Genomic DNA, 144,179 nt, shown 5'->3' on the forward strand with positions numbered 1-144,179 from the left:
AGTTTATGTGGCCAAGAAGATAAATCTTTCACAGACATAAGAGAATTGTAACCATCTTTGACCGTATATTTACCAGTGATATTCTTTGTCCAAACAAGTTCATCTTCAAAATCATAAAGGATAATCATTATTTCTCCCAAAACGTTAGCAAAATGCATTTTAAGATCTTGATCAACATCTAAAAACTCAATGGATTTCCACTTTGCCATAATAAGATTACCACTGTATACTATCTCAAAATAATCTGCCACAAAGACCCCCCAAAGGGAAGAAAGAATAGATATAAGAGGGGACCAATCCCTTATATTTAGTAATGGAATGTGACCATTCCACACCTCATCCCAAAATCTAACCTTCTTCCCATTATGAACAATCCAAGAGAGATGTGGCAAAATAACATTCCTACATTTGCATATAAAATTCCACATTACCGAACCTGAAGGTAAATTTGAAATTTGAAAAATATACTCTCTAGGACCATTATTAAGGTATTTTGCAAACATAATTTTTGCCCAAAAAGAATCAAGATGCTCATACAACTTCCAGACCAACTTATCTCCAAGGGCCAAATTCTAATTTTCCAAGTTCCTAATACCTCTACCCCCAAGATCCTTAGGCAAACAGACTTTATCCCAGGCTACTAGGGAGAGTTTTTTACTTCCATCTAAAAAGCTACTCCAGAGAAAGGACCTAAGATTGTCCTGCAAGCTCACAATCATAGATTTTGGAGATTTTAACACTGACATAAGGTAAATGGGAACTGCATTCAATACAAATTTAATAAGAATGATTTTCCCAGCAAGGCTTAACATCTGTGATTCCAAGATAGAATTCTCTTTGAAATAACAAAAATAAGCTTATCCCAAAAGCTTAATTTGTCCTATTTAATAAAGAAAGGTATACTAAGATACGTACATGGGAGGTTACTAGGTTCAAAGCCCCAAAAGGACTACAATCTATGCTGAACTAACTGTGATGTATTAAGGAAGAATATTTTTTACTTCTCAATATTTACTTTTTGACCTGAAAATGCAACATACTTTTGAATAATTCCATTTATAGTAGTTGCCTCCCTCAAAGAAGCCTGACCAAATAACAAAGTATCATCTACAAATAGACAATGAGAAATAGAAACTAGAACCCCCGAAATCCTTACCCCCTTCCAAAGCCCTTTCAATTTTTCATCCTTAATAGCCCAACTAAAGTACTAAGCTAAAAGTATAAACAAAAGAGGGGACATAGGATCCCCCTGCCTCAAACCTCTAGAAGAAGACAAAAAACCACAAGGGGAACCATTAATTAAAACCAAGAATCTTGCAAAAGAGATGCAAGCATTAATCCATTTGACCCAAGCCTTAGAAAACCCTAATTTCTCAAGAACACGACCTAAAGCCCCCCATTCAACCCTATCATAAGCCTTCATCATGTCCAATTTTAGTATCATGGTCGGGAACTTCTGAATGGAAATAGAATGCAACACCTCATGTGCCACAATAGCTCCCTCCACTATTTCCCTACAAGGCACAAATCCACCTTGCTCCAAAGAGATAATTTTGGGAAGAATTTTAGCTAAACGAAGGGAAATTGCCTTAGTAAAATTTTTATACAAAGTGTTGCATAAAGCAATAGGACGAAAATCAGAAAAAGTCTTAGTAACCTCTTTTTTAGGAATAATAGCAATCAACTTTGTGTTAAGTTCTTTTAAAATTGACCTATTTCTCCTAGCCTCTTCAAGAGTCAACAAAACATCTTTGCCCACAAAGTCCCAACGCTTCTGAAAAAATAAAGGGGTAAACCCATCCGGCCTCGGGGCCTTGTCTGGATTCATGGCGGAAACCACACATTTGACTTCTTCTAATGAAAAAGGAGACATCAACATCCTATTATGATAAATGATTTATGATTTATTGTTTATTATTTATTGCTTATTATTTATGGGTTATTATTATTTATTATTTATTATTTATTATTTATTATAAGGTATTGTTTATTGCTTATTAACTATTGTTTATTAACTATTGTTTATTGTTTATTGTTTATTGTTTATTGTTTATCTTTTATTGTGTAAGTGGATATTTTATTATTTATTTGTTTTGCCTTTGAGGTGGACCTAATTATTCAATCTAGGGGAAACTATTTGTCTTATTTTGTGGATAATTATATTTTAATTAATTAATTACTTCTTTATTCTTTTTTCAATTTTTGAGGAGTCAACTTTTTATAAAAGATTTATAATTGGTGATTTATTATTTATTAATGTTATTTAATTATTTTTATAGGAATCATTATTATTTTGGAATCTATTTAATATTATTTAATATCTATCTATTATTTATTTAATATTATCTAACGTTTATTTATTATTTATTTAATATTTTTAGGATTGGGGTTTATGCTTTTTGTGCACTTTATTTAGGAGATTGAGTTTTATTTATTAGGTTTTAATGTGAGTTGATGGGGAGATCATTATTATTATTTTCTTTTCTAAGTTTTGTGAGATGGATTTTTATTGCGTCTTTAGGGAGGAAATTTGGGGACAAGAATTTGCAGTTTTCAGATTTTCTTGGAAGCGTGATTGGGATTTCTTGAGATTAAATGTTTTGAAGACTTGGTTGTTGATTTGAGAAGATATTGTGTTTTGGAATTCGTCATCGACATTCTCTTCTCTCTCTCTTTTTTTCATAGGTTTTCAAGTAGGTATTCATTTTACTCTATTTGTTTTCAGTTGATTTATGTAATTTGATTTTAAATGGTTATAACGAGAAATCGGGGTTTGATTGAATTACATTTATAATATGAGATTGTGTTCTTATTTTTTATGTACAAGATTTAGGTTTGCATGAAACTCCTAACTTAGTTTTGTAAATTGAACCTGATTTTGTATCTATGTTGGTTCTTTTATTTTTGGATTGAATTTTACCTTAACCTTAGGTGATAGCTTAGCTAGGTGTTGTCCTTGATTTTAGTGTTGCCAAAATCATGAGGCAACCCTACAAAACTAGTCCGTTTCGTACCTTATGACCTCCGGGAGAGTTTGATCGACTCCGTCGGTTAGCTCGTTTTTGCTTTTTGTTTTTGTTTTTATTGTTTTCTAAGTTTTTAAGATTTGCAGTTTTTCCTGCAGGTCGGACTTTAAAGTCCGCCCTGCAGGATTCCTTCTTTCCAAAAGGTAACTGCACATCGGACTTTAAAATCCGATGTGCAAAGGCTTGGTTTTAATACCTGCAGATTGGACTTTAAAGTCCGACCTACAGGTAATCCTTCCCCTACAGTTCGGACTTTAAAGTTCGATTTGCAAGTATTCCGGTTAAAAGTTGCATGTCAGACTTTAAAGTCCGACTTGCAAGGGTTTATTCCTACATGTTGGACTTTAAAGTCCGACATGCACTGCGTGATTAGTAATTAATGTCGCATTAATTGCTAATTTTGGAGTTTATTTACTAAGTTTTGGGTTTATTTCTTCATTTTTATTTGCTTTGTCCCCTCTACGCATGCCTCCTCTTCTCTCCTCCATTTTCGCTCACCAACCTTGTGGATTTATCGGGTCTTCATCAATTTTTTCTCTCATTGTGGTGGATTGAGGTAGGTTTTCGATTTTATTTGGGTTTTTGTTTATTTTTTGTGCTTTCCCTTTCCTTTCTACCTTTGTTTTTGTTTTTACTTGGTCGTTGTCTTCGGAGGGTAATTGGACTTAAAATCTGATTACCCTTTTTTTAATCTTTCTTCTCCTAGCCTGCACATCGGGTTTTAAAGCCCAGTATGCAGGCTGATTAATGGAGATCCCTCACATATCGGATTTTAAAGTCTGATATGCAGGAGGATAACCCTCGCACATCAAGCTTTAAAATCTGATATGCGAGGGAAGAGATTGTTCGGTTGACATGTCGGGTTTTAAAACCCAACATGTCAATCGGTTGCTTTTCCCCCAACTAGCACATCAGACTTTAAAGTCCGATGTGTTGGTCTTTTTGCAAATGTTCTACACCTGCACATCGGACTTTAAAGTCTGATGTGTCGATGACTTCCCCCTATTTGCACATCAGACTTTAAAGTATGATATGCAAGTAAAGATGTTTTATCCTTGCACATTGGACTTTAAAGTCTGATGTGCAAATTTTGGCTCCTAAGGTGCAGATCGAACTTTTTTCCCCAACCTGCTATTTTTGACATTTTTGCTCCCAAACCTATTCTAAGTTTGATTGATAAAATTTGATTTTATTGATGATGATAACAATCAAAGAAGCTAATCCTCAGTGATGAATGCAGTCATTTGCAAATGTCAAAGCCCTCTCACGACAAATCAGAGCCTTCTTCGAGCCAGTTGGAATCTTCTCCGGGTAAAACATCAACAAAAAAGATGAAGTACAAGTATGATAAGTACTTGAATTTGTACCCGAAAAGTTCAATAGAATCAAACATCAAGGAGATCAAAGATACATAAATTGGACATGTCAGTATGCAGGAGTTTATTGACTGAGTTGAGAAAGCTCCTGCCCGCCTAACAAACCTGATCAAATCCGAGTTGCATAAATATGCATCCTTCCCAGTTGCAGCTCATGATCCAGAATTTGTACTTGCAGTAGCGGATCACTTCGATCCGAATACAAGACAGGTTAGGGGTGTTGATCAAAATATCATCATGACTCTGGATAGTGTTTTCTTCAACAATATTTTCAAAGGTTCTCTAGTTGAAGAAGTAGCTGACATTTCTCAAGAAAGTGCTCAAGAGTACTATGAGAAAAATGAGATCAAATGCAAGAAAGTGATCAATACTATGTATCTCTTTGCGGCAAGAAATTCCACCACCTCGTGATGGCCCAAGTTTTTTCACAGGAGTGACTTCAATGAGGAGTAAAATGACATGGTCACCATGTTATCAAGAGTGAAGGGTTTAAAGGAGTCTCACTACTTTCAAAGTTGGATGTGTTATTACATGAATATAATCAGGAAAGGGGCTGCTAGGATTGATTGGGGTGAGTAGATCAACGATGCACTCTATGCACAGATGAAAGAAGTCAAAGTAATGTTGAAATTTTATATGACTTCCTACCTGTTTTACGTAGCCGCTTCCATGAGGCAATATCTAGGTTTGTCTACTAAAGGTGACGGGAGATTAGTTCCTGTCTGGGAATACTATGATCAACTTACGATCAAGAATCAAAGTAGCCACTTTAGAAGAGTTAATGATGCCTTCTTTATTGTGTGGAAGTGCATGTTTGATAAGAGCCCGTAGAAGAAAAGATTATCAGAGGCTGCATATAACAGGGTGTCTCATTTTGGATGCGTTTTCCTTCAGTTCCCAACATTCACTTACATCTGGATCAGATGTTTCTTAGGTGAACCTTTCATTCTACCAAGGTATCCTTCTGACAAGATCGTTCTCATGGAGTTGTGTCGGCAACTAATTTATGTGCATGAAAAGTAATCACAAGCACATAAGACTGGGTTGAAGTTCCCATAATCAATTGGCAGGTACTCAGTTCTAACTAACCCCAAAGCCAAAAATATGGAGGAATAAATGCAATGGAATACTATGAGAAGATTCAAGGCATGAAACAATTTTGATTTTCATGGCATGAAGAACAAACTCAAGAGGAGTTACACCCATGTCTATAAGTTTGAAGATGTATGGGCAGACTATCAAAATGAAGAAGATATAAGAAGGATGGATTTCAGTCATCTTACCCTGGAACAAATTGAAAACTTGGATTTGGCAAAGATCCAAATGACCATGGAAGACACCGATGACATAATAGACCTTGTCTATTATGAAAAGAAGATTGTCGACTCTCCACTTCCATCAGTGCAATGGTCGAAAAAGGAAAGTAAATCTATCACTCAAAGAATCTCTCCTATTTTGGGAAACACCAATGCATGATTTCTTAAAAAGAATCTTATAATGAAACAATTTCCTGCTAGTTCTTGAGATGATGATAATAGTGATGGCCCGGTTGGTAAGATAACTACGGTTGAAACAAGAACCAAGGCCAATGCAGATTCACAAGCATTATCCTCAGCTCCTACAATGCAATCCAAGGGGAAAGGACCCAAAATCAAGTTCACAATCAAAGGGTCCAAGAAAGTTGAATCATCTTCAATAGTACAGGAGACAACCATGAAGGAACCAGAACATCAGACTACTACAGATACTGGAAAAGAGAAAGAGATGGAAGAAGGTGAAATTCCTCAACAAGAGGAAACACAGGTTGAAGAAACATCACATCTTGGTAAAGTTAATGTTCCAGCCACTTCACAGTCACCAGCTCATTCACAAGTGATTATCCATTCCATCAATTCTGATTCTGATGAAGAGGAAGAGGAATTTGATGATGAGGACCTATGTATAGACATGACTCAATTAGAGACTGCTCAACAATTCTTCGCACTATCCAACTTTTCCAGCCTTGATGATATTCCTTCAACCACTATTGAATCTTCAATATTGGAGTTTCCTGAAGCTATGGAGCAAGCGTTCGTGGAACAAAAAATGATGACTTTGCCTTCTATGGTGGTCATAATAGAGATTCCATCTTAGGTAAGCACTGAATTTATTTCTACTGCTACAGTTATAATAGAAATTCCACCTCTGGTTACCACTCAAGTTGTTTCAACTGCACCTTCCACTTTCTCCTCTATGGCCGTAACTAAACTGAAGAAGGTTCAACATCAACAGTTGTTGCTGCATCAGCAGGTATATCACTGGATACTTCAGCATTGATATCAGTTACTGCTGCCAGTTCAAGCCAATATGCTCTTGAAATACCAAGTGACACTCAACAAGAAGTTACTACCCCACCGACCAATCCTGAATTACCACCTTGGATGGAGGTAGTAGCACCTAAGAGGAAAAAACATTTGATTTCGCCTGATGAGTTTGACTTTGAGCAATTGGTTCCTCCAAAGCCCAAGGGAACAAAGAAGTTGAAGACTGTTTCCCGAGTGTTAGTAGACCCGACCTCTAAAAGGAAGTATGCTGAAGTCATGGTGCCATCATCAGATAAGAATAAGGATGATATATGACCTGAGGACTACATCATGCAAACTGTAGAGCTTGGGCAGGAGACACATGAAAGTGTTAAGCTAGATTCTCAGATGGCTTTAAACTCTTTGATACGAAGACTTGACCAAGAGAGGGATGAGAAGAATGAATTAAAACAAAAATGTGAACAATTGACTAATGTTCTTCTGAAAGTTACCCAATCCTCTCAGGAAGTTGAGCCCATAGGATCCTCAATAGATGTTGAAGCTCTCAATAAAATTGAATAGGTAGCAGCCAAGGGCTGAGTGGTGGATGAGTGGATAGCACGGTTGAAGTTAGAAGGGTCTCATCTCCTAAGTTCAACAGTTGGATTGTTGACAGATTTTGAAGTGATCCAAAGTCAGATGGAAAGTGTTAAAACTTCACTATCTTAGGAGATTGAAAATATTGAAAAAAGTACAACACTTTGGAGCAAAATGGAGGACTTCATAATAGACGTCTTCATTGAAAATAAAGTGGTTCCTTCAAGAGAAAAATATATTCAAATCTTGTCGCTACTGTCTTACAGGAAAGAGACAATAAAGTTGATGATAGCAGAGCTAGATCGAGAATGGAAGGAAGGTGATGATGAGATTGATCTCATTTCTGCCAAAATTGTTGACCTTCCTTGTTATCTGTATGATGACAATCAGAATCTCGTTATTAGTGATGCCATCACACAAGAATTTATGTCCTTAATGGATCACTTCAATAGACAAGACTTCTCACTTGATGCATTCGATAAATTACTGGAAATCCAAGCCAGTTTTGAGGTCCTCGCATCCATGCTAAAAGACGAAAAAAAGAAATTTGTAGAGGCTGAAGATACGATCTCCCGTGTTTGTGTGATCAAAGATTCTATCCAGATGCCAAACCAAGCAGAGATGGAGGCCATCCTGACTAGGTTCGAGGAATTCCACAAATCAAATGAGGAGGAGAGAAATGAATAAAGTGCCCCCTTTTGGCATTTCCTTTCCATGTAGTTGCATTTTTAGATGCTGTAAGTTTTCTCACAGTTGCATATTTTCTTTCTGTTGTAGTTCTAGTCAAGTGGCACTATGCAGTTGAGTTAGTCAATTGTGCCTCAATTTTTCTCCATTTTTCTTATATATAAGGGGGATCGTCATTGTACATTTTTATCTTGGATTATGCTAAGCAAAACTCTGCTAAATTTTTGCCTCAACTAAGACTTTGAGATTTGTTGTGAAAATTCGATTAAGAAAATAAAGAAAGCAATTTTATTTGATCCCAAACTTTGTGTTGTGTTTAAAAAAGAATTGCTTATATGAGTTAATGTTCTTAAGTTCATGACTTATATATGTTCTTTAATTTCTTGATATAGGAAGTATTGTTTAGCGGATTAAAGAGCTCTTGAATTATGAAAGTAGACTTTGTGCTCCTTGAATATTTGAGAAATTTTCTAGTGTTAAGTAATTAGTAGTAGGCTTTGTATTGCTACTATTGCTTGTAGTTTTTAGGATTAAGGAATTATACTTGAAGACTTTGAGCTGCAAGTTGAGTTCCTTTTCATTGTGATAATTAGTTTAGTTGGTGTTATATTCGAGAAAGACTTTGTGCTTCTTGTTTATAAAATCTTGATATAGTTTGTTGGATAAATTCGTTAATTTCCTTAAGTATCAAAGTGATAGGGAAATTGTAACAAAGTGAAGGGAGAATACATTAACTCTAAAAAAAGAGAGTTATATGCCCAACACTAACCCATAGATTTAAATTTCTTATTAATTAGAGAAGAGATTTCAAAGGGAACCTCCCCTTGATGAGAGGAGAGATTAATTTCTCAATATAGCTGTGAGTGAATCATATATTTTGTCATTGGTACGCTAGTGACAAAATATTCACCCAACACTAGGTACACTTAGGGGGAGTGGCTCACTATGGGGGTCGAGGCCCTAAAGCAGTTGATTGTATGTAATGATTGATAATCCAGTTGATCAGTATTTGCTCTTGATAGAATACAGTTTATTACTATCATCTATTTTGTCTCTCTATTGTACTTTTCATTGAGCTCTTGATCTTGGCAAAATCTCCCATGGTATCAGAGCTTAAAGGGCTTCATTGATTAGTCTTTTGGAGACATTTTGGAGGCTTCAATTTTTGGATTTGGGGATCTGCATTTTTTTGGGGCGTCCTACAACAACTTGGACATCACGGTTGAGTCCAGGAGGCTATTTGCATAAATTTTGAGTATAAACTCGACCATATTTGGTGAAGGAAAACTTTCGCCTATTCTGGTATATTGTATGGATTTTGTAATATATATATATAGAGATTTTGCCAAGATCAAGAGCTCAATGAAAAGTACAATAGAGACAAAATATAGGATAAGAATAAACCGTATTCTCATCAATAGATAAATGATCAATTGTTTCATTTTCATACAATGTAGATGAACTTGCTTATATAGGCAAGGCTTATGGATATGTGAGCACACAAACATGACATGTGGCTCAATAAGAAACAAGGGTAGGTAGGAGAAACAATATAATAGTCCACATGAGGTGGATCACCCACTAAATGTGGAGTGTAACAACAAGATCAACACCATAAAAGGTGGAAATTCTCCTACACACACTATCCCAATGTGGCACAAACACCCAAGTGTCTCATACCCAAACTACTATGAAATGCATTTCCTAAGTAAACTTAAGTAAGTGTAATAATATCCAAGATGAATAATTATTTACACCAACACCCCCCCCCCCCCCCCCCCCCCTTAAGTGCAACTTAGGGGAATGCACTTAAGTCTACAATGCAACTAAGCAATGCAAGATGGGTCTCGACTACTAGGCCATGTTAGGTACCCATGTACAAATGTGAATGCATGAAAACCAATGCAATGAAAGCTCTCACAAAGTGGGAAAAGAGAGAAAAACCCAATGGGAAAAAACCCTCCCCAAAAGAGAGATGAAAAACATACAAGAGAACTCTCACAGAAGAATGTGAGGAACAAAACCCCATGTGAGGAAAAAATCCCCCCCATATGAGAGAAGAAGAGAAGCTAGGAAGCCCCCCCTCAATGTGGAATCTACACCAATGATAGTATGAAGAAACTGCTCCACAAATGTCGAACAATATTCCTCCCCTTAGGAAGAAACAAAACCAAAGGTGTATCCATGAAGTCTCCCCAATCATGAAGGGAAGATGTATGAAAAAATCTCATGATGAAAGGAATCTCTGAAAACTGCTCAAGTGTCCCCATGTTGATGCTGAAAGATACCCCCTCCAAAGGTGGTAAACTGTGCCACACTGCTGAAAAAGGCACTCCAAGATCTAGTGGAGATGGATGTAGAACATGTCCCAAAGACTCACATGTCTCCTCAAAAAATAAAGAGACCTCCTCCAACTGATGTACATAAGTATCCACAATCATGTCAACCTCGAAAGAATGATCATGTAGAGAATGAACAAGAGGGTCAGAGTGTTCCCTCGCAACAATCGAAGAAGGATCACCTTCATCAAAGAGAATATGAATGTCATCAATGATGTCTCCCAAATTTGTAATGTAGGATTCCATAAATAAACCTGCAATGTTTGTCAAGTAATCATCCCATGAATCTGAAGCTGGAAGACAATGAATATCTTGCTGCACTGAATCACATGAAGGCAAAACTGTCGCACTATCTACATCATTAGGTGCAATAGGTGATGTGATATCAATATGAGGAGATGAAATACAAGACTCAAGAACAGGGTCACATGTGAGAATCCCCATGTTCAAGTGTCCAAAGTTCTCCTAAAAAATTGAACCATCACAAGAAGTGTGATCATCATGTGTAGAATCATCAAATGTGAAATCATCATCATCAACAAAATCTGAAAAGGAGTATAACCGAGATGCATGATCAACCACCCTAGTCGCAATGATAGCTCTAGTCTCCAAGTCTCTAATGAAAACTGACACAGGTGTGAACTCCACAACTCTCTTAGTTGCACCATGAGTGATTTGATAGATAGAAAGGAGATTGTTTGTCAAGTGGGGTACACACAACACATTATTGAAGGAGTTATCCCCAAAGTCAATAGATCCTTTCCCAATCACATCCATGTATGTATGATTGCCCATCAATATCTACGACATGGTGCAAGGCTCAAATGTAGAGAACAAAGACTGTGAAGATGCCATATGATGAGAAGCCCCTGAATCTAGAATCCATCTCTCTGAATCATGACTAATAGTAGCACATAGAGATTTTCCTTTTCTTGTCCCAAAAGAGTGAGTCTTCCCACTTGTAGAAGCCATGAATGCTTACCCTTTTCCTTTTGAATGTGAGGGAGTGGAAGTTGATGAATCATCCTTCTCGTAGACATTAGGCAAATCAATGTTATGCTTTTTGATGATATGTGTGAGCTCATCAATCTTCTTAGAATGGCAACGACGCTCCTCATGACCAAACTTTTTACAATAGGCACAAGTAGGTCTCTCCCTCTTTGGTGAGTTATCCCTCTTGGAAGAGGATGAATCTCCTTGTTGTGGAGAAGATGGTGTTTTGTCCTTAGGCTTTTATTGTCATTTCTTCTTGTTTGAGTTGTCATTTCCTTGATTTCCTTTGTTCCCTTGATTTGTCACTAATGCTTGAGACTTAGAAGCCTTAAGAATGCCCATGCTTATCAACTTAGTTTGTTCCATCATCAACATTTCATTGAAAGCATCAAATGTAGGCATTGTGTAGCTTGAAACCATTGTCATCCTATGGGTTTGGAAACTAGAAACAAATGCTGCATATTCTTGTGGAAGCTTGCCTATCAAGTTGAATATCAATTGAGTATCCTTCTTATCAATGCCACAATCTTTGAGTTGTGCCCTCAACTCATTTGCCTTAGTGACATAATCTTGTATAGTATCAAAGTTCTTGGGATCTAACATGGTGAGATCACTATCAATTTGATATTCCCTAATCTCATCAACTTGACCATACAAGTCTTGAAACTTTTGCCAAGCATCCTTGATTAGAGTACACTTCTCAATATGAAAAATGAGATCCTTTGATACATACTTTCTTAAGGTACCAATTTCCATGATATTTTTAGTGAGCCAATCCAAGTGACCAACTGGATCAACCTTAGGATCAATGGGAGCAACAATAGCTCCAATGAATGTAATGAGTTAGTCCTTTTTCCATAAGTTTACTCCATGAATCAATTTTCCAAGTAGCATAATTATGAGGAGTTAAGAGAGGAAACTTAGAAGAACCCATACTAGCAGAAAGGAAGGAACACAAGAGCACAAAAGCACAAGAGAAACCCCCCCAAATTCACTCAATCAAAGTACCCCCCCCAAAAAATGATGATTTTGGCACTTTATATGTAGTGCGTGTACAATAGGCCACTTGCAAACAATGGCAAGGTGGAATTCTAATTTTGTTTTACAACTACCCCAATAGGCTAAGAAATTCAAAGCAAAAGATCAAAAAGATAGATCTATGCAATACAAATGCCAAATTGGCCAAATAAGACCATATGATGAAAGTACAATTTCTACCCACAATTGCTGCAAACTGATAGAATATTCTGAGATTAGACAAAAAATAATACACTTTAAAAAAAAACAGCACCTGAAAAGGACTTCGTATGAGCCCGAACGGAGACTTGGAAGTTGCAGAAACGGGGATTGGACAGGTACAGTCACCAAAAACTGAGAATTCTGAAAAATCTATCCATCAAAATTAGAAAATAATTCCACCATGTGAAATTACACAAAATTCTAGCCCATTTCAAAAAAAATTGCACCAAAAAAGGAGCAAAAATGAGCAAGATATGACCATTTGAAGTTGAACCGCAAAATCAAAAAGCTCAATGAGAGGGGCCTACAAATTTTTTGAAAAAATGATGACATCAGTGGACTGTGGGGTTAAATTTGACAGTCGTATGACCGTCGCCCAAACTTCATGGCTGACTGGGCGCTGACTTGGCGCTGACTGTGCAAGTGATTTGGTAGGTGATGTGGCAGCCAACTAGGCTGCTGACGTGGCAGGGTGATTTGGTAGCCAACTGGACTGTTGACGTGGCATTGACTGTGCACCGCTGACTAGGCAGAAGGTACGAATCCCAAAAAATAATCGATTTTCGCCAAAATAGGTCGAATTTATACTTGATTTTTATGGAAATGGCCTCCCGGATGCAATGGCGGGGTCGGATCTGGTCTAGGACGCCTCCAAAATATGCTGCTCCTCAAATCCACCTCTTGATGTTGCAATAATGCCTCTTCAAGACGAATCAATGACGCTCTAATGGCTTTGATACCATGTGAGATTTTGCCAAGATCAAGAGCTCAATGAAGAGTACAATAGAGACAAAATATAGGATAAGAATAAACTGTATTCTCATCAATAGATAAATGATCAATTGTTCCATTTTCATACAATGTAGATGAGTGCACAAACATGACATGTGGCTCAATAAGAAACAAGGGTAGGTAGGAAATAGGTCTGGGTAGGTAGGAGAAACAATATAATAGTCCACATGAGGTGGATCACCCACTGAATGTGGAGTGTAACAACAAGATCAACACCATAAAAGGTGGAAATTCTCCTACACATACTATCCCAATGTGGCACAAAGACCCAAGTGTCTCATACCCAAACTACTATGAAATGCATTTCCTAAGTAAACTTAAGTAAGTGTAATAATATCCAAGATGAATAATTATTTACACCAACATTTATATATTTTTAATTTCTGCAACCTTTATTTTCAAATTTATTATTTCTAAATTCACAGAATTTTTTTTTCGGGCTTATGTAAAAATTTCATATATATATATATATATATATATTTGGGGGGTTTCTCCCCCCTGACCACCGTACTCTATCCACAGACTTGCATAGTTTATTTATTGGGGGTACACCCCCTGCCAAATAGTGTACATGTGCAACCCCCATTTTCCGGTCTCCGATCATCGACGTCTCCACTGGTCAGCGTTGTCATAGTGGCCCTTGTCTGTGCCATCCATTTGTCGGTCTTCGATCACCGTCTAATAGCCTATCTTTCCTCCCATCAACCCACTTCCACCATCGACAACCGACTAGCCGCCACGAACCTTGTCATGCTGCCACTGCTCCTACTATGCCCCTGACGACCCTCTCCCATCGGCGACTTGCCTGCTCCTGTCGACGACCTACCTGCCCCCGCCGACGACCTGCCTGTTTTTCCTCCCATGTGGTCGATACATCAGCTTGACCCTACCACGTGCTCTGCCCATAGTTGTTGAATAAGCCACCACATGGGCCTTCACTTATTGCCCACAGCAATAGTCCCAACACAATCAACACCACATAATCTTTCCACGTAAGCGTACAAAGAATGTAGTTAGTGTGCCACGCCATAGTTCGTATTGTATGAACAACCTGTGCAGGGGGTGCGACGACTTGATGACGGTCAAACGACCATCAAATTTAGCATCATGAAATTTTGATGTCAGCACTGTGTTAGTAAATTTTGAATTTTTCTGGACCCCTCACCATTTCGTTTTTTGATTTCACAGTCCGACTTAAGGAGGCCGTATCTTGCTCATTTTTGCTCCTTTTTTGGTGCAATTTTTTTTTATTTGGGATAATTTTTCGTGTTCTTCGCAGTGGTGGAGGAATTTTATGATTTTGATGGATTTTTTTTTCACAATTTGGAGTTTTTGATGATTGTATCTATCTAATCCTCAATTTTGCAACCTCAGAGGCTTCGTTTGGGGTCATACGACCTCCTTTTCAGGTGCCATTTTTTTTAAAGTGCATAATTTTTCATCTACTCTTATAATCTATCATTTGTTTGTAGTGATTTTGAGTAGAAATTGTACTTTCAATATTTGGTCATTTTTGGCCTATTTGGTACTTGTATTTTGCTTGGATATTAGTTTAGATCACTTGCAGTATTTGTTGGAGTCTCTTATAGCCTATTTGAGGCAGTTGTAAAGTTGAAATCAAAAGTCCACCTTGCCTTGTTTTGCAAGTGGCCCATTGTACACACAATAAGTATAAAGTGCCAAATCATCAATTTTTTTTTTTTGTGGGGGGGGGGGGGGGGTTTCTTGATTGAGTAATTTGGAGGGGGGGTGTCTTGTGTAATTGTGCCTCTCTCTATCTTGTTTTTTTTTTCATTTTTGGTGCTATGGGTTCTCCTAAATTTCTACTTTTAACTCCACATAATTATGCATCATGGAAGATTAAGGCATGGAGTAAACTAATGGAAAAATGACTCATTCATTATGTAAATGGAACAATAGAAACACCACCTGATCCTAAGGATGATCCTAATGCTCAATTTGAATGGCTCACTAAAAAATCTATGGCACTTGGAACTCTTAGAAAGTATGTATCAGATGACCTCATTTTTCACATTGAGAAGTGTACAACAATTAAAGAGGCTTGGGATATTTATGACAAATTGTATGGACAAGTTGATGAGATTAAGGGCTACAAGCTTGATAGTGAACTCACAACATTGGATTCCAAGGATTTTTATACAATCCAAGATTATGTCACAAAAGCAAACGAGCTAAGAGCAAAGCTAAAGGATTGTGGCATTGACAAAGAGGATGCTCAATTGGTTTACAACTTGTTGGACAAGCTTCCATCAGAGTATGCAACCTTTATATCTAGCTTTCACACCCATAGGTTAGCTCAAGGTTCCTCATACACTTCTCCCTCATTCGATGCATTCACGGAGATGTTGATACTTGAGCAATCTAAGTTGACCAAGATGGGAATTCTCAAATCTTCAAAGTCGCAAGCATTGGTGGCTAATAAAGGGAATCAAAGCAATCAAGGAAAAGGCAAGAACCAAAAGCAACCTAAGCCTAAACAAGATGGAGCACAATCTTCCTCTCCACAACAAGGTGATTCTACATCCTCACCTAAGAGGAAATCAAATAAGGACAATCTTTTTTGTACATATTGCAAGAAGTCAGGACATGATGAACATCGTTGTTACAAGAAGGATATTGATGAATTGAAACATCTTCTTGAGAAGAACAAAATCAATTTACCTTCTAGAATTCTACTTCGGTTTCTTCTTCCAAAGAAAAGGGTAAAGGAAAGGAACACTCTTTTGGGACAGATAAAGGAAATGGACAAGCTCTTTGTGCTGCTACAAGTCATGATTTAGGGAGATGACTTCTAGATTTAGGGGCTTCTCATCATATGGCATCTTCACAGTCTATGTTCTCTTCATTTGAGCCTTGCCACATGCCGCAGATTTTGATGGGCAATCATACATACATGGAAGTGATTGGGAAAGGATCTATTGCCATTGGGGATAACTCCTTCAATGATGTGTTGTATGTACCCCATTTGACAAATAATCTTCTCTCCATCTATCAAATCACACATGGGGCAACAAGGAAAACTGTGGAGTTCACACCTGATTCAGTTATCATTAGAGACTTGGAGACTAGAGCTATCATTGCAACTGGGGTGGTTGATCATGTATCTCGATTGTACTCCTTTTCACACTTTGGTCCTATTGATGAGGTTGATTCTTCACATGATGATTCCGATTTTGAGGAGAACTTTGGGTACTTGAACTTGGGGATTCTCACATGTGATCCCATTTTCGAGCCTTGCATTTCATATCCTCTTATTGATATCACATTGAACCTATTCCACCCGATGATTCAGTTAGTGCGACAATTTTGCCTTTTTGTGATTCAGTGCAACTGGATATTACTTGTCTTCCAGCTTCAGTTGATTGGGATGCCTACTTGACATACATTGTAGGTTTGTTTGTGGAGTCCTACATTGTAGATTTGGGAGACATCATTGATGACATTCATCTTCTCTTTGATGAAGATGATCCTTCTTCGATTGCTGCGAGGGAACACTCTGACCCTCTTGTGCATTCTCTACATGATCATTCTTCCGAGGTTGACATGATTGTGGATACTTATCAATTTATATGTTAATAAATATGCTCCATTAAAATAAGTAGCTCCAAAGTAATATAAAATAACTCTTTAGCCTAAAATTACATAAATCAATTATATCAATTAGATCTAGGGTTTAGTTAGCGTTAGGATTTAATTAAGGTTATGGTTACGGTTTAATTAGAGTTAGCTATAAGGTTCAAGTAAAATTATTGTTAAGGTTAGAATTAGGGTTGAATTGGAATTATGGATTAATTAGGGTTAGGATTAATGCTCAATTGGAGATAGAGTTAGGGTTAGTATTCAATTAAGGTTAGTATACTATTAAATTAAGATTACTATTAAGACTATAAATTAAGTTTCAATTAAGGTTAGGGTTACGGTTCAATTAGGAATAGAGTTAAACTAGGGTTTAAATAGGATTAAGGTTACCATTTAATTAGCATTAAGATTAGGATTGCATTTGGATTAGAATTAAAATTAGGTTACAATTACATTTCAATTAAGATAATAAGCATCGTGAAAAAAATATCTCTTAATATATTTTATATAAACTATTTTAAAAATATATATGCTAATTTTCTATCAATTTAACCATTATACTTCCTTTTTATAAAAAAACAAAAAATTATGTGGAAATTGGAAAGGGCTTAAATAAAAAAGACCGTTTGGGTTTGAAGGTTGCTACTAAAAGATATCTTCATTAACTCCGTCAGTGCGTGTTTAAAGAATTTGGATTAGACTAGCCTCCACCAATTACTGTGATAGACTTTCTCGATATGCCCGGATGAATATGATTGCCATAAAGGAAAAAAATAATAATATGGTAACCCCACTGAACTCTTAATGCGTGGCTGCTGCAAGAACTCATAACATCAATTTGTATTTTATCCATAGATACCAATTCTCCAATATTCTCAAACCATAAATCTGCAGCCTCTCTTGTTATACCATAATTCTTTTTGTCATCAACCCACAAGGAATAATGACATTTTTGCTCCCCTCTGCCTCAGAATATGTCAATTATCTCATTATTATAGGACATGTGAGACACTACTATGAAAAACCAGGTGCTTAAGATCTATAATACACATCTCGGGGTTTAATCTTTTGCTCTCTCACGATGGCTCTTAACTCTTTTTCAAGAATTCCAAAGACTCCAAGACTTGAGTCAGGCACGCACAATTCAGTTCCATTCTCTTCTTCAATCACTTTTCATAACACCTACTTGAGACAGCAATATACAGGGAAAAAGCCCCAGAATGATCATGCCAGACACTGGGTCTGGAGAAGTCGTCTGTGTAACAGGGTGAGGGCGATCACAGTAGGAGCGCCCACAAGAGAAAGTGAGGGCGTATCCAAAGGCTCAGATGATAATAATGAGGAGTATGATGCCATTGTGATTGGGTCAGGCATTGGGGGTCTGGTAACTGCAACACAATTGGCAGTCAGAGGTGCCAAAGTTCTGGTGCTGGAAAAATATGTAATTCCTGGTGGCAGCTCTGGCTTCTATGAGAGAGATGGCTACAAATTTGATGTGGGTTCTTCTGTCATGTTCGGATTCAGTGATAAGGTTATTCTCTAACTATTTCCTATTTATTGTTCCAGTCTATGGACTAGGCGATAACATCTCTCTCTGCTTTTCTTTTTGTCCTTTTAATTTTTTTGTTTAATTCATCTTACTTGCATCACTTGAGCATCGGGATTATAAGGAAAATTCCTTCTTAAACAAGGAAGGAAACAAAACATCGGGATCTGTATTACAATTTCAGTAGAAACCCCAAGTTTAGATTGCACAAGCAAAGCTAAATCGACGTCTAAAAATTTCCAAATGTGAATTAGGTGATATTTTTTTGAGAATTAGCTTTGTGATTTGTCCCCCGAAGAAAACAGATCGCTGATAACCAGACCTTTTCAGCTAACCCAAGTCACTCATCCAACAATCTCGCGGAAGAGGCCCTCCACAAAGAACCAGGCAGAAAAGTAATATAGATTTCAGCTTTTAATTAACCCCACAACCTTTCTAGAAGATTTGACCATTTGCCTAACTATCTCCCAATAATATGCAATATGTATACACTAAGAAATGATTTACTCAAGAATATCGTCTATATAATAAATTAGATCTGCTCTACAAAAATAATGTCAGTCCAATCCTGTGCTTTAAAACTGTAGAGTGACATATAGATGAAGTCAGTTTTCAGTATACCTGTTTCCCATTTATTTTTTTAGTTATGAGTTCTTTGTGTTTTAATAATTTGCAGACATGCTATTCTCATATCTATACACTAGGAAATGCTTTCTACAATAATACGGGCTGTATACTAATTGGAGTGATCTCTATATAAGTTAGCAGTCCAATCCTGTGCTATGTTGAGTTTCAAAACTACTGTTCAACAATCCTAGAACTCCTCTCATCTTCAGAGTGAGGGAGTTGTCGTTCATGATGGTAAATCAAGGGTTCATCAACAGATTATGGAGAGTTTAAGGCCAATTGACAAGACGGGAAAAACTATCTTATACATTGAGCTCAGCTTAGACTCAGAGGGTGTTCCTAGAGGCATTCTAATTAGGATTGAATGTGCTAAAAGATGAGACAATGTGATAAGTTGCAGTTGTATCCAATGTAAGTCTATCTCCAAAGGTTGTCACTAGGTTAAAGGCTAACCAATTGCACAAATAACCTTTTATATAGCTGATATTAACATCATTGTAGAAAATACAAGATAAAGGCACAAGGACATGATTCACAAAATGATTACTTGATGAGGTTCACAAATGGTATTTTTCCTGTTTTAAATAGCTGAATCGTGAATTGCACAAACACTAAAACTAATTCTACACTACTAGACAATATTTGTTCGTTTGAGGGAGTGTGATTGAATCATTTGTTCCCAAGACTATTGCCTATACAATGGGTAACAAAGTCATAGTTATTATTAGGGAGGATAAGCTAAAATCACCAAGGTATGTGAGCAATGCGTTTACTTAATAATCCATTGTCGAACCACATAAATTCATGTATAATGTGGAAGAGACCATTACAATCCTTGTAATGAATTGGAATACTATTATGTTCATTGGATCTAGTATTACACTTATACTAGCAGATGTGGCAAAGAAGAAACCCTAGTTGCGACTAAGAGATTCCCTTGAAAGTATACAAATTGTCATGGAGACATTTCATCATAGAAAAATCTTACAAATTTAACCTCCTTATGATTTCATAGATGTGTGGCTCCACAAATGGACTAGATTGGCATAATTTTTGAACTCTAGATAGAGCGCAACATTTGTAGGAGTTCTTGGGAACAAAAATGACCATTCGATGAATGAATCTCTACATATCAAAGTTTCAAGACTCGCCCAAACTCGCCTAGACTCGGTGAGTCCCGAGTTGAGTCACCCTTGGTGAATCTTGGCGCCTTGGACTCAAACTCGGCCAAGTCTGGGCAAGACTCGCTAAACTTGCGGAGTCCGAGCGAGTCTTGTCTCCTGGATTTGGCCAAACTCAATTTTATTTTTTAAATCTCAAAATTTAAATGTTTTTTGGTTTATGACATGCCCCTAGAATATACATGAAATATAACATGTAACTCCCCATCTTTGTCTTCAAGTCAGTCTCATTCTCTTCATCAGAATATATACATGAAAGATAACATTTAAGTATTCATGTATATATTGGCAGGATGTTTGAGAGTGGTTTCAAATCTGTAGGAGTTATGGTGCAAATTCTAGGTTTTAGAAGATCTTATAAATTTTCAGACTTCAGGTTTTAAAATATCTTATAAATTTTCAGACAGTAAAATCTCAATAATCAACAAGCTCCTATCAACATTCTCTTGCTCTCTCTATCTCACTCACTTTATCTGCCCTGAACTCTAGACCTATCTCTCTCCCTAGCACTCTTCCTCTATCCCCTCAGACCTCTCTCTATCTCTCTCTATCCCACTCTCTCCTCTCTCCCCCAAGATCTAGGCCTGTCTCTCTCTCACCCTCAGACCCCTACGAGGGGTGCTACCCTCAACCTCGCTTCGGTGTTGCCCCCAAACCCCCATCAAACCATAAGTCTAAGCAAGTAATAGGCCAATGATGAATCATAATAATAAAAATCTACATAATACGTATCCCTTGTGGCAAATCTCTGCATATTAATAGTTAAAAAAATATTATGGTTGCTACATCATCCAGAACCTACCTTAGATGCCTTTGTAGGAGGGATGCAGGCTTCTCGAGTCATAGACTTCCAGTTATTGTTTTGATATTTGTTTGGAACATTTAATGTCATGGATTTCATATTCCATGAGTTTTTGTATACATTTGACACTATTTATATATCTAAGTGTGCTATTTCCTTCAACTACAATTTGTGTTTATATTTATGTGATCGATGTATACTTGTGTATGTGATCAAATTAGCTTCTATTTGATCATGTAATTATGTCTTTAATTTAAGGTTTATTTAGTAAAGGGTGCTTGAAACACATTTTAAATGTTAATTTTATGATCAGATTTAGAAAAATGCAGATATTAGACAATTCAAACAATAATACACAACATGTACCCTGGGAAAACCTTCCAACTTGAAGGTGAACAACCCAGCTATAGATCTCTTATATGTATTGAAGTAAATGAATACAATATGGCTATCACACAACCAGATATGAGGCCACCAACAAGGCCGATCTGCAATTATATTAATAGTGCTAATTTACTATATATGTGTTGATCTCCTTGATGAATTTGCCTAAGTCTGAACGCTGTAGATGAGAATCCGATCTGCTGAAGGTGTATGCAAACTGCTTTTGATGAATTGATCTGCTTGATATGTAATTTGATCTGCTGAAGGAGAAGCCTATCTTCCTTTATACCCGTTCAAGGAGACTCTTCCATGAAGAGTCGGCTCCTTCAAGGCAATGTATCCTTTCATTAAGGGTGGCGGACTTTCCCAAAAGTCGGCCCCCTTAATAAATATAAACTATATTTATTTTGCATATAGTTAGGAGATCACACAACTTAGATGATTATCAGACATTTGGATTGACTATGTTGTCCTAAAGGAATCCAACCATAGCTACATTATCATTAACACTCCCTCTTAGCTAGGGAGGAGTCCTTCTCGATCTTTGTAAAGATATCCACCATGGCTACTCCCAGAGGGTACGTCCATCATCGCTACTCCCATGAATGGAAATGCAAATGAACACAAGTGCTCATCACGGAATCACTCAACGCGATGTCGTCATCTCATCATGACGTTCACCATGGCTACTCCCAGAGGGTGAGTAAACACAAGTGCTAAGTCATGGAGTCTCTCAACATGACATCTACCATGGCTACTCCCAGAGGGTGGATCCACCATGGCTACTCCCAAAGGATGGAACAAGGGCTTTCACCTCAAATTTCTCTCTCACAGAGAAGAATGCATTAACAAGGGCTTGCACCTCAAACTTCTCTCACAGAGAAGAATGCATTATAGTACATCTCGAGAAATCACTGATGCTGAGACTCCCTCTCAGCAAGTGCTTCATTCTCCACAACTTCAAGCTTGTCTTGAAAATGCACAAACTTCACTTTGGCAAGGGGCTTGGTGAGAATGTCAGCTGCTTGTCCATCAATACAAATATATCTCAACTGGACAACTTTCCTCTATACCATATCTCTGATGAAATGATATTGGATCTCAACATGTTTTGTTCTGTCATAGAACACTAGATTGGTAGATAGCTCCACACAACTTTGATTATCACAATGAATAACTGTAGGCTCCAACAATTTTCCAAACAATCTTGCAAGGAGCTTCCGAAGCCACACTGCTTCACGAGTTGCCACACATGCTGGAATGTATTCTGCCTCTGTGGTGCTCAGTGCCACTAAAGACTGCTTTCTGCTACACCAAGAAATCATTGCAGATCCCAAACTGAAGCAACAACCTGTTGATGTGTATTTTGTACATGACCAAACACAAAATAAAATACCGAAGTATCTTATCCTCTCTTGAACAAAGTTCCTGACTGCTGAAGATCTCGTTGAAGGATCAGTCAGAGTAACTCCAAGGTTCTGTTATGTAGGATCTCTACGTGTGGATAAGCTCTTTGTGGTATGATGTGATTTTGCTGGAATCACAAGGGGACTTACACTTGACGACCTAAACGTCTGATTTGCTAGAATCACAGGTCCTATTAACTAACTGGAAGACAAACAAATGACAAAAGATGCAGGGTCCAGGAAGTCTACCCTACTACCTAGAATGCAAGAAGATGGATGAACGACTAGGTGGAGTCCTACTAGGCTGGGTCTCACCATCAAGTTGAACAATTCAACACCAACTCAGTGCGATCTTCTAAGGGATGCTTCCAATACGTTCAAATTGTACACCATCTGACAATGTTCACCATTCAAGATAATGCATGAACAATAGACGTGTAACGACTTGAGATTAAGCTCATTTTATGCCAGTTGACCACGCAGGGCGTACTTACCATCAGTAAGAGGCTAGTGGTATGGACTAGATAGATTCCACACAGGTGCATTCAACAATTTTCTTCACTCAATCTAATCATCTATCATAAAAAATGAAGATTCAACAAGAGACCATGCATGTTGCAAAGAAACAACATATTCCACCATATCTTCAATGAAAAGAAATCTTTACAACTAAGGCAACAATGTCTTGCCTTCTCTTCTTAATCTACTCTAATTGCTATTCTACTATTCTGGCTTCTATTACTAACTATTAACTATTAGCTATTATTGACTAACTATTAGCCTTTACAAGCCAGGGCTTATATAGCGCCCTCAATACAATTCAATGACTCCGATCAATTTGAGATCAATGGCCGAGATTTTACAATGAAAACCCTAATTAGGGTTTGTTACATTAAACTCAATTCTGGCCAATGAAATAATTGAATTATTTGGACACATGTCTTCTCTGGAATATTCGACCAATGGATAGCTGGGGTAGGTACATTGAAGTTTGTGCCATCTCCCATGAGTCAGGTACATTGAATCTGGACACACTGAGGTGGACCAATCCGACTGGAGGAGTGATGACTGGGATGCCACCTTGTCTGACACTTGTAACTTGGTAGATATTCAATTTGATGTTGGTGAGAAGCTAGCTTTAATTAACTCTTCTGAAACTATTTGCTTCTTCAACGAACCCTTGCTTTAACTTCCTTTGTCTTCCATGTGCAGGATGGATGGTGTACCTTTCCTTCGAATGCTGGACTGGAAGAGGTCGTCCCTGATGATGCTGGACTGGAGAAGGTCGTCCTTGTTGATGCCGGACTGGAGGAGGTCGTCCTTGATGATGCTGGACTGGAGGAGGTCGTCCTTGATGATGTCTGCTCTTCTTTCATTTGCAAAACAAATCAAGAGATGATTAAGGACACATAATAAATTCATTTCAACATAGCATTTCCTACCTTAAATCATCAACAAGAAGATATCAAAATGAAGTTTGCTTAAGATTCTTTCCTAGGACAGGCTCCATAAGAATTTCGCCCTGGACCCTTTGGAAGGGTCAGGAACGAATTTTGCATTCCCGGCTCGAATTCTTCTCACCTTGTGATCATACTTGCTTAGATACATGCCCAAGGACGTCCTCATTCTCAACCAACACCAAGCTTGATGTAAATTTGGGGCAAAAATGGAGGTTTTAAGAATTTCGCTCTGGACCCTTTGGAAGGGTTAGGAGCGAAATTCAAGCTTTAGGTCTTAATTCCTCATCTCCTTCACTTCAATTCATCCTACAGGGCAAAGAAACATCATTTCAACCTCAACTACGCCTTAGGACTCAAAGTCTTGACTTGACACAAGGAGAAAATAGGGATTTTGATGAATTTTGCTCTGGACCCTTTGGAAGGGTCAGGAGCGAAATTCTCATTTTGGCTCAATTCTTTCAAACTTGATAATTATTGACCATTCAAGGACATGCCTAAGGACTTCTTTAATCATGATCCACACTAGATTTGGCATGAAACTAAGGGAAAAGATAGGTTTTAGACAATTTCGCCTTGGACCCTTTGGAAGGGTCAGGAGCGAATTTCTTGCTTGTAGTTCACTTCTTCATCATTTCAACTTCAATCCACCTCACAAGGCAAGGAAATACTTCTCTTCTTTCATCCAACCTAAGTTTAACTTGATTCTGCAAGGCAAAATAGGTGATTGAAGGATTTTCGCCCTGGACCCTTTAGAAGGGTCAGGAGTGATTTTCCTTTTCTAGCCCAAAATCATCATTTTTTTAATCCCAATCTTCTTTGCAAGGTGAAATTTCATCTCTTTTCGCCTTAGGAACAAAGTTTTAAGCTCAAGCAAGGTTAAAAATATATGCTTGTAAGGAATTTCGCTCTGGACCCTTTGGAAGGGTCAGGAGCGAAATTTCCTTCCTTGGCCAAAACACTCATTCCTTAACTCCTTCAAACGTCCTTAAGGGTTTCAATATGCCCATTCTCCCTTTCAACATGCCTTGGACATCAAAACCTGGCCAAATAAGGAAAGAAATGAGGTCTAGGAGGATTTTCGCTCTACACCCTTTGGAAGGGTCAGGAGCGAAAATCTCATTCTTGACTTGATCCTTCATTTTTTCAACTCTAATCTTCTCTGGAAGGTAACAAAACATCATTCTTCACCCAGGAGACAAGGTTTGTGGTCTAAGCAAGGTAAAAAAAAATAGGCTTGCAAGGAATTTCGCTCTGGACCCTTTGGAAGGGTCAGGAGTGAAATTCACCTTCTTGGCTAGAATCCTTCATTTTTTCAAAGCTTTCAAACATTTCCAACGTCCAAACATGTCTACTCTTCCCTTCAAAATGCCTTGCAAATCAAAATTTGGTCAAATAAGGCAAGAAATGAGTCTTAGGTTGATTTTCGCTCTGGACCCTTTGGAAGGGTCAGGAGCGAAAATCTTTACTTGGGCTAGATTCTTCATTTCTCCCTTTCAAAACAACCTCAAGAGGCAAAGACAAGTTATTTCACTTCCATCCACGTCATAACAAATCAAAAACTTAACCTTCTTCATTGCAAAAATAAGAGCTTTTGGAATTTCGCTCTGGACCCTTTGGAAGGGTCAGGAGCAAAATTTCCCTTTTGGTCCAAAATCCTACATTGTCATATGCTTTCAAACCTTCAAAGGCAACAAGGATGTCCCACCTTCCTTCCAAGATACCCTGCAAATCAAAATTTAGTCAAACAAGGAAAGAAAATGAGCTTCAAGAAGATTTTCGCTCTGGACCCTTTGGAAGGGTCAGGAGCGAAAATCTCATTCCAAGCTAGATTGTTCACTTTTCAAACTTCAAACCACCTCATAAGGCAAAATTAGATTGTTTTCCACTTGAGGAACCAGGTTTTAAGCCCATTCAAGGTAGCAAATGAGGATTATAGTGAATTTCGCTCTGGACCCTTTGGAAGGGTCAGAAGCGAAATTCCTAATCTTGGCCAAAATCCTTCACATTTCTACGTTCCATCACCTCAAAAGTCAGAGACATGTTATTTCCTTCCCAAATTTGCCCATGGAACAAGGTTGGTATCCAAAACAAGGGAGCAAATGAGGCTTATGAAGAATTTCGCTCTGGACCCTTTAGAAGGGTCAGGAGCGAAATTCCTATTTTTGGACAAGATCCTCACTTTTCAAAACACTTCTCAAGGCAAGAACACATCAAGACTCACACACAATGCCTAATAAAACAACACCCATCCAAAACAAGGAAGGAAAATGAGGGTTATAAGGATTTTTGCTCTGGACCCTTTGGAAGGGTTAGGAGCGAAATTCCTCTCCCAGGCTAGAATCCATCATCCCAAGGTCTAAAATCTCCTCTCCAAGGCAAAGTTGCATCAAACCTTCTCAATTATGCCTCAAAAGTCTACAAACTTGGTCAAGCTAAGGAGAAAAATAGAGGAAATATGAATTTCGCTCTGGACCCTTTAGAAGGGTCAGGAGCGAAATTCACCTTAGGCCATGATCTTGACTTCATTTTTTCGCATTTCTTCATTCAAATAAGTGCTTTTGCCTTCATTCAAGCCTAGGAATGCGTTAGTTCTAGGTTTTGGTCAAAGTAGAATGTCTTATGGAGAATTTCGCTCTGGACCCTTTGGAAGGGTCAGGAGCGAAATTCGCTTTGGACCCTTTGGAAGGGTCAGGAGCGAAATTTGAGAGTGGTTTCAGACCTCCAGGAGTTATATTGCAAAATCTAGTTTTTGGAGGATTCTTCAGTTTTCCAGACAGTCAAATTTCAGGATCAGGACATTCCAGACTTAGCCAAATTTCAGGGCATTTGAAGATCAGGATGACATTTCAGACTTCATCACTCACCAACTTGACTTAGCTCGGACCTTCAAGAATGATACCCACTCACAAAGCAAGACACAATTAGCAACAAGAGCAAAACCAGGCCCTAAGGAAGACTCTCAAAGAAACCCTAACCTGGAGCACCTGCTGACTCCCCTGGCTCAAGCAAAGCCTACCATCCTATTGATCCCTTGGCGACACTCAAAATGCAAAGGCTAATAGACAAACCCTAAACACCTAGAAAACAAATCCTAGAAAGCAAAAAGCAAGGGTCCCCATTTGCAATGGGGCGATGTGTGAATACGTCACAACACAACCAAACGTGCTCTTCCGATCAGTAACACTCCCCGCCCAATTAGAATCAAAATAGCCTTGCAGATTCAGGTCTACATTGGAAGAATATTTCAAGCCATATCCAACTGTGCCACGCAAGTATCTCAAGATATGCTTGGCTGCAACTAGATGTATCTGGCTTGGTTCACACATGAACTGACTAAGTGCACTCACTGCATGGCAAATATCCGGTCTAGTATTAACTAGATACATCAAGGATCCAATCAACTGTCTATGCATAGTTGGATCCACAAGAGCTGAACTAGCTGCAGATTCACTCAACTTTTTCAAGTTAGTTTCCATCGGTGTAGACATAGATTTGCAATCTAACATTCCAAATCTCTTCAAGATATCAGTGGTGTATTTTCCTTGACTTAGGATAATCTCATTAGGCCTCTGCCACACTTCCAAACCTAGAAAGAAATGCATGAGTCCTAGGTCCTTCATCTCAAATTCTGAAGTCAACTCCTTCTTGCATCTAAAGATAAGATGTTCTTCCCCAGTAAGAAATAAGTCATCAACATTTAGAACCAAGATTAAGGCTTCACTATTGATTACCTTGAAGTAAACATTTGGATCAACATCATTCTTGCAGAAACCCAAACTCACCAAGTATTTGTCAATCCTTTCATACCATGCACGAGGAGCTTGCTTAAGACCATATAATGCTTTCTTCAATTTGCATACATGAGACTCTTTCCCATTAATTACGAAACCTTCAGGTTGCTCAATGTAGACCTCTTCTTCAATTACACCATTGAGAAAAGCTATCTTCACATCCATCTGATGTAGCTTCCATCCCTTGGCTGCTGCAATGGCAATGATGGTCCTGATGGAAGTATAGCGAGCAACTGGAGCAAATGTTTCTTCATAGTCTATTCCTTCTTTCTGAGAGAAACCACGTGCCACAAATCTAGCCTTGTATTTCTCAATGCTTCCATCAATTGCATGCTTAATCTTGTATAGCCACTTGGAAGATACAACTGGCTTTCCTTCAGGTCTAGGTACAATATCCCAAACATCATTCTTAATAATGGATTGATATTCTTCATCCATAGCATCTTTCCATACTTGCTGATTTGAGGCTTCCTCAACACTGGAAGGTTCAGTCTCAATAAGATTACACATCAATGCAACATAGCTAGAGAATCTCTGTGGTCTTCTACTTTCTCTGAATGTGCCTCTAGGAGCCGCAAAATTTTCTGCCTCCTGCGTAGTTTTCTTTGCCCAAAGAGGTCTCTTTCGATTCACAATAATATCTCTAGGCCCATTAGTAGGATCCAAGGGTTCAATTGGATCATCATTCGCTTCAGGTTCAGTAGATTGCCTCTGAATCTCAAGAGTATGATCAATGTCCATGTCTTGAGGAGTCTCTTGATCATCTATCTCCATGCATGAACCTTTAGATTTTCTGAATGGAACATCTTCCTCAAATGTAACATCTCTGCTAACCTCTATCTGTTTCTGACCTGGAATGTAAATCCTGTAGGCTTTAGAAGTTTCACTGTAGCCCACAAATATTCCTCTCTTGCCAAAAGGTTCCAACTTGGTTCTTTTGTCTTTAGGTACATGGATGTACACTGGACAACCAAAGATCCTCAAGTGATCGACATCAGACTTAATCCTTGAAAAGGCTTCTTTTGGAGTCATATTCTGCAATATCCGATGAGGACATCTATTATGAACATACACTGCTGTTCTAGAAGCTTTTGCCCAAAGAAAGGTTTGAAGGTCTTGATCATGGATCATGGCTTTTGCAGCTTCAACAATGGATCTGTTCTTTCTTTCTGCAACCCCATTTTGCTGTGGGTTGTAAGGGATACAAAACTCCCTCTTGAACCCTGCCTCAATACAGAAATCACAAAAGCTACCAGAGGTGTATTCACCTCCATTATCAGACTTAAAACTTTAATTCTCTTACTAGATAAGTTTTCTACTCGGGCCTTAAACTCTTTAAATCTACGTAGGACTTCATCAAACTCTTTATGTTGATTTTAAATAATTAGATTAGCAATATAGAATGAAAAATCAGAATGCAAGATAAATCATACACATAGCACACATGTACCCTGGGAAAACGTCCCTCTTGGAGGTGAAAAACCCAACAACAAGATCTCAGTTTATATTAGACAATATCAGTACACAACTTTGCTTCAACACTTGAAGCAATCATATAAATAAGAACAGCAGAACGAAGATTCCAAACTAGGGCACAAGGAATAGCTTGATAAACTTATTTGCAATATCAAGATTTGCTATTTGCTGTCATGCAAATCATTTTCAGAGTATAGGAGTGAATTCGCTGATTGTGAATGTGATTCGCTGCTACTGAGACAATTCGCTGTTCCTAGGAATGAATCGCTGCCTCAAGAAGATAGTTCGCTGCTCTTGGAAGGATGATTCACATAAGGCTAACGACACTTGATGAAGATGATGCATTGTGTTTCAAGTGTGAAATGAATCTTGTTTCTATACAAGATTCATGTTCAAGTTTTCCAAGTCGGCTTTAACAAAATTGCTGCTATTTTACATATTTTAGTTTTGCCCTTTTGGTGCCCAATTTGGGGCCTACATAAATTGCAAGTTATACCACATTTCATTTTGGGCCCAGCCCTATTAGACATGTAATTCCATAACCTTATTACAATATGATTAATATTTTAATTGCCACAAGGCAACATTACAATATAATCCGAACTAGCTATCCATTTCAACACTCCCTCTTACCTACAGAGGATTCTATGAGTAATCAAGTCACATAGTGGCTGCCACCATGGCTACTCCCATAGATAAAAACGTTCACCATAGATACTCCCAGTGGGTGAACGAACTCATCATGGAATTTCTTCCATGCATCACCACCATGCCTACTCGCAGAGGGTGGATCCACCATACCTACTCACAGAGGGTGGAATGAGGGCTTTCACCTCAAACTTCTCCCAGAGAAGAATGCATTACCCAAAAGATGAGGCTTCCTCTGAAGCTGAAAGAAGCTGTCTCCCTCTGAGTTTGACAAGCTCCCTTTGAGCTTGACAAGCTCCCTCTGAAGCTAAAGATGTCAAGCTCCCAACATTTCCTCCTTTTAGAAAAGGAAGTCTTCATTTGACCTTTGCTCCTCCTGTGATGTCCCTATGCCAATTTCTGCAGAAGAAGCAAGAGGAGTGTACCTGAATTTGCAATCCCGAGCAAAATGACCATACTTGTCACACTTAAAGCACTGGATGTGAGATAAGTCCTTCCTTTTTGATTTAGGGTAGGATCTGAATCTCTGTCTCTATCCCACTTCCTTCCTTTGCCTTTAACCATATGCGAAGAAAGGACTTGATTTTCTACATCATAATGATCACGCTCAATTCCTCTTGCTATCAACCGTGACTCTTCTTGTATGCAATCTGCTCTCAAACGATCGAACTTGGGAAGTTCTGATCTTGCACTAATTCCTTGAATGTAAGACTCTCAAGATGCCGGAAGACCATTGAGAGCAAGCATGGTCAAGTCACTGTCATCAACAACCTTCCCAATGGATGAGAGCTGATCTCTCGAATCAGAAATCCTCATGAAGTATTCTATGACGGATTCACCTTTCATCATCTTGATGTGATGAAGGTGCTGCTTCAAAGCTAGAGCACGACTAGTGTTGTTGATTTCGTACATCTCTTCCAATGTCTTGAACATTTCGCTGGCAGTCTTTAGCTTAGAGATGATAGGTACAATATGATCCTTCACGGAGTCAACCAACATTCTCTGAGCTTGAAAATCTTTCTTCCTCCATGAAGTCTTTTCCTCTTCTGCCTCAGGTTCAATGGATGATCTCTCCACAAAGTCTGCAAGATCACTTCCATTCAATGCAAGCATGATTTAGAATCTCCATGACGTGAAGTTGGATGCACTATCCAATCTATCTTTAACCCTAAGATAGTTCAACATTTCGAATGAAGTGATAAGAGCAAAATAGGAAGAGGAGGAACAACTACAATCAATCTGATTACCCCTAATTCGAACCAAGCTCTGATACCATGTTGATTTTAAGTAATTAGATTAGCAATATAGAATGAAAAATCAAAATGCAAGATAAATCATACACATAGCACACATGTACCCTGGGCAAACCTCCATTTTGGAGGTGAAAAACCCAGCAACAAGATCTCAGTTTATATTAGACAATATCAGTATACAACTTTGCTTCAACACTTGAAGCAATCATATGAATAAGAACAACAAAATGAAGATTCCAAACTAGGGCACAAGGAATAGCTTGATAAACTTATCTGCAATATCAAGATTTGCTATTTGCTGTCATGCAGATCATTTTTAGAGCATAGGAGTGAATTCGCTGACTGTGAATGTGATTCGCTGCTACTGAGACAATTCGCTGTTCCTAGGAATGAATCGCTGCCTCAAGAAGACAGTTCGCTGCTCTTGGAAGGATGATTCACATAAGGCTAACGACACTTGATGAAGATGATGCATTGTATTTGAAGTGTGAAATGAATCTTGTTTTTATACAAGATTCATGTTCAAGTTTTCCAAGTCGGCTTTAACAAAATTGCCGCTATTTTACATATTTTAGTTTTGCCCTTTTGGCGCCCAATTTGGGGCCTACATAAATTGCAAGTTATACCATGTTTCATTTTGGGCCCAGCCCTATTAGACATGTAATTTCATAACCTTATTACAATATGATTAATATTTTAATTGCCACAAGGCAACATTAAAATATAATCCGAATTAGCTATCCATTTCAACACTTTAGACCTTAAGAAATAAATCCAAGTCTTCCTAGAGTAGTTATCTATGAAAGTTACATAATACAAAAATCCACTTAGGGTTGCCATTGACATTGGACCACATAAATCAGAATGTACAAGATGTCAAGATCTAAAATTTCTTTTGACCTTTTTTCATTGCTATGAAATGGACTCTTAGTATTTTTACCCATAGCACAACCTTTACAAGTACCATTATGTACATTGTTTAGGAATACCTTTAACCATCTTCTCCAATGATGGAAGAGCTTTAAAATGTAGATGCCCAAGTCTTCTATGCCATAGTTCGCCGGAATTGGAAGAGTCACGTAGAAGAGCTTGAATTGGATGAGTGGAAAGCTTGTACAAACTCTCATGTCGATTCCTGATCACACGTGCAATCTTGATGCTGGATTTCTTTGGCCATGCAAGAACTCTCCCTTATGAAAATGCAACTTGATAACCTTTGTCCTCCAAGGCTGAAATAGACACAAGACTCCTGACACGAATAAGACATCACTTAGATGAAGAGAAATTCCAGATTCTAGGTTGAGTGATGTAGCACCAAATCCTTTTATTGAATAGCGTGCGTCATCTCCAATGATCACTTGAAGATTAGATTCCCTTTCCACCAAATCTGAAAGATGTTCTCGATAGCCTGTGATGTGTCGAGAAGCTCCACTATCAATTAGCCAGGTGTCACTGTCCATGGGAACATTATTTGATAAGGCAGATATGAAGAAGAATCCATTAGAGTTGTCTTCTGCGTCCTTTTGAGTTGAGACTTCATTAATGTTTGCCTCTTGTTGCTTCTTAGGCCTTGTCAAACAATCTCTTGCATAGTGACCAAACTTGTCACATCTAAAGCATCGAATGTGGGAGAGATCTTTCTTCTTCTTCTTTGAATCAAGTGCAAGGTCTGATCTTTGATCTCTATTCCTCTTGAAATTGCCTTTTCTCCATTTTCTTCCTTTCTTCTTAGTAGATTGAGTGGTAAGGACATGAGAGTCTTCATTTTGAGAACCTTTGACAATTCCTCTTGCAGCTAATCTAGATTCTTCTTGGATGCAATCAACATGAAGACGATCAAACTTAGGCAATTTGGATCTCCCACTTATACTTTGAATAAATGGCTCCCAAGAATGAGGAAGGCCATTCAATGCCAACATGACAAGATCTTTATCTACCACTAGATCTCCAATAGTGCTTAGTTGATCCCTTAGTTCTTAGATCTTCATGAAGAATGACATGACTGATTCTCTTTTCGCCATCTTGACTTGATGAAATGCAAGAGCCCTACTTGTGTTGTTGATCTCATATAGACCTTCCAAGGTTTTGAACGTCTCTTGCAGTTGTCATTTTGGAAATGAGAGGCACTAAGTGATCCTTGACGGAGTCAATCAAGATCTTCGCTTTTATGGCATTCTTCTTGAATTGAAGTTTCTCCTTTTGATCTTCTGTCTCAGGTAAATCTTCTTTTTCCACAAACTGAAGAAGATCATTTTCTTCAAGTGCAATAAGAACTCTAAACTTCCACGAAGTGAAGTTTGAAGTACCTTCAAGTCTATCTTCGACTTTAAGTCCATTCACCATTTTTGCTTGCTAAGAACTACTCCTTAGAATAAGAATAAATCTAAATCCTTAAAAATCTCTAAATTTCTTGGGTTTTGCACTTGCCAAGTCTTTGTTGAGTTCGTGCCAAGTTTTTTTACCAAGTCTCGAGTTTTGAGTCGAGTCACCCTCACCAAGTCTTCTTTGAGTCTGAGTTTTGTTTCTTTGTTAATATATATATATATATTTATTTGTTTTTGACATTTAGCAACTCATGGGAGCTTTAGGTGGAAGAAGTTGTGGATCTGGCATGTGGGGGTTGTGCAAGTCGGTGGATCTAGGTGGGAAGAACTCCAATGACCCTCATTAATGGCACCCTTGTTAATGGTAGTAGGGCTCATAATATATGCAACAAATCCTCATTTGAAATTGTGCTTATGAGATTAAACCATGGATTTAAGTACGAAGGATGAATTAGAGATTGAAGGGTTAAATCCAAGCATTTAGACGTGATGGGCAAGTTATGAGGAAGGTGAAATTGCTTGTCGAGGGTTGCAGGGGGGTAATAGGTGATTCTGTAGCCTTTTAGGTCTAGGAGGGACCTTAGAACTTGATTTTGGAGAGCTGAGGAAGTTTGTGAATTTGTGTGAAGAAATGCAAGAAAGTACAGTGAGAATCGAGAAGTGGGAGGAAATTGGTACTTGGACTAGTGGGGAGAGTTGAAGAACTTGATACTAGGGAAAAAGGAGAAGGCTAGTTGTTAGGTCTTGGGAGGGACCATTGACTTAGGAAGTTTTGGGGAGAAGAGCCTGTAGAAGTTGTGATCACAAGAGGAATTGGGACTTGGATATGGATTTGAAGGTGCATGTTTTCCTCAAAGGATTTGGCTTTGAAGGGAAAATAGGAGAGTGGGGGTTAGGTCCTAGGAGGGAAGAAGTCTTGTAGGATATCGGGGTTTGGACCTCGAGAGGGATCAAGAACAAGGGAGGAGAGGATGGGGAAAGGATCAGGCCTCATTTTCGGGGAGCGAACAAGGGTTGGGACACAAGAGAGTGTGGATTAAGAGGTCGCGAGGGTTGAGGTGTGGAGTGGACCTTGCATGAGGGACTTGGTGCTAAAATTCAAAGTTCACCCACTGAAAAGGAGAATACAGGTTGGGTTAGAATAGGAGGCAAGAGACAAGAGGCTATTAGGATTAGACCATTGTGTGGACTTGGCACTAAGGGATTGAGTGCAAGGGTGGAAAGTGCATTGAGGAGTGTGGGGATTTGGGTTTCGGGGAAACTTGTAACCTTAGGACCTAGTGCAAAAGTGTATAAATCTTGCGAAGGCTTGGGAACCTACGAAGGAAGAATAGAATGGGGATAGGGGACCAAGGGTGGAAAGAGCATTGAAGAGTGTGGGGGTTGGGGTTTCAGGGAAACTTGGAACCTTAGGACCTAGTGCAAAAGTGAAAAAATCTTGTGAAGGTTCAAGAACCTACGAATGAAGAATAGACACACCACCAGTCAAACAATAAGACAAGCTTGACCATAGGAATTCCCCAATAACTTCACTAAGGACAGATGATAAAAAAACACATTAGCTGAGTATCCTTAGGAAAAAAATGACAAAGGGGAGGAGTCCATTATCTATGATGGATAGACAAGGAAAATGCACAAAAGTAGACAAAACTTGGCCAATCTTGCAATTTTCAAGGCTTGTGAAATTGGGCTCCAACATGCCCTATTAGTAATCATTGTAGGCATATATATATGATGAAGCCAACTTTACGATCTAATTCTAAAATTGAAAAGGCTTCAAAGAACAAAATAGAGAAATAATAAATGATATAAGCTAGATTTAGACTTGCAAGATAGATGCACCATCTACACGAAAACTCAACTAAAGACCTTGTAATATTGCAAATTAAAGGGAATTTCACTAAGCATTGAAATTTCACCCTTGGACATGTGTGAGAATCTATAAAAGAAAGGTTGAAACTGAAATCTATAGCTTCAAACCCTTGCACGTTGGAAGTTTTAGTTAGCAAATGCATCAATGATGGTGAAATCAGTGTTGATCAATTGACAACCCTTTTAAGCTTTGATTGACCTATCAAAGACAGAATGAGAAATATCTGCATTTTGGTTGACTATTTATGTGCATTTTACTCATTGTAAATTTTGTTATAATCCATATCTTGTTGAGTTGCTGCTCATGGACCAGCTAAGACCCAAACCTAAGGCCCTCCATTTGCTAGTGGAGTTCTTTACCACTAAGACATTGGCCCCTTTGTGGCTAGTCCATCGTTGGTCTGGGTGTGGCTTATTTCCAGCAACCCCCCATAAGCCACAATGCAGGGGCTTGGGTCTCCTGGCTTACCCTAGCTTGAATATCATGTTGAGCTCTTTCTCATATACCAGCTAGGACTAGAACCTAGGACCTTCCATTTATTGCTAGAGTTGGAGCTGCTGGCCCCTTTGTGGGTAGTACATTGTTGGTCTGGCTGTGGCTTATTTCCTCCAAGGAAAATTAAGAGATTAAAGGAAGAAAGCCCTTACTTATCCTATCAAGTTATTGAAAACCCATAACTTGTCTAGATAATAAGGACAAACATTCAAGGAAAAATAGCTCCAAATAGAACGGAGAATTATAGCAGAAAATCAAGATAATTCTATTTTCAGAATTATGTCAAAGTAATAAAACTGAATATTATAATAAGATTAATTACTTTTATTAAGTTATATTTATAAATATAAATACAAGTATCATCTTTGAGTTAGAATTATTGTTTAAAGGCAAAAAAAGGAAAGGGACATTAAAATTGGTATTAGAGCACAACAATCTTGCCACCCTGTGGGTCTAAATCTAACTATTGCAGTGAAGCCAAAGGGCTCAAAGGGCTTTGGAGAGAGAGAAAAATAGAGGCAGAACTCTAAGAGGAAAACAAGTAAATTAGTGGTAAAACCAAGATGGACGATCAGGATGAGTGGAAGATGTTTGTGGAACAGATAGCTGACATGAACAAATGATGAAACAACACGAGGAAACCAATCAATTACTCATCCGAATGATGTAAAACATGAATAATTCTCATAGAAACACACAAAACAATGGGATAGAAGGCAGTGACACTAATCTTAATAGATTAATTATAAATAATAATCCAAGTGGATCAGAACCACATCCTATTCAACCCACATTTCTTCCTAGAACAAAACCACTCCAAGAAGAAGAGTAAAATCAAGAAGCATTTGAGGCCTGCATAGATGAATATTCAAGGATTGATCACGATGTTAGGTGTGGTATTCCTTTCAAACAATTTTGCAATGCTAGGGATGGATTTAGGGGAAGACAAACCATGCCACAAGGAAATAGAGATTTGCAACAAAGATTAAGCAAGATGTCAGTCCCAACATTTGATGGTTCAGGAAGAGTCATATTGAGAGCTTGGGTCCAAAAATTGGACACAAATATCTCACTTTTTCCTATGACAGAAGAGGAAGCTGTTAAGTTTGCTATTCTTCATTTGAATGGGATTGCACGAGTGGTGGCATCATGGAATTGTCACACAAGGACATCAACATATTGCAACATATGCTGAATTTACTCAAAGACTTATAGCTAGGTTCGATTAGAAGCATCCAGAGAGGCATTTCAAAGATTTAACACGATTGAGGCAACATGGGTTAGTAGAGCATTATGTGGTAGAATTTCAGAGAATATAATGGTGACGAATGTTACCAAGGAAAGATTCACTTACTTGTCCATTGAGGGGTTGATGGAGTCACTTTGGGGCTTGGTGAGCACTCTTGACCCTACATCTCTACAAGATGCAATTCAAAAGGCATTGAAGTTGGAAGACGCAACAACCAAGATCAAATTCCATCCCAAAAATATACCAACAAAATAGCATGAGGAAACCTTCCAAAAAGTTACCCCTCAACCAAAAGAATTGCCTCTTAAACCAAACAAGGGTGAGTAAACTAAGAATGAGCTTTGGTGGAAGAAGTTTTGCTTTTCTCATGGAGAGTCATGGGAACTAGGCCATAAATGCTCAGGGAAGGGGCAAATATGCTATATAACGGTTCATCTTGTAGAAGGACTTGAGTCTAGCACTATGATTAATGAGACAGAGTACAAAAGTAGAGAAGACAAGATTCCAAGCGGCATTCTTGCTATGCTTTCATGGATCCCCGAGTATCATGTTTTTAGGGTTTGAGGAGTCTTGCAGGGTCACAAGGTGATAGCGTTGATTGATAGTGGGGCTACCGATAATTTCATAGATACACATTTGGTTGCTAGGAGAGGCTTGTGTAGTAACAAGTTTAATAGGTTTAATGTTAGGCTTGTGCATGGCCATATTATTCCTTGTAGGGGGGGATTACAATAGCCTAACTTATCCTTGGGAAGATATCAAGTTAAGGATGATTTATATGTGGTACGCATGGGCGATATGGATATAGTTTTGGGCATTCAGTTGCTACATTCTCTTGGTAGTTATTATCAAGATTTTCAAAAGTTGGAGCTATGTTTCCAACATAATTGGAAGGAGGTGATACTTCAAGGTATTTCAAATGGAGTGCTAAGAACGGAGGTACATGTTCCAGAAACCCAAGCCACTAGTAGATACCATCACGATTTTCAAAAGATGGAGCTATGTTTCCAACACAATGGGAAGGAGGTGATACTTAAAGGCATTTCAAATGGAGCAAGTAGATGAAGTAGTAGAATGTCAAGCAAATCATCCTTTGACAAAGAAAGTTTCTTGAGGAATGAAGTCTCCTCTACCTCCATCTAAGCCTAAAGTTGTGGTAGAGAGTTTCTTATTTTTGTCCATGCTTCAATCAACCCTATTACACATAAGAGACCAAGGAATTAGTAGAAATAAATTTTCAAAATAAGTCTTGAGATATTGTTGATCAATAGCTAACCAGATGTATTTATGCAAATGGATTAGTTTTCAATGTTGCTTTCTCACCATATGGGCAAGCAATAGTGAGAAAAATTAATGAGGGTCTATAAGAGTACAAGAACCTAGGTCACGAGGAGGTGTGTAGTGCTTTATTGGAAAAGGAGGTCAAACTTGTAGAAAATTCATTGGAAGTCCATGCTGGCTTAATGGGTCGAGATAGGGGTGTCCATTTTCGATGGATGGAAAGATACCAAAAATCAATCCTTGATCAATGTGATCGTAGTGTCCTCTAAAGGAGTAATGATTTTGAGAGAGTCATAGATTGTGAGGGGGAGGTGAAGGATGGCCAATTTATTGCTAACATATCCATGACAACCATTGAGGAAGTGGGGTTTCGTAGTGCCATTCAAGTCATAATAGACAATACGAAGAATTGTAGAGCATTTGGTTTGTTGGTTGAAGAATATTCAGACATCTTTTGGACACCTTGTGCTCTTCACTCCTTCAAAATTGCTACAAAAGATTGGCAACACAATTGATTGGATCGAAAAGGTGTATCATTCTGAATGTTCATCCCAACCAACATATGTTGTAGGGCATATTCAAATCATATTCGTAATTGGAGTTGCTAAAGGTAAGTTAAATAGTATAAAAAATTATGTTTCACGCTAGTCACTTAAAAATTTATTTTTTTAAAACTTAATTTAGTCACGTTTTTCTATTTGAAGTTTGTTTTTAATATTTTATTTTTATTTTAGAATAGGTTGGTGAGACTTGTTTGTCTCCAACATAATCAGCTTGAGATGACTTTTGAAAGGTTTGGGAGGCACTTTCTAACATGGTCATCACACAAGCTTGGTCCATATGGAGGTAAGTCATCAATGAGAGGACAATGAATATTAATTCGATGATCTTAGATGACACTTGGTGAGGATGAGTGGAATATCTCCTAAATATCACTAAGCTGTTTTGAGTATGATATATATTACTGACAGGGATAAGCCTTGTTTGAAAGAGATATGATAGCATCAACTCAATGATTGAGAAGATGGAGACTATCATAAATGAGAAATAGTAAGATCTTGAAGAAACTTTCTTAAATAGGCACACAAAATTATTGAAGAGAGATGCAACACAATGACCACCCCGCTACAACTAAAATTATGTATTTTTAGTCTGAAATGTGACAAGCTTAAAGAAGACCTCTACTAGTTTTGTATTTACTCCATTTGCATGCAAGATTATTTTATGGTTTATCATACGATGAAAGAAATGACATATATGCCTTTTTTCCTCAGCTCAACATATTTGTCAATATAGTTAATTGACTTATCTAAAAATATTACCTTTCCAAGCTACTCCTATTTTGGATGAAGCATCATTATAGTATGTTTTATTTGATACTATTTAATGGGGCTAATCAGATTTAATGGGAAGATAAACTATTTGAAAATCAAGTTTTGATCTCTTTATGGTCACATGCAGGGCTCTATAAATCTAATCACAAAAGCATTAGCAACTGTTGGTTGCAAAATGGAGGTCATACCCGATCCAACAACTGTTCACTACCATTTGCCAGGGGGTCTTTCTGTTCGTGTGCATAGAGAGTTTGAAGATTTTCTTGTTGAGCTTACTAGTTATTTCCCCCATGAAAAGGAAGGAATTTCCCGATTTTACAATGAATGTTGGAAGGTTAGCCAAGCATATTTATTATTTTACTGTTAATGCTAAGACTGCTATACATGCTTTCTTAATTTATTTTTTATGTTTGGTAAAAAATTCTCCACATCTGAGGTGGTTTGCTGAAATGCAGGTGTTCAATTCTTTGAACTCACTGGAATTGAAGTCATTGGAGGAGCCATTATATCTTTTTGGCCAGTTTTTTAAGAATCCATTGGCGTGCTTAACTCTTGGTAATTGTTTCATAATATCATTTTCTGTGAATTTGACACCAAAATATTTGGATTTAATAATTATAACAATTCCTCTTATTTGTTATAGGTTTTATTAATAGGGATAATAATCTCTTTGACTAAATGACTAAAATTTCATAGCTTTTACAATTTAAATATATCTTAACCTATAGTTCTAATATTATAACATGTTAGTTGATAGAAACACAAAAAGGAATGACCATTGCTAGAATTACAAAGTACCTGCAACAGCCATATTTTTTACATGTAGCACAATGCTTACTTAATGCAGAGAATGATAGTAAATTCTTATTGTATAATGTTTTGTAGCCTCTTACTTGCCACAAAATGCTGGTGACATAGCCCGGAAGTATATTAAAGATCCAGTTTTACTCAATTTCATTGATGCTGAGGTTGGTCTCAAACTTTCTCAATTTCAAACAATAGCCATTTATTGGATCCATGTTTCTTTATTGGCAAATGGACTAACGTTAATAAATGATTGCATACATTGTAACTAGCTGATACCTTGTTGACTTGCTTCTTACAGTGCTTCATCGTGAGCACAGTAAAGGCTTTGCGGACACCAATGATAAATGCAAGTATGGTAAGTTATGACTTCACATGGCATTACAGAAATCATGGATGGTTTGTGAATGGGACATGCTCTTAAAACTTTAATTGCTGACACATCTTTATATAACAGGTTCTATGTGATAGACATTTTGGAGGGATAAATTATCCTGTTGGTGGTGTGGGTGGAATTGCCACAAATCTAGCTAAAGGCCTAGTCGATAATGGTGGTATGATTCTATATAAGGCAAATGTCACAAATATTAAACTGGAAAACGGGAAGGCTGTGAGTCCATATCCTTTAGTTTTTTGTCTTTATGTCTATTGATTACTAAGAGACACCCACAAACTGCTTTAGGATTTTAAGACGGTGAAAATTACCTTTTCACATTGGGAGCTCTTGGATGTGTAGGTAGGAGTAAGGCTCTCTGATGGCAGAGAATTTTATGCCAAGAAGATCATTTCAAATGCAACCAGATGGGATACTTTTGGTACACAATTTGATAATTTATAATCAATTTTTTTTAAAATTTTGGAAATATAGTTGTATGCTTGTTAAAGGATGCAGTGCTATTTATCAACTGTTGCAGTATTGCTGATAAATATTTTTTTATTATTGATCAGGAGAGACTAGATATATTATACTTTCCTTCCAATATATGATAGAACTTATCCTACTTGATCTTTCCTTGCAGGACGACTTTTAAGACCAGAGGAGCTTCCTAAAGAGGAACAAAGTTTTCAGAGTTTATATGTGAAAGCACCCTCTTTTCTTTCCATTCACTTGGGAGTGAAAGAGAGTGTTTTGCCAGTGGGTACAGATTGCCATCATTTTATTCTAGAGGTAACTTGATTACTAGAATGCATGTTCAAATTGCACAATTGAATAGATGGAATTCCAGATACTTAACACTTACTAAATGACTGATTGCATATTTGACCAGATTTCAATTTTGCTGAAATGCATTGGAAATTAATTTTATTGTATCAGGATGACTGGGGAAAACTAGAGGAACCTTATGGAAGCATTTTTCTTAGTATTCCAACTGTTTTGGATCCGTCACTAGCTCCTAAGGGTTGCCATATTCTTCATGTCTTTACTACTGCTTGGATTGATGATTGGAAGGTATAATTTTGAACATGCATTTTGAAAGAAATCATGAAAGACAGGGATCAAGTGAATCTGCAGCAATGAAAGCCAAATTTATTCTAGCTAAATATGTTCATAAATCATTTCATGGTATACCTTTCTATTGTGTTAAACTATTTACATGAATGCCGTTATGTTTGTTTAAGGAAACTGTCTAACAATTGGTGGGCTTGTCTAGGACCTCTCATTTGCAGATTATAATGCCAAGAAAGAAGCTGTGGCTGATGAAATTATTAGCAGGTTGGAGAAGACACTTTTTCCAGGCCTGAAAGAAGCAATAAATTTTAAAGAGGTAAACCTTTGTTAGCATGTTCTTCTAAATTTTTTAACAGAAGCCTTTATTAATATTGTGATATCGTTGTTGTTTGTGTCATAAAATATAATTTTTCCTTGGGAAATTTGGAAAATGGTTATATGGAGATCCTAATAAGCTACTAAATTATATAAAAAATGTAATTATTAATTGATGCTTTCCCAAGTTCTTGGGATGTGCTCTTCTAGTATGGGTTTTGTTTTGGCCAATTTTTAGGAGTTGGCAAGGGATGGCTGTTAAAACATAAGGAAAATTTTAAAATATAAGGAAATTTCAAATGTTCATATGATGACATTGATAAAGCAAAGCATTCATCATAGACATTATAGAAACTTAATACGTAGCATTTAACTTTATTTGAGATTTCACATGAGAATTGATGAACAAAATAATGAAATTTAAATGCTTTCATTGTCAATGCGCATATAAATTATATAAGAATTGCACTAAAATATCCTATGCTGCAAGTTTTCAACTACACAATGACAAAAAATATAGAAAGTATATAGCTCTCCCTAATCAGAATCTACCTCTAGTAGATCTACATCAAAATGAGATTTGGAGTCCAAGTCACTGCCACTATGAGGGATGGTTTTATGCAATGGAACCCCAACTAATCCCTTATGTGCCTCTCCCTCATCAACCTATTTAGTATCTTCGGGATCAACATCCCAATGTGAGGTTGTAATCTGGAAATACTCAAGGGTTTGCTGATCTTGTAGCTGCAAGATACTATGTACAACCAATAATTTCTCCAACCATCTAAAGATAAGATTGTTCCTCTTGATTGATTGGATAAAGCTATATGTAGACCAATTCCTCTCCACAATTGAGGAATTAACAACTTGTGAAAGGAGGTGAGTGGCAAGTATCCTCAATTCTTTGCATCTTTGCCACGCCACATCCACCATTTAATATGGTTATTTTGAGCTAATTTAGCTCTATTTGTCCTAACATCTAGCTTGCTGAAGGTTGGATCATGAAGATTGACAAAGTCAAGCCATTGTGTATGAATTAAAAAGACACCTCATCAACATACATTTTTCGAAGGGCCTTCATGAGTGCTTCTTTCACCTTCACCATGAGATGGAGGCACTATTCTAGGCCAAGCTACATATCATTTGGAATTTATAGCATAGGCTTCCATATGAAGTGGGGTGTTTATTGTGTTCCATCACCACATCACAATAGGTCTAATATGCTTCTCATAAAATCCCAAAGTAGGATCCCTGCTATAAATAACTTGTTTCATCTACCCAAGCATGCTATCAAAGGTTTCATAAACCAATCACTCCAAGGCTAGGAGAGTCCGTTTCAAGTTATCAACATAGCTTATGACTTGCACAATAGGTTCGATGAAGGAGAAACATGTCTATAGTGCAAAAAAGTTACACAAATTAAAATGTGAAAAAAGATTAAGAGTTTAAGTCTCAAATGATAAAGTGAATGCTACTACAAAGAATGAAAATAAATTTAGAGTAACTCTAAATTAATTTTTAAAATTCAATATTAAAACCAACAATCTCTTACCTTAATTTGGATTACGAATCATCATCAAGTACTTTTTGTTTCATATTACTCCCTTTAGGTGTGCTTGCCTTTGACCATCTAACCCACTTTGAATTAACCGCTATTAATTGTATGAGCTTTTGCATCTCAACCATCATGTTTAACAAAATGAAGTAGCTGACATATCTAGTATCCGCGAGCTTGAAGAATTCCTTCTTTGAAAAGTCCTAAACAAAGCAAATGAAGTGTGATGATTGCAAATAAATATCTATATATATCTAGCTTCTACCACCACTTCCTTCACCCTATTTGTCTTCCCAATGTCCTTCAATGTGTTGTTCAAAGCACAAACACAACAAGGGGTCTAGAAAATGTGCTTGTAAGCACTCCACCATCAAGCTAGCTAACTTACATACATGGGTTGTATTGCCACTTTGAAATGTCTTCTTTTGATGTGGTTTGTTGGATGATCCTTGGGCCAAGGAGTTGTACCAACAGATTTTTCATATCATGCCCAATTCTTCCTTAAATTGGATACTTCCAAGATCTAGACGAATTCTTAGATTTGGGAGGTCTATCAAATTGCTTCTTAGGCTTTTTGCCTTTATGGTGTTGGTCATTGCATGATCCTTCTCACCATCTTCCTTGCTTAAAGACTCTTCTTTCTAAAGTAGATTTGCAAGCTTCTCAAAATTGGTTGTCTATTTTATGACATTCAGTTGTCACAAACACTTTGTATCTGGAAGGTAGTGCTTGGAAAATTATGGGCACCAAGACAACATCCTCAATTGTTTCAACCAAGGCTTGTAGGGAGGCTCTCAACATAGCAATCCTTTTGATAAAGGATTCCAACTATTCTCAATTTTTCATCTTCAGGCTATGTAGTTGACTATGCAAATTTAGGATCTGATTTTGATTCTTCGTCTCATACACTATCTATATTATCTTGAGCTTGTCCCATGCATCTTTGGCTATGGACAAATCTCGGGTAAATGGCTGAACTTCATTAGACACGTTGAACATGATCAATTTTGCGTTTCTGTTGGCTTGCTCATTATCATCAATCTTATGTCGTGTAGTGGTGCCACTAACCACATTCTAAACTTCCTTTAACTTGAGTTGAGCTTTGAGTTTGGTCTTCCATGTGGAATAATTATTTTTGTGCAACAATTGAGAATTTGGAAGAAGAAATTTAGGAGAACTACTTGTCATTTAATTAGCAAAATACGGTGTTTATTTATCTTATTTCTTGTCAATCAGATCAGCAATACACTGCAGAGGAGAGGATAATATAGGAATGGTTAGTTTTAGGATCAGAAATGAAATAAGAAGAAGTACCTAAATAATAAACACTTGAACACAACAAATACCCTGCGAAAACCCTCCTTCTTGAGGGAGAAAAACCCAGCCAATAGTATCTTATATTATTGAATAATACAAAAAATTTGCCTTTACAACTTGGCCAATCTCAAGGCCAATACAATGAAGAAGTGAAGGCACCTCACTAGGCATGAATTTACAACAGAAATAACATCTCCTTAATAGGCATTGATCTGAAGCAATATGCCAATATGCTGAAGATATCGAACTCCTTCCTCAAGCGCTAGTTTGTCTGATCTTCTGCAAATGGAATGACCAATTTCTCCTAGAGGTAAGAATGACATGATTGAATTGATAAATTAAAATGAAGGATCACCACCTTACATATATACCAATCTAGGTGACCTTTCATCTAGGTCGGCTCCCTTAGAAAAAATAAGATAATAGTTGATGTAGGCCGACCTGCTTTTAATTAAGGAGAAAATATCTCCTGAAGCTACCAAACACTAACACCCCCTCTTAGCCAGGGAGATATATTCCAGATATCTATGTCATGGAGTCTCTCAACATGACACCCATAATGGCTACACCCATTAAAAAAGCAAATCTCAATCTCAGAGATGTACAATAGTTCATCACGGAGTCTCTCAACGTGATGTCATCATGGAGTCTCTCAACATGATGTCCACAATGGCTACTTCCATGTGTGGAAGGAAACACATGTACAAGTGTTCATCACAGAGTCTCTCAATGGGATGTCGTCATTGAGTCTCTCAACATGACGTCCACCATGGCTACTCCCATGTGTGGAAAGAAACACAAGTACAAGGGTACATCATGGAGTCTCTCAACGTGATGTCGTCATGGAGTCTCTCAACATGACATCTCATCTCAATCTTAGAGATGAACAAGGGATTGCACCTCATATTTCTTTGTCTCAGAGAAATATACACTACAAGGTCTTTCACCTCATATTTCTCCGTCTCAGAGAAATATACACTACAAGGAATTTTCATGATGATGTGACTCCCTCTGAAGCTCCAAGTACTAGCATCAACCTTCTGATCTCCTCGTCCAAGGTTGCCTTTGTTGGTTTGTTTCACTCCCTCTGAATGTTAATTCCTCCTCTTTGAAGAAACTGATCACAATGACAATCTGGATAGGTTCTTCCTCTTTGAGAGATGTCTCAAGTTATGTGCCACCAACTTAGCCCCATGGTAGCAAGCTGTGTCTCCATTCTTCAGCCTGCGTGACTTCCTCACAGGATGCATCAAGCTCTTCCTCCCTTGAATGCAATCTCTCATCATACTTATGCTCCTCGATCCGTCCTGGAAGCATCTTTAGAGAGATTACTAATAGTTCATAGAATCAGCCTATCCTGAAGAGAAATACCAATGCTAGAAGCATACATGATTCACTATTCCGAATAACTACATAAAAGATTCATGAACATTATTCGAGGGTATGAAATACTGATCTCTTTATTGTCTAATCTTCCTCTCAATCCACCAATTTGTCTTTCCTGATCTTTGCACCTAAAGATTCAAATCTGTTCTAGATGTACCCAGAATAGGAACAACAAACTTCCGTTGAGATGGTGAATGTACCAATAGCAAAATTCTGTAAGATATGAATAGAAGCACCAAGCACCACGATTGAGCAAGTCACCAGCGAAGCACACCAATCGACCACTTATGATGTCACCAAGGCCAAGACACCAAGTGCTTCAAATCACCTCTAAACACCATGCAACATATGCCAAATACAATGACCACTATCAAAATATATCGGGCCAATCTCAAACCGATAGAATCATCAGTACAAACAAGAGAGGACGAGCCAAAAGAGAGCTTGATCGATTCCTAATGCCACGAAAACTCCAATCTTAGGCACAAATTGATGCGACTTAATGGATGTATGCTGCTGCCAATAAATGAATAAAGTGCTGATTCAAACAATCTGCCACTAGTAACGGTTGAAGGTTCGACCTTACAAACCGCCTGAACCAGATCACCCAACGTACAACAAACATGAAATATATGTTATACAACTACCGATGAAGTGAAATTTAGGCCTCCAATGAATAACTTCGCGAGCCAAGGATTGCCAAGACCAATGGAGCTGTGAATGCCCTCGGATATCAACGCTCGCCAAGCATAAGCAATAGTGGCCAGTTGATCAAATACACAGGAACATGGAGCTAAGATTTCATTGAGGACAATGTCATCAAAGAAATTGAATTACATCTGGAGCCACGATCCAACTCTTATGGCACCCGTATTGAACAAATGAAGCGCCAATGTGGGTCCTCCAAAATATGCCTCACTCCTTCACAAGGCTCGACAAAAACAATGAGGGGCTGATATAGCAAATAAGGTGCTCCGATCGATCTCCAAGCAAGACACGACTTCTACAGAAATTGTCTATAGAAATAATGTTGTAACCTCAAATGCCAAGCAAATAGTCACCACTGTGAATGAGATCGGTCAATGACTCCTTGCGTGGGGTATAGTCTAATCACCAACTCAAGTAAGCTTGGGCACAAGGCAAGAATACACTCCAGCCTTGTATGCCCACGGCCTTGTAGAGGTCAAAACAATGAAATTGCAGATCACAAATATGGAAGCGATCATGGAAATACCGGTCCTATCAAATTTGACAACCTGTGAGATTTGATGCTGCCAAGGATACAGCCCACAATGCCAATTGAAGCCACCACAAACTGCCAAAATAGCCTAACAAGAAAACAAACGCCTGTCTTAGCAATTGCATTGTGCAACGACAAATGTGATTATCCGATCATGAAGGAACCACAGGCTAGGCAATCAAATATAGGGCCTCCAATAATTTTGATTGCTTGCGATGAAAATAGATGCGCTTGAAATATAGGTCTGTGGAGGATTTGCTACTCTCACTACAAAAAGATGATGCCTTGGACAATAATCCGAAGTCTTATTCACTAGATACAGTCTCGCTAGCATGTTCAACTTTCGCTTCCTTCTGAGGTTCAAAGTCAGATGCGTGTGTCCTTCGCGATTCTTGATGATGTATAGTGACCGTGCAGCCTCGAGGGTCAATTGTGTAATTTGTCAATGGATCTTATAGGCTCACGCGGTGCTGTATGATAAGATAAGAGCTTTGCAGTAGATGCGAATGTTCAGGCCCTAGATGCTCGATCTTTTCCACTTATCCGCCTCCAATATAGATGTCTCCTCTTGAGTGCCACGCCAGTAGACTACATAAGATTCAATGCCTAAAATGAACTTCATAGAGAATCTGCTTAATTAAATCTGATCGGATCTCTTGAACCCGCTCTGATACCATGTTAGTTTTAGGATCAGAAATGAAATAAGCAGAAGTACAAAAATAATAAACACTTGAACACAACAAATACCCTGGGAAAACCCTCCTTCTTGAGGGAGAAAAACCCAGCCAATAGTATCTCTTATTGAATAATACAAAAAATTTGCCTTTACAACTTGGCCAATCTCAAGGACGATACAGTGAAGAAGTGAAGGCACCTCACTAGGCGTGAATTTACAACAGAAATAACATCTCCTTAGGTATTGATCTGAAGCAATATGCCAATATGCTGAAGATATCGAACTCCTTCCTCAAGCGCTAGTTTGTCTGATTTGCTGCAAATGGAATGGCCAACTTCTTCTAGAGGCAAGAATGACATGATTGAATTGATAAATTGAAATGAAGGATCACCACCTTACATATATACCAATCTAGGTGACCATTCATCTAGGTCGGCTCCTTAGAAAAAATAAGATAATAATTGGAATATGTAGGCCGACCTGCTTTTAATTAAGGAGAAAATATCTCTTGAAGCTACCAAACACTAACAAGAATAACACCGAACATAAAACTGAGTTGATAAAAGAATAACACTGCACTTGTCTATCTAATGTTTGGTAATTCTCTGATCGACAATGGTAACAACAATGACATTTCCATCGCTCCTAAAACTGATGTGTCCCAATAAGCTTGATTTGTTGTATTCATAGACCTACAGGACTATTGATGTAATAGACCATCATTGAATATACAATTATTCTAATATCTAGTTGAAAAGAGGAAGCAAAGAATGGATGTGGTGACACTACATTAGATCTCTTAAAAAAACACAAAAATACTTTCTCTACACTACTATCCAACTCAAGAATCTCTCAAATCAATTGGTCTCGCTTTTGAATACCCGTGGATCAAAATTAAATCAAAACCCTACCAAATACTTGAATAAAGTAGAGATTGTGATGGCTACCTATTGGTCATTTTATCTACTCATGCTACCAAAGTGTCTTCATGCCATCGTGCTGCTCTAGCTGGGTTTGATTGCTGATTGTTTCCGCATTATTGTTTTTATTATCCCCTTGGACGATGGACACGAGCCTCCATTCAACATCATGGGAAGACCGACACCAATTAAACCCCCACCATTTTTACACTTAAATCTTCATTCTTTTGACCTATTTAATAGCTATTAAGGTTGTCATCCGCCAAGATTCTCAACTAGGTGTAATCTGAAAGACTGTCATATTGCTGATTTCTTTCTCCAGTAACTGTTCCCCCTTGAGCTGCCGATAAATATATGATTGGCTTTGTGAGTGGATAGATAAGACTAGATGAGCCAAAGAACGGTGTATCAATTTCTGAACAACATATGCAAGCAAGCAGAACATGGGAGGATGGCACTGTTGTGACCTTTTCACACATCGCCCCATTGCTAACGGGGACCCCCTCTTTGCCAACTTTTTGCGTTGTTAGGTTAGGGTTTTGGCTGCTTAGTGGGCAATTTTGCGTTTCCCGTGCCCGAGTCTCGGAGTTTTGATCATGCCTAGTGCCGTCTAGGGTTTTTGAAGTGTTACGATCAAGTTGCAAAAGATGATATTTTTAATGATCCTAAGTTTTGTCTAAGTATAGATCTTTTGAACGTTAACGTGTTTTTAAACACGCGCATCAGTCATTCTAAAGTGCCAAGGTATTCACAGACCTTTTGGAGTTGTTTTCTCGCTCCTAAGGTATTATTTAAGTTGGTTTCGCACTTTATTCCAATATTTTCCTAGCATTTCGCTCATATTTTTGGAAAATTAGTATAAGTCCAGTCAAATTTAAAGTCGCTGAGTGATTTTGAGTGGTTAAAATGATAAAATCCTAAGGGAAATCCTTATTCCAATGGTTAAAGGGTCAAAATCCATGCTAGAGGTGATTTTCCCCTCACATTCCAGACTACCCAACCCATTCCCCCACTCAAAATCCATACTACACATGGGTTTCCCCTGGAATCCATACTGGCCACTAATTTCCCCCACTATTTATCCACACCTGGAGTGATTTTCCCCTGGAAATGCTAAAATTTGGCTAAGTGTCAAGATTTATCCAGACTGCCATCGAATTTCTCCTAGGAGTGCGGACTGGAGTGCAAAGATAATTCCATGCCTGGGTCGATTTTCCACCAGGATTTTTGTGACAACTAAGTGAGGATTTTTGTCTAGATTTTTATCCAGACAAGGATCGAATTTCCACTGGGAGTATTATGAAGAGTTTTGAGTCTGGATTTTTATCCAACTGAGGTCGAATTTCCACTAGGGGGATATTTTTCCAAGCTAAGTGAGTTTTAAGTGTGGATTTTTGTCCAAACTCATATCGATTTTCCCTTGGGATGGTTTTTATGTGCATTTTGATGAAATTGAGCATGGATTTTTATCCAAGCATGGGTCGAATTTCCCCTATGGGGCGAATTTTGACACTTATGTGATTTTTGAAGGGGATTTTTCAATCCCAACTGATATCGATTTTCCCTTGGAGGCTTCATTTTGGATTTAAATTGCAATATTTTAATAAATAAGCCCCATTTTGATTGCTTTTAAATAATTATTAAATGATTATTTAAAATTTAAAAGCAAATTTAATAACTTGCAATAATTATTAAATGTTTGAACTTTCTAGAAGCAAGTTAGGGTTTCACCAAGCAAGTATTTATACAAGTGTTTTTTATCCCACATTGCTTGTGTGGTGAAAGTTGGAGGTGAAAGCAAGTATATGAGAAGAACTTCAGCATTATTTTATTATTATTTCTACTAGGTGTCTCCATGAAAGCGATTTTTCTCCAAGTTGGGCGAATTTTTGAGCAAGGCGTTTTTGTGAAGTGTGGGATTAAGGATTTATTTTCCTCCATTTTTTCCAGCTTGCTGATTTATCCTCCTTGGCTGCCATTAAAGACCAGTTTCAGATTTTCGATTTTGTTAAGTTTGGCGATTTTTTTCAAATTTAGCAATTTTTGGTAAAAGTTGGCAAATTCATGATTAGAGACTTGGGCGATTTTTCCTCCACCATTTTTGCTGCTGTTCAGACCTTCATTGCTCCAGATTGCTGCCATTAACAATAATTTTCAGAATTTTGAAAATTTCGATTTTTGCTAAGGAAGGCGATTTTTTGTGTTTGGGGTATCCAACCCCAACTTGCGCAATTTTTCCAGATTGCTGCCATCCTTCATTGTTGCAGATCAAGGCTGCCATTGACATCAAATTTTCAGAATTCCATTTTGGCGCTAGACTTGGGAAAATATCGATTTTGCTTAGGAGGTGCTCTGGTGCCATATTTTGATGATTTTCATGCATGTTTGTTGGCTGCCATCACTTCCAGCCTGCTGATTCGCTTCAGATCTGAGGTTTGCTTCAGATTTTGACCTCCATTAATGGCTGCCATTAATTTTCAGACTTAAGTTTTTATTGCCCAGCCAATTCCAACTTAAACATTTAGCATTCAGAGGTGTTTTATGGAGTTTTCTGTGCATTTTTTAGACCATTTTATCACTATTGCAGGTCTGAAACTCCATTGTTAGGTGGTTGTCCTCAGAAATTTTCATTTCCAGCCACCTAACCAATTTTGGCGAATTTGATTGGGGCTGTTTCCCTAGCAATTTTTCATCATTTTCAGGGATTTAAACCACTTTGCAAGGTGCTGGTAAGTCTGAAGTGTTTGATTTTCAGACTTGTCCTCAGAAAACTAAATTTTACCAGCCATACTTACATTCCAGAAAATGATTGTTTTCTTCAATAAAGCTGATTTTTATTGATTTTATGCACATTTTGAAGATTACAACATGTTTTTGAAAGTCTGATCTTTTAGGTTGTCTCCAGAATTTTGACCTCCATTGTTGACTGCGGAAGGTGTCTTCAGACATTCATTGTGTGAAAACACAACCTTTCACACTTTTCCTTAGTCACCACTTATCCGGTATACTCCTTTGCATTCTTTGCTTGCATATTTTCTAAGCATAAGGAGGTATAAATAAATTTTATGGAAGGCTTCCATGCCTTAGTGTTGTCACACTTTGAATGTAATTGCTAAAATTTACCAAGTGTATGGATTATTTTCCTGACTCCATGCTCTAAATTAGCTAAATCTCTAGAAAGTCAGAAATTTTATTACAAGTATTTATTTTTATCCTAGGACTAACTTCCAGCTTTGTACACGTGCGATGTCAAAATCAGGATACAAAGAAAGGAAAGAGCTGCTGAAGACGTTGGAGATTGGATTATATCCAGAGTTTAAGATTTCATCCAGATGGAAGGAGATCACTGATACCAACATGCATTTCCTGGACTTTGACCAGATGCAGCGTCGGATGTTCGGATTCAGAGATTAGGTTCCTTCTCCAGCATATGCGAATATTATGAAGAGTGGCATTTTCCATGCCGCTGGGTTTCCACAATCCATACAGTGCAGTGAGTTGATCCTGGAATGTGCACAATGTTATGATCCGCTCACAAGAATGATTAAGAGTCCCAAGGGCGTTGTCATTGCCTACCTTGCTGAGGATGCCATTGCTGAGGTATTCGGAATTCCACGCGGAACAGACATGAAGGATGTGACCAAGGAGGATTATGCAGACAAATACACGAAGAAGATGGGTGTATGCAAGAGTTTAATTAATAAAGAATGGATGATTGAACCTAGGAATCATCATTCCAAGGCTCCCAAGACACTTATGTGCACAGATTTTAAGGAGGAATATAGTGATTTGATATTCCTACTCAACAGAGTAATGGGGATGCCGCAAGGAGCAATATTTCATGGATGGATGTTCTACTTCATCTAGGGTTGTCTTAGAGGAACACTAGTGAATTGGTCCAAGATCATAAGCGACAACCTGGATTTCCAGTTGAGGAATGTAGAGCGGTCCAAGTCATTCGCCATGACTTCTTACCTGGTGTACGTGCTTGCACGATTTGTTTCATACAGAGGATTAATATGCAAAGGTGAAGTCGGGAATGGGCAAGGACAATTTAAGAGTTATGAATGCTACCCCCAGCTGAGTATGCACAAATTTGAAGACTACAAGAGAGTGAATGATGCATTCACTATGTACATCACACGGATGCTGCAGGGCGGAATCCACAGAAGATTGTCCAAGGAGGCAACAGAGTTAATAGAGAAATATGGATCGTGGTATATACAGTTCCCCACTTTCACATACCTCAGGATTCATGGGTTTCAATTCGAACCCTACAGACTTCCTAGGTATCCTACCGACAGAATGATATTGTTGGAAGTGGTAAGACAGCTTCTAGAGTTCGATGTTATCAAGAGAGAGAAGCACAGGACAGGAATGGCGTTCCCTATTTCAGTTGGGAAGACGTCAGAGGTCTGCCAATCTGCCATAGTTGCCAGCACTGCAGGTGAGGAGATTGCATTCTATAGATTTGCTACCTACAAGAAAAGAGAAAGATTCGATCCAGACAAGAAGGTCGGAAGGATCAGAGGAGAGAAGTTCACTCATAAGGTTGACATAGAGGATTATTGGGCTAACTTAATGGACGAACAAGCAGTGAAGAGAAGAATGTGGTCCAGAATGTCAGTGGATTTCATGAGGAAGTGTGGACTTTTCCTCATTCCTGATCAAGTATTAGATGATAGAGATCATACACACCCGCATTATGAGAATGAAATGAAGAAGACAATCCTATTGCCAAATTGGTCAGAGTCAGAAGAGACTGACCTGAATGTATTGATGAGAGAAGTCTTGAATTTCTCCCGCACATGGGTAGATATGCAGATGAACAAATTAGTTGACATGGGTGTTCCCTTCACTTATGAAAGGATGAAGTTGGAACAGTCTACTTCCGAGGATGATCAGAGGACTGTCAGTGATGTCAGGATTCATGCAGACGAAGAGAGTCAAGCTCCCAAGAGAAGGAAGAACATGCCTAGAGAAGTCAAGGCTAGAGGGAAGAAGATTGAGGAGGTGAAGAAGAAACAAAAGACTATCACTTCACTTATCATTCCTTCACCCCCTCCCAGTGTCTCATCAATCGAAGTGATTGAAGTAACATAACAGAATAAGGAGACTCAACAGTGTTCCAACACAGTGATATTACCAGAGAATATTCAGGAGTTCCATGCCACAGCAACATTCGCACCTCCTGATGAGAATAATGATCAGCCGAAATCCCCTACTGTCCTTTTGGAAGTTAGCTTGGGAAATGAAGTATATGATTGGACTAGGGATTTTCCTGATGATAATGAGGATGTTATCTCGGCATTGAAAGGACTTGATCGAGAAGTATGTCTCGATGATGGTATGGAAATAGCCGCTATTCCTGAATGGCTAAGAAGCATGGAGAAAAGTAAACAAATGATAGAAGTACAGCCTATTGATGATATTGATGACTACCTAGCTAGGAGTGCTCAGAAGAAGGAGCCCAAGAGAGTGGAGATTTTGTCACACATAGCTAGAGATGAGACAGGAATGCGGATTGCGCAGATTGTTGTTCCTAGAGCCGGCGTGACAGCGGACACTGCTACTCCCATGGATTTCCAGATCACTTCAGTCGCCCTTGGTCGTCCATCTGCAGGGCAAGAATTCCAGGAGATTGGTGACGACCTCCAAGCAATCAATGCAAAGTTAGACACAGCAATTGCGAAGAATGAAAGGTACAGAGAAAAAAATATTAGACTCAAGAAAGTATATTGCAAGGACAAGGTGTGGAGATCCCACCCTTATTTCCCCTATTGCAGTTGGCCATGGAACACATTCACACTGCGAGGTAGCAAGAGGTACACACTCAGAGGTGGAAAAATGGATTGAAAGCACAAGGAAGCAGGCAGATGATTTCCTTACTCAGTTTGTCCAAGCATATGATAAGACAACGATGCTTGTATTCAGGATCCAGTATTTGGAGGGAGTTTGGGAAGAATTCCGGCCTATCCAAGAGAAGACTATTCCACGCCTCCTGGCATTGAAGAAGGTTCCTAATTCCACCTTGGTCAGCGAGAACATTGTGCACAGTGGAGACATATATAATTTCTCTGGCTGGTATTGTGCACTAGCCTTGAAGAAATCAGCTTATGAGAACGCCCAATCGAGTTGTATGGAGATGGAAGGATTAATTCAGGACATTCAGATGAAGATCCTTGCCTCGATTGAGGAATTATTGGGTGTTGATGTTAGTGATGCTAGTGGTTTACACTTAGCCGAATTAAGAGACAAGATGAAATTTATGTATTTTTGCCAGTTCGACTCTTTGAAGAAGAGTCAGATTGATGACTTGGTCTCTTTGTTGATTCATGTTCATAATTCGCAGAAGCTCATGCCTGAATGGGAGAACACTTTGAATGCTTGCTCGGATTCATTGGATGTGATTGATTTACAGCAGGATACCTTGCCTAGCATTTCCATGGAGGAGTTAGATTCAGTATTGGCTAGATTCTTGGAGTATGCTAGGAGAGAGAGAGATGCAGGGAGGAATCTTCTAGAAGATTCCCTATATGATGACTAGGTATCTTTTCATTGGGCCATATGTTGGTGGCGCCATTTTTTATGTAACCCTAATTAGGGCAATTCTAGGGTTTTGTTGGCATGATCTCGGCTGTTGATCTTAGATCAATCCGGGCCATCCATTTTTGTAAGAGACTCTATATATGCCCCTTTGTCTCTCATTTGTAAGAGAGAGTTTTTGTAGAATTGTTGGTACATGCTATAGCTATTTGAATCCTAATCATTGTTCAATTGTTGGTGATTTTGCTCTTCAAGTGTTGTATTTGCATTCATGGTTCTCAATTCCTCCAAGTTAGATTAGAATTTATTTTCATGTATGTTAGATTGAGTGGAAGATTCGTTGAGTATATTTGTGTGGAATCCTTAATCCATACCACTAGCCTCTTGCCGCTGGTAAGTGTGCCTTGTGTGGTCAACTGGAGTTTGAGTAAGCATAACTTCAACTATTATGCGTCCGTTGACAAGCATCAACTTGGATGGTGTCTTCGTTTGATGGTGATAGTCTGAAAATCATTAAGTATACCTTAGATGATTGCACTAAGCTTGTGTCAATACCTGATTGTGAGACCTTGCTTGGTTTGATTCCACTAGATCCATTCATCATTTCCTACATTCCTAGGATTAGAATAGATTTCTTGAACCCTATTCTTTTTTCCCTTTTTTTAGTAAGAAGTAAATCCAGAGCCTTATCGATAAATCTTAAGTTGTCAGCACACCTATTCCGCATCATTCATGATAATCCAAACATTTGCGTAAGTCCCCAAAGTGAAACACAACAATTCACATCAACCACTGAACTTACCCACTCGTCAAGACCTGACATGTAGAAACCTTGGAATCATTTTAGTTGATCTCATTCTTAGCATCTGAGGTGATATTGTTCAAGAGAGGGTAAATTACTTTGGTAATTTATTCTGTATTGTTATGTGCATAAAAAACACATCAACAAACAATTGGCGCTAGAAGGAGGGTTGAGCATTATCATGCTGAGCATTATCATGTTGTGAGTAGTTAGACTGCAGATCCTATCAATTCAATCTGCAAGGAGTTATCCAGGACTTTTGTCCCTACTCCCGTGCTCAACATTATCTGCAATCATTCAAAGATTATGTTCCGGAATGGTGTTGCCTGAAGAAGAACTTATACAAGGTGAACAAAGAGATATCATTTCACAATTCAACACTCTTGCTTGGAGAAACCAAAGTAGTCACGTTGAATTCAGACAAGTAAGAAAAGTGATAGACAAAGAAGAGCAGTTGGGAAGCTTGCCTCCGATTATTATTGTTCTTGGAGTAGTTGATCGTGAGAACTAGTCTACCAATCAGCCTGGAAGAAATTGAACCTATTGAAGATTTCAAGTTAGTATGAAATACCATGGTGCTGCCTGATCCTGATAGAACGAATGAGCTTGAATTGGACGAACTTGAGTTCGAGCAACCGAACCTGGGAGACGAAAGAAAGATTATATCCAGTTTGAACAACTTTGCCTGGGAAGTAAAAACAAGTGCACCACAATACATTGGAGTTTCTCTTATCTTGGAAGAAGAAGAAGAGATAGCTGAACGAATTGACGAACAAATTGAGGAGCAGATTGAAAGAGATTTACTTGCTCAAAGATTACAACAAGTCCGGATTGATCCTAGATAGATCACCATGGATCGCATCAATTCCTTTTCACCTGAGAGACTTCAGAGAATTCTAAGATCTACTCCTGGAGATCGAAGACATTGTGAGTTGAGGACTCCTCGCAAATCCAGACTTGGAAGGCGGGAGGCTTCATCGAATTCAGATATAGCAGATAGAGATAGAGTATTCAATCCAAGGGACGTGCTGAGAGAAGACAATACTTTTCCAGATCCTCCAGATCCAAGTCAAGAGGAAGCTCAACAGTTTCGACAAGAAGACCAAGAGATGGCTGAGAATTGAGGACCACCTCCAAACGGTGCCTCTTGGTTGGTTACCAACCCGTCACCGTTCGTGTTCAATGACATTCATGAGATGCCGAAGAATCCGGAGAATTTCTGTTCAAAGTACAATGCTAGCGACTCAAGCCGGACGACGGAAGATCACATCAAGATGTTTGAAGACCATTTGAGAAATAGACCAATTGAGTATGGAGATGTTGCTTGCAGACTCTTTTCCTATTCCTTAGGAGAAGAAGCGTATCATTGGTTCATCCATTTACCTGCAGGATCCATCACCTCATGGGAGGAATTAAAAGATACATTCATTGGAAAGTTTGGAATCCAAATTTCCCCATCGGAGTTGCATAGACAGTTTGTTGAGTGCAAAAGACAAGACAATGAACCCATCAATTCATTCAACAACCGATTCCAGAAAGCTTACACAAGGTTGCAGACTCCCTATCTCATTCCAGATGCTCAAGAGATATATTATCATGCTTTAGATCCACTTACAACTATGTTTGTGCGAACTCATCCCTCTCCAGCAAATTTGAACGAAGCATATGCGAAGGCAATAGAAGTTAGTAAAATATTACGTCAGAATCTTAGTGGACCTTTGCTCAATTTGGGGTCGCCCGCGGCCGCCAATCAAATTCAGAATTTAAGCCAAGCTTTGGTGCATCATACGCCAATAATGAATCAAGTTCCACAGCCGATGTATCCAGTTGCTCAGCCATCAAATCAGTGGGTACTCCACCCTGGAGCACCCATTTCTCAAGCTCCGCAAACGCATCCAGTGTACCTGCAAAATGCTGTAACATCCACAAGGACACAAGAGGAGAAAGAAGAAATGAAAGAGTTAATAGATCAAGTAAAGAAATTATCTACAGAGGTTACTCACCTGAGGAACCAGAACAATCAGCTCTACAGTATGCATAGAAATTATCAAGGTGGTAATCAAAACAACAATCAAGGTTATCAAAGTAACAACCAGAATTATCAGAACAACAATTAGAATAACCAAGGATATCGTGGCAATAATGGCAATAATCAGAACTATCAGAAGAGAACGTGGAATATTGCGCCCAACAATGGAAATGTGCCATCACCCCTGGACAATCCGCCAACTTCGTAAAGTCGACCGGCTGACAGAGTCTTCCTCGCGGAGGCTGCCTTATCAAATTGGTGCAGATTACATAACACTAGTCAACATTCAGAGTTGCATTGTCCCGAATTCAAGGTTGCTGCCGACATTTTCTAGCAGGAAGTACGAAATAATGAAGCTTCAGAAAGCATTCCAACAACGGGATATGAAATTGTTCCGACTATAAGATATGACCAAGCACTGATCATTGAGGATTTCAAGTTTCCCCTAGTTTATGAAGAAAGTTTAATGTGCGAACAAGGTGGAAGATTCCCTCCAGAATCGGCAAATGGACCTATGGTTCCGCCTAATTCTCAGTTCCCACCTGCTTCAGCCAACGGACCTATTGAAGATTCAGATTATTATTTCCCACCATTGAATAATAGTGTTTTAGTTGAAGGAATTAAAGAAGTGTTTCACCAGTCGTCAGGAAACACTGGACCAAGAGTTTATCAGAGGAATCAGAGGAATCAAGAGCCTTTAACTACTTCCGTTCCTCCGAACAATTTTGCTACGCCACCAAATCCAAGTGCTAGCAACACACCAAGCTATCCACAAGATTCACTTGAGTATAGACAGAAGAACATTCCCCCTCAAGGAGAGGAGTTGAAGCGGTTGGGTCTATGTGTGTTAGAAGAATTCAAGAAAGTCAAGGTAAGCCTACCATTGTTTGAACTAATGAAGGTGCCTGATATCAGAAATACATTAATGAATGGATTAAATGAGAATACTGTCGGGAGAGCAACAGCTCAAACCAGTTCCAACATTCAGAGAGGTTCAAGTGTTCCTCAAGCGAGCATAAATATGGTTCAAAATGAACCAAATATTCAACAATCATTAGAAGAGGCATGTAGTGTTCAAGATTCATCTAATATGCCCGAGAAAGAAGAATTAGTAAAGACGGCAGATGTGCCAAAGAAAGAAGATATGCTAGAAGGCAAAGCTTTTCTCACAAGAGATAATGTAAAGAGAGTTAAGGATTCACCAGTTGTGACTGAAAATCCTACCAAGGGTGAAATCCCTCCTAAGAGTGAGATTGCTTCTGTCGAGAGCACGGTTAAAAAAGAAGTTTCCAAAGAAAGTGTGAAAAAAGAAGAAAGCTTGCAAGTCCATAGGGATAAGCCAGCAGTGAATTATCAAGATTAGCCAGCCCCATTCTTACTTTCAGTAAGGATTTTCGGCAAGCTCTTACATAATTGTTTGGTGGATTCCAGAGCTTCAAGTAATGTAATGCCAAAGGCTATATGCGAGAAATTGGGTCTTATTCCCATACAGACTAGTAAAAGAGTTACGCAATTAGATAAGACAGAGGTACCTGTGATTGGAGAGTTAAACAATATTCATATGCAGTTGGCTGCGGATCCAAGAGTCCAACACTTCATAGATATATCAGTTGTAGACATTCCAGACGGATATGGCATGCTCCTGAGTCGAGATTGGTCACGAAGACTGAATGGTTATTTTTCGACCGATTTCTCTCACATGTGGCTGCCATGGAGAGGTGTACCAAACCAGATCAAAATAGATAGTACCCCAAGATTAAGATTGATGATAACAGAATATGGGGAGAACAATGAAATTCTTTTCCTAGAAACGGATCTAGGAAATTACAGACCAAACGTTGCAGAGGTTTTGATGCTTCAAAACCTAGTTGAAAAGATAGAAGAAAATCATGAGATTGTGAATTCCACAGAGATAGTAGTAGAAAGTGATCATGATACAGTTGAAGAAATTGATATGTTTGAAAGTTTCAGAGGATTTGTATTCAAGAATATCCAGCAGGGAGTTGAGTTAGGCAACCGTGCTCGCATTCAAAATTTATTGTTGCCTCATTGGTGCCGAATTCACGATATTGCTCATTTTGAATTCTCTTGCGCAATGTGCAAGGTAGCTTTGAATCAAATACACGAGAATTCCTGAAATTCTGACACTTGAAGAAATTAGAGAGGCCTCTCCTAGGCCAGATGAAGAAATTACAGATAAAATCAAAGAAGAAATACATGACGAAGATCAAGTTTGGACATTGAGATTTGATGGTTCAAAGTCAAAGAAAGGGTCAGGAGCCGGATTTGAATTAATAAGTCCCTCTGGGGAAACTTATTTGGCCTCCCTTGGATTGCAGTTTCCATGTACGAACAATGTTGCTGAGTATGAATCGTTAGTTCATGGATTGCTGTTAGCCATTCAGAAGAAAGTGAATGGTGATCATAATTCTGTTATGACGCTTCTATTCAGAATCAGTATGACGCCATAACACCATTCGGCATTCCTCTAGATTCTAATTCTTTGTTGATGTGTTTTTTATGCACATAACAATACAGAATAAATTACCAAAGTAATTTACCCTCTCTTGAACAAAATCACCTCAGATGCTAAGAATGAGATCAACTAAAATGATTCCAAGGTTTCTACATGTCAGGTCTTGACGAGTGGGTAAGTTCAGTGGTTGATGTGAATTGCTGTGTTTCACTTTGGGGACTTACGCAAATGTTTGGATTATCATGAATGATGCGGAATAGGTGTGCTGACAACTTAAGATTTATCGATAAGGCTCTGGATTTACTTCTTACTAAAAAAGGGGAAAAAAGAATAGGGTTCAGGAAATCTATTCTAATCCTAGGAATGTAGGAAATGATGAATGGATCTAGTGGAATCAAACCAGGCAATTTCTCACAATCAGGTATTGACACAAGCTTAGTGCAATCATCTAAGGTATACTTAATGATTTTCAGACTATCACCATCAAACGAAGACACCATCCAAGTTGATGCTTGTCAACGGACGCATAATAGTTGAAGTTATGCTTACTCAAACTCCAGTTGACCACACAAGGCGCACTTACCAGCGGCAAGAGGCTAGTGGTATGGATTAAGGATTCCACACAAACATACTCAACGAATCTTCCACTCAATCTAACATACATGAAAATAAATTCTAATCTAACTTGGAGGAATTGAGAACCATGAATGCAAATACAACACTTGAAGAGCAAAATCACCAACAATTGAACAATGATTAGGATTCAAATAGCTATAGCATGTACCAACAATTCTACAAAAACTCTGTCTTACAAATGAGAGACAAAGGGGCATATATAGAGTCTCTTACAAAAATGGATGGCCCAGATTGATCTAAGATCAACGGCCGAGATCATGCCAACAAAACCCTAGAATTGCCCTAATTAGGGTTACATAAAAAATGGCGCCACCAACATATGGCCCAATGAAAAGATACCTAGTCATCATATAGGGAATCTTCTAGAAGATTCCTCCCTGCATCTCTCTCTCTCCTAGCATACTCCAAGAATCTAGCCAATACTGAATCTAACTCCTCCATGGAAATGCTAGGCAAGGTATCCTGCTGTAAATCAATCACATCCAATGAATCCGAGCAAGCATTCAAAGTGTTCTCCCATTTAGGCATGAGCTTCTACGAATTATGAACATGAATCAACAAAGAGACCAAGTCATCAATCTAACTCTTCTTCAAAGAGTCTAACTGGCAAAAATACATAAATTTTATTTTGTCTCTTAATTCGGCTAAGTGTAAACCACTAGCATCACTAACATCAACACCCAATAATTTCTCAATCAAGGCAAGGATCTTCATCTGAATGTTGTGAATTAATCCTTCCATCTCCATACAACTCGATTGGGCGTTCTCATAAGCTGACTTCTTCAAGGCTAGTGCACAACACCAGCCATGGAAATTATATATGTCTCCACTGTGCAGAATGTTCTCGCTGACCAAGGTGGAATTAGGAACCTTCTTCAATGCCAGGAGGCGTGGAATAGTCTTCTCTTGGATAGGCCGGAATTCTTCCCAAACTCCCTCCAAATACTGGATTCTGAATACAAGCGTCATAACACCATTCGCCATTCCTCTAGATTCTAACTCTGTGTCATAACACCTCTATTGTTCACGCATTATCTTGAATGGTGATCAGTATCTGATGGTGTATGATTTGGACATATTTGAAACATCCCTTAGAAGATTGCTCTGAGTTGGTGTTGAATTGTTCAACCTGATGGTGAGACCCAGCTCAGTAGGACTCCACCTAGTCATTCATCCATCTTCTCGCATTCTAGGTCTTAGAGTAGACTTTCCGAACCTTGTATCTTTTGCCATTTCTTTATCTTCCAGTTAGCAAATAGGACTTGTGATTCCAACAAATCAGACGCTCAGGTCATCGAATGTAAGTCCCCTTGTGATTCCAGCAAAATTACATCGTACTGCAAAGAGCTTATCCACACGTAGAGAACCTACATATCACAACCTTGGAGTTACTCCGACTGATCCTTCGGCGAGATCTTCAGCAGTCGGGAAACTTTGTTCAAGAGAGGATAAGGTACCTTTAGGTATTTTATTCTATGTTCGGTTGTGTACAAAAGACACATCAACAGGATGGTAAAGCATTGAACAAATAATCCCGTGAAGAATCAGCGATTATGGGATGTTAATGACTAAGCGCAAAAGGAAGAGTTATTCACTAGGTATTAATAATTATCAAACAAGGAGCGATAATGTGAAAGGAATATCGATTGAATCTTAACCAATAAATGGAAGGGGTGCGATCAACTAATCATTGTTTACAAAGTTAAGGGAGGGTACGATTGCCAAAAGGCAAGAGGTATGATCTCTCACAAGCAACCATCCCATCAAGGTTGGAGATATATAAATACCAGCCATCAGGTGCCAAGGGGGAAAAGGAACAGCACCAAATATCACCATGACAAAGCTTACGTATCAGTCAAGCAATCAGATTTATTTTGCAAGGTCTTATCAGACCGATCAACAACAATATATTTCACATATACTAAAAGACATATATCTCTCACATTGAACAGGATATCAGAAATAGCAACGTACATATACCGTTGGGACTAACTAGAATGGAAAATAGTGTGCAGCATGAACCAAAAGCAGCGGCTAAGTAATATAAGCGACTATAGCATATACCACAATGGCGGGAAGGAAGGAACACAATCATACTGCGTGGAAAACTTTGACTTCAGTACTCAGGTTCTACTCAGGAGGAACGACGTTCCAGGTATGTCTGCATACACAAAATTAATATGAAGATTGGTTTTTAAGTGTGGCATTACGACTGTAAACTGCATTGATTCAAATCCATATGTTATGATAGGACTATAAAGTGCTTCTATTCGCATTCATATGATACGATGGTAATGTGAACTGTATTTATTAAAATCTATATAATATGATAGTTATGTGAACCAAAGAAACGGGACTCGAGACTCGGACCCAACTCGGCGAGGCCTACTCGTCTCGGGACTTGGGACTCGGAGTTGAAACTTGGTTGGACTCGACAAAGTGAAAAACTCAAGAAATTTCGAGATTTTTAAGGATTTAAAACTTGTTTCATGCACCCTTTATTAAATACACCTTAAAGACATAATAACATCATCAAATAGAAGCTAATTTGATTACATACACAAGTATACAACAATCACATAAGCATAAACGCAAATTGTAGTTGAAGGAAATAACAAACATAGATATATAAATATTGTCAAATGTATACAATATTATAAAACTCGTGGAATAAAAAATCCATGTCATCATATGATCAAATGAGATGCAAACTCTTCCTTTCCAACTCTTGATGCACCAAATGAAAGTATATGTTGTTATATGGAGCCTAATCAGACTCGGAGGTTAAAATTTCCCTACCTTTATCGGTGTAGTTTCCCCCCTAATTTTATGACGGGGGTTTGGGGGCAGTGCCCCTTGTGGGGTCCAGGGGCAGCGCCCTTGGTGCGCTTCTTGTTGCGATGCAGGGCGGGGTCGAGGGGCAGTGCCCCTTGTAGGGTTGAGGGGCAGCGCCCTTGGCGCACTTCTTGTCGCGATATAGGGTGGGGTCGAGGGGCAGCGCCCCGCGAGGCCAAAAGACTTTTATTATTTGATAAAGGCGTCGGGTGTTATTTTTCTATTGTTTCTCCTCACAACTCACTTTTCTCCTCCTATTTTGCCAAATGAATGAAATGAAGTTCACTTTTAGGGGCAAAGCAAAATATAAACAAAAAAGAAGTTAAAAGCATGTTTTTTTTGTGTCTTTAAGTTGCCTTACGTCGGTCGAGTTTGGCGAGTCCTGACTCCCAAACTTGGCGATTTTAGGCGAGTTTTTGGAAGATGGTGATTTTGGGTGATTTTTGGGGCCAAACTCGTCCGAGTCTGAGCCTAGTAGACTCGGCGACCCTCACTCGACTCGGAAATCGCCCAAACTCGACGATTTTGGGCGATTCCCGTTTCTCTGATGTGAACTACGTTAATTCAAACCCATATAATACGATAAGTATGTGAACTGTCTTCTCTGCTACAATCAGTGACCATAAATATATAAATATTAGGATGTAGACCACCCTTATGCCTCAATGGGAAGCTTCAAATAATTGTATATATTGTCTCAGATTATTGATAAATCACCTAATGAATACATTAAAATGGAAGAACTAATCTAGAGGAATAATTAATACACAGAATAAATAATTTCCATTAATGACACAGAATTAGAATAATTCTCTTTTGTCATAATTATCATAATTATCAGAATAACATAAATTGTTCCAGGAAGATTAGTGGATTTGTAGGGGGGTAATATTGCCCACCCAAGTAAGACAACTACTGAGAATTTATCACTAGTCCATGAGGGCAAGTGACTGCTCCTAGGCTTGGGTTTGGCAAAGATAAAACCACCCCTACCATCCGTTGGCTCTTTGGCCCAGATAATGATTAACTGAGGAACAGGGTATGAGTTAGGGGATAAGACCCACGCCATAGAGGGCCAAAAGGGCATGCGACTGCTTTTTGGCTCTATATGGGTCGGTTGGGCAAACCTGATCATATTTTCGTTCCCCTGACTTAAATCATCGAAAATGAATCAACCTCACTGTTGAAAATATATATATATATATATATTAACATTCATCAATTAACTGCTGCATCAATAAGCAAACTCCATTTGTATATTTGTACTTAGTAAGGACATTACAAACATCTAATGGATCTCTTCCCTTTGTCGATTTTGTCTAATGATGCTCAATTAGTGTGTTTTTTCTTCAGTCCTTAATGAAATTGTTTGTGGTGCGTTCTTGTGGTCAAATTTGTTTGTGTTTGGGTGGCAACGTTTTTTTATTCCTCTATGGGTTCTAAGACCTTTGGGGGACTTGTGCACTTTTGTACTAGGTCTTAAGGTTCTAGGTTCACACAGAACCTCAACTCGCACCCTGTTTGTGGCCTAGCCTTGTGTTTCCTTGGGCCATGAGTCTGTGAATGGACTTGTGACCAAGGGACTATGTATGGACTTCTTGGTCCCGACTTTTCATCTTGTATCTATTGGTGTACGTTTTATCATATACCAAACATTAGAATAAAGTACCCAAAGATAATTTATCCTCTCTTGAACAAAATCACTGCGTATGCTAAGATTGCTACAAGATCATATGGCGATTCCAAGGTTTCTTTTGTCAGGTCTTGACGTGTGGATAAGCTCAATGGGCGTTGTGATATGCTAGTAATACACAAAGGGACTTACGCTTGGATTTTTCAATTTTCAATGAGGTTTAGCCAATGAAGCTCTATCATTTGGGACTTGGATCACGGAAAAACTGAAAAGGAGACAAGGTTTTAGAACTTCTAATCTATTCCTATGAATTCAAGAGATGGTATTGATTCAGTGAACTCAGTAACCACACTTTGTTTTGCCTCACTTAGGATAACTACACAAAGTGGATGCAATCTTCAAGGGATGTGCTTATGATCGGAAGTTAAGCATACACAAAGGAAAGCTTAGACTAACTTTACACAATGATCAAAAATCACCTGTCCATCAAAAGTATGAGCGAAGATACACCATAAATCCATACTTATTAAATCTTGCATTCATCTGACATACATGAAATAAAATCTAGACTATTGTGTTGAAGAAATTGAAAACCTTGCTAATCATTTAGATAAAAGAGATTACAAAGCCTTAAGAGAAAGCACACAAGTAATGTATTATCTGGAAATGACCTTCATGCAACAATATTTCAAAACCTCAAACTCTCCAAATGAGAGGAGGCAACCTTATATAGGAGTCCAAAAATTTTGAATGGCCAAGATTGAACAACAATCAAGGGCCCAGATTAAAAGATCAAAACCCTAATTAGGGTTTGTTACAACTAACTACCCCTCAACCAATGAGAAAATTACATTCGGGACACTTGTCCTTCTTGCTAAATATGAACCAACAATAAAAATAGAAGGTTGTTGCATTGTGAAGTGTGCCCTCTAGAAGCTTCTGTGGATAAGTCAGGTTCATTGAACCTAAACATGTTGACTTGGAACAATCTGATTGGTTGGAAGATGATGAGGCGCCACCTCAGCATGTGGGATGTCCTCTCTGAATTCTCCAATTTGTGTCAAGAAATTGTCCAAGTATGGAAATTTGTTTCTTCTTGTCACCATCTAATTCTGATTGGGAGCTTTTCTTTACTTTTTCAAGAGATGAAATCCTTCAAGAAGTTGTCCTGATTGCTTCCATAGGTCTGGTATTGTAGATGAAATCCCCCAAGAAATTTGAAATTCTTTCTATATTTTCACCAAGTCTGAGAACTTTTCTTTCTTGATGCTTTGAGATTCTTTCAAGTGCCTTGAATCTGAAGAAGAATTCCTTTATGCCTTCGCCATAATGGAGGAATTTGGAATTTCTTTCTGTGAAATTGTTTTTCCCATACTTAGCCAATTTTGGCCATCTTTATGCTCAAACAAACCTTGCTCGTGGACTTGTCTTTATTTCTGAATTTGGCTTGAAACTCCATTTGTGTTTTCTGCGATGATCCCGCCTCCATTGTCATCCAAAACCTGCCAAAATTAAAGAAAATAAGTTAGAATCTTCACTTTGAATGTAAATTTTGAAGGTTTGCAGCTAAGTGTATCACAATTTTACTCTTTCTCCAACACTTAGCACTTTAAAGGGGATTTTTCAGCACTTGGATATTCTGAAAATCTTAAGAAAATCCCTTGAATATAACCAAACTCAGGAATCTGCATGTCTGATTTCAATCGAAAATCAGAACTAAGTCCAAGACAACTTGATTGAGATCATACTGACTTGTTCACAAGGCAGAAAATGACAAAGAAAAGAAGGAAAATCTGTTGGATTCATTCTTTCTTTTTAAAACTTTGAAGAAAAACCAGGTTGAGAACCCAACACTCTGCCCATAGAATCCATTTTCACCTTTGGAAGAATGAGGAAGAAGGGAAAAGAAGCTGCCGAGGAGGTAAAATCAGAAGTTTAACTCAGAAAATTAAGGAATTTGCCCTCCAATCAATCAAGGTTCTTCCAAAATCTATGTGCAAACTCGTGGAAAATGGTTGAAAACTCAGACTTATGCTTGAAATTCTCTTGAAATCTTCTTTCAACCTGCAAAACTCTCAAAATATTTCTAAAAATGTCCTTCACCTGCATAAAGAAACTCTCTCCACTTGCTCTAGAAAGTTCGAACTTCAAATGAAGAAATGAAGAATGAAGAAGGTATTTTGTATTAGAGTTCAAATTCTCAATTAGAAACTCAGAAATCTCTTTAAAATTTGTTTCTATTTAGCTCTCAGTCCTTTGAATCTGCAAAGAAAGTTTACAATTTGATCTTTAGTTGACTTGTCACTCTATCAAGTTTGAACTCTTCATCTTAGCTCAACAATGCAAGTTTCTAAATCCATTTCCAGTTGTGGCTCGAACTTGATCCACAATATTCTCTTTTTAAAAAAATACAAAAACTTTCTAATTCTTCCTTAGTTCGAACTTTTGATGGTGAATCTTTTTTGACATCACTTCGTCTCTTCCATTTTAGAAAGTACCCTTGACTGATTTTGTTCTCCAAACTTGGGTGGACTTTGCTTGAGTTAGTTTCCACTTCAACTAGGATAGGGCGGACTTTCCTTGAGTTAGGAACCATGATGTGCTGATGGAGGGCGGACTTTGATGATGTGCTGCACCATTACTCTTCTCTTGGGCGGACTTTGCTCAAGTCATGACCCATCTCCTTCATGATGTGATGTCTTCTAGGGCGGATTTTGCTTAGTCCATGCACCATCACCTTTCAGATTGGGCGGACTTAGAGAGACTTGGGCATCAAAATTCATGACTTTGGGCGGACTTTGCTGAGTTCATGCCCCTTTACTTAGCCATATTTCTTCATCCTCAAGGTAAACTTCACTTGATTTTTTCTCCACACCTCCAAGGCGGACTTTACTTGTTTCATGTACGTTGTAATCACTTCCCTAGGGCAGACTTCATAGAAGTTGGGAACCATATGCAGGTTAGGCGGACTTGGAGGGAACCATGGCCATACTGATGTAGGGCAGACTTAGACACATTTGCTCGATTTTCTTGTTCTTCCCAAGATGGACTTTGTTTGACTTGTGTACTTTGCAACCATTCCCTAGGGTGGACTTGACAGATTTCAAGAACCAAGGAGGGCGGACTACAAGAAATCCAACGCACCATGAGATCAAAAACTTCGAACCTTCATAACTCGAACAATACTCGGATTGCCTTGAAATTTGAAACCATACTTCAATCATCCCTTGAATTCCTCATGATCCCTAAAATTTAGGAGATTAGCTTTTTTGATCAAAACTTGATTTTCAAAGGATTTTGTTGATCATTTCTCGTGTAACTCAGAGTCGACAATGCAAACCCTAGATCCCTTTTCTAAAAATAGAAAAAGCAACCATCCCCAAAAAATAGGAAAAACTTTCTAAAAATAGCCATTTCGGGGATCGTGCTCAAAATACAAAACTTTCTAGAAAATAGGAAAAATCAAAAAGCAAAACTTTCCAAAAATAGAAAGTTGTCCAAATTGACCCAAATCAATTGCAATCTTCATCCTTCGGACTTTCTAGGCTCCCCGATGGTGTCTAGACTCTGTTCTGATCATGGCTTGCACAAACTGGCTCATGACTTTCAAAATTCAGACCATTCAAAACTGACAAACTTGGCAATACTGATGCCGGAAGGTCACAAGGCTCGAACAAAAACCCTAGAAAGCAGGAAAAAGGGAGGTCCCCATTCTCAATAGGGCAATGTGTGGAAAAGGTCACAATAGTATCAAAGTTCCAAAACTCTTCGGAACCTTGGGACAATTGATCCCTACCTTAGCTTTCCCTATCCCTTAGAGCTTAGATCTTCAGGAGGACTTTGGACCTTGGCACCATGTCCTAGGTGCCAGGTCCACCGTGGTCCTTGCGATTCCCTCTACCCCAACTCCAGTCCTTTCGGCTTCCTATTTCCCACCTCTTATCCCAACTTGACTTTGGCTCTCCTTTTCTCTACTAATTTTTGGGCTTGTGAGTGAACTTTGGACCTTGGGAGGTCCATCTTACACCTCGGTCCTCAATCCTATTCCTTTCTTTAGTCTCATTCTCTTTTGTTCCCTTTGGAGCTCAAACCTCAAGGAGAACCTTGCCCCTTCGATCCATCCACAAGTCCCAAGTCCACCTAAACTCCCGATCCTTGTGGGCTCTCCCCTCCTCAACTTCCTAGGTTTATGGTCCCTCTGAGAACCCACCCCCCAACCTTCTCCTATTCTTGGTCCCTTTGAATCCCAGTTCCTTCCTAGATCTTGGTCCTTGCGACATCCCTTTTTGCCTTAGTTCCATTTCCCTCCTTGGACCCGATCCTTGAGCTCGCCTCTCCCAATCTTCATTCTCTTGGTTGGGCTTGTGACCCATTTCTTCCCCTATCCTCTCCTCTTGGGTTTGGAATCCTTCTTTGAACCTGATCCCCAACCTTTTTTAATTCTAGTCTTAGGTCCCTCTTGGACTTGAAATCCCACTGAAGGCTTGTTTTGACCCATGAACCCGCAACAACCTACCCCAATTCGTCCATCACATCATAAAGATTGGATTTGACCCTTAAACTTACAGTTCATCCTTCTCGTCTAAAATCTATGGCTTAATCTCATAGGTGCGATTTCAAATGAGGATTTGTTACAAATAGCAAGGTTGGCCATGCCACCATTTAATGGGGCCATTAGTGTTCTTCCTGCCTAGATCCACTTGTGTGGATCTTTGCCATTCTTTTTGAAGGTTCCATGAACTTTTATGACCTCCACACTCAAGATCCACAATTTCTTCCACTCAAAGCTTTTGTGAGCTCCTAGATGCTAGAGTCAAAAATAAAAGATAGCAATTCATTCGTCATTTCTCCACAAATGTCTGCATGTGCCAAATCGATCTAGTATTTTAGCCTACACTAGTGCAACTTATTTTTGGAGCAGCATACTTGATTCAATTGTAAGGAGGTGAAGTCTTGTAAATGTTATTTGTAATGAAGTGTCTCTATGATAGTTTGTATATTTTTAGAGAAATCTTTCAATTGCAGCTAGGGTTCTTCTTTGCCACATTTGCTGGCATCAGTGTAATACTAAGATTTGATGAATGCAACAATATTCTAATGCGTTGCAACTTGCAAGCCTTGGGATGATTTCTCTTCCATATTATTCATGGATTTATCCAATTCTGTGATGGATTATTGAGCATGCTTTTCTATTGATATCACATATTTGGTTAATGCCAATGCATGGCTCATTATTCCTTGTAATTTTAGTTTGCATTTCTTTTGATTGACGATGACTATTGCCCAATGGATAGGCACCAGTCCTTGAAATTGATGATTCAATCATATGCTTAAATTGAACAAAAGCTTGAACTAGTTGCTTAGGAATAGCAAGTAGGTTTCTGTACAACCCATGACTCATTGTTTACATCTATAGAATATTTGAAGTAAACCTTGAAAGTCTTATCCTAAAGGAATAATGTTTTGCATGTGTTTTATCAGCTATATAGAGGTTATTTGTGCAGTTGGTTAGTTTTAACCTAGTGACAATTTCTGAGTTTAAACTTACTTTGGATGCAACTGTAAACTTTACACCTTGCAACATCTTTCATCACCTTCAGTCAAGCTAAGCCTGAAGCATAGGTGAGCTTATCCACTTTCATTAATTGGCCTTTAACCCTCCTTGATATGTTGATAAGCGTTTGTTTTGTCATCTTGATGAACCCCTCTAGCCTTTAATGTAAAATAGTGTTCGAAAATTATGAAGCAGGCAGTTTTGGGAATCAACACTACCAAAGATCCCCTACTAATTTTCTATATTTTAAAGCCCGAAGACTTTTTTAACTAATGTGGCTTACGCTCATGCCACAACATGGTCCTCTAAGAAGAATTTTTTTGATTCTTAGAAACATAAACCTCATAATTGTTGCACTGAGTGGTGTTTGTACCATCTTGTAACCATCTTGTCGAAGTCCGCATGTACACCTAGATCATTCATCTTGCTCATGGACAATAGGTTCTTTGCTAAATTCAGGATGTTTAGAACAATAGTGAGGGATTTGGTCCTCCCATCTACAAAGGCAAACGTGACTTTGCCATGACCAACAATCTTGAGAGAAGAATTATATCCCGAGTAGATCCTTCCTCCATCATAGTTTTGTATTCAACAAATCACTCTCTATGGAGAGTCCTATGGAAAGACGCACTAGGGCCAATCAACCATGCATTCTTAGATGCATGTGTAGCAAGGGCTGTAACAGATGCATCACTAATGTCATTATGAGAGGTTGAATCATCCTCTAAATACTTCTTACCTTCTCCTTGCCTTCCTTACTATGGTGATCTTGCCATAGTTTCTTCCTTTGATGTTAGATCTTCTAGGAGGCTTGGACCTCCCTTCAAATCTAGTTTATCTATCCTCCTTTTTGCCTTTGCCCTTGTCCTTGGAATGACCTTTGATGTTCAAAGCATCTTTTGATAGATTTTGAAGTATTTAAGCTCATCTCCTTTGATATTAATCCACCCACCACCTCATTGAGCTTTATCTTTGAGATGGTGCTACTGATCACCACAACCAGGTTGTCCCATGCATACTTCATAGCTTAGACTCAAAGAGTACTCAACAAAACTTGATTGCTTAAAAAACCATGTGGAAGTGTTTTCTATTTGATTTGATTCTTAAAACTAGGTTACTGATTCGGGTACGGATACAGATATGGGTATGGATTCGTGGGTTATATATGTGTGTGTGTGTGTGTGTGTGTGTGTGTGTGTTCAAACATCAAATTTATAAAATATAAACTATATCAGTGTATAACTATAAGAAGAGTGATACTCACAAATCCATAAGTGCCAAAAAATATCAAAAAATAGAATATTTTGATACCTCATTCATAATTTGCAAAAATTAAATTACTCAAGTCTCAAAATGTCATTACACAATGAAAATTCAAATTATAATCTATTTTAATATTCACGTTCTTTATCAGAAGCATCATGGTCAATATCAACATTTGGTTCAATTCCATTTGAACCACAACCGATTGGATTGCCACTACCTCTATCTGTGTCAAGTGCAGAAGTTGGTTCAAATTCATTTTTCAAACATTTTACGAAATGCCAAATCATTAACAACACAAGGAATGTGATCTCACAAAACATAAGCAAACAGCTGCTACATATGCATAATGTAAATCAACTGAAATAAATCTCAGTAATGCTGATATAAAGTTGACTAACCCTGTATTTATAGGTATAGCTCACAAATGCAACTGAAATGATATTTAATTGCTTGCTTGCTTGCTGGCATATTCTGATAAAAAATGCTAGCACAAAGTTATGAGAGTTAAACTGAGGTTTTAATTTATGAAACTACACTTGGGTACGACCCTTGGTATTGCCTGGGTGTTTGGGTTCTCTGTGGGTTCTTCACAGAAGGACCCACAGAGAACCCAGGAACCCAGGAAGAACCCAAGTTGTACCCGAACCGTACCCAAACAGTACCCATTTTAAGACCTGGGCTAAAACAAAAGAACCCGACATCCTAGCTTAAATACAAATGTAGTACAAAATTGCATCATCATACAAAGCCAAATAGAATAGCTAATTGCTAACTACTATGAATTTATGATGATTGTCTTTGAAAATCATCATAAATTGCATATCTAGGCAACTAAGAAAATAATAAGTTTTACACTTTCCTCTTCCCTATTCTAGTGAAAAATTAGGTAGTAGAGGGTCTAGTCCTTGCACTTTGTTGTGGCTCTCTAGTTAGCCTAGAAGATTGTGCCTTTGACTCCACCCCATTGCTAGATGGCAATGACTCCTTTGATACATCAATACCATCCAATGATAATTCAATCTCCCTAGCTTATGCTATAGTCACATCCTTCTCAAAATCAGCAATCTCATCCTTTGTAAACAAGGAGGGCTCATCATCCCGTAGGTTTTGGTCACTATAAGGGATCAATCTCATCCAAATCAATAGGTTGCTTTGATTGGTCCTACACTTTCTTGTGCAAAGCCGAAGGTTGTATTGCACAAAAACTAGGTCATTGAGGCACTATTGATATACAATGAGCTTATAGATACAATGGAGAGATTCCTTTTAGTGGGTATTTTGTGTGCGCCTGTGATGGTGGCATTAAAATTGAACATGCTGGAGGCTTTCAAGATGTTAGAGGGAGAGGCCGACATTCCAAACATTCCCGTTGAATAAAATTATAGCTCGTAACTATATTAGAAGTTGAAGTTAAGTCGTTTAGCATTGAGTCAAGTCATTTATATTAGTGATTTCGTTTTATTTACATTAGTTTTTAGAGTCTATTTTTCTAGGTTGGGTGTCTAATGACAACTTTTAGATTGAAGTTAAACTTTCTTAAAATTTGATTTCTAGTTATTGTTAGTTTAGCGTCTCAAAACGACTATTGAATTTTTATAAAGATATTTTGTCATAGTCTAAAAGTCCTATAAAATATTGTACATTGACAAAGTAAGTCAAAATCAAAGTTGTATCATTTTGTTGAGAACAAGGTCTATTTTTTCTTCTTCAATACATGAATTGTTAATTGTTGTGTCAACAAAGTATATTTGCTAAAACCCAAAAGTGATGAAAAATAATAAAAATAAAAATTCCCTCAATCGTAATTGGATGCAGTATCATTTGTACATGATGTCGATCTTGAGGGGGGGATTCTAAATTTGAGCCTTAAAGCCAAATTTGCTAAGTAAAAAACTTAATGGAGGATGGAGAAATAGGAGTTTGGAGGACAAACAATGTCTTCTTGTTAGTCACTAGTGACAAGGCCGCAAAATTGTATTAGTGGCACAAACAAAACTATTTGTGCCAAAATGACTAAAGCAAAGATTGGTTCCCAAGTGGCAAGGGTAACTATCTCATATTGTTTGTGATTATGAGTGGTAGTAATCTATAATGATGGTCGCATACTCAACAAGGACATAGTCCAAATTTTTTTGTGTTGTGTGGTATTCTATTTGTATTTGTGATTGATGTGGTTGTGTCCAATATTGAATGTGATTGCCCCCAATCCCATTTATTTGGTGATATATGATTGGATGTGTTTATCCCCAATCATAATTGTTGTGAAATGCGTCCCTTTTCATAACTGATAATGGATAGAAGTGCTTGTCCCTATCCAAATTTGTTTTATGACTTTGGATGGATGTGCTTGTCCCTATCTTTGGATGGATTTCAAAAAGGTCAATCCTATTGAAGAAGTGTAGTGAGGTAAGCTCCACTATTTATTTTTCACAAGTAGATGTGTATGTCCCTACTCCTACCTTGTGATTTTTTCGAACTCCTAAACTTTTTCACCAAGTGTTGTTAGTCCACCATCCCTATTTGGGGAATGATGTAATAAGGGGGCGTGTTGGAAATGTTACATCATCCACATTATGTTTAGGTTTGTTAGGAGTTTATTCATTTTTGCGAGGCTTTGTTATGGTCTATGTAAAGGAGTGGTTATGGGAGATATCCTATAATATAGGGGATTATGTCCAATAAATAAGTACTATGTATCATGAAACAATGTAATAATATTGTATCATTTCTGAAAACAATAATAATGATATGCACCTCCTTTACGTAGACCTCTTAACAACATAATTGAGGGGTAAACCACTAAATACATGCAGGCCTATGCATTACCTAATATAAATAATAACTCAGTATAATTAACTAAAGGCATGTATGCCACATGGCAACATTTCCATCAACCTATAGACAATATAATATTATATTCCTTGGTACATAACAAAGATCCCTTAGATGTATGAATAGAGTGCTCAAGATTGGTTGTCTAAGCTAATTGTTGTGAGGTATTCACACATCGCCCCATCGCAAATGGGGAACCTGTTGTGACCATTTCACACATCGCCCCATCGCAGATGGGGACCCCCTCTTTTTGCTTGTTTTTCGCTTGTTTTCACTTTCGTTTTTAGGGTTTTGTTAGTCCGTTAGTTGTCTGGATTTAGGGCTAAGCCTTAGGGTTTTAAATCTTGCCTTTTCAAGCCAAAATCCAGTCATTTTTGAGAGCTTTTGAGCTTTCCTTTCTAGAATGCAAATTTTGAATGCAATGATTTCGCCAAAATGGTCTAATTTTCAATTGGAATGTTCATGCAGAGCTTAAACTTGTCTAAGTGTTGACCGTCAATGTGAATTTTTGTCTGATTGAATATTTTGACCAAATTTTGACTTTTTTGAAGTTTGATCCTGGGCATTGGAATTGATTTGTTTTCGCCTCGTGAAGTGTTAAAATGTGAAAAATCTTGTTATTTTGGCCTGTAGGAGCAAAATCGCTCCTGTCCCTCAGTGAAGGACGGGAGCTCATTTTCAAATATCTCATCATCCTTGCAGAGTCCAGACAAATTTTACGTTTGAAGTGATAGAGAACGACGAGGTCTTTCATTTGAATATAAATTGAAGATTTTTATGAGCACAGAAAGGTCTCCAGGAGGAAAATCGCCCCTGTCCCTCAGTGAAGGACCGGAGCTGCAATTCAAATTTCGCCTTGTCCTTGCAAGATTTTGAGAACTTAATGATTTGAGGACGTCCGAAGGAAGATACTTTGCCAAATGAATATAATTTGAGATGCAGAAAACGAAGGAAAATGACCTATATTGACTAAATCGCTCCTGTCCCTCTCCAAGGGACCAGGGCGAGGTACCTTGTAGCTCTCGTCCCTCTCCCAGGGACCAGAGCGATTTCCTTCATTTTGCAAAATCCAGACAAGGGTCGAGGCAAGTTTACGTTCAAAAACAAGGGAAAACATGAGATGAGCACATTGAATATAATTTGAAGATTTTTTGGACGTCCATACCAGTGCTAAATGCCTAGTTCGCTCCTGTCCCTCAGGAAGGGACCAGAGCGATTTTTGATATAATTGCCTTTTTTGCAAAATTACAAACAATGTCAAGGCATGGGCGGATAGAGGGAAGAAGGACGAATCCGTTGAATATAAACTTAGCGCATGGCAAAGTGAGATGAAAGCCACAAGGGAAGGATCGCTCCTGTCCCTCTCCAAGGGACCAGGGCGATACAATGGTGATGATGCGTCCCTCCAAAGTTCAAGGTCGTCCCTCCAAGGTTCAAGGCCGATCCAAGTCAGGACGAAGGGTGGCGAGGACATTTCAAGGCATTTCCATCAAGCGCAACGTTGCAAAGGTCATCACATGGAAGGATTTGCACTCTAAAGACCTAGATCGCTCCTGTCCCTCTCCAAGGGACCAGAGCGATATCTACATAATGGCGTAAATTTCAAAAGGCAAACAAGTTTTAAGTTACCAAGAGGATCGAAAGGACATCATTCCACGCAATGAAGATAATTGCAAGTTGGTACAAACAAGAACAAGCATATTATGATGAACTTCGCTCCTGTCCCTCAGGAAGGGACTAGAGCGATATTGATATATTAGATTAATCCATGCAAGATTTACGTAAAGACAAAGATACACAAGGTTACATATGCTCCAGGACATCGTTTGAAGATAATTTGCAAGAGTTTTAAACGTCCAAACGTTGCTAATCAAGGTAAAAGTCTCATATCGCTCCTGTCCTTTGGACAAGGACCAAGGCGATGCTATTAAAACACTCCCGTTCCTTCAAAGATCAAGGCGAGGCGAGGTTAGGAAGTGCGAAGGACGACATTTGGAGGACATTGCAAAGAGGATCGAAGTTTAAAAGTCGCCAAGATCAAGGAGAAATAATGGACCGCTCCTGTCCCTCTCCAAGGGACAAGGGCGATGGTCCCTTTAATTCGTCCAAACATATGATGAAGACAAATGGGAATAAGCGCAAAGGACATAAGCAATGATATTGTTCGCCTTACAATGGAGGTACGAAGGTCAAAGATACAAGATGAACATAAAGACATGGAGATCGCTCCTGTCCCTCTCCAAGGGACAAGGGCGATGTTAGACAAAACACATGATATTTTTGAAAATCACGTTAAGACAAGGACGCACAAGGTTCTAAATGGCATCTGGAAGATGATACAAGGAAAGGATCGTACCAAAATGAAGAATTTCAAGCAAAAACATGGAGATCGCTCCTGTCCCTCTCCAAGGGACCAGGGCGATAATGGTCATGGGATGCATTTGCTCGCACAAGAAAAGAAATTCAAGTTCGAAAGACCACCAGATGATTGATTTGGGACGTGGAAATGAAGGAGTTAAACGTCGAAAACGCAAGAATCATGCCAAAGATGGTGAATCGCTCCTGTCCCTCTCCAAGGGACCAGAGCGATGAGGTACGTCCCTCTATTTACATATTTTTTGGTGCCAAATTAAACAATTCAAATTTTCTTTAAATGCTAAATCAATTTAAAAAATTGAAAATCCATTGGCATTTAATATGGCGTTAACATTTATTAATTATTTTTGCCTTATTTAAAAATCGAAATTTGCAATTAAAAAACGCAAGGCATTAGTAATTAATTATTTAATTAATAAAAAATCGATTTGAGCGCTCATATATGGAGGTCGGCCTTGTTATGTCATTGCAAATCATTTAAAAAATGGTTTTATTTTTATTAAGTCGGCCTAAGGGGTAAAGGATGCAAGCGCTATATAAGGGGGGTAGAATTATCATTTTCTACATCATTATTTTACCTTCCTTCATGCGAGTTGACAAGAGGCGAATATAGTGCGAGTTTTATTTATCCAAGGTGGCGAAGACATTCCAAAGGTGGTGCGATTTCAATTGAAGACCAAGGGTGGCGCGCTTAGACATTCCAAAGGTGGTGCGACTTCAAACCATGGTGGCGTAGACATTCCCAAGGTGGTGTGAGGCGTGCGAAGTGTGTTTGAAGAGGTGCGAATTGCATTGAAGATCAAAGGTGGTGCGAATTCGAAGACCACACCAAGAGCGAATTTGAAGATCTATCCAAGACCACGCCTAAGGCGAATTTGCTAAGGACTTGGAGATTTATTTGTGCGAATTTGAAGATCACATTCTCTCCAGAGGTGGCGAAATCAAATTTGAGGGGATCATATTGAAGATTATCTTTATACCTCAATTTTGCCTAGGCAAATTTTGTTTTTGCATTCTAGAGTTAGCTCTCTATCGAGGTATGGCGATTTAATTATTATTGTTTTATTCATTCATCGTCATATTTCAATTTTTGAATTTTAAATCTCTTAGCTCAATCGTTGTATTTTAGGAAATGATAACTCTAGGGACTTATCATGAGGTTTCCTGAAATCTATCTCTCTTATCCACGTTATTTATTGCAAAATCTATTTCTTATAATGAAATGTTGTGTAGGTATGGCGACCCCAAAGGCAGGAGCATCCACCAGTCGCTCGGCTCTCATGAAAGAAGATCAGAAGACCGAAGAAGTGGAGACCAAGATCGTGTCCAAGTGGAGCAACATTGGAGATACAAACTTGGGGAACTTTAGCACGAAGAAGTTCCGAGAGGTCCCTTACATCGGCAAGCCATCACCTGTCGCCCGGAGAATAATAGAGAGTGGCATTATCAAGGCGGCCGGTTTTCCTCCAGCTATTCAGTGCCACGAGTTGATGATCGAGTGTGCCCGTCATTACAATCCACAGTCCAGGACAATTGTGTCCAATGAGGGAAACACTTTGGCGTACCTTTCAGAGGAGGCCATAAGTGAAGCCTTCCATCTTCCAGAGCACAGGGACATGATATACAAGAGCATTGAAGGAGCCAGATCAGTGTACGATGATGATCCAGATGCTTGCCTAAGCATAATCAACAAGAACTGGCTACTTAAGAGTCGTCCCCGTCTGAGCAAAGTACCGAACACACCACACCGGATTGATTTCCAAGAGGAGTACAGAGATTTGATTACCATGCTCAACAGAGTTACAGGAGCACCTCATGCCTTCTATTTTGAGAAATGGATGTTTTACTTCATCCAGGTGATTGTTCAAGGAAAGGGTACAATACATTGGGCTAGGATAATTAGCCATTGCTTAGACGTACAGTTGAGAAGACTCAGGGCTACTAAGTCCTTCCACATGAGTTCATACGTCATCTATGCCTTAATCAGGAGCGTTGAGTACGCAGGACTACCTCACAGAGGAGTGATTGGAAGAGGACCCGGCGAGGTCAGAGTTTGTGAATCCTATACCTACTTGCATCATCCACCAGGGAAGAACTACAAGTTAATCAATGATACTTTCACGATGAACATCACCAGGACGTTGCAAGGAGGGATTCACAACAGATTATCTCAGGATGCCCAGGAGTTAATCAAGAGGTACGGTGCTTGGTTCATTCAGTTTCCCAAGTTCACTTACATTAGAGTGTATGGATGTCCTTTACCCCCATACATGTTGCCAAGATACCCGACAGATAGAATTGTGTTACTTGAAGTAACAAGGCAGTTGGCAGCATATGTGAAGGCATTCAGACACAGACATCAGAATGGAGTTCAGGTACCTATTATTTTGGGTAATTCAGTTGAGGTATGTCCCAATGTCTCAGCCATGGATGACGCAGAGAGGGAGTTAGCCTTGTATCCTTTTTCATCTTTTGCTTGGAGGAATAGTTTTGATCCTCATGGACATTTAGAGGAGACAGTCGGTAGAAGATTTAGACATGAGTACCAGATTGAAGATTTTATGATGAATCTCCTAGATGATCTTGAAGTGAAACGCAAGATACATTCTAGATTGCCTTTAGATTTCATCAGGAAATGTAAGATTTACAGAGTAGCCGACCAAGCTCAGGACAACGGCAGGCACATCCAATCTTCATATGATAGAGAGAGCAAAACAATAAGTTTGAATTGGAATGAGCCCGAAGCCGTGGATTTAGATGATTTGATGGCACCAGTCTTGTCTTGTACTCGCAGATGGGTAGACGTTCAGCACCAGAAGTTGAGAGAACAAGGCATAGCCATGTCTTTTACTTTGGAAGAAAAGCCAGCCGAAGGTGGAGCCAGTGTTAGTGAAGGCAATCCTAATCCTAGGAATTCAGGTGAAGGTAACCTTCGATGTGCCAGTGAGGGCAATCTCCATCCGAGAGGTTCAAAGAGAAAGGAAAGATCAGAAAAGAAAGAGCCTTCCAAGAAAAAGCAAGGTGCTAACAAAGATCAAACACCAGGTACTTCTTCCAGGCCAGAAGATAGAACAGTTCGAGTGGAAGAATCCATGGAATCGATGGTACAGAATGACAGACAGGAGGAAGAACAGGCACAACATGTTTCATCCGATGGATCTCTCCAAGACTATGATTTAGATAATGATAATGAAGTAACATCTCCTCCCAGACAAGAAGAAGTAGTACACAAAGAAATTCAAGTTCAAGAGACAAGATCAAATATCCCAGATTGGTTGAAGGAAAGATTGACTAAGGTGATCGTAATTGAGGACGAGGACAGTGCAATCGATCTAGAGAGCCTTGTTGGACGTTCACATATGACAACAGAGAAGAAGAAGGCTACAAAGATGTCCAAGATGATTCGAGATGAGACTGGATCTAGAAAACTGCAGATAGCTACACCGGCGGCAGACAAATATGAGGGTGAGATCCTAGCAGAGGACTATCATATACAGACTATTGAGTTAGGACCATCCACAGCAGAGCAGACTTTAGATGATGCCACCGACACATTTGAGGCATTGAAGGATAAGTTTAGAGAAGAAGTAGAAAAGAATAGAAAGCTTGAGAAAGAGGTCGGTGCATGGAGGACATATTTCAGTCACATCAATGAACCTTTGGGACGTCAGGATCCAGTTAGATCACCATTGCAGGCATTGCCCCTTCAATCAATCAATGAAGCAGAAAGATTCAGGAATATGGTCCAGCGTACATGTAATTGGATGGATAGATCTCACACGGTGGCCATTGAGTTTATTACAAGGATGTCGAAGATCACCCACCAGGCTATCCAAGTTCTTGAGATAATCCACAGATTGATGGCAACAGTAGCTGCATTTGCCCATACCAAGGACGTTGTCATCCCTGTCTTGAAAGTTATAAGACATACATCTAGAAGAATTTTAGCACAAGAGAGGATCTTAGAAGGTGATTCTCATAGTTTGTTTCAGTGGTCAACCTTACTCCATATAAAGAGTGTTCTCTTTGAGGACATCAGTGTTAGATGTGGTCAAGTTGAGGAGGTGATCAATCCGATCCAGGACAGAGTATTTGAGGTACTTCGTACCATTCTTGGCAGAAGGATCGAGGTCGAGACAGATGTGGATTTACAAGAATTTGAGGATAGAATCAAGATCATCTTTCGCAAGGACGCAGATGTTACAGATGAGCAGTATGATCAAATGTATGCCACCATGCTCCTGATTGATAGAACAAAGGAACTTGAACCTACTTGGGACACAGCTCTTCTAGATGCATTTGATCAGGTTATCCACTTAGAAGAGAGTATCAAGAATCTTCCCGAGATTCCAATCACAGAAATCGAAGGAATCGTGACAAAATTCATTGCATATGCTAAGAAGGAAAATTGGAAAGGGAATAAGATTCTAGATGAAAGGTTGTTACAGATGACATGACATCTTATTTCTCATTGGTTGATACCTCCTAGATTTTTGTGCCAAATTTAATATTTGGCTATGTATTTAATATTGTTCAGTAAAAAGGAGGTCATTTGTAACAAACCCTAATTAGGGTTTAGATGTCATGATCTTGTCCGTTGATTTACTTTCAATCTGGACCTTTCATTGTAATTGGGGATGCTATTTATACCCCCATTTTTCATCTGTAAGATAATAGTCAGTTAATAGAGAATAGAGTTAAGAGTGAAATAGAGAGATTAAAATTGTAAGCAATTTTTATTTTGTAGCAAGATTGAGTCTTGAAGAGAGAAATTCAAGCAATTGTTGTATATGATGACTTGGAAATCAATAAAATATTGAAGTTATGGTGTTTTGTTGCAAGTTTCTTGAGTTATCTTCATGGTTGTTGGATGTACTTGAATCACGCTCAATCAAAGTAGTTTGTTAATTAGAAAGACTAAGTGTGAGATTTGATATTTGGTAGGATTCGCAATCCAAACCACTAGCTTCTTGCTGATTGTAGGAACGCCTTGCGTGGTCGACTGGAAAACACTTTGAGTCCTTAACCTTCAAGCATTTTCGCATCTAGGATATGTACCTTCGTAGTAGTGTCCTTGGTCTTTGATGCATTGAACACCATTATTACCTTAGAAGATCGCACTAATTTCAGTTGAGTTGTTGTCTTATGGCGAAATTGAAATTGGTTGAGTCTTGCCAAATCTCATTCATGCTAAGTCGTTCCTAGGGTTAGGCTAGATTAGATTTACTTAAACCCTGTCCTTTTTCCTTTTTTTGAAAGTTCTTTTTAGATTAGTGAAATCTTCGAACCATTGAATCCGTAAGAAGCCTTGAAGGAAACAGCAAATCACATCATACCACTAAAAGCTTGTCCACACGTGGAGACCCCACTAAAAGAACCTTGGAGTCCATCTAACTGATCCTTTTTGCAGATCTTCAGCAGTTAGAGACTATTTTCTCAAGAGAGGATAAGATGCCTGTCGGTATTTTATTCTGTGTATGATTGTGTACAAAATACACGTCAACAGAACCCCACTTTTTTTGCTTTCTAGGTAGTGTTTGAGTCTTTAGCTATTAGCCTTTGCATTTGAAGGGGAATATAAGGTCAGGAGGCCAGGAGTCAGGTGAATAGTCTTGCATGAGTGTGAAGTAAGTAAGTTTGTAAAGTCTAGATATCATGAGAGTCAATCACGAGTGAAGAAAGATTGCTAGTTAGAGGGTCACTTCAAGTACTCTTAAAGGAACTTCACTTCACTTCATGAACACTCCTTGTGCAGTGAGTTTCTTACACTTCTCCCACAAAGCGGAAATTCACTCTAAGATCTCATCTTGAGCAAGTTATCATGCATTGAAGTTGAGAAAGTAAGTTAAAGAGAGCAAGGGAGAGTTTAGTTTTGATTTGGAATCCACTTCATAAGCTCAACCTTAGGAGAGACTTCACCCTCAAGGTCAGGAGAGCGAACTTCATGACTTAACAATTTGGAGCGAACTTCATGACTTGAGCATTTGGAGCGAACTTCAGGAGTTGAGAATTTGGAGGGACTCCACCTTTGAAGGAGCCTGAGCGAATTTCATGATGGAGAAATGAAAGAGGTTTGAAAACGTCTACTTTGAAGAAAACTTCAGGGATCATTTCACATCAGCGAACTTCATAAGTTGCACTTTTGGAGCGAACTTCATGACTTGCACTTTTGGAGCGAACTTCATGAGTTGCAATTTTGGAGCGAACTTCATGACTTCACTTTTTGGAGCGAACTTCATGACTTGAGGATTTTGAGTGAACTTGAATTTCATTAGTTTACAATTTGAAGCAAACTTCATGAATTGGCAAATTGGAGCGAACTTGAATTTCATGAGTTTACAATTTGAAGCGAACTTCATGAACTGGCAAATTGGAGTGAACTTCATGAACTGGGAATTTGGAGCGAACTTCATGAACTGGGAATTTGGAGCGAACTTCACCTTCAAGCCTACATGAGTGAAATTGAGAGTAGAGGAATGAAGGATGATTGATAGCATTTAACCTTGAATTGATTCAATTTGAAAACAAATTTCATGAACTCAACATTTGGAGTGACTTCCCGAGTTAAGAATTTGGGGCGAACTTCATGTTTGAAAGATTTGGAGCGACTTCATGAGTTGACAATTTGGAGCGAACTTCATGACTTGCACATTTGGAGCAAACTTCATGTTTGAGATATTTGGAGTGAATTTCACACAAGCAAACTTCGCGAGTTAGAAATCAAGTGCGAACTTCATAAGTTGAGAATTTGAAATGAACTTCATGAGTTTGAAAATTGGAGCGAACTTAATAAGCAAGGTGAGACAAACGAACTTCACATGCACGCCACTTGGAGTGATTTTCATCCTCATATTTAAACTTACATGAAAGATTTTCAACATCACAAGGCCAAACTTCATGATTTGGAAGATTGGAGTGAACTTCATGAGTTGAGCAAGACAAGTAAGCTTCACGAGTTGTGATTTTCACATACTTCATGTGCACACCTATATGAGCGATCTTCATGATCAAACCTATATGAGCGAATCTCAACTTCATGAATTCAATAACATGAGCAAACTTCATGTATGGAGGGAATTGAGTGAAGTTCAAGAATCCAAAGGTATGAGTGAAGTTCAAGAAAATGGAGGAGAGCAAGTTCAAAAGACAAGGGCAACTTAATGAACATCAAGGGTGGAGTAAACTTCAAGAGCTCCTCTTTAAGAGTGAAAAAAACAACTTCAAGTGTCCCCTCATGAGGGCGAATTCTCTTCATATGCTCTTATTAAATCTATATATCAAGTGTACTTGATACTCGCTTGTTTGTTTTGCAGGAGATGAAGAAAGAAATAAGGAGATCACACAAGAAGCATTCACTTACACAAAGACATGATCTACGACATCAATGACATGAAGGGAGTCACAAGAGAAGGAATTCCGAAGGAGAGAGACAGTGGTGACATCAAAAGTTCGTTCTAAGGCACACCGATACTTCAAAATTAAGAGGAAGACAATATCTATACCTTGCACCTCCATGATTGAAGCATTCAAGAACATACTTTCAGAAGAGTTAATCAAAGTTAGAAGATCATCATTATCATCGCGAAAGCTGGATAATGTTGAGTAGTGTTGACGTGTATTTTGTACACTATCAAACACAGAATAAAATACCTAAAGGTACCTTATCCTCTCTTGAGTAAAGCCTCTGATTGCTGAAGATATCGCGAAAAAGGATCAATCAGGATGACTCCAAGGTTCTTCGATGTAGGGTCTCTACGTGTGGATAAGCTCTCTGTGGTATGATGTGATTTGCTGGAATCACAAGGGGACTTACATTTGATGATTGAATGTCTAATTTGCTTTGAATATTTGCTGGAACACAAGATCTTACTAGCTTTGACTTGAAAAAAGGAAAAAAGACGAGGGCGAGGAGAGAATCTAATCCTAATACTAAGGAATGTAGGAGCAATGATTGATCTTTGATGAAATTCTAACTAAGTCTTGTTTTGACATCACAGGAACATCTCCACAAGGTTAGTGCGATCTTCGAAGGAAAGCTTTATGATGTTCAAATCATCACTACAGGCATAGACACCATCAGGTTGATGCATATCAATGAAGAAGCGACAACTGAAGTTAAGCTTAAGCTGAATGATTCCAGTTGACTACACAAGGCAAGTCTGCAATCAACAAACTGCTAGTAGTATGGATATACGAATTTCACCATCAATCAAGCACATTTCTTCCACTCATCTAATAACATGAAATCAAATACGAGAAGTATAGAGACCACGCAAATTGTCGAATCGACCCATAAATTTCACCATTTCTTCAATGAAGTTACAAGTCTTTTACAACAACATCTTGGCAACAATCTTTGCCTTCTCTCTCTACTCTATTTTAATTGCTATTCTATCAACTAGCTTCTAACTGCTTCCAACTATTCCTAACTATTCTAACTATTGCCTTTACAAAATGAAATGCCAGGGCTTATATAGTGCCCTCAATACAATTTGATGGCTTAGATCAATTCGAGATCAATGGCCAAGATTCAATAATGAAAACCCTAATTAGGGTTTGTTACAACCATTACATAACATTTAATGCTTGACCAATGATAAAATTGTATTGCTTGGACACATGTCCTCTCTGGAAAATTCCACCAATGAATAGCCGGGGTAGGTACATCGGAGTTTGTGCCACCTTCCATGAGTTAGGTAGATTGAATCTGGAAATGCTGAGGTGGACCACACTGACTGGAGAAGTGATGACTAGGATGCCACCTCGTCTGACACTTGTAACTTGGTAGATATTCAACTTGATGTTGTTGAGAAGCTAGCTTTAATTAATTCATCTGGAACTATCTGCTTCTTCAACGAACCCTTGTTCTAACTTCTTGTGTCCTCGATGTGCAGGATGATTGATGTACCTCGCCTTGGAATACTGGATTGGAGAAGTCGCCCTTGATGACGTTAGTCCAAAGAAGGTCGTCCTTGTCGATGCTAGGCTGGAGGAGGTCGCCCTTGTCCTTGCTTGATCGTCCTTGATCTGGCTTGATTTTCCTTGAGGAGAGTCTTCCGACTTGTAGATCTCTCGAGCTTGGGAGTCGCCATCTTGACACCTCCACTTGGGAATTAATTCTAAAAAATGATGCAAAAATAGGAGAATTCGCTAGGCAAAATGTAGATCAAGACTCCCTTTAGCAAAATGCGCCCCCTTTAGTCTTCACAAGCATCAACTCCACCACCTTTAGCTTCTTCAAGATCTGGAAATTCGCCTTCAAATGTCTTCAAAAATCTGGAAATTATCCTCCAATCTAGCAAGAAATTCTCCTCTCCAATAGCCTTCAAGATGAATTTCGCCCTCTTCAAATTGCTCTTCAAGTTCGCATGAGAGATAATGCAAGAATGATTTGAATTGTGAAAAAACACCTCCAATATATAGAGCGCTCACCTTCCACTTACCCATGAGGCCGACCTTGCAAATAAAGGCCAAAAAAAAAAAAGAAAAAAAAAAAAGAAGAGGCCGACTTGATAAAATGAATAAAAATAATACCTCAAGCGCTTCATCTTTTAATTTTAATTTAATAATAATTAATTTCAAATGCCTCAATTAATAAAAAACGATTTTCCAAGGCTTAAAATTAATTATTAAATGCTATGCGTTTTTCATTAAATGCCAATTTAATTAAAATTTTTAAAATATTTCGAAGCTTTTTAGCGAACTTGGCATCTAGTGCGATTTGCTAAAATAAGGCAAAAAATAATGAATGTTGATAACTTCGCTCTGGTCCCTTGGAGAGGGACAGGAGCGCCTTGGCAATTATGAGCTCACTTATGTTTTGCTAATTTTCAAAATTATCTTCAATGGACCGATTATGCCTCCCTTCATTCATCTCAAACATGAAACTTGTTTTACCTTTGCCAGAAATTTGTCTTGTGAGAAAATCGCTCTGGTCCCTTGGAGAGGGACAGGAGCTTCCTATAAAAATCGCCCTAGTCCCTGGGAGAGGGACAGGAGCGCCTATTGCAACTTGGGTCGATTTTCTCCTTTGTAAGCCACTTAAGTTATATTCAACGAGCAAAACATACTTCCCTTGTCCTCCTCAAATCGCGAAATTATTTAAATCTTGCGAGGATAATGCAAATTCGGAATTCAAGCTCCGGTCCTTCAGTGAGGGACGGGAGCACTTTTTCATTTTTAAGCCAATTCGTCCTTTGCTAGTCTTCCAAATTATCTTCAATGGATGAATCTTGCCCTCTTTCATTCATTTCAATCACGCAACTTGCCTTGCCTTTGCAAGAAATTTGTATTTTTAGAAAAGAGGGACGGTCCTTCAGTGAGGGACGGGAGCACTTTTGGAAAAGTGGGACGGTCCTTCAGTGAGGGACGGGAGCACTTTTGACATCTTGGCGTACCCTTTTGTTCTTTAAATCTCTTAATTGCATCCAAGGCATAAAACATCCTTCGTCCTTCCCATCCAAGTCAAGTTTTGCCATAAAATATCAAACAAATAGGAGAAACTTGAAAAAGTGGCACGGTCCTTCAGTGAGGGACGGGAGCACTTTTTGTCATTTGGGTTGATTTACTCCTTTGTAGACTGTTTAAATTATATTCAATGGACAAAACATGCCCTCCTTGATCTCTTCCAATCATAAAATTGTCCTGATCCTGCAAGAACAGTGCAAATTTGAAAATCAAGCTCCGGTCCTTCAATGAGGGACAGGAGCGATTTTTGCCCTCTAGGCCAAATCTTTACAATTTTCATCTCAAATTTCCTTTGCTAGGGAAGATTTCACCTTACTTAATGCTATGAATAAAAGTTAATGTCCAAAAAAGGTTTGAAATTGTGCATATAAAGAAAATCGCTCTGGTCCTTCAGTGAGGGACAGGAGCGAATTTGACCTTCTAGGCAAAAAACTCCATCATTTCATTGTCTTTGATCAAGTCTGAATGCTCTATCATGCTCATTTCATCCTTCACCATGCCTTTGATGTTTCAATCTGACCAAACAAGGCCAGGAATGACTCAAATAAGCCTTTTCGCCCTGGACCCTTGGTGAGGGACAAGAGCGCTTCGCCTTGGTCCTTGGGAGAGGGACAGGAGCGAAATTCGCTCTGGATCCTCAATGAAGGACAGGAGCGAAATTTGACTTTTTGAACTCTCTATCAGGATGTTTGAGAGTGGTTTCAGACCTCCAGGAGTTATATTGCAAAATCTAGTTTTTTGAGGTTTTTCAGTTTCCAAACTTAGTCAAATTTCAGGATCAGGACATTCCAGACTTAGCCAAATTTCAGGATCAGGACTTCACTCCAGCAGGACTTGCTATCCTATTGATCTCCCCGACAGCACTCAAAATGCAAAGGCTAACTAACAAAACCCTAAAAGACCAAAAAACAAACCCTAAAAAGCAAAAAAGCAAGGGTCCCTATTTGCAATGGGGCAATGTGTGAAAATGTCACAACAAGTAGCAAGAAATTTTTCTTCATGATGATCTATCAAGCCAACAAGTGCAAGATAAAGGTGGAATCCTAGTCATTGTCCCAATCACCACTCACCAATCAAAGAAGTTCCACATCAGCACGTCTTGATTCAATGTACCTGACTCACCCGTGATGGCACAAACTTCGAGGCACCTACCCTTATCATCTATTGGTTATGTTAAAGTGTTGTGATTATTTCATTGGCCAGAACTAAGTTTGTTGTAACAAACCCTAATTAGGGTTTTCATTATAAAATCTTGGCCATTGATTTCAAATGGATCTGAGCCATTGAATTGTATTGAGAGCATTATAAAAGGCTCAAATCTCTCATTTGTAAAGGTTAATAGTGGATAGTTAATAGTTAGCTAATAGTTAATAGCAATAGAAGGATATATAGTTTTGGAGAATAGAATAGCAATTAGAGTAGAGTAGGAGGAGAAGGTAGAAATTGTTGCCTAAGTTGTAAATGAACTCCATTTTCATTGAAATTATGGTGAAGTGTGTTGTTTCTTTACAATGTGCATGGTTTCTTGTTGGATCTTTATGTTAGATGATAAATAAATTAGATTGAATGAAGGAATTTGTTGAATGTATTCATGAGGAATCCGCCTAGTCCATACCACTAGTCTCTTGCTGATTGTAAGTGTGCCTTGCATGGTCAACTGGAGTGACATGAGCTTAAATTCAAATTGTTATGCATCCATTGTTTATGCGTTAACTTGAATGGTGAGCAATGTTTGATGGTAATGATTTGAACATCTTTGAAATGTCCTTAGAAGATTGCACTGAGCTTGTGTCAAATTGTTCAGTTTGATGGTGAGACCTTGCCCAGTAGGATTCTATCTAATCATTCATCCATCTTCTTACATTCTAGGTCTTAGAATAGACTCTCTCAACCCTTTCTTTTTGCCCTTTTTTTTTCAATTCAAGTTAGTTTAGGACAAAAAGCATCACAAGATTGAAATATCAGATGATCAAGTTCTAGCGATTCAAGCATTCAGGCATTCAAACGTAAGCCCCCTTGTGATTCCAGCATAATCACATCGACCATCTGAGCTTATCCACATGTAGTGACCTACATTCATGAACTTTGGAGTCTTCTCAAGTGATTCTCAAGCTAATCTTCAGCATTTGAGAGATTTTATTTAAGAGAGGTTAAGATACTTTTGGGTATTTTATTCTGTGTTTGCATGTGCATAAAAAACACATCAGCACTAATGTTCTCTGAATCGAATCTCCTTGTGCTCTGAAATACCTTGGCAATGTTTCTATCCCTATAGCTATTTGACTCGAATATCTTGGGTAAGTGCATATCTCACTAGAATATTCCTAATCTGAAATATTTAAAACTCTGGTGACAAGGGTTTTGAGGACCCCTGACTTGTTAGCTGGATGGGAAGAAGCCTGCAAATAAAGGTCTGTATGAGACACCTGCTTGTATACTTGCTTAGCCAGAGAACCATTATGTTTGCATTTTAACAGATATCCAGGGAAGGGAGGCAATGCTCCATTGGATTATTCCATGGTAAACTGAATGTTACACATGTTATTTAGATGGGCATGTAAAGCCTTAAGACTATCCCTTTCATGTTGCCACCATAAGATGATGTCATTCACATACTGTTTCCATCTTCACGGTTTATGAGGGAAAGAGTTGAGAGACTTCATCATAAATCATTCATTGTCTTCAAACCCAAAATATCCTCTCTAATTCATTTCTGGTGGGTACATACAGACATGACTCCTTGCCATCCAATCGTTCTGAATAAATTCAAAGTCATTTGCTTGCAGGTGCAAATAAAGAAAAATGCTAGTATGAAACAATTACAAGGTGTTTGTTTAGCATTACGAGGGCTTATATAACTGCATTAAGATTTCATTTCCAATGACTGGAATATATGTTTTTTATCTGTAGTCAAAAACTTTGCATTTGTTTTCATGGTCTGTAACTGAACTAAGTTGGACACCAGTCATATTGGGAGCTTTATAGTCTCTTTTCAGGTAGTTTTTTGTTCTTGTGTTCCTTTCTTGTAGAGAGGTTTTTGGAATCTTGATTCAAACATGATTTGTTATCCCAATTTTCAGTACTTATCAAATCATTTACACTCAGATACTTTCTTTGTTTCACCTGAATGCGATAGCCAAAAACAATTTTAAACGTTGCATGTGTTTTTGATTGATTAAGCAGGGGAGGGTCCTAAATTCATTTACAAAAAAATAACCGTAACAGAATAGAGACACACGCAAAAACAACAAAACTGGTCACCTGACCAGCCCAAAACCAAAGAACAGCAAAGAATCAGCAGCAGTACAAAAGGAACACAAGACACAAAATTAACAGAGATAATTCCAGTCTTTTAAACCTTGCATGCGTTGTGAATAAGCGTTGAAAGATTATCAGTTTAGAATGATTTATATTCTTGAAGTGAAGGTTATCATTAATAATGTTACTGTTAATTATGCATACGAATTAGTCTCAATGTCTGGGCTGACACATTTTGTTGACCTTTCTTTGCTGTATATATTTTCATGTAGTTCATAGAAGCTCTAATGTCATGGAATATTGAACGTGAAGCCCACATTTTCCTTATTATCCATCCCATGAACTGTCTATTGATATTTTGTAAGGATGTCTTCCACTTATCTTATCATGTTTATAATGTTATCAGGTTGGTACACCTAAGACACATAGACGTTTCCTTGCTCGTGAGGATGGAACTTATGGACCTATACCTCGTCAAAGTCCAAAAGGGCTGCTTGGGATGCCATTTAACACAACGGTATTAGATTTAAACTTTTTTAACTGGGGAGGATTACTGAAGCATGGAGAATTGTGTAGGGGGTTTAATCAGGGTTATGTATAGTTACATCTAAATTTGAAGGGAATCTTAAGTTAGAGAAGGCATATTTTGTATTTGATGTTTTAGCTTCTAAATATGATGGTCTTTGGTCATCTGTAACCTCCGTTTGTGATCCTATGTTACAGGCTGTAGATGGATTATATTGTGTTGGGGATAGCTGTTTTCCTGGGCAAGGAGTTATAGCTGTTGCTTTCTCAGGAATAATGTGTGCACATCGAGTGGCTGCTGACATTGGTGAGCTTTTTTGGTTAATAATTGCGTAGAATTATCAGTGATAAATTATGCTAAGACATGTTGGCAAAAATTAAAAGATGAAATTATGTTTTCTCAGGATTGGAGAAAAGATCAGAGGTCTTAGACAAAAGTCTCCAACAAATGCTGCGGTGGTTTAGGTCATTGGCTTAAAGAGCTTTCCCAATGGAACTTAGACCTAAACTAAATGTTCCATTTATGCCTTCTCTGCATGAGTAGGTGGGCTGTAATATTTATGGGTAGATTTATATAGAAATTTTTATTTATTTTTAACTGTGTAGCTGTATTTTATTCTCTCCTCCTCGGTAAGTGAAGCATTTTAAGGCCATGCTTCACTTGTTCAATACTTTGGACATTGCAGTTGCTTTGGGAGCTTCATGATGCTTTAAGCATGAGTTTTGTTCCAAGTCAGTACAGTTCAGGTGGGCTGTGACATTTTTGGGTAAATTTATAAAACAAATAATATTTTTAATGTGTGGCTGTATCCTACTCTCCTCAGTAAGTGAAGGCGTTTTGAGGGCATGATTAGCTTGTTCAATCCTCTGCATATTGTGGTTGATTTAGGAGGCTCGTGAAGCTTAAACACAAATTTTATCTCAAGCCAGTAAAGTTCAGTTAAGGTTGCTTTGAATGATTATGAAGCATTTGAGGAGTAAGTGCTCCCTACAAAGTAGCTAGCTAATTTTTATGCATTTCTGATAATCTCAAATAGATTTTGGATTGAGCTTGGCCTTAAAATTATATTTGAAAAATGTTATCCATTAACAATGGGAGTGGCTCCAATCCGTATTCCCTTAAAATTCATGGCCATCTCCAACAAAAAAATTTAAATCTCCACAACTTTTGTTATAACTTTTAGGTAATTAAAATTTGTAAATTTTTGCATTTTAGATATTTCTTTATGTTGTTTTTTCTTACCCTTATCATGTTGTCAAACAACTAACTTGTAATGCCCCCACCCTACTCATGTGATTCACTCAAGGACAATAAAGGGGAGAATAATTAATATTATAAATGTGTATGGTGAAAATGGATAACAATAATAACAATATTGAAAGGCTAAATGAATCCAACCACTAAACCCTAGCCTAACAATGAACAAAGATCCACCATAACATATGAAGATTACCTAAGACAATGCAAATAACTCAAAAATCACAAAGATTATACCATCACATGTCCAATAGGGTTTTGATCTCCATTCTTCCTATCTCCATTGATCTTGCTTGATATATTTGCTCTCAGATTTTTATATGCACAAGAGCTCAACAAAGAACGGAATGTGGTTGCAAGTAGGATCGTAATGTAGCTAAGTACTCCAAAATCAGTCATTAGTCATTAGGGTTTGACAATGAAGGAGGCATCTTCTTAAATAGAAGACACAATATGAAATGGAGGGTTAAGATTGAGAGGTGTAAAAAGAGAGGTCGGCTAGGATTAGAGGGTAGGTATAAGAAATACCAAAATAATGAAAGAGGTAGGTAGTGTAGGAATTAAGAGATGAATGACATGTGTCATGTGTAGAAAAAGATAATGAATTAATTAAATAAATAAAGATTTATTTAATTAATAGAAGAAGTAGGACAATTAAATAAATAAAATATTTATTTAATTTAGGAAAAGGATAATTTAAATAAATAAATGTATTTATTTAAATGAGAAATAAGGCTAGAAGAGGATAAATGAATTAATTAAATAAATAAAGATTTATTTAATTAATAGAAGAATTAGGCTTAGATAATTAAATAAATAAAATATTTATTTAATTAGACTGGACAATTTTAGGTGTCTACATTTTGCCCCTCTTTGAGACAATGTGGCTTGTCGCGTTGTTTCAAAGAAGATAAGATGAACTGATACAGAGTTGCCCTAGAATGGGAATGATATGCCCCCTCGAGAGATTGGATGAAAATGTTTGAAAAGATTGCAGACAATCTCTCGATAAGAAAGAAAGGCTAGAATGGACTGATCGGATAAGGTGACAAAGTCACGGGATAAAGAAGACTGACTCGGGAAACGAAAGCGAGGGCTAGGATTAGTCTATAAGATAGACCACGGGGGAAAATACATCCTCATTGTCATCTACACATTCACAAGAGCATATTGCAGAGCGAAAATAGAGCAGGAGCAGTCAGCAGCGATGGCTTTGGTTCATAGATTTGACCGCGTTCACCGATTCCAGAGGCCAACAGAGGTAGGAGAGCCAGTAAGTACCACAAAACCTCCTCGTACTTTGATGCATTTATTGTTGTCATTAATGCATGCTAGGTAATATAATAAATGTGCGTTTATGTCATGTAAGCGCATTTGCGTTCAAAAATGTGAATTTGTGTCTTCCAGGTCAAATCGGCAGTTCTGTGATGAACATACGCTGTCGATTGGATAAGCTGCTGAGAGGATACACTCAAGAAGGTCCTCTAGGGAAGACTAAGATAGATCAAGGCACTTTGTGATGAACAGTGAGTACCAAGATAGAGTACTTTGTGATGAACAGGGAGTACTAAAATATGAGCAGCACTTTGTGATGAACAGGGAGTGCAAATGTGAGTAACACTTTGTGATGAACAGTGAGCGTCACACACGTAGTACTTTGTGATGAACAGGGAGTACTACTAGGATAGATAGCAACACTTTGTGATGAACAGTGAGTGTCACTAGGATAAATAGCTATGTGCATTTAGATAGCGAGTAGCATTTTGTGATAAACAGTGAATGCCACTATGACTAACATGATTTGATTGTTTGACTGCAGGAGTATTTGCCTATGTTGGAGTCACGGGAGAGATTCTCGTCCACACAGAGGTTGCGACCAGAGTTGTCGTTTCAGGATAGAGCTTCCATTGAGGAGATGGGATTGAGACACGTGCTGTATGTGCCTGAGTTTCAGGCAAACATGGGTTTGTTGACTGCGTTGGCTGAGAGATGGCACTCTGAGACGTGCACGTTCCATCTGCCGATGGGTGAGATGACAGTCACCTTAGAGGATGTATATAGGATTATGCGGATACCGATTGATGGGGAGCTGATTCCGTACGATCGAGACGGAGACAGGGATGCCCTTAGACGAGTGTTCTAGGATCCAAGACTGGAGATGAGGGTGGGACACGTGGCATGGGATACCATGACATCAATAGTGTTGGCAGGAGTGATCAGTGAGTTCCTCTGTATCAGTTTTGTACCCTTTTGTATAATGATGTAGAGACCTGCGGGTGATTGTAGCCATATGATTTTGACATCATTGTATCATGAAACTTTATATATATATATATATATATATATATATATATATATATATATATATATATATATATATATATATATATATATATATATATATATATGAGATGATGCATCTTTGCGGCAGCTATATGCATGTGTACCTATGTGATGAGATGTTCTTATGTGATGCTTATGATATGGATGCAAATATGTATATGATGCAATGCAATATTTTTTTTATTTTTTATTTTTTTTATGTTTTATATGTGTATGCATGATGCAAATGTGAATGTAAGTAATGCAGATGAATATGATAATGCAGATGTAAATTGTGCTAATAGGTGTTGTGTGCAGGATGTGATACAGTTGTGATATCTATATGTATGTATGAAATACTTATATGTGGTAATGTAGGTGCAACTACATGAAATGCAAATGTTTTTGGTGTGTCATTATACTCAGTCATGTGATAGTAGGCTACACGGACTCAAGAAGGATGATGGAAGTCAATCAAGAAGGGGGGATGGAAGACAGAAGATATGAAAGTGAAAGAGCTTCTTGTGCGTTATCATCATTGAGCTTTATTATGGCAAGTAGGTTATGACAATCGAGGCATATGTTTGACCTAGAAAGTCATTGTACCCGTTTGCATGGAGATAAGACAGTCACAAACAAGGAATGCCCCAATTCATACTAGACTTATAGTGTCCTCATATCCTTGGACAAGTCATAACATTACTAAGAGACAATCCACAGACAGCAAATGCAAATAGGTGACGATACCCCATCCTCGCCTTTCTAGTCAAAGACATCTTGGAAAAGCTAAAAGACATGTCACCAAAAGATAAAATCAAAAGAAAACCAAGACTCGACACCAACATCCACTGTAGTCCTCAAGTTTAGTGTCTCTTGTCACTTGTATAAGTCTTATTTGATTGTGGTCACAATGTTCACTTTCACAAAAAGGATAGATAGCACTGAACCATATGTTGTCTGAGTCTGTTGAAAGATTTGATTTGTTGAAGCCCATTGTTGCTGCTGTGTCTCATCTGAAACTGACTGAATCCATGAAACTGATACTTTATTGCGAAGAAGATGAAACTTTATTGCGGATCTGTGATGCAGATGTTGCTTTATTGCGGATTGTGCACAGATAGACTGAAGAAAGCTGGAAGAAACTGTACTCCTTGAAACATGTGATGTTCTCAGTTCCACACCCATCACTAGACGTAGGATTTTGCCTTAGCCACAGATAGGATTTGATTTATTATGGATGGAAAGGGATGTGAAAAGGGAGGTTTATTATGAATGGCTAACCAATCTTGGGTAGATCAATAACAAGCCATGATGGGAATAGGTAAGTTTATTATGAATGAATAGGTTGTGAGTGTGTGCAAAGTGAAATGATGAAAGAGAATCCTAAAGGAGGGAGGAGCAATGTCTCTACGCATGGCGCTGGTGACCCAGTTTTCACCATGGTACTTGCCCAGGGCGCCATCGAAGTGGTTTTCACCATTGGACGAAATTATTTCTCTTTACTTTTTTCGATTTTTCAATGTTTTTTGTATCACAAGGCGCCTGTTTGCCAGGTTTTCACCAAGTAACAATTTTTTTTGTTTTATAATTTTTTTGTATTTTTGAAAATTTTGATTTTTTTGTGTTTTTTGAATTAGGATACTCTGAAGAGCTATGTGTAACACCTGTGAAGGTGCATGTTGTTGATAGGATCCTCCAAAGGTTCACCTTCTGTAGTTGAGAGCTGATATGCCTCAGATCCATATGCTGCTGTAATGACATAAGGACCAAGCCAATTTGGTTCGAACTTGCCCTTCTTCTCTCTGTCTTGCTGATTTTTGGGATTTTCTCTGAGAACCAAGTCACCTACCTCAAATGTGTGAGGCTTTACCTTGTGATTGTAGTTGCATTGTTCCTTGATTGAATGATGTGTAGCTTGAGTGACTGTCTTCCTTGATAAGGGAACTGAGATAGAATTACTAGTGTGTGGACTACACAGACCCGTATGCATGTCACCTGAAGAAGTTTGGGCATCCCTGATAACAAAGTCCTTTGAGTAAGCTCCATTAAAGGTCCATGATGTATCACTAGAAGGGGATGGATGTGTGGAACAAGTGGAAGAGTTATGAAGGCTTATGATTGTGAAAAGAAGTGAAAGTAGGATAGCATGATGGAGACTTAGGATCAACAAGTATGCTTTTTGACTTAAAATTTTAGAGCTTTTGCCCCCAGTTATTTTGATATTAGGGGAGATCATCTCTTATTCTTTTTTCTTCATGGGATTTTTATCCTTGACCTTGATTTTTGCAGAGTCCAATAGCTTTTGATTTTGATTTGGACTAAAGGACTTTTCTTTAGTTTTGACTTTTAGATTTTTCTTTTCAAAGCTTGATTTTTCATCCCCAATGAGTAAGGGCTTTTGTAATTCTTGTTGATCCAAGTCTGGAAGTGGAGTGGAAATGGAATGAGTAGATGACATGGTAAAGCTATGTGAGTTATCAAGAGGGCTAGAGATATGCTCAATAGATTCTTCGCTGGAACCACTCTTAGGACTATTGATATCAAGAGGTGCTTGCACCACTAGAGGAGATTTGCATTCAGACTTAGTAGCCACAACACTAGGTGGTTCATACCCAATTCCTTGGCATTGCAAATTGTTTGTAGATTGTTCATGTTGACTGAATGTCTTAGGAGACGGTGGGAGTTGATCAATATGAAAGATATACTCACCACATCCCATGTCTTTAATCTTGAACTTGTCTTTGAGCTCTGCTTGTTTGGATGTAGAAGCTTTTAAGGATTCAGGATCCACATATGCTGATGAAGGAACAACTTCGCGATTGACTGGGATTGTTATTTCTGATTGAGGTTGCAGATTGTTGCAATATATGAATGGATTTGGATTTGCTTTGATGGTCACTTCAACTCCATTGTGTGGAAACTTGATACATCGATGATATGTAGAAGGGACTGCGCTCATCTCATGAATCCATGGATGTCCCAAGAGTATGTTGTATGTGAGATCTAGATCAAGGACCTGAAAAACCACATCCTTTGTAACTGGCCCAACTCTGAGAGGTAAGGTGACTGTGCCCTTGGATGAACGCTCTTCATCATCATATGCCTTGATGGTGATTTTGTTTGTAGAATTCACAGCTTTATCAGAATATCCCAATTGTTTAATAGTGTTCAATGTACAAATGTTTAGACCTGCTCCTCCATCTATCAGGACTCATTTTATTCGATGTTTGTGTATGAAGGCTTCAATGTGTAATGGTGCATTATGTGGCTGACTTACAGAGGCATCATCGGCTTCTGTGAATGTAAGGGAGTGTGGAATGGAAAGGTATCCCACCATGGCTTGAAATTGGTCCACGTTTAGATCAGTAGGAACAGCAGTATCTCTCAAGATTTTATCAAAAATGGCTTTATGTGCGGGAGATATGCGTAATAGTTCAAGGATTGAAATGAGCGCGGGTGTCTTCCCTAACTATTCTACAAGGTCATACTCAGGTTTGGTTGATGAAGAGGTGGTGTTTTTAGCTGGAGAACCTTGCACAGTGATTTTACCTCGACGAGTTGTGACATGACATTCAGAGGTAGGTTCGAAAGAAGATCCAACACCTTTTAGGACAATCCTGGGTCTCTGAGTAGAATTCTCATATGCTTTGTCCTTGATGATAATAGTAGAGACGTAATTGTCCATCGAGATATTATTGATAGTTGAATCATAGTTGTAAGGTGCTCTAGTATAGTTGGCTTGGTCATCTGTGCCTTTAGCTTTTCCCTTGTCATGTTTTGGGAATGGTTCCTTAAACATCTCATGTTCTTGATTAGATGAGTGTCCCTCAATCTCAATGTCACCTCTATCAATGAGATCTTGTATGATGTTCTTCAGTCGATGACAATTTCCTGTCTTATGACCCTTGCTCTTATGAAATTCACAATACTCATCATCATTCCACCAATTCGGCTTAACCTTTGGTTCATATGGAGGAAAATCTAGAACATTGATTACCTTGTTCGCCACAAGCTTCTTGAAAACTGACTCAAGTGGTTCTCCCAATGGAGTGTACTTCCTTCGTGATCTGGAAGTTGTTTGAGTATTTACTTGATTGTTTGTAGAACTTGATCCCGAAAAGATGAATTTAGGTCGCATTGTGTTGGCATCAACAACACCATCATTGACTGTATTCTTGTTTTTATTCCAAAATCTTGGCTTGTCTTTTCCTTTAAAGTCATCTTTGTTTTCCTTAAATATCTTAATGACTCCTTGTTCAATTAGGACCTTTTCTGTTGCTAAGCCTTTTTCGATAACGTCCTTGAAGGTAGACAAACAAGCTTTCCTTAAGTCATAACCAATCTCTTTGTTAACATTTTGGGTGAACATCTCTACCATTTGTTTTTGTGGAATCTCACAAGAGCATCTGCTGGCTAGATTTCTCCATCTTTGTAAAAATGATGCAAAAGATTCTCCCTCTTTTTGCTTGGTGTTGCACAAAGTAGTGACTGATATGTCTGTCTCTATGTTGTAGGAGAAATGTTGAATAAATGCTTCTGCTAGGTCACCCCATGACTTAATACCAGGTGGAAGTTGGGAGAACCATTCCGTAGCTTGATCACCTAAGCTTTGTGGGAATAATCTCATCAAATATGTCTCTTCTGCTGCTACCTCAATGCAAGCTGTGAAAAATTGTCTTATGTGCGCCTTAGGATCCCCTTTTCCTCTATACTTATCAAATTTAGGCGTCACAAAGTGTGTAGGAAAAGGAGGCATTGGAATGCTCTTGTCAAATGGATAAGGACATATGTCTCTCATTGTGTATGTTGGCTTCGGTGTATTTATGTCTTCCATTTTCTTTTGTAAGTCCCTAATTTGTTGCTCCAAATTGCTCTTAGGTGGAGATCGACTTCTTGGACCATATCCTATGTTTGAGGTACCCATTGGAGGAGGTGCATGTTGCATATATGGATGATATTGATCATACACATGTTCATATGGAGGAGGTCTGTAGTAATGTTGTGTATGTGGACCACTTGGTATAGATTCATGTTGAGGAACACCATGTCTATTTTGTGCATGTATACCATTTTCTACAGGCATGTCATGTTCCATTGTGTTGCCCCCAAATTTGACATGAGGTTTCCTTGTGTCCAAATTTTGAGCATACCTTTGAACATCCAATTGTTTTGGTGGTTGATCCTTAGCATTAGTATGTGATTGAGCATATTTGTCTGCATAAGACTTCCATAATGGTCTGCGAAGGTAAGTATCATATGTTTGACCATGTGTATGTGGGACCTCTGGTTTTTGAAGCAAAGCTGATGGTGATTCAGGTACCATATGTGGTCCTCTATTTCCTCCACTATTAGGTCTCCTTTGATCCATATTGGAGTGAGGTTGTTGCAAAGGTCTATGTTCCATTATTTGAGACATGTCAAAATCATGAGGTATCTTGGCTCCACTTTGTGCCATCATGTGTAAGAAGTATTGTCTATCTCTCCTCATTATTTCCTCAACCAATCGATTGAAATGGGGATTCATAATGGATTCTTCCACATCTGCTGAATGTACTGAAAAGTTGTCCACATTGCCATTTTGTGTAGCATTGTTGTTTATAGTGTCCATGTTCTCAACATTTGGAATGTTTCTATAGACATCCATGTCAGGTAATGTAGTATGATCAGAATTGAAAAAGATATCATTGTCATACTCATAAGAACTCATGTTTGCGGACTCTTGAGCCTCTTTAGTTTCTCTCCTAGATTTTTGAAGACGGGTTTCAACCATGAACTAGGTATTGACCAAGATGTGAGAGACTAGATGAAAAATGGAAAGAGTATGGAAGACTAAAAGTTGAATGGAATGTAAATGAGTCTGAAGGTTACTTGCAATGTCCAAAGTGTAAGACCAAGTATGTATGTAGTAGAGTAGGCGTGACTTCCAAAGAGAGGATAGTTTCTCTTGATGAGGTAAGTTGACCTTGACTCTAAGTAAAACCAAATGAGACCCAAAGGTAAGAAACCTTGATGAGGAACCACTTAGCAAAGTGTTGCTGTATGTAGTGTGTTGACAAAGTATGATGAGGACAAGCAAGTGACCTTTTGACTCAAGTTTAGACAATTGTGAATGTAATGTAAGGTGTAAAACAATGATGGATTTTGTGAGACCCAAAGACAAGTTGAATGCTAGATGAAAACCTGGAGAAACAACCTGGGAAGCTCAAGAATTCCGAAACTGATTGCTCTTATTTGCTGGACTATAAAATTTTTCCAATTTATGAAGTTGTGACCAAATCTGAATGTTTGACTGTTTTTCGTGACAAGAGGACACAATGTTGATGAGGACTCAATGTTTGCAAGTGTTTAGACTCAAAATGACTCCAAGAAAAGTGTGTTGTTTGATGTAAAGTAGTTTTGCATACACTTGAAGACACAAAAGACACAATGTTTTGTTGTTTGGTCTTGAATGTTTTGAATGTTTAAAATAAGTCAAGCACAATTCTTATGGCTGGCCAAGACAATAGTTGTTGATCCCACATGGGGTTTTACCCCCGAGGCTACGCTATTCAGAGCGGATACTTAGATGCTTGACCTCACTGGCTCCACCCTCGGCACTCAGTTCTCGGGTCAGCCAAGCATCAGTCCCAATGAAAACTCCCCATGGCGAACTTTGTATCTCTACTAAGAACCGTATGTGTGTGGGCCGCTACCAGAGGTCCGACCTCCTGCCTCAACAACTAGAAGGATTTGGGCTTCTAAAACAAAAAGGTGCTAGTAAGGGCATCCGCTCGTGTGGCCATACATGCGGCACTTTCAGCTCTGTAAATACAGAAGGCTCCCAGCCGGTAGGGGTTACGCCCTACAAATGATCAAATAAATTTGATCAAACGGGTTTATGGGGAGACATAGTGTCGGTATGAACTAATCAGCACACGTTATCCATAGTTTTCACCATGAATACATTTGATTATAGTGGTTCGGAAGAGGTGGGTTTTCCTCACTACCACTTGGGTCGTTCTCTTCTCACTAGTAGTCCTAATGACCACACGGGAAGACAGACCCTCTAAAGATTGAACAAAAAGAGCCTATTGCTCAAGACACAAAAGACAATGATTCAATTTTAGTGCACCAATTGAAGTGTTTGCTAGTCTATGAAAACAAGACACACAATAAAAATCCAAAAACCCTTGCGAAAGATCTGCAACAAAGATTTATTAGTAGTTTGGATTGTTTGAAATAATCACCCCTTCCTGCAAGCACATAAGTTAGGTAAATTTTAGATCCAAAGACTTTGTGAAATAGGGGCCTTCAATAATGCGTTTTGTTGACCAATTCAAAGATTTGATTCATCATAAAAAAAGAGCACCTGTAAAATTTCTAGAGATTTCCAGAAATGTAAGAAAATCCAAAAAAATTGCTAATTTGCTCCAAAAATTAATTTTTTATGAAAAATCATAAAAAATTAATATAAAATGCAAAATCGATCCAAAAAATCTGAAATTTTTATTGGAGAGTCTTGATGGTCTTCCAAACTTGCACAAAAAATTTTCTGCAACAAATCCAAGCAGTTTGTGAGATATGAGTAAAATAATGCAAAACCCTAATTTTCAAAGATCTGATTTTTGAGGAATTATTTTGCATAAAATTTAAAATAAAAAAGAACAGATCCTGTGTATAATTCTGAGATATTTCCAAAAATGTAAGAAAATCTGAAAAATTCGCTAATTTTCTCTCAAAATTAATTTTTTATGAAAAATCATAAAAAATTCATACAAAATGAAAAATAGATCCAAAAAATCTAAAATTTTTATTGAATCTTTCTAATACGTTTCTTGACCTGCACAAAAAATTTTATGTCAAAATTCAAAACCGTTTGTGAGATCTGATCAAAATAAGGAAAAACCGTAATTTTTAAAGATCCGATTTTTAGGGAAATATTTTGCATCAAAATTAAAATCACAAAGAATAGATCCTATGTATAATTATGAGAGATTTCCAAAAATATTAGAAAATCCGAAAAATTCTCTCATTTGCTCTCAAAATTAAATTTTTTATGAAAAATCATAAAAAATTCATAGAAAATGAAAATGTGCTCCAAAAATTCTAAATTTTGGTTTGAGAGCTCCTGATACTTTCTTCAACCTGCAAAAAAAATTTGGTGCAAAATTTCCTAGCCGTTTGTGAGATATGATCGAATCTCTCCAAGATCTTGATTTTGTGTCCAAAACCCTAGCTGCACAAAGTTATTCTCCAAATTGTTTTACAAAATAGCAATATAGGGTTAGAAAAATTTGCAAAAAACATAGATCTAAGAAAAATCCATGTCCCACCGGACGTGCCAAAATGTGTATGGTGAAAATGGATAACAATAATAACAATATTGAAAGGCTAAATGAATCCAACCACTAAACCCTAGCCTAACAATGAACAAAGATCCACCATAACATATGAAGATTACCTAAGACAATGCAAATAACTCAAAAATCACAAAGATTATACCATCACATGTCCAATAGGGTTTTGATCTCCATTCTTCCTATCTCCATTGATCTTGCTTGATATATTTGCTCTCAGATTTTTATATGCACAAGAGCTCAACAAAGAACGGAATGTGGTTGCAAGTAGGATCGTAGTGTAGCCAAGTACTCCAAAATCAGTCATTAGTCATTAGTCATTAGGGTTTGACAATGAAGGAGGCATCTTCTTAAATAGAAGACACAATATGAAATGGAGGGTTAAGATTGAGAGGTGTAAAAAGAGAGGTCAGCTAGGATTAGAGGGTAGGTATAAGAAATACCAAAATAATGAAAGAGGTAGGTAGTGTAGGAATTAAGAGATGAATGACATGTGTCATGTGTAGAAAAAGATAATGAATTAATTAAATAAATAAAGATTTATTTAATTAATAGAAGAAGTAGGACAATTAAATAAATAAAATATTTATTTAATTTAGGAAAAGGATAATTTAAATAAATAAATGTATTTATTTAAATGAGAAATAAGGCTAGAAGAGGATAAATGAATTAATTAAATAAATAAAGATTTATTTAATTAATAGAAGAATTAGGCTTAGATAATTAAATAAATAAATATTTATTTAATTAGACTGGACAATTTTAGGTGTCTACAATAAAAACCTTATCATGTTGTCAAACAACTAACTTGTAATGCCACCTCCCTCCTCATGTGATTCACTCAAGGACAATAAAAGGGAGAATAATTAATACTATAAAAACAAATCAAATTTAATGAAGTTCAGTTTTAATGAAAATTCAAAAGCCATGTAGATGAAGAGTTATGTCTATTAAAAAAAGGGTATGCAAGGAAAACCAGTCAAGGAGAAAGGTATATCAATTTGTGAAGACATGATATATTTTTCCTCGTGAATTATCCAACAAACTGAAGACAGAGATTCGAAAGTAGAGAAAAAATCCTTAATTTCTCCTGGTAAGTTAGGGATGAAAACCCCTAATTTTAGAGAGAAAATTTAGAAAACATTTCAAGATATTTATACAAGGAAGGAAGCTGCAAATTGGAAGAAAGATTATATCAGGATATAAGTTTAAGTTTGTATTAAAGTTTTAAATTAAAAGTTTAAAGTTAAATAAATATTTATAAGTAATTATGCAAGTATTATTTTGAGTATGAAATTTTATTTTTGAGTATGAAATATTTAAGGGGAAAAAAAGGAAAATTTAAAATGAGACATTACAATTGGTATCAGAGAAGCAATCTTGCAAGCTTGTGAGTTTAAATTCAATTTATGCAGTGGAGGCAAAGAGATCATATGGCCTTGGAGAGAGAAAATACATAACTAGATGCATCATTACAAGAGACTAGCAACCAAATTAAATGCAGATGAAGATGACCAATGGAGAGGATGCATGAGAAAATGAGTGGAAGGCTTACATGCAAAGACAAGGATAAACACAATTGCTCCTTAAAATGCTTTAGAATATGAATAATACAATCAGTTCCCTTAAGCTTGCACAAACTAATGGAGGAGAAGGTAGTAATTCAAATTATTCAACTACAAAACGTAATAATAGAACTCCACTTGGATCACCAACCAAAATCACATAACCTACATTCTTACTTAGAGTTAAGCAGCCAAAGGAAGAGGAAGAGCCAAACATGGCAGCAAATGATTTTGATGAGTGCATAGACGCATACTTGAAGCTTGATCCAAATATTAGAAGATAGATTTCATTTATTCAATTTCATAGTGCAAGATCAATGAATATTTCAAGAGGAGAAAAAATACAGCCTAACAAAGATTTGTAACAAAGGTTAAGTAAACTGACTCTCCCCACTTTTGATGGTTTAAGAAAGGTTGTTGCTAGGCATGTGTCCAAAAATTAGATACCTATTTTTTCACTTAGCCCTGTTGCTAGAGGGTGAAGCTATTAAGTTTTAGAAGATAGATTCCATTTATTCAATTTCGTAGTGCAAGATCAATGAATATTTCAAGAGGAGAAAAAATACAACCTAACAAAGATCTGTAACAAAGGTTAAGTAAACTGACTCTCCCCACTTTTGATGGTTTAAGAAAGGTTGTTGCTAGGCATGTGTCCAAAAATTAGATACCTATTTTTTCACTTAGCCCCTTGCTAGAGGGTGAAGCTATTAAGTTTTAGAAGATAGATTCCATTTATTCAATTTCATAATGCAAGACCAACGAATATTTCAAGAGGAGAAAAAAGACAACCTAACAAAGATCTATAACAAAGGTTAGGTAAGCCAACTCTCCCCACTTTTGATGGTTCAAAAAAGGTTGTTGCTAGGCATGTGTCCAAAAATTAGTTACATATCTTTCACTTGGAGGGTGAAGCTATTAAGTTTTCCATTCTCCACTTGGAGGGTATAGCACATTCAAGTGGCATCATGGGCTAATTACACAAGGGCATCATCAAATTATTACATGCTTATTTCATACAAAGGCTCATAAACATATTTGATAGGGACCCAAAGATGCAGTTTAGAGAGTTGACATGGTTAAGACAATAGGGTATAGTAGATGATTATGTAGTAGAATTTCAAAAGATTTTAGACATTGTGCCAAATATTATGAAAAGGAGACTCATGTTTTTATTTATTGAACAACTTTTGGAGTCACTTTGGGGTTTGGTTTGAACTTTTGAGCCATCATCTCTAGAGGATACTATATCATGCCCTTGCCAAGCCATTGAGATCACAACCCTTATAACAATTAAATTAGATTACCACCCTTAAACTATAAAGTAGGCGATTGAATTAAAAGATAACAATGATTCCATTAAGAGGTTGATTAAGACTAAAAAGAATGTCATTAGCAACAATTCCAAAAAGGCATTCAATTAAAAATTAATCAAGAGTTTAAACATAGCAATAAATTATGGAGTGTAAATCTTGCAAAGACAATGGTTTTGATGAAGAGGTATGAATCCCTTAAATTTGAAGTTATAAAGGGGAGAGCATTTTATTTGAGAAAGACATCATATCAGAAAATCATTTCAAGCATCAAGCATTCAAAGACTTGTCAAAACATCAAAAAATATCAATCAACCAAAGAAATCAACAATAATCTAGCAATTCTCTCTCCCTCTCATTGTCTATCTACCCTCTCTCCATTCTCTCGATGACTAAATATCCCTCCCACCCTCTCTCTCCCCATTCTTAGGTCTCTCCCTCCCTAGCATTTTTACGTCTCCACTTATCCCTCCCTATCACATTACCCACCTCTCTCTCCCCCCTCTATCTCCTCCTAGGTCTCTCACACGTCTCTCGCCAGGCTCTAGGTCTCTCACCTCTATATCTCTCCCCTCTCTAGTTCTTTCCCACCCTTTCCACCTCTCTCCCTACCTCCTTACCCTTCTTTCTCTATTTGTGAACTTATTTATCTCTTTTTCTTCTCCCTCCCTCCCTCACCTCTCCACATCTCCCCTCTCTAGGCCCCTCATGCTTGTCTACCTTTCCCTCCATGAGCTCTCACTTTCTCTCTTTTTTTCTTTCTCCCTCTCCTCTCTAGGTCATCAAATCTCTCTCCTTTGTATAGGGTTTACGTAATAGGGTTTAGGATATAGAGTTCAGGGTATAGGGTTGAGGGTATAGGTTTTATGATATAAGATTGATGGTATAAGGTTTAAGGTACATAGGGTTGAGATACCTCTCTCTCTCTCTCTCTCTCTCTCTCTCTAGGTCTCTCCCTCCCTTTCTTCCTCTCTCCCTCTCTATCTCCCCCTCCCTCCTTACCCCCATATCTCTCCCTCCAACACTAATTATCTCTCCCTCTCTTATTCTCTCTCTCCATTGTCAAGGTTACCCCTCTATCTATATCATCCCCCCCCCCCCTCTCTCTCTCTATATATATCTTCTCCTTACCTAGGTCCTCCACTCCCTCCATCCCTTCTTACTCCTCTCTCTCTTTGTTATTTGTCTTTGTCTAGCCTCTTCTCCTTCCCTCCCTTCTCTAGTTCATTACCTCTCCCTTTGATTTATATGGTATAGGATTTAGGCTATATAAATTGTTTAGGGCATAGGTTTTTTAGGGATAGGGTGGAGGGAGTGAGAGACCTAGGGAAGAAGGAGATATAGAGGTGAGAGGAGAGAGAAGAGAATGAGAGAGTTCATAAAGGGAGAGTGGTAAGGGGGGAGGGAGAGAGAGGTAGATATCGTGGCAGACAACTAGAGAGAGGATAGAAAGAGAGGTGAGAGACCTAGAGGGGGGGAGAGAGGTGAAAGACGTAGAGGGGAAGAGAGAGGAGAGTGTTGATGACCTAGAGAGGGGAGGGCGAGAGAGAAGAACAAAGAGAAATATAGGGCTAAGGAAGGTAGACAAGGAATGAGTGAGAGGCCTAGAGAGGGGAGAGGTAGAGAGGTGACAAAGAGAGAGAAGTTCACAAAGAGAGAGAGAGAGGGGTAATAAGGTAGGGAGAGATGTGGAGAGGAAGATAAAGAACTAGAGAGGGTAGAGATAAAGAAGTGAGAGGCTTAGAGCCTAGGGAGAGAGAGGTGAGAGACCTAGAGGGGGAGAGATAGATGTGAGAGAGATAGAGAGGGATAGAGAGGTGGATAATAAGATAGGGATGGAGAAGTAGAGAGGTAAAGAGAGAGGGAGTGTTGTACACATCACATGATTGAGAGGGGGGTTGAATTAGTCCATACCTTAAAATAACTTACTTATAATCCTTTAAACTTCAAACCATAATTAATCTATCTTTGCAATTATGAAACATGAACACACAAAGCACAACACACACAAGAACACCAAATTTACATGGAGAACCCAAGGAGGGAAAAAATATGGTGAGAATCAAACTCACAATATGAATAAATGATTACAAAGTTTTAGGATCAAGGCCAAGGAGCTCATTGCACTTGATTGGACTTGCAAAATTAAGGTGCACAACCTTAGGGAAAGATACGAGGGACTTGCAATACTTAAGCGCATTGCGCTAAGGTAAGACACAAAGAACTACATAGGCTACCAAAGGACACACTATCTTCTAGTAGGTATAAGGAATAATGAATTATAATGAGCAAGATCTTCTGATCATGAAACCGTCCTTGAACGACTGTGTCAAGTGAACAATATCACGACAAACATCTCTAACTTCATTTACTAACTCAACATATTGTTGCACTAAAGATATGATCATCAAAGCTCATCACAAATTTCAATTCACACTTCTACTGGTTGCATATTGTTCACATCCAATTCACAACAATCCACACTTCAAATCTCACATCTGCACTAGCATTTATACAAGATTAAACATTGAAACCCTCAACTAGATCAGCCATAGTCAGTATACAAAAAATACATAAAGTTGGCCACACACACCAAAAATACACAATACAATCCAATCTAGGAGATAAAGAGGACCCAAATACATCACAAAACATCCTCCTAACCTGGTTCCAACAAACCACACACACTGACACTTCCTCCAAAGTTGACATCAAACGTAACGTGTAGAAAAACAATGAAACACATTAACTAGTTGGCCCAAAAGCATCATCTAATGCAAAATACTCAATGTGGATCTACACATTCCACAATGAGATCCATATCAACATTCTAACTCAATCTCTAATGCATATCCATACCAAAAAGGTATGATCCAAATAATATACACCACCCAAGCCAGCTAGAGATCAACATAACTGACAACAGTGAGCACGTAACAACACAACTTCACTTGCCAATCAAACCAGCACAAGAAATCTAAACTAGAACATTGCATGAACCATATGAACATTTCCACCAATCCACAACACTTGAACTAACACAACATAGCAATCCAAAGCATTATTTGGACCAATTTTGACATACAATCTCATTGTCAACAAACCGCCACAACCAACTACCTCATTTGAGCGATTGAGGACTTGAAAAAAAGATAGTGCAACATCCATAGAACATAGACATTATATCTAGAATTACAGGCCGACAACATCAAGAACTAGAGGAATGCAAAGCATTCTTCTATGAAGAAATTTAAATATTGTTTTTTGCATATTGAAACTTCCACTACATTATCCTTCTAGAAACACCTCATACTTAGTCAACATCACCACCAGATAGTATAACAACATCTGAACACTCATTTATGAACTATCTAAGGTCAACATCACCACCAGATAGTATAACAACATCTGAACACTCATTTATGGACTATCTACAACATTTGCACATCTAAACAACTACAACTACCACTCACTGTGACATTGATGACAATGCCAAACACGGTGACATCAATGGCAACATAAGCAACACAACTCAAGTTTCCAACAATCTCCCCTTTTGTCATTGATGACAATAGTGTTAGAATCAGAGATCACTGAGAGGGGGGGTGGTGAATCAATGATCTACCAGAAGTTAAAACCACAAACTTATTCTTTATCCACTGGTTAACAATGCATAACAGATAAGAACATAAACATGCAACAACAAATTCACAAATCCACAACACCGGAATTTTTATGTGGAAACCCGGAAAGGGAAAAACCATGGTGGGGCTGTAACCCACAATATTCATATACTATGACCAGGAGTACATAAATATTACATAGATGGGGAATGCACTTGCATTCAGGCTCACTGCTTAGAACTCATTGCTCAATTACAATTGCCCGGAGGGCTACAACCCTCAAGGAAGTATCACTGACTTACAATTTGATTACAATAGTAATGTACAATGAAATGAACTCTTAGAAAGCATCTGACTATGCAAAAATGAGTTCCGGATAGGCTTTGAAACACTGACTGTCTCTGCTCTGCTGATTACTCTGTTATGGTCTCAGTCAACTACCGGTTGATCTGAAACGAAAATGCACACGTGGAACTGCACTTAATCACACCAAAACTGATCATCACACACATACACACCAAAAATCAACCACCAAATCATTCTTATATATCCGGTCTTGCCACAAAAACAATCTTCTTCATGTCGGCTTCAAGAGATGTAACGTGTAGACCAAGTCGACATCAATCTCGAATAACCCATAGCACTAGACCAAAAAATTATAACCACACGCTTCCCAAAGGTCTTTCTAAATACCGAGATCACAAAAACAATCACCAAAAATACCGCAACCATCGAAAATCATTCCGAACCAGCACGTTACCAAAATACCTTGTTTTGCCCTGTTTCACTAGTTATCTATTTACCGGTTACTTCCAAATTCTGGATACGATGAATCATGATCACCAGATCGAATCACCATAAAAGAGTTGCCATCAATGACAACCCTAAACAAATAATCAACCATCAAAAGTCACCTGAAATCACTGGATGAGTGTCAATTGCCAACAATGTCCCCCTTTGGCATTGATGGTAACACCTGTGAAAAATGGATAAGAGTTGAAATATGTAAAAGAATTTTGAGGCTCCCCCTTAGATCAATATTTTGCATCACCGAACTGACTTTAGACTCTATATACATTTTTCACCTCATCTCTCCCCGTTTGACAACAATACCAAAGATGGGATGTTGCCCCAAACTGATACACAAATAAATACTTTACAAATATTTAAATAAATCGGCATAAGTATTCTGCAAAAATCCCAAGTGATTCTCCCACCCACTCTTCAGGTTATCCAAAATTGTAATGAATGCATTGAATATTGTGGCATGAATCTCAAGCTCTCTCAAGTCTGATGGTACAGGCCGGGCCATTTCCTTCATACAATTTGCCTTATTGCTTAGCAAGGTATCTATCCGGACAACAATTAGGTTTCGGAGGTCACCCACTCTCCTCAAAATTTTCTCCTTATCAGCTTGAAAACCGGAGATCCGATCATTCAAAGCTATGATCTTTCCTTCAATACTCTTGGTTAAAGTTACATTGGGATCAAATGATTGTGAAATACTTGCTAGCTTGCCTTGACAATCATTTATTTTCTTATCAATATCAATAATGAACCTGGGAAAAATGAGACATGATTTGTACAGTTTACCGGCTTCCAACAATGTGTCAGAAATGATCTGTAGCCTCTTAGTCAATGTCACCTTGTCATCCTCAATCATCTTCAAAAATGTCTTGTTCCTAACTTCCTTAAATCTATCCAAAACCTTTTGAGTCGCCGTCTTCTCCAAGGAATCAAAATTGTTATTCACATTATTAACCAATTAAATCAATTTACCAGAGGGGATTTCTTTTGAATCTAGCTGTACATTTGTAGCCACCTTCTGTGAAACATCAATAGACATCAAAATGAACTTTTTATCTTCGATCTCTGACTTCACCAGGTCTTTGATGTCCTGCGCTTGGACTATAGCAACAAGCATAATATTCTTTGCAGGAGAAACCTTGCCAAGGTGAGCCATCAAGGTTGATATGTGGTGAAATTCCTGTTACCAGAGGAGTGGCAATTGCTGGATCATCTGTGCCTTTTCCTTTGTCCACCTTAACTAACTCAACATCCTTCTGCTCACCCTTATCTCCAATATTAGTCTATACAGGGGTTGCAGTGCTGTTGATTACCAGAGGATGGTCACCAATCTCAACATCAATTGTGGTGTTACCTTGGTCGTTTGGGTGATCCTCAGACCGAGTTTCAACCTTCTGACTTTTGGAATCACCTAGCTTGTCTTCCGGCTGAGATGATTTGAAGGCATCCTTGTACAAAGGATCATTCTGAATGATCTTCTTCCAAATTTCCCCCGTCTCTCTTCTGACCTCCTCAACATTACCAATCATCAACTTGTTTATTTTGTTTTTTCTTTGGAATTATTTCTTATTGGCTTCCTCAATCAATCGGTTAACTTCATCATTGGTTATACATGTACAAATATTTACAAGTTTTCTTTCTTTCATCTCTATCCATTTTTTATTTGCATTCACCCTTCTAGCAACAATAATACTGTACAGGTCCTTAGGAATGGACTTCTCTAACTCAATCACTGCCTTACTAAAATTATGTAAATACAATACTATAGATTCCTCTACTTTTCTTTGGTCACCATCATCAAAATTATAAAAATTTGCTTAAAGATTCTTTAAGTTTCTATCCATAAGTATCTCATCAATCAATTGGTCTGTTGTCAGTGGAGGAATTATTGTATACTTACCTTCTATATTGCTGCATTCTAGATCTTTGTCTAATTCACTCTTCACGAGTTTTCTTCTTTTGGGTCTTCTGGAGGGAGCAAGATCTGATTTTGTCCTCTTGCTAGGCTACGTTCCACTAGATTGAGGCTTCCTCATCTGTCTAACAAATTGATCCTTTTTCATTGCTCTAGCTGCCTCTTCCTCAGACTCTGTCTCTGAGGCCACCAGAGAAATTGCAACATAAGGTTTTTCTTTTTGCTTCAACACACCTTTTCCGGATGGGGTAGGATTTGTAGGCTGTGCCACCGGAGCAAGGCTTTTCCTCCTTGGCGAAGCCCATCTGAGAAACTACTTCTTCTGCCATCTTGGTCACTTTTCTCTTCCGGGTAGGGGTAGTAAACTGTTGGTGCAAACTAAGATCTTATTCCTTGAAAGTCCCAAATATCCCTTCCTTGGGATCCACTGGTTGACTCAGGAGATGTTGTGCATAAGCTTCAAGAGTAACTAAGTCAAATTCATACCCCATGGGCATGATCCAAATAGCCTGAGGCTCCACTGCTTCCATTAAACATTGATCCTTGTCAACCATGAAGCAAATGGTTTGCTCATACTTCTCTACCACCTCTTTAGGAATTATTTCCTTGTTTTTCATCGAGGCTTGAAAGGTTTTGAAGTATCCCCAGAGGACAAATATCCTCTTAGTATAATCACCAACAACCCACATACCTTCCTTAATCTACATGACTATCGGTCTATCATAGGCCCATTGGACCTTGCCATTGATACCAAGTATCTCTTGCAAAAAGTATAATGTCAGGCAAATAAGGAGTGTCCCATACTTGAATGTATGCTTTTTGTCCTGATTAATTTTCTTCAAATTACTCAACAACTAATTCAAAAGTGCTGTGCAAAGGTCATACCTCTTATCCTCTTTAAGAATCTCATATGCAAAGTATATTGCAGTATCGAAGATGGAGTTGTACCTGTTGGGCTGGTAGACCTTATAACCCACCACCATAGAAGCGAACTTTACATCATTCTCCAGAATGTCTTTTACGATCATGGCTCTGCTATCAAATTTTGATCCAGTTGTAGCAATAATAGTGTCATTTTATACCTTCCTTAGGCTAGGCACCACATTGGTTTGCGCCAAACCAATTACAATATGGATCACTTGCTTAGTGATCTTGTGGGGCTTATCTAGCCATATGAATTCATCATGCACATGACTCAAGATGTAGCGAATCCATTCTGCCTCATCAATCATCGGGAAATGAACAAATTGCAAGAAACCCTTGTCCTGCAATGCCTTATATTCAGGTTTGAGATTTCCCAAACTGTCAGTCAAATGCTTGTTATAAAGATCCAACATATCAACATTTCCGAGCTTCTCAAGGTCATAGTGAATGTAAGCCCTGATTTCCTCATTGTGAAGCAGACCATAGGGAACAAATGAAAATGCACCTTCCGGGTCATCCTCGACCGATTTGAATGGATGTTTTTTTAAAATAGGACAAGCCCTATCCTTGATCTCAACTACCAAAGGTGTCGCAATGCCAACTAAATCCATTTGAATTATAGGGTTCGCAAACACAAAAAAACTGAACTGATAAGTACCTCACTTCACAACTGGGCGTAAGAAATTACTTAGTAAGTCGTTGGAATCGCTGTTAAGATCACCAAGTTGCTTTCTCTTGCTCTGCTCTTACTCGCTTGATCGCATTGTGCCGAATGAAGACTTCAAATGCACTTTTATCCTTTGAAAACCTAATTTTCCACTGCAATAAATGTAGTAACTGATTGTCATAAATTTCATACCGGAGCACAAGATCCTTCAGAAATTTCCGTATATCATGTCCACATATGATTTACTCCTTCTGCAACCTTCCGAAATCGATTGCAAACCACTAAAGAGGGGATTCTAAGAATTTTCATGAAAAGCTCCCCCTAAGGCATAAAGCCCTAGTTACCAGATGAAGCTCCTATATCGGATTCAGGTAATGATCCATTGTCAGCTCTGGATTCATCCTTTCTCACCCACATCTTCTCATGCTTCTCTCTAATCTCTCCAACCTTTTCCTTTCCCTTCTCATCTGATTTGTTCTTGTCTACTGGAGCACTGTTCTTGCTTCTGTAGTACTTTTCAATGTGACCGGTTTTGTTGCATGCTCGACAAACAACATTATTCTTCATAGATATGAAGTTCATCTGATTCTGTCTCATCCTGCACTATTTAGAAATATGTCCAAACATTCCACAAGCATAGCATCTTTTGTTCTGAAGGTTATTAATCATAGCTTTACACACATTTGACTTGTGTCCAAAATTATTGCATATGAAACACTGACCGGTAAAGGTAGAAACATTATTCATCTTGTTCATCATATTGTTATTGTTCATCATTCCATTATTCATCCTACTTCTGCATTGACTCGCCATATGACCAAATTTATTGCAAGTAAAACATCCACCATTAAATTTATGAGCATTAGGCTGTCATACCAGAGGATTCTTGCTCTTTTTCTGATTAGGCTCAGCATTGCCTTGTCCAGATTTGGAGGATTCACCTTTCTCATATCCTAGACCTCTCATGTCCTTTCCACGTCTTTGACTTTCCAACATCTCATCAAGTCTTGCTGAACTAGCTTTGAATTTGTCTTTGTATTCATTGGCACTATCAAGTTCATCCCTCAAGGTAGCAACCTATCTTTCAAGCTCTTGACCATTATTCCTTGATTGGGTCATCTCAAGCTTCAACTGATCATTCTCATTGGTAATCCTAAAGCATTTATCATCTCTTTCTTTCAATGATTGTGCTAGATTCTCCTCATTCTTATTCCTCTCCTCAATCTCCTTAGTCAGTCTCATTACAGTGGATTGCATCTCATTCTTCAAAGCAACATTTTCTCTCTCAAGCTTGTTAACCTCATCAGCTTTGTCCTGATATTCCATGATCTGATCTTCTTTCTCCTTCAACTTGTCCATTAATTCCTTCCTCTTTTCCCTACAGATTTTTGCTTGATCCTTTAGCTCACTAATGAATTCATCAATAACATTCAGATTCTTATTAAAGGAACAAACCTCACTTTTAACTACATCAAGATCCTTAAGTGCCACATTGAGTTGTCTCTGGAAACCGGAACCATTGAATCAATCTCCCAGATCTTCCTCAAGCAGTTAAGCTTCCTCAAAGGAACTAGGTTCTGATACCAATTGTTAGAATCAGAGATCGCTGAGAGGGGGGGGGGGTGAACCAGTGATCTACTGGAAGTTAAAACCACAAACTTATTCTTTATCCATTGGTTAACAATGCATAACAGATAAGAACATAAACATGCAACAACAAATTCGCAAATCCACAACATCAGAATTTTTACGTAGAAACCCGGAAAGGGAAAAACCACAGTGGGGCTGGAACCCACAATATTCATATACTATGGCCAAGAGTACATAAATATTACATATATGGGGAATGCACTTGCATTTAGGCTCACTGACTAGAGCTCACTGCTCAATTACAATTTCTCAGAGGGCTACAACCCTCAAGGAAGTCTCACCAACTTACAATTTGATTAAAATAGGAATGCACAATGAAATGAACTCTTAGAAAGCATCTGACTATGCAAAAATGAGTTCCGGATAGGCTCTGAAACACTGACTGTCTCAGCTCTGCTGATTACTCTGTTTCGGTCTTTGTTAGCTATCGGTTGATCTGAAACAAAAAATGCACTCATGGAGATGTGCTCAATCACACCAAAACTGATCATCACACACATACACACACCAAAAATCAATTGCCAAATCATTCTTATATATCCGGTCTTGCCACAAAAACAATCTTCTTCATGTCGGCTTCAAGAGATGTAACATGTAGACCAAGTCAACATCAATCTTGAATAACCCATAGTACCAAACCAAAACATTATAACCACATGCTTCCCAAAGGTCTTTCCAAACACAGAGATCACAAAAATAATCACCAAAAATACTGTAACCATCGGAAATCATTCTGGACCAACACGTTACCAAAATACCCTGTTTTGCCCTATTTCACCGGTTATCTGTTTACCAGTTACTTCCAACTTTTGGATACAATGAATCATGATCACTGGATCGAATCACCATGAAGAGTTTCCATCAATGATAACCCTAAACAAATAATCAACCACTGGAAGTCACCTGAAATCACCAGATTTGTGTCAATTGCAACAAATATTTGTACCACTAATCAACAATAAGATCCTTCCAATTGTATCTTTCTTCCATACTCATTTTAACTCTCCCCCTTTTGACATCAAGGACAAAGGGGTTAATACTACAAACAATAACTTTCTCCTCAATTGTAAAACTCTCTCTCTCCCTTTCAGGTATGACCCTTATAATCATGACATTCACTGTTGACCTAAGAGAAGCCAACACATCAATCCAAAAGACAAAGGATAAAGTTTGATTCTTCTCTTGGAAACATACACCACTTCTATGCATCTAGTTTGAAGGAGGGACAATGACCCCTAACTTCTGCCGGAGATACTCAAAGGTATCCTTCGTTATTGCCTTGGTAAAGATGTCTGCAATCTCATCTTTCATAGGCACATATTCCAATATGAATTCCTTCTCTGCAACCTTTTCTCTTATGAAATGATTCCAGATAGAAATGTGTTTAGTCTTTGAATGTATTATCATATTCTTTGAAATGTTAATTGTCCTTGTATTGTCACATAAAATAGGAATTGCTTCATCATACATCACCTTGATATCTCTAATATTTTCCTTCATCCACACGAATTGAGTGCAGCAAGTTGTTGTTGCAATATATTCTGCCTCTACAATAGATAAAGACACTAAATATTGCTTTTTGCTCAGCCAAGAGACCAATCAGTCTCCCAGGAAAAATGCATCACCACTTGTACTTCTTTTGTCATTAGCACATTCGACCCAATCAACACTTGCATATTCTTTCATAGTGAAATCATCATTCTTCTTGTACCACACACCAAAATCTAGACTCCCTCTCAAATATCTAAATATCATTTTCATTGCTTGATCATGTTATTATTTTGGATTAGCTTGATATCTAGTAATCAAATAGTCAACATGCATGCTATATGGTCTTGAAGCAGTCAAATACAACCCTTCAATCATAGATCTATATTGTTTATGATCAACTTCTGAAGATCCATCATCTTTACTATACTTGCAATCTGTGGTCATAGGATTTCCAATTAGTTTACATGCCCTCATACCAAACTTCTTCAATATCTCCTTGATATACTTGGTCTAAGAGATGAAAATACCTTCTTTTGACTATGTCACTTGAAGACCATAGAAAAATGATAACTCACTAATCATTGACATCTCAAATTCATTTTGCATTTCTTCAACAAGTTTGTTACAAACACTATCATCTCCTCCAAAAATGATACTATCAACATACACAACAACTATTAACAGTTTATTGATCACCTTCAACTTTGAAATAAAAATTAATATCTATTGTAACTTTCTTGAAGTTCCACTGCAACAAATATCTATCCAATCTTGTATACCGAGTTCTGGGAGGTTGCTTGAGTCCATAGAGTACCTTCTTGAGTCCATATACCATATGTGGATCTTTGGATGACTTAAAAGCATCTGGTTGATCAATATACACCCCTTCTTCAAATTATCCATTAAAAAATGCTAACTTGACATCCATCTGATATACCTTAAATTTTTTATATGCAGCAATTACAAGAAACATCCTTATAGCTTTCACCCTAGCTACTGGAGCAAAAGTCTCTTCAAATTCTATACCTCCAACTTGTGAATAGTCTTTACAAACCAATCTTGTTGTGTTCCTTGTGATTTTTCCATCCTCATTCAACTTATTTTGGAGCACCCACTTTGTTCCTATCACTTTCTTATCCACTGGTCTACGTACCAATTCCCATGTTTGATTTCTATATGATTAAGCTCCTCTTCCATTTCTTTTATCCAACCTTCATCCTTGCTAGCTTCTACAAACATTTTTGGCTCCACTTGAGATAAAAGACAAAAATTTCTTGTTCACTAATCTCAACAAGTCTTCTTCTTGTCTGGACTCCTTTGTCTTTGGAGACAATGATCTAGTATTCTAAATGGTTCTTCCTTCCACACATACTTTGCAAGAGTCTTAAGGTTTTTTTAAGGTTCCTTCTCTTATACAATTGTCTCTTCTTTGTCTTACGGAGATTCCTTCTCTTCCACAACAAAAAGAGTATCTTCTATCTCAACCTCAAGTTAAAGTGCAAAATGATTCTATTCTTCACTCACATTGATATTCATACTTTTCACAATCTTCTTTAACCTCTTGTTGTAACATCGGTGCAAGCCTTGCTCTTTGCAGAGTACCCCAAGAATATACCTTCGTCTAATCTTGCATCAAAATTTACCAAGTCTTCTTCATCTCTTATTATGTAGCACTAACTTGCAAATATTCTAAAATACTTGACAATAGGTTCTCTTACATGTCATAGCTTTGTAGAGGTGTAATTTGGAACTAAGGTTTCACCAAGTAGGATAAAACTACCAATTAACCAAATTAGCCAAAAGATTGAAAGAGAGATGAATCCAATAGATCTAGTCTTAATCCAATTAAGGAAAGGGCTAATTTTTTTGATTAGATTCACTAGTTAGGGTTTGGTTCCTGCTTTCTATATTGAAATATGTATTTGTGAAATGCTGAAATTAGGGTAAAACAAGGAATTTATGATGTAAATTGGTAGAAACAGTGAGCTACAAATATCGTATAGAGCCACCGACTTATATCCGGGCAAAGTAAAATGTCATGGATCTGTTCCCAGAAGTTTGATTTGATTTGTTGGGACCAGGGTGCATCAATTCGCCATGGTCCTCTGAATTTCTCACTGTCAAAAGCTAAACCTGTTTGTCTCTATGAACTTTGTCGATCCTCCCGAACTCAACTCTATACCCATTTTCTGCACACAAAAAGAAGGGGGCGAATTGTTGGGAATAGGGGTTTGCCTAATTCAAACCCTAGTTTAAGAATTAACCTTGAATGGAATAATGCAAATATTGAAATAATTATTTAAGGAAATATACCTCAGATCTGCAAATGTTGTTGATGACACAATGCTCTTTGATTGTAATAAAAAATGTTGTATGAGATAGCATGAACATGACAAAACCCTAATCACACACACATGCTTGAATAGGGTTCATGTAATTTTTCTCCACAATGGTTGAAGAATGAATGTTTTTATATAGGGGCTTCTAGGTAAATTACCGATTAGTCCAACCTCCAATGGTCATGTGGAGCCACGAGGATCAAATCATACATTTCAAATTGGGGCTATATTGAGTGGGAGCATGACATTTTGGAGTGCCATGGTCCCACCACAATCAGGACCAAAACAATGTTGGAAGAGGGTGGGTATCCCATGGCAGGACCCACAAAAGGTCGTTCATAGCCTCAAAGATGGAGAGTAAGCACAAACAAACCCAAAAAGGTGATGCAGATAGGAAACGCTAAATTTGGGGCACCGAGATGAGGTGTAAATTGGACCGGTGACAATTTATGACGCTACATTTAGGCCCCACTTTAATGAGAGTAGGAGCCTATGAAAATAGCCACGGTAAAGTCGATGAAAGATGAAAGAGAGGAGAAATTAGGAGTGAGATCACAAGGAGTATAAGACACCACTAATTATGAGGAACCAAGCCTCCAATCTTAGGATATTAACTCACACAATCTAATACAAGGACACACAACACAAGGGGTTAAAACTAAAAACAAGACCTCAAGTCAACTAACCAAAGAGACCTCGATAATCAAAATGTCTCAACTAATAATATCATTCTTGAAATGCCATCACAAGAGCACAAGCGATCACATAAAAGAGCAAGAGCACACATCAAACCATGAACCACAAATAGCAAAGCTATGATCTCATGGAAAGAAGAAAGGGAAGACATGGATAGTACACTCTAGTTGTATTTTTCTAGGTGATCCATGAGAAGAAGAGAGAGAGAGGACATGGATGCCCCATGTTAGTTGTGTTTGGCTAGGTGATCTATGTCAGGGAGGAGAGTAGGAATAGTCAAGTTGTGTTTTGCTAGTTCCACTCATCCTATTGTGTGTGTCACTATTTAGTTTCTGGATTTAAGCACCTTGTATAAGAGTTTGTTTTATCTGGTTTCGAGCATGCAACCTATGTAAGACATGAAATGAAAATGCAAATGTGTGTCTAGTATCGTGAACATCTTGTGTAAGAGTTTGTTTTCTCTGGTTTCAAGAATGTTTAACCCTGTGTAAAACAAATATATGCCTAGTTTCGAGGACATCTCGTGTAAGAGTTTGTTTTATTTGGTTTCAAGAATGTGTACCCCGTATAAGACATATATAAATACTGCGTTTGGTTTCGAGCATGAAGCATCTTGTGTAAGTTTTTTTTTTCTAGTTTCGAGAATGAACATCCCATTCAAGACATGTAACAATATAGTACAATACAGTACAATATAGTACAAAGAGGGCAATATGTATGCTCCCCACTTAAGATGTCAACATAGCCCTATGTTGATGTCTTAAGGAAGCTAGAAACAAGGATACACACCTTCAAAATGAAGGAGATATCCTTTTAGGCAATGATGTTCATAAATCCAAGCTAAAGAGGTAATACTCTTACAAGCAAGGATAAGATAGTTGAAAAAGGGATATCTTGCAACAAGTGTAAAGAGAATCCTCAGAGAAGAAAAGATCTTTGCTCAAAGACATCTACCTCCAAGAGGAGACTTTATATGTAAATATAACATCTTCTACCAAAAGAAGGGAAGGAGATCAAGAATGCCTACCTTCCTCCTATTGCTAGGCAAAGGGACTCTTAATGAAGGATGACACACTTTTGACCCAAAGTGAAGGGTTTGTTTATAATAGATATACATCGCCAAGTGTATAAGAGGTTACAGTCAAGGATACATACCTTTTGAAGAGATAATCCTTGAGAAAATAACAACTTCACACAAGGAATTACATCAAATAATAAGCAAACACCACTCAACAGAGGAAAAGTGGATCCTTAGAAAGGATAAGAAAGATCAATGCTCCCCAAGTGTAGGGACAATGAGAAAAATTACACAACTTCCAAAGGGAGATTATTCATAAGAGATGTATTGTTTCAAACAAAGAATAGGTCCTAACCAAGGAACACACATGTACTCACATAAATGATAATTATTGCTCTGAAGCATAGAGACAAGAATAAATAGACTATTATATTGCTGACTAAGTATAATTGCATTTGAAATTGTACAACCATGAATGATAGTGAGCCCCCAATAGGTAATCTAACAATGTCACATAGTGAGGAGCAACATAATAGGAACTCGAATGTTAATTGAAATGATTATGAGAAATATTCCATTCATTGTTACATGTTACTTTTATGATACCTAAATCAATATATTGTAGTATTTTAACTTGCAAGGCTTGACACTCATTATTAGAATGGTCATGAATTTGATGTACTTGGAAAAAGAAGAATTTTCAAGATATTGTCTATGTTTCCTTCTTCTTTGAGGCCAAAGAAGAGAAATTAAATTGGCATGAAGGAGGTGGGACAAAACATTATTTTGTTGTAATGCTAGATTGGAGTGAAAATACATGGATTCATTAGACAATGGAGGAGGGGGTGCTGACAAAGGAAGAGATTGGAAACCTAGCTTTTCAGTAGAAAAATGTGATTTCTCATGACTTTCAAGACTTTATTGCACACATCCTAAAACTTGTCCATCATATCCATATGGAGGATCAGAGGAGGTTTTTTCCTTAGGTAGAATTGGATTGAAGTTTAAAGAGGCCCAATCGACATCCAAACATGTGTTAAGACAAAAAATTTGAGTATCAAATTTAGGCATCTTAGATTTTCTACAAAAAGATGGTGTGAAATCTAATGACCCCCGATCCTCCTCCAATAGTTCTTATTTAGGAACATCTTTGGTAGGAAATAGTGTTTTTATTTGAATTGGAGAAAGGATTGTAGGAACTAACAAAGTGCATTGTGCTTCAATTTTTCTGTTCTTGTCAACTTCTAAAGTAAATACTTCATTATTATATGAGTAAGGTATTGCAGGATAATCAGATTGATGATTTACTCTACCTTTAGGCTTCTCAACAACATGAATGGTATTGATTTTATCTTGATTAGGCTCTTCATCTTTAGGAGAGAGAGAATTGGAAACATTATCCTTGTGCTCTAAAGTATCTTCACGACAAGCCTTAGGAAAGGGAAAATCATGTCTCATTGATGCTTCATCTCTAGGGGGAGGATTTTTGAAATGAATAAAAGGCGAGGTGGTGTTAAAGGACATGTCAATCATATCACCCTCTTTTACCATACTATCATCCTCTTTCACCAAGGTAATCTCATGGGGAAGGGACATATTAAGAGAAAAAATAAACATCAACCTCCAATGGTTCATCCCAAAGAATATCCTTGGGAGAGGGATACAGTGAAATAAGGAAGGCTAAGCCATTTCACATCTATAAAATAAATGCATCATGAAACTAACTAAATGATAATAAAATGACAACAATTTTCTTTTTCAAATGATAACATATGAAAAAATGCATGATAAAAAGAAATAACAATGTGCAATTTTTAGAATTTTTTCACTAATGCTAGTACATAAACAATGATTGAATGCATCTAAATATGAACATAACATGTCATAACAATCAGTTATGAAAACAAAACTGAAAAATTATGCAACCCACAAGTGAATTTTATATTAATAAAGAGGGTTTGTATGAAAGTAACCACTAAATTTATGTAATTTAATGGCAAATAAGATATATGAGTGCATATTTGAATTTTAAAATGCATGCAAAATTAGATCTAAGACAAGAAATTAGAATTAAGCATGAAGGATGTCGGGTTCACCAAAATGTAGAGGTGTAATTTGGAACCAGGGTTTCACCAAGTAGGATAAGACTACCAATTAACCAAATTAGCCAATACATTGAAAGAGGGGTAAATTCAATAGATTTAGCCTCAATCAAATTGAGGAAATGGATAATTTTTTTGATTAGATTCACTGGTTAGGGTTTGGCACCCTTTTCTATATTGAAGGATGTATTTGTGAAATGCTGAAATTAGGGTTAAACAAGGAAATTTTGATGTTAATTGGCAGAAATAGTGAGCTACAAATATAGTACAGAGCCATTGGCTTGGATCTAGGAAAAAGAAGATGTCATGGATATGTTCCTAGAAGTTTAGCCTAATTTGTCAGGACCAAGGCACATAAATTTGCCATGGTCCATTGAATTTCTCGACTTGAAAATTTGAACCAGTTCGTCTTTGTGAACTTTGTTGATCATTCCGAACACAACTCTATATTGTAAGGACCTGCTAGTCCTAACCTTAATTTGACCATCATAATTAAATCCTATATGCATTTAAACGATTGAATATGAATCATCATTCATGTAAGGGCAAGATTAGACATTCATGCATAAAGAATTGAGTAAAGTAAAGAGCTAGATGATAACGAGTATGAAATTTCATGTCAAAATTGATAAATATAGTAACCTATAGTTAGTGCATGTATGAATAAGATAAATTTAGAAAAATTAAACATAACCAATTATCGTACGCATTCATGAAATGAAAGATAGAAAACTAAGCATGAAAAACTCATGTTAGTAGGTTAGTAGGTTAGTGTTTTCCTTTTTTCTGTTAGTTACATCTTACATGGCGACTTCATGTCACATTTATGATAGTAGACCTCGTAGGTCCTTTACACAACTTGCATAGCTTACTCATGGAACTACATAGGTCATTTCATGATTACATCATAAGTACAATTGTACATTAATACAAGATATGATAGCCCATAGGACTTTACAATGCCATAATTATAGATCCTTGTCTTTTGATGTAGTGTCTCCATTGCCATCAGACTCACCTCCATCTATAAATTGGAAGACAAACATATGACCTAAGCGTTTTATCCGCCCAACCAATCGAAGCTTACGCTTCCCGGTGCTCATGATAATCTCCCGTCCTCACGACAAAATTTCGTAGCAAACTAGAATCAATTGTCGAGAATGGAACCTGTGCGTGCATGTAGTATCTAACAACCAAACTGTTGAACCTAGCTACATGTGTTATGGCAGGGACTAAATTAATTAAGTTATTTGACCAAATTTTTAACCCTTTTGGGGTAGGTGAAAACAATTAGTTTCAACGACTATTAATATTCCAAAATTTATTCTTATTTACTACCCAATTATGGAATTCATCTCCATTTAACTTCTAGAATTCAGATAATTGACTAATTAGATAGATATAATACAATTTCAATATCGAATTCCACCCTAACTAAGGATTAACGTATACTATGAATTCTAGGGAAGAAGTTAGCATTAAACCAGCTTTGTGGCTAGCCAAAACCAAATAGTAACTTCAGACCAAACTACATGTGTTGTGCCCTACCTGGAAGGAATTCTATCTTGGCCTAGCAATCCCAATCCCTTAATATACATATAAAGGGCGATTTTAATCTAAAATCCTTGTAGAAGAAGTAAGAAACGTAGAGGAGAAAGACAAATCGATTGAAAATAAATCTTTTGGTGGCTTCAGTGGTTAGATTAGACAGTCAAAAGTCATGAAAATAAATCAAGGAAAAATCTGCGGGTTAGATTTTCCACGGAGATTCTATTAGGCTCAATTTGGAGCACAGGAAAACAATTCAAAACTCATCAAAAAACAAAGCATATCCAGTATGCCACGGTCTATAGGGAAATGGTGAAAGACAACCATATTTACCAAGAAATATCCAACAAAGAACATGGTGAGGAGAAGAGGAAAAGAGGGTGAGAGAAAGGCGATTAATGAGGCCCTGCCGCCCCTTCCCTACGAGCTATGGAACGGACCCAAGACCACCTTAGATTATGATCATATACATCAGATTCATCTAGTTATCAGAAATCATAAAAACAAGTTAAATCGGCTTCTTCAAAACATAAGAGAAAATCGTCAGTCAAGTTGGAGAACTACAATGTTATTTTATCAATATCCATGTGATACAGGATAAATCATTAACCACTAAAATGATGGAAAACAATAAATAAATCAAAAAATAAAAGTATTACCCAACAATGGAGATAGGTTTGGAATCCTGCAGGTAGTTGATCTCCCCAAGTCTCCATGTATGTTGATAAGATCGTTGAGGTCAAAAAGGAGAGAGGGAGGGGAGTGATCTACTCTTCCTTGTCCTATCTCTGGCAGATCGACCCTTAAGGCCAAATTCAAAATGTAGAGAGAGAGAGTAAATGGAGAAGGGAAAAGCAGTAAGAGAGCCCCAATTTTTTTATTTCAAATCTAATGCCCCTATAAAAAATGGTTTCTCAAGCTGAGGTTCGATCCAAGATTCATGGATCTAGATTAAATGAAAAATAAGGTGAATGGGGAGTTTGAGGTAGAGATACTAAAGTGAGAGAAAAATAAACAAGGAGAAATAGCTAGTTATGAAAGAGAAATTTATGCAAGTCAAGAGTTAGACTGGAGTCATAGGGAGTTCGACTCTATGTTTCGAATTTTAACTCATGTGTTGATTTTAAAATATGTTTAAATTTAAATTTTAATAATTTTAACTTATGAAAATCATAAATTCAAATTTAATTAATATTATAATCATTCATTATATACTTTCTAAATTGATTTTAATATTTAGTGTAATTAATCTTATTTAATTATTATTAATTTGTGTGTGTAGGTTCGCATTCCTTGTGTTCCTACCGACGAGCTGGGAGACCCCTCCTCAGTCATATGTCCGCCTTCGACGGTCGACCCTGCATCCACTTCACACTCGATGAAAACATCAGATCATAATCACATAATTAACATTATAAAAAAATATTATCAATAATATCTGTTTATGGTAAAAATGGAATAACAATATTGAAAGACTAAATGAATTCAACCATGAAACCCTAGCCTAGCAACAACAAAGATCCACTATAACATATGAAGATTACCTAAGACAATGCAAATTACCAAAATCACAAATATTGCTTGATATATTTTCTCTTAGATTTTATGTGTGCACAAGAGCTCAACAAAGAAGGGAAATGTGGTTGCAAGTAGGCTTGATCGCATATGAAAGTTTGAATGCTAGTCTAGGAGTGCTTAAGAGAGGGTTGATAATGAAAGAAGACACTGTAGGAAATGGAGGGATAAGATTGAGAGGTGTAAAAGATAGATGGTCGGCTAGGATTAGAGGGTAGGTAGAGGAAATAAGAAAATAATGAGAGGGTAGGTAGTGTAGGAATTAAGAGATGAATGGCATGTGTCATGGGTAGAAAAGGTTAATGAATTAATTAAATAAATAAAGATTTATTTAATTAATAGAAGAAGTGGGATCAATTAAATGGAGACGGTGGAGGTGATGGAGATGATAGTGGAGATAGCGGAGGTAGAGGCCGACAACGGAGGCGAGGTGCAGTGTTAGAGAGGAGGGTGGCTTAGAGGAGAGAGGGCAGAGAGGAGAGACAGATACATGTAGTGAGAGGTAGAGGTGGATTGTAGTTACCTGTGCCAGCAACACAGGTTCCTAGACAGGTATAGGGATAGGGATAGGGATAGGAGCAGCCACAGGAATAGGGTGAGGGGAGAGAGGAGGAGGATGAGCTATTATCCTTGAGGAAGATCTTCCAGGGACAAGAGATGAGTTCCAAGATCTAGAGAGGGATACATCTAGGCTCAGGAGATAGCTGAGGGAGACTGAGCGGGAGAGGGATCAGGCTATTTAGCGCTATACAGAGGCTGAGACAGCACTGAGGGGTAGGGAGACATGCAACAGAGGACACGGGGGCTAGATACGCCTATGTTTTGCGGGTAGGGGAGGAGGTAGCTTACTGGCAAGACCTGTACTATGGAGTGTTACCACTAGATTAGTGGGCTGGGAGCTTCCAGAGACCGTCATGGACTACGACGAACACTAGAGGGAGAGACATGAGACAAGTGTCTAGTGGTGGGGTCATGGGTCCTCCACCACCACCAAATAGAGGGGGCAGGAGAGATGATCTTAGGGTGGGTCCTTCCAAGGCTCAGACTCCGTCGAGGCTAGCTGGCTCCGAGGGAGGGAGTTCATCATAGCCTTAGAGAGCTCCCTATGTATCAGTTTTGTACCTTTAAGTGATTGTAGCCATATATATTTTTGATATCATTATATCATGACACTTATGATTTTTGATATATATGAGATGATTCATCTTTGCGGCAGCTATATGCATGTGTACCTATGTGATGCATGATTTCATATGATGCTTATGATATGGATGCAAATCTATATGTGATAAAATGCAATATGTTTTTGTTCTTTTATGTTTTTAAATGTTATGCAAATGTGAATGTATGAAATGCAGATGAATATGATAATGCAAATAACTATTTACATGATGATAATGTAAAATGTACTAACATGTGTTGTGTGCAGGATGCAATGTAATTGTGATATCTATATGTATGTATGAAATTCTAATATGTGGTAATGCAGGTGCAAACTACATGAAATGCAAATATTTTTTGGCGTGTCATTATACTCAGTCATGTGATAGCGAGCTACGCGGACTCAAGAAGGATGATGGAAGTCAATCAAGAAAGGGGGATGGAAGATAGCAGATATGGAAGTGAAAGAGCTTCTTGTGCTATTATCATCATTGAGCTTTATTATGGCAAATAGGTAACGACAATCCAGGTATATGTTTGACCCAGAAAATCATTATACCCATTTGCATAGAGATCAGACAGTTGCAAACAAAGAATGCCCCAGTTCATACTAGACTCACAGTGTCCTCATATCCTTGGACAAGTCATAGCCTTACTAAGAGAAAATCCACATACAACAAAGAAAAATAGGTGATGATACCCCATCCTCACCTTTCTAGTCAAAGACATCTCGGAGATAGAATCTCTAGTTAGAGACATCTCGAAAAAGCTAAAAGATATGTCACCAAAAGATAAAATCAAAAGAAAACCAAGACTCAACACCAACATCCACTACAGTCCTCAAGTTTAGTGTCTCTTTTCACTTGTATAAGTCAATTTGATTGTGGTCATAATGTTCACCTTCACAAAAGGATAGATAGCATTGAACCATAATGTTGTCTAAGTCTGTTGAAAGATTTGATTTGTTGAAGCCTGTTGCTGCTATGTCTCATTTGAACTGATTGAATCCATGAAACTGATACTTTATTGTGAAGAAGACAAAACTTCATTGTAGATCTATGATGCAAGTGTTGCTTTATTATGGATTGTGCATGGATAGACTGAAGAAAACTGGAAGAAATTGTACTCCTCATAAAATGTGATGTTCTCAGTTCCACCCCATCACTAGACGTAGGATTTTCCTTAGCCACAAATAGGAGCTAATTTATTATGGATGGAAAGGTCGTGAGTGTGTGCAAAGTGATGGGATGAGGTTGAATCCTGAAGGAGGGAGGAGTAATATCTCTACAAATGGCGCCGATGACCCAATTTTCACCATGGTACTTGCTTAGGGCGTGGCTAAAGTGGTTTTCACTGTTGGACGAAATGTTTTCTCTTTACTTTTTTCTTTTTTTTTTTCAATTTTTTTTGTATTTTTGTATTTTTTGTATTTTTTTGTATTTTTGAATTAGGATACTCTGAAGAGCTATGTGTAAAACCTATGAAGGTTCATACTGTTGATAGGATCCTCCAAAGGTTTGCCCTCTATGGTTGAGAGTTGATATGCACCGGATCCATAGGTTGTTATGATGATGTAATGACCAAGGCAATTTGGTTCAAACTTGCCCTTCTTCTCCGTGTCTTGCTGATTTTTAGGATTTTCTTTGAGAACTAAGTCACCTACCTCAAATTCACGAGGCTTTACCTTATGATTGTAACTGTGACTCATTCATTATTGATAAGCCTTGAAATGATTAAAAGCAGTTTGTCTTCGTTCATCCAATAGTTCTAGTTCTTGTAGGTGAGAGATCCTGTAGTCTTCATCATTGATAATGTTTTGCAAAGAGACTCGTAAAGATGGTCGCTCGACCTCAATAGGCAAGATAGCTTCAGCGCCATAGACAAGTGAATAAGGTGTGGCTCCTGTAGGTGTGCGAACACTTGTGCGATAAGCCCAAAGCGTGGGATTAAGTTGGATATGCCTATTTCGGCCAACGTCATCGAGTGTCTTTTTGAGGATTTTAAGAACAGTTTTATTAGATGCCTCAACTTGACCATTACCTTGGTGGTAATAGGGAGTGGAGAAATGATGCTTAATATGGAAGTGGTCACAAAGTTCACAAACATCTTGATTTTTGAAGGGACGTCGGTTATCAGTGATGATGGAAAGAGGAATACCGTATCGACAATGATATAGTTAAGAATGAATGTAGCAATCTATTTTCCAGTGACTTGTGTAAGAGGCACGACTTCAATCCATTTTGTGAAATACTCTGTGGCAGTGATAATGAATTTGTGGCCATTGGAAGGAGGAGGATGAATCTTGCCTATGAGATTGAGTCCCCACTGACAAAAGGGCCAAGGAGTCGCAATTGGTTGAAGTTCTTGTGTTGGTGCATGAATAAGGTCTCCATGAATTTGACATTGCTTACATTTCTTGACAAACTGATATGAATCTTTTTCCATATTGGGCCAATAATATCCAGTCCTGATGAGTTTCTTGGCTAAGATAGGACCACTAGAATGTGGACCACATATTCCTTCATGAACTTCACATAACGCAATCTGAGCTTTGTCCCTTTCTAAACATCTAAGGAGAGTGCCATCTAGACCTCGACGGTATAGGATATCGGCTAAAATGACGCATCGGGAAGATTGGCGAATGAAAGTGCGATGTTGGTTGTTGGACAAGTCAGGAGGAAGGGTGTTGCTACGAAGGTATGTGAAAATGGATCTGTATAATTGGGAATTAGGACCAACGACACATATCATCTCAGTAGGAGTGATCTCATACGAGTGAACCAAAAGGTTATCCACCAAGAACTCATAGCAGGTTTCATTCTGTGGTAGATCGATCAGCTAGGCAATAGTAGCCATGGCATTTGCAGCTAGATTCTTCTCAAAGGTTAACTTCATGAAATATTGCTTGAAGTCATCTACCATTTTCTTATAAGACATTAATGTTTCATCCTTTTTTTGGTAGTCATCGGTTGCTTGACTAATTACAAGTTGAGAGTCCCCAAAAACATGAAGTTCCTGGATCTTCCACTGAACTGCAATCCATAGTCCAATTGTTAATGCCTCATATTCTGCTATGTTATTAGTGCAAGGAAATGGCAATCGGTATGATTTTGGAATGGAATCCCCTTGAGGTGTGATAAAGAGGATGCCAACTCCTACACCATGTTGCGTGTATGAGCCCTCAAAGTACAGTTGACAGGGCTTCGTGTGTGATACCGCCAGGATGGATTCATTTGGAAATTCTGAAATTAGAGGAGCATCATTTATCATGGGTGCAACTTCTCATTGCTCTGTGATAACTTGTCTCTTTATTTCTTTTCTATCCACATATTCAATGTCAAATTCACTCAAGAGCATTACCCATTTGGCTAGTTTGTCGGTAAGCGTTGCCTTATTGAGAAGGTACTTCAATGGATCGATCCTTGTGACCAGCTTAGTTTTATGAGTTAGCATGTAATGTCATAATTTTTGCAAAGCAAAAACCACAATGAGACACGCATGCTGGATTGGTGTGTAGTTTAGCTCATAGCCAACCAAAGTACAATTGATGTAATAGACTGCCTTTTGTTTTCCCTCGGCATCTTGTTGCACTAAAAGTGCCCCCAGTGTTGTTGATGTAGCTGATATGTAGAGTAATAGGGGTTGTTCAGGGACTGGTGGATTCAGAAGATAATCTTTGAGTATCTGAAAAGCTTGTTGACAGTTATCATCCCATTTCAATTTGATGTTTTTGTGTAGCAAGTGTTGAAAAGGATGACATTTATCTGCAAGTTGTGCTATGAACCGTCGTATGGACTGGAGTTTTCCTTGTAAATATCGAAGTTGACTTATATTTCTTGGTGGTGGCATTTCTAGGATCACTTTTACTTTTGCTGGATTGGCTTCAATTCCTCTTTTTGAAACAATGTATCCAAGGAGCTTCCCGGAGGTTACTCCAAAGACACGTTTCTTGGGTTTAGTCTCACCTTGTATATTTCCAACTGATCAAAAATGACTGAAAGGATTTCCAAATGAGTATATCTGTCTATTGATTTTCCCAAGAGGTCATCAACATAATCTTCTATAGTTATGTACATAAGATCATGAAAAATAGTAGTCATAGCTCATTGGTATGTAGCGCCTACATTCTTTAGCCCGAAGGGCATAACATTCCAACAGAAAGTTCCCCAGGGACAAGTAAATGTTGTTTTGTGCTGGTCCTCATATGTGATTTTTATTTGATTGTAGTGAGAGAATTTGTCCATCAAAGATAACATCGCATGACTTGTTGTGAGATCAACAATCAGGTCGATGTTTGGCAATGAAAAATCATCTTTAGGTTAATGTCTTTGAAATATGTACATATTCTGATGTTGCGATCTGGCTTATTGTTCGGTACTAGGTTGGAGATCCATTCAGGATAATCAATGGGTTGTATAAATCTGACATCTAACAATTTTTCAAGCTCCGCTTTGACTAATAATGCCACTTATGGATGCATCTTTCTTAATTTCTGTTTCACTGGCTTTGCCCCTGGTTTAACTATCAAATGATACATTACTAAATTCGGATCCATTCCAGGCATATCGGCATATGACCATGCAAAATTGATTTGTCACTTTGTGAAGAAACTTATGAACTTTGGTCTTTCTTTCTCTATTAGAGATTGTGCCAGGAAGATGTTATGTGGAATCTCTTCTATACCAATGTTTGTTTTGATGGTCTGCTCTACTAACATGGATTATTTTTCTTCATATGATACTGGTAGAATGTCGAGCCTTCCATCTTCAGGTGCCTTAGAGAGGTTTTCACCCTTAGATATGTCCTTTCTTTTTACTTTTTTGGGGTCATACAGTGCCACAATGTGGTTTTCACCGTAAAACCCATGATTTGTTTTTATTTTTACATTTTTGCATTAGGAAGGCCGAACACCCTCACCAAAATGTGCCATGCTATTGAGTTCTATAATGTATCCTACCTTATGGTCCCTAAGCCGAAGATCATCTTGTATGCCTAAATAGTCGATAAAGGCTTCATCATTTTGGAATGTGTCAAATTGTGTAGGTCCTTCATGGTCCCAATCAATAAGTTGGTGGTGAACAAGGGGAAGGCCTTCAATGTTTTTGAAGTCAGCGGGTGTTAAGGTGCAGATACAATTATACTCAGGTATGTCAAGGTAGTTGTCGAGGTCATCATTGGCACTCTCTTCATCTGTCTCGATTGTGAACGAGTCCAAATTGTCATCACTAAAAGCACATTCTAGAATGGGTGCCCTCATTCTTCATGATTTCAACCAAAAACCTAAAGACAAAGACTGTGTGGGATCCTCAGGGGTTGTTTCTTGACCAACTTTTAATTTTCTTTGAAATTCTTCTTCTTTTGTGGGTTCACCTGGTTCTCAGAATGTCTCGATGAGTTCATAGTCACTGGAGGATTTGTCTGAATCCCATTCCCATTCATTAGAGTAAGTGGAATAAAGGTTCTCTTGTTGATAATTGCAAATCATGATTTGCAGTACTTCTTCTGATTCGTGAGTGTTTACCCTGGAAGAGATGAAACCAAGCCCTTTAGAGTGCTGATTTTTAAATGTCAATTCTGGTTGCAAAGGTTGAGTGATACCTTCTTTTCTTAAGCCAAGAGGACTTTTACCATCATACCCAAACTTTTGTAGGATCTTGAATCCTTTGCCATATTTTTCACATGGTATCTTGATGTGATCTTGTGTACCATCTTCAAGGTCTTTGTAAAGCATTTTGTATAAGTCTTCTTCTTCCATTTCACCCCACTTTTGGAATATAGTAGGATCCCACTTGAGCATAATGATAGATACCCACTTAGAAGGATGTGGTTGTCCATATTCTTTAGGTGAACTCATAACTTGCCACAAGCACATGGTTTGATTTAAAGTGTATTCACCCATGCCTTTGTCTTGGTATTTCACTTTAAGCTCACCTTGTTTTGATGTTGAAGGTTTTAATGATTCAGGGTCAATATATGCAGAAGATGGGATAGCTTATCTATTAATTGGAATTATTGTCTTGGCTTTTGGCCTCAAGTTATTGCAGTATATAAATGGATTAGGATCACCATTAACTGTTACTTCAACTCCATTGTGAGGAAATTTAATGCATTGATGGTATGTAGATGGGACTTCTCTCATCTCATGAATCCAATGACGTCCTAGCAATATTTTGTATGTGAGATCGAGGTCTAGGATTTGACAAACCACATCCTTTGTAACCGACCCTACTCTGAGAGGCAAGGTGATTGTGCCTTTGGATGAACGCTCTTCATCATCATATGCCTTGATGGTAATTTTGTTTGTAGCATTCACAACTTTATTTGAATATCCCAATTGTATTATTGTGTTCAAAGTGCATATATTGAGACCAACTCCTCCATCTATCAGGACTCGTTTTATCCGATGTTTGTGTAGGAAGGCTTCAATGTGTAAAGGTGCATTATGTGGTTGGCTTATAGATGCATCGACAACTTTAGTGAATGTAAGGGAGTGTGGAACGGAAAGGTATCCCACCATGCCTTGAAACTGGTCCACATTCAGATCAGTGGGGATAGTAGTGTCTGACAAAGTTTTGTCAAGAATGGCTTTATGTGCAGGGATATGCATAAAAGTTTAAGAATGGAGATAAGCACAAGCGTCCTCCCTAACTTTTCTACTTGGTCATACTCAGGTTTGGTTGATGAGGAAGCGATGGTTTTAGCTGGAGCACCTTGCAAAGTGACCTTACCTCAATGGGTTGTGACATTACATTCAGAGGTAGATTCAGAAGAAGATCCAATGCCTTTTAGGACAACTTTGGGTCTTTGGGTAGAATTTACAGCCTTTTTGTCCTTTATGATAATGGTAGAGACATAATTGTCCAACGAAATGTGATAAACAATTGAATTATAGTTATAGGATGCTCTGGTATAGTTAGTCTTCTCATCCGTGGCTTTGGATTTTCCCTTGTCATGTTTAGGGAATGGTTCCTTAAAACATCTCATGTTCTTGATTGGATGAATGTCCTTCGATCTCAATGTCATCTCTATCCATAAGATCTTGTATAATGTTCTTCAATTGATGGCAATTTCCTGTTTTATGTCCCTTTCTCTTGTGATACTCACAGTACTCATCATCATTCCACCAATTTGGTTTGACCTTTGGCTCATATGGAGGATTGTCTGGAATTGTTATTATCTTGTTTCCCACTAGCTTCTTGAAAGCTAATTCAAGTGGTTCTCCCAATGGGGTGTATTTCCTTCATGGTTTTGAAGTTGTTTGAGTATTCACTTGATTGTTTGTAGAACTTGATCCATAAAGAATGATTTTTGGTTGCATTGTGTTAGCATCAACAACACCATCATTTACTATGTTCTTGTTCTTGTTCCCAAATCGTGGCTTGTCTTTTCCTTTAAAATCCTCTTTATTTTCTTTGAATATATTGATGATTCCTTGTTCAATTAAGACCTTCTTTGTCGCTAAGCCTTTCTCAAAGACATCCTTAAAAGTGGACAAACAAGCTTTCCTTAAGTCATAACCAATTTATCTATGGACATTCTATGTGAACATCTCTACCATTTGTTTTTGTGGAATTTCGCAAGAGCACCTGCTGGCTAAATTCCTCCATCTTTATAAGAATGATGAAAATTACTCCCCATATTTTTGCTTAGTGTTGCACAAAGTAGTTACTGAAATGTCTGTCTCTATGTTGTATGAAAACTTCTGCTAGATCACCCCAAGACCTAATTCCAGGTGGAAGTTGGGAGAACCATTCCATAGCTTGATCACCTAAGGTTTGTGGGAACAATCTTATCAAGTATGTTTCTTCTGCTGCTACCTCAATGCAAGTTGTGAAAAACTGTCTTATATGTGCCTTAGGGTCTCCTTTGCCTCTGTACTTATCAAAATTAGGTGTTATGAAATGTGTAGGAAAAGGAGGCATTGGAATGCTTTTGTCAAATGGATAGGGACATATGTCTCTGATTGTGTAAGTTGGCTTTGGTATATTAATATCCTCCATTTTATTTTGTAAGTCCTTTATTTGCTATTCCAAATTGTTCTTGGGTGGAGACTGACTTCTTGGACTATATCCCATGCTTGAGCCACTGGGTGGAGGAAGATGATGCTGCATATATGGATGGTATTGATCATAAACCTTCTCATATGGAGGAGGTCTATAATGATATTGTGTACGAGAACCACCTGGTATAGATTCATAATGAGGAATGAAATATTTGCTTTGTCCATGTATATCATATTCTATAGGCATGTCATGAGTTTGTTCTAGTGTGTTGCCCCCAAATTTGACACGGGGTTTTCTTGTGTCCAAATTTTGAGCATGCCTTTGGATATCCAATTGTTTTTGAGGTTGGTCCTTAACATTGGTATGCAATTGAGTGTACTTATCTACATTAGACTTCCATAATGGTTTGCATAGATAGAGTTGTTCATGAGATACTCTTTCATGAGTATCATAAGCTTGACCATGTGTATTTAGGACCTTAGGTTTTTGAAACAAAGATGATGGAGACTCAGGCATGAAACATGGTCCTCTAGTACCTCTATTATTAGGTCTCCTTTGATCCATGTTGAGTTGAGTTTCTTGTATAGGTCAATTTTCCACTATTTTGAGAGATGTCAAAATCATGAGGTAGCTTAGCTCCATTTTGTGACATCACTTGTAAGAAATATTGTCTATCTCTTCTCATGATTTCCTCAACCAATATATTAAAATGGGGTTCCATGATGGAGTGTTCTACTTCTGCTGAATGTATGAAAAATTTGTCTGTATTGTCATTGTGCATATCATTGTTGTTTGTGTTATCCATGTTCTCAACATTTTGAGTGTTTCTATAAGTGTCCATGTCAGGTAATGTGGTATGATCAGAATTGAATAAGATATCATTGTCATACTCATAGGCACTCATGTTTACAGACTCTTGAGCCTCTTTAGCTTCTCTCCTATATTTTTGGGAACAGGTTTCAACCATGAACTAGGTCTTGACCAAGATGTGTGAGACTATATGAAAATGAAAAAGTATGGAAGACTGAGAATTGGATGGAATGTAAATGAATTTGAGGTTTACTTGTTATATACAAAGTGTAAGACCAAGTATGTATGTAGTAGAGTAGGTGTGGCTTCCAAAGGGATGATAGTTTCTCTTGATGAGGTAAGTTGACCTTGACTCTAAGTAAGACAAAATGAGACCCAAAGGTGATAGACCTTGATGAGGGACCACTTATCAAAATGTTGTTATATGTAGTGTGTTGACAAAGTAAGATGAGGACAAACAAGTGACCTTTTGACTCAAGTTTAGACAAATGTGAATGTAATGCAAGGTGTAAAGCAATGATGAATTTTGTGAGACCCAGAAATAGGTTGAATGCTAGATGAAAACCCAAAGAAATAACCTAGGAAGCTCAATGAGTGTGAAACTATCCGCTCTTGTTTGTTGGACTATAATTTTTCTCAATTCTAAACACAGACGTGCCTGTATACTTCACATACATCATTAAAAGAAATAGACGTGTTTGAGCACTGCCTATATGCATTTTTGTCCTACACAAATGTGTTTAAACACTACACAGACATGTTTCTAGAAACTGAGTGCAATTTTTCCAATTTTGTAAAGTTGTTGTTGTGACCAAATCTGAATTTTTGACTGTTTTTCGTGACAAGAGGACACAATGTTGATGAGGACTCAATGTTTGCAAGTGTTTAGGCTCAAAATGACTCCAAAGAAAGTGTATTGTTTGATGTAAAAAAATTTTGCATACACTTGAAGACACAAAAGACACAATGTTTTGATGTTTGGTCTTGAATGTTTGAATGTTTTTAAGAAGACAAGCACAATTCTTATGGCTATCCAGGACAATAGTTGTTGATCCTACATGGGGTTTCCCCTGAGGCTATGCTATTCAGAGTGGATACTTAAATGCTTGACCCTACTAGCTCCACCCTCAGCACTCACTTCTCTGGGGCAGCCAATCACGAGTTTCCACGAAAACTCCCCGTGGTGAACTTTGTATCTCTACTAAGAACCATATGTGTGTGGGCCGCTCCAGAGGTCCGACCTCCTGCCCCAACAACTAGAAGGATTATGGATTTCTAAAACAAAAATTTGCTAGTAAGGGCATCTGCTCCTGTGGCCATACATGCGACACTTTTAGCTTTATAAATATAGAAGGCTCCCAACCGGTAGGGGTTACGCACTACTACTAATCAAACAGGTTTATGGGGAGACATACTGTTGGTATGAACTAATCAGCACACGTTACCCATGGCTTTCACCATGGATACAATTATTTATAGTGGTTCGGAAGAGGGGGGTTTACCTCGCTACCACTTGGGTCATTCCCTCCTCACTAGTAGTCCTAATGACCACACGGGGGGGTAGGCCCTCTAGAGATTTAAACAAAAAGAGCCTATTGCTCAAGACACAAAAGAGATTGGTTCAATTTTAGTGCACCAATTGAAGTGTTTGCTAGTCTATGAAAAAAAGGCACACAATAAAGATCAAAAACCCTTGCCAAAATTCTAAAACAAAGATTTGTTAGTAGTTTTGCAATAATACCCCTCCTGTAAGCACACAAGTTAGGTAAATTTTAGATCCAAAAGACTTTGTGAAAAGGGGCCTTCAACAAGATGTGTTGCCTCAAGGACAAGCTGCACCAATTTGTTAGCTTAGATCACAAGATGTTAGCTTGAATAAACAAGATCTGAAATCCAAATGACGAAATAAAGCCTTAAAACTGGAGCAAAAAACAAAAATTGCAAAATCAGATACACAGACGCAATTAAACCTCATGTAGAGGTGGTTAAAGGACACAAACACGCCTAAAACCCTTGTAGACGCGTTTCGGCAACACAAACGTGGATCTAGAACACAGACGTGATTGAAAGATGCACAGATGCGACCCTACAATCTGCAAAAAAGTAAAATAATGTCAAAGATGCAGATGCGATTCCAGAAGTCATAGACACGATAGAAAAGAAAAAATGTGGTTCTGATATGTGCAAATGCAAAAATTTTAAAATATTGTCGGAAAGTGTCAAATCTGCAACTTTAAAAACACAAAATCTGTAGCAAAGATGTTAAATGCAAAAGGGACAAGAGTCCCACTAGGCATGCCAAAATTTTTATGGTAAAAATGGAATAACAATATTGAAAGACTAAATGAATTCAACCACGAAACCCTAGCCTTACAACAACAAAGATCCACCATAACATATGAAGATTACCTAAGACAATGCAAATTACCAAAATCACAAAGATTATACCATCACATGTCCAATAGGGTTTGGATCTCCATTCTTCCTATCTCCATTGATCTTGCTTGATATATTTACTCTCAGATTTTATGTGTGCACAAGAGCTCAACAAAGAATGGAAATGTGGTAGCAAGTAGGCTTGATCGCATATGAAAGTTCAAATGCTAGTCCAAAAGTGCTTAGGAGAGGATTGATAATGAAAGAAGCATCCTCTTATATAGAAGACACTATAGGAAATGGAGGGATAAGATTGAGAGGTGTAAAAGATAGATGGTCAACTAGGATTAGAGGGTAGGTAGAGGAAATAAGAAAATAATGAGAGGGTAGGTAGTGTAGGAATTAAGAGATGAATGACATGTGTCATGGGTAGAAAAGGTTAACGAATTAATTAAATAAATAAAGATTTATTTAATTAATAGAAGAAGTGAGATCAATTAAATAAATAAAATTATTTATTTAATTTAGGAAAAGGATAATTTAAAATGAGAAATAAGGCTAGAAGAGGGTAAATGAATTAATTAAATAAATAAAAACATTTATTTAATTAGACAAGACAATTTTAGGTGTCTGCAATATCAATAGAATGATAATTAACATCACATTAAAATAATGTCATCAAGCACATTTATTAGCATCATAATGTCAAATGTCATCAATAGCAAGAAAAATAATTAAATCTAAAACTTTTGTCAAAAACATATTTGTGACATCCTTCCCCACTAGGGAGAGACATTGTCCTGATGTCTTATTACATAAACATGCATAAATAAAAAATAATAACTGAGTCCATCAAAGTATATGTGGGAAAGAATGTTCAATATCCTCACCATTTTTCCATGTAGCATTTCTCTCTGAATATTGGTCCCACTAGACCTTATACTGCAAGATCTCTCTCTTGTTTAATTGAATAGTGTGCCTATCAATAATCTGAGTGGGATCCACTAGCACCACCCATAGGTCCTGTACCTGTAGTGTATGCCAATCAAGAATATGAGAAACATTTGGATGATAGGGCTTAAGCAATGAAACATGAAAAACATTGTGAATCCGAGCAATAGCAGGCAGTAGGGCAAGTCGATGGGCAACTGGATTAACCACTTCTAGGACGTCAAAAGGTCCAACATATCTAGGTGCCAATTTTGAGGACAACCTGAAGGAAATGGAGCTCCTCTGAGGTCTCACCATCAAAAATACATTATCCCCTTCTAAAAACTGTCAAAATTTCCTATTCTTATCTGCATAGCTCTTTTGTTTGCCAACTGCTTCCTTAAGTCTAGCCTTTATTGACACCATCTATTCTTCCATTTCCTTAAGTAGTTCAGGACCAACTAAAACTCTATCTTCTACTTTGTCCCAGTTGATAGGTGTTATGCACTTTTGCCCATAAAGAGCCTCAAATGGTGCTATTCCTATAGAGGAGTGATAGGAGTTGTTGTATGCAAACTCAACTAAGGCAATAAAATCCTCCCAGTTGTCTATTTGATCCATACAATACATCCTTAGTAAGTCTTCTACTACCTAATTTACCCTCTCAGTCTATCCATCTATTTGTGGATGGTAGTGGTGCTAAAGTTCAAACTTGTTCCTTAATATGCATTCAAAGTGGTCCAAAACCATTAAGTCATTCTCACATCCCTGTCTAAAATTATTGTTTCAAGTACCCCATGTAACCAGAAAACTTCCCTAATAGATTTTTGTGCTAGAACCACTGAACCATCCTTAAGATTACCAGGTATAAAATGAGCTACCTTAGTCAATTTTTCTACTACAACCAATATCATGGCATGCTTGTGCTTGGACATAGGTAACCCCTGGATAAAATCCATACTAATCACTTGCCATTTATAATTTGGCACATGGTAGGAAAATAATAACCCTACTAGATTCATATGCTCAACCTTGACTCGCTGGCATTCAAAACATTGCCTCATAGGCTATCACATCCTTCTTAAGTCTTGGCTAGAAATATACGGGTCTCATATTCACAACCATCTTATTCACACTAGGGTGTCTAGAATAAGGAACATTATGCATTTCCTCCATGATTAAATCCCTTAATCCTCCTTTGTTAGGAACATACATCCTCTTCATATATGTAACAAGTCCATCTAGCTCAACAGTGTATCCATCAAAGAGTTGGTAAGAAGGATTAGTCTCTAAGGTACTCTTGACTAAGTCATAATGTTCATCCCCTTGAAGATTATCTAACACTTGTTGTCTCAAGTTAGTTCTCATGGTTTCTATCACTGCTAGGTGCCTTGTTCTGCTTAAAGCATCGACAAATATGTTTTCCTTTCCCTTGATATAATCTATTCCAAAATAATACTCACTCAAGAATTCTAACCATCTTCTCTTCCTTGCATTCAAATTAGGTTGGGTAAAGATGTACCTTAGCCCATGATGATCGGTTTTTATCTCAAATGTCTTACCTAAGAGATAGTGTCTCCACGTTTGGAGAGCATGGACAATAGTAGCCAATTCTAAGTCATGTAGTGCATAGTTGACTTCCTGTTGCTTCAATTTCCTTGATTCATAGGCTACCACCTGTTCATTTTGCATTAACACTCCTATTCCTTCTCCTGACACATCAGTGATAACTATGAATGGTCCATTTGGGTCAGGTATGGTAAGTATAGGTGTTGAGGTCAACTTCGGTTTTAGTAATTTGAAAGCTTTCTCACATTCCTTTGTCCAATCAAATTTCTTTCCCTTTCTTTGGAGTGAAGTTATAGGAGTTGCAATCTTAGAGAACCCTTCTACAAATTTTCTATAATATCTGGCTAACCCCATAAAGCTATAGACCTCAGAAATATTTCGAGGGGCTGGCCATTCTATGATTGCTTTGACCTTTTCGTGATCAACAAAGACTCCATCTTCAGAAATGATATACCCTAGGTAATTGATTTTCCTTTGGAAAAAGGTACATTTGGACAATTTACCATAGAGCTTATGTTCCCTTAACCGTTGCAAAACTAGCCTTAAATGCTTCTCATGATCCACTATGAATTTTGAATAGATGAGGATATCATCTATGAAAATCAGGATGAAATAATCTAGACAATCCTGGAAGACATTGTTCATAAGATTTAAAAAATTTGTTGGAGCATTAGTCAATCCAAAAGGTAACACTACAAACTCATAATGTCCATAACGAGTTTGAAAGGTTGTTTTACGTATATCTTCATCCTTTATTCGTAGTTGGTGATATCTTAACCTGAGATCAATCTTTGAGAACACTATTGCACCTTTCATCTGGTCAAACAACTCATCTATTCTAGGGAGTGGGTACTTGTTCTTGATGGTGACTTTATTCAACATCCTATAATCAATGCACAAACAAAGTGTGCCATCCTTCTTCTTGAAAAAGATCACTGGTGCTCCCCATGGAGATACACTTGGTTTGATTAGGCCCTTATCCATTAACTCTTGCAGTTGTACCTTTAGCTCATACAATTTTTTGGTTTCCATCTTATAGGGAGCCTTAGATTGAGGTTCAATTCCTGGATGTAGATCTATAGTAAAGTCGAATTCCCTCTTGGGAGGCAATCCTGACAATTCCTTGAGAAAGACATCTTGGTACTCTCGAAGGATAGGGTGTGCATCAAGTCCATTTTTATCATCCTCCAAGTCCTTGATGTGGACTACATAGATTTCATAACCC

The 144,179-nt window shown here is 38.0% G+C and overlaps 1 protein-coding gene across 1 annotated transcript; it reads left to right on the top strand.

The window, feature by feature from the left end:
* Positions 1-17,690: 17,690 nt before the first annotated feature.
* On the top strand, positions 17,691-93,756 carry LOC131068049 (prolycopene isomerase 1, chloroplastic). The gene is made up of 13 exons (XM_058003259.2): positions 17,691-18,462; positions 40,189-40,395; positions 40,517-40,616; positions 40,947-41,029; positions 41,167-41,223; positions 41,323-41,475; positions 41,602-41,680; positions 41,885-42,033; positions 42,181-42,315; positions 42,518-42,631; positions 92,841-92,951; positions 93,158-93,266; positions 93,364-93,756. Exons 1-13 carry the CDS (start codon positions 18,013-18,015, stop codon positions 93,435-93,437), a joined length of 1,821 nt encoding a protein of 606 aa, XP_057859242.2. The 5' UTR covers positions 17,691-18,012; the 3' UTR covers positions 93,438-93,756.
* The last annotated feature ends 50,423 nt before the right edge of the window (positions 93,757-144,179 follow it).

Source organism: Cryptomeria japonica, chromosome 6 (assembly GCF_030272615.1).
Source record: "Cryptomeria japonica chromosome 6, Sugi_1.0, whole genome shotgun sequence".
NCBI classification, from domain to species: Eukaryota; Viridiplantae; Streptophyta; class Pinopsida; order Cupressales; family Cupressaceae; genus Cryptomeria; species Cryptomeria japonica.

What these genes read in the sequence shown, in the direction of transcription:
- LOC131068049 (XM_058003259.2), top strand. Translation starts at nt 18,013, where the DNA reads ATGGCTCTTAACTCTTTTTCAAGAATTCCAAAGACTCCAAGACTTGAG. An exon ending in TCAATTTCATTGATGCTGAG is followed by an intron (nt 41,030 to 41,166) that starts GTTGGTCTCAAA and finishes TGCTTCTTACAG; the next exon opens with TGCTTCATCGTGAGCACAGT. An exon ending in TCGAGTGGCTGCTGACATTG is followed by an intron (nt 93,267 to 93,363) that starts GTGAGCTTTTTT and finishes ATGTTTTCTCAG; the next exon opens with GATTGGAGAAAAGATCAGAG.